The 122,136-nt window shown below is 30.3% G+C and overlaps 3 protein-coding genes and 1 long non-coding RNA gene across 5 annotated transcripts; 3 read left to right on the plus strand and 1 right to left on the minus strand.

The window, feature by feature from the left end:
* Positions 1-7,117: 7,117 nt before the first annotated feature.
* Positions 7,118-29,815, plus strand: LOC113378517 (neurogenic locus notch homolog protein 1-like). The gene is made up of 9 exons (XM_026619059.1): positions 7,118-7,258; positions 12,109-12,198; positions 13,507-13,674; positions 13,917-14,165; positions 17,231-17,431; positions 17,914-18,099; positions 20,157-20,381; positions 24,894-25,193; positions 29,012-29,815. The coding sequence occupies exons 1-9, from the start codon at positions 7,192-7,194 to the stop codon at positions 29,188-29,190; spliced, it is 1,665 nt and encodes a 554-aa protein (XP_026474844.1). The 5' UTR covers positions 7,118-7,191; the 3' UTR covers positions 29,191-29,815.
* A 9,004-nt stretch (positions 29,816-38,819) lies between these two features.
* On the plus strand, positions 38,820-64,560 carry LOC113375575 (prestalk protein-like). The gene is made up of 16 exons (XM_026615507.1): positions 38,820-38,868; positions 45,913-46,065; positions 47,951-48,196; positions 49,902-50,156; positions 52,226-52,373; positions 52,790-52,893; positions 52,994-53,125; positions 54,467-54,616; positions 56,688-56,942; positions 57,592-57,825; positions 59,007-59,157; positions 61,730-61,836; positions 62,248-62,379; positions 63,315-63,452; positions 64,009-64,254; positions 64,490-64,560. Exons 1-16 carry the CDS (start codon positions 38,820-38,822, stop codon positions 64,558-64,560), a joined length of 2,571 nt encoding a protein of 856 aa, XP_026471292.1.
* Positions 64,561-70,164: 5,604 nt separating this feature from the next.
* Positions 70,165-71,309, minus strand: LOC113377677 (phosphatidylinositol N-acetylglucosaminyltransferase subunit P-like). Of its 2 annotated transcripts, none has more exons than XM_026618070.1 (3): positions 71,169-71,222; positions 70,970-71,098; positions 70,165-70,908 (listed from the first exon to the last, which is right to left on the minus strand). In XM_026618070.1, the coding sequence occupies exon 3, from the start codon at positions 70,739-70,741 to the stop codon at positions 70,184-70,186; it is 558 nt and encodes a 185-aa protein (XP_026473855.1). In that variant the 5' UTR covers positions 70,742-70,908; positions 70,970-71,098; positions 71,169-71,222; the 3' UTR covers positions 70,165-70,183. The 2 variants fall into 2 exon arrangements, with proteins under 2 accessions (XP_026473855.1, XP_026473856.1); XM_026618071.1 differs by having other exon boundaries at positions 70,595-70,908; positions 71,169-71,309.
* Positions 71,310-74,875: 3,566 nt separating this feature from the next.
* LOC113378265 lies at positions 74,876-78,825 on the plus strand. Its single transcript, XR_003367164.1, has 2 exons — positions 74,876-75,016; positions 78,348-78,825. It is a non-coding gene; the product is annotated as an uncharacterized LOC113378265 (long non-coding RNA).
* Positions 78,826-122,136: the final 43,311 nt, after the last annotated feature.

Below are 122,136 nucleotides of genomic sequence, written 5' to 3' on the forward strand. Positions count from 1 at the left end.
GCTATGTCCTGAGAGCAAAATGATATATCAACTGCTGAAAAATTGTTTTTAGATCTCAAAGTTGGATTTCCATCATTGAGTATAAATAAGTCATTGGACTCTACGGATTCTAGTAAATTATTTCCCATTCTGCTATTCCATTTACCTCCCCATGCATAATGGTGAGCGTTAAAATCACCGCACAAAATGAATGGGTTTTGGAACTGTGACAATATATGATTCCATTGACTTACTGAGATATTGCTGGTTGGTGCAACATAAATGGATATAATGGTCAATTTGGTGTTACAGAACATAAGTGTTATTCTTTTGATTTGGCACTTGTTTACATCTATTGTGCCTATATTAATGTTCTCTGTATTGAGTACCGTGATATTATCCTTGACTATTATAGCCGTACCTCCATATCCATCATTTCTATCGTTGCGGAAGATCTTGTAACCTCTGAAAGTGCAGTTGTTACCACCTTTTAACCATGTTTCTGAGAAGGCCGCTATTTGAATCTTTTTCTCGTATAGAAAATGTTCAATGCAGCCTTTATTGGCAAACACTGATCTACAATTGTATTGCAATATTTTTAATTCCTGTGTCATTCTTGTCATTTCGGATTTGTTAGGTTTATCTGATCTCTTTCCATCCTATTAATTATAGCCATTAGCACTTGATTATTTTTTTGGTTGGTAGGGTTAAAAACATCCTTTAGTCTTTTGATTATGTGATTCAGAGATATTTGCTCTGATGTGCTTGGATTTGGTTGTATTCCTCTTTTCTGTATATTTGTCGTTCTAACATCCTTCTCTTTCGTTTTGTCTCTGTTGTCCTCTTTTGTCATTTTCGTGTTTACGTTTTCATTTTTTTTAATTGGTATTTTATTTATATTAGGTGACGCTTTTCGTGCATCGTTTTCTGTTTTATTGTTATTATTAGAGTTTTTAATGCTGTTGTCTATGGCTGGTGTCTCAACGCTAGTATTGTGTAGTCTCCGTTTCTTGGGCTGATTCACTTCCGTATTTTCTGGTTCTTTATCTCTTGTGCGTTGTTGGTGATCTTGAATATCGGGAAAAACTTTTTTGTTTTGTAAGTCTAGTCTAGTTGTAATTATATTTGCGTAGGGGCGGTTCTCTAAAATCCTTTTTGCTTCATTATAACTTGCATTATTAAATTCCATTATTTCCTTTAATTTAATTTGTTTTTTGTAGACTTCGCAATTTTTGTTAATTGCCTGATGTCCATTGCCACATAATGCACATTTGGGCTCTTCCTCCCTGTTATCGCACTCCTTGTAGTTGTGGTTACCCGAACAATGTCCGCACCTGACACTACTTCGGCACTGTGTGGTCACGTGACCATACCGTAAACAGTTATAACATTGGATTATTTTGTTGTATTGACTCACCCGACACTTCACCGCATGTATTGTTACTTTCTCAGGTAACCTTTGGCCTCTGAAAGTTAGAACGCATACGGGCGTTTTTACATAATCGTTGTTTTGTTTTTTAAGAATTCGTTTGACTTCTAATATTTCCACTTCAGATTTTATATGTTTCAAAATATGTTCTTCTGATAGCTCGGTGTCTACGTCGTATATTACTCCCTTTTTTATTACAGTAGATAGTGGTATATATGCCCTTGCGCCGATCTCTGAGAATATGTGGTCCGCTACCAACTTGTTTGTGAATTTGTAGTCATAACATTCAATTTTGATTTTGTTAATTCCGATAGCTTTAATTTCCTTTATATATTTGTCCATCTCTGGGTGCTTGTTAAATATCTTTCTTCCTAATGCCATGTGGTGTAGTTTGCCTATGTTTTTGTTCATCGATTCCACATAAATTAAAAATGGTCCTATGTCTTTTTCTGTGTATGACACTGTTTTAAATACTTTAGTATTTCTCGATTGATTATTTTTTTCATATGTATTCTCATTAATCTTATCGTTGGTTTTTAAATTTTCATTAATATTAATTACCTCATTATTATTAATAGTTTCTTGGGAAGGTTTGTCCCCTGTGAGATTTTCACTAGCACTGTTTTTCCCTCGAGTCGTTTCTAGATTTGTTATTGTTTTCATTTCGTTGTTTGATACAACGTCACTTTCTTGCACTGAATTGATTGTTCCTTTGGGTGTAACATCACTATTTAAATTATTTAAATTAGCGTTTGATTCAGTTTCCATATCTTCTCCATAACATATACGCAATGCGTTTCCTATGCACGGACCTAATTGTATTTGTTCACGGTCGTCGTCGGGACCCTCTCCGTAGGGTCCGCTATCCATGATGTCACTATTTCAACTACCTGCTACGGATTACTCACTATTCAACACTGAGGTCTTTATCGTTCGAACGCTCGTTGCTGACTGTATAATAGCATTAAAAATATGTATAATATTTAAAAACAATAATGTAATTAAAGTCATACTTTAAATATGACATGATCGGTTTGTCATTGTAATTAGCATTTAGAAATGAACATATATTAGAGAAATGAAGTAATTACTGATTAACACATTCTATAATATTCGTTCACACAGTAGATTATGTTAAACAACGCCTAAACCAATATTGTTTTTGCAACTTCACTTATCATTTAATTGTGTTTGAAGAACTACATGTAATTAAAATTAACATACATTCATTGACTGTTTGTATTTTTTTTTTTTACTTTTTCGCTGGCGATATAATCTCATTCTTAACACCTGTAATATCTGTCTTGCCTAAAAAATATTTACCATTTTAACAACTTCAAAGATTTATAGAAACTACGAATAATATAGAAATAATTTCTAATCAATAAACTTACGTTTAGTTTACGGCACACATCTTTAATTTATTTTTTTATTTTCAAGAAACAGGTTAAAATATTCTTCTCATCTAGGCATTTTTCATTAAATCAAGATTTGTACTACGATGTAACTTCAAAATGTTTATAATCTATGCCAATTTCCTTAAACGTTGATGCCGGTATGCATACAACGACAGATCTCTATTCACATACGCGACGACTAATCACAATCGACCCGTATAGAAATGGTATCATTAAGAGCGAATGACGAATCATTGGCACTCGACTCTACCGTAACGCACTTCCGTTGCGTTTGTACGGAGTTACACACAAATCGCGCCTAAAGAAGTTTTACTTCAATAAAAAATAATATGTTAAAATAGAACAATACATTTATTCTGGCTCTTAGCATATTTCACTCAAAACCTTACTTTAGATATGCAAGACCATACAATATAAATTTTATCTTTAGTATACAAATGAAAATAGAACTGGAATATAGTATCAAGTGAAAAAAGTCTTTCGGTGACATTGCTGCAATATACGATCACATCATTATTAGATACAAATGTAATATATTCACAACAGAAACATAATGGCTAACCACTTTTATTTTGTCGAAGCACTAACAAATTGTAGGTTTAGGAATAAACAACAAAAACATCTAATAGGACATGTAGTTTTGATAACTGTTGAAATGCGTGTAAAAATATTTTATAATTGTGTTTTTTGACTTCCCGTAGGGTAAGTTATTGTAATGGTTCAAAAATCGAAAGTGATTTTTTTGCATTACTTCAGTTTTCAAAGGTTTCTGAACATTTTGGCATACCTCAGAAAAAATGTGTGTGTGTTTGTGTGTGCGTATGAGTATGTATGTATGGATGTGGGTATACAATTTTTCGTCGATGAAAACAACACTTGATTTCTATTGATAGGGGGACGTGCTGAGAGTTTTTGGGAAAGGTGGGACCAGCCGTTTCCGATATACAAAGCAAAGAGTGCAGAAAATGAAAATTAAATTTTTGCGAGCAATCAGGGCATCCGATTTGAATGATTCAAGAATATTCAGTTCGTAATGATGCGGAGAAATGGTGATTAGCTTTTGGGTAAGACAGACACAGTCGTTTCAGAGATAAAGAGCTAAAAGTGCAAAAATGACGGTTTTGAGAAAAAAAGCATTTGATTTGAATGATTAAAAAAACATTTTGCTTGTGAAGAAACGATTAGTTTTTGGGGAAAGCAAAAATTTTTTTTTTTCTTGAATTTCCAAAATATATTTCTCTGAATATCGAATATGATTCTAATTTTAACTTTAATTCTAAAATTTAAAATTGTAAAACTCAATTATATACTTCAAATAAATAATTTTAATTTTGCTATTCAGTTTATATAATTCTTACAATTAGAAATATGATATAACCTTCTTTATTCTAACATCGCTTGACCAAGTTTTATTTATTTACTTTTCATGTTAAGATATATGAAAGTCATTGTCCAATTTATACGCTCTCATATTTTGTCATATGAAATACGAATAAAGAAAGCATTTAATATTTATATAATATATTTCATTTATATTATTCAGTTTTAGAAATTTGCCTTAAGGCACGATGCCACGCACAACTAGTTCAATTATTATATCCCTGTTTATAGTAATAACAATAAATCTTCACAAAAATTCGCAAAAACACATTTCTTTCTATTTTTTAACTTCCCGTAGGGTAAGTTATTGTAATGGGCCGAAAATCGAAATTGAAAATTTTCACATTTCTCGACGTTTTGAAGGTTTCTGAACAAAATGTCATACCTCAGAAAAAATGGATGTGTGTGTGTGTGTGTATGTGTGTGTGTGTGTATGTATGTATGGATACAAATTTCCAGTCACGTTTCCGGGCGCACGGATCAACCGATTTGAATGGTTCAAAAAGCATTCGATTTCTATTGATAAGGAAAAGAGCTGATTAGTTTTTGGCAAAGGCAGGTACAACCGTTTCGGAGATACGGAGCAAAGAGTGCAGAAAATAGAAATCGAACGGAGCGTCCGATTTGAATGATCTAAAAAACATTCAATTAGTAATGATTGGGAGAAGTGGTTATTAGTTTTTGGCAAAGGCAGGCCTCATCATTTCGGAGATACAGAGCTAAATGTGCAAAAAATGGCAGTTTTTGAGAGAACTAAGCGTCCGATTTGAATGATTCAAAGAACTTTCTGCTTGTTTTAACAAAATAATTGATTTTGGAAAAAAAAAATTTTTGTTTCAAATTTTTTTTTTCAATTTTTTTTCAATTTTTTTTTGTATATCGAAAATAATTCAGATTTAAATCGTAATTCTGACTAAATTTCTAATGTACTTTAAACAAATATGTTTAACTTTGCAATTCAGTTTATATAATTCTTATAAATATTCGACAATGTTACAATATTTATAATAATCTATTTGATAACATTCAATATTTCTCGAACATTTCGTTACGGTACGGGAAGTTCCAGCAATTTGCCTTAAGGCACGATGCCATACGCCCCACTAGTTATTTATTTTTTATTGAGTAGCAATCAGAACTCTTATATGTTCTATAAGCTGTTTGTTAAGGACTTGTGACTACCTATGTATTTCATGAAAGGCAATCCATCGATTTACCATTCTCTTATGTGTGGTATATATTTGATATTAGGCTCTTACGTCTAATAGTTAACATAGGATTGGATGCTGCAGCTATGTCTACGAAGGACGATTTCCACTTTGAATTATATTGTCTATTGATCTATAACCGCAAGTGGAAATTTGACATGAAAGCTGCCTGATGTAGGGCTACAGCGGTATTGGAATCGAACCAGTGAACCCGGAACTAGTTGATGCTAGCCCACGCTCTAACCGATATCGCCACCGCTGACCCATTTCTTGATTTAGTCTTATTTAAATACAATTTTATTAACTTCCCGTAGGAAAGTTATAGTAATGGTCCGAAAATCAAAAATGAAAATTTTTGCATTTCTCCACGTTTTAAAGGTTTCTGAACATTTTGGCATACCTCAAAAAATTGATGTGTGTCATTTTTTCATTCACATTTTCGGGCGCACGGAACAACCGATTTGAAGGGTTCAAAAAACATTCCATTCCTATTGATAGCGAAATGTGCTGATTAGATTTGGCAAAGGCAGGTCCAACCGTTACGGAGATAAAGAGCAAAAAGTGCAAAAAATAAAAATCGAGCTTTTGATCATCAAAAAAGCATGCAATTTATAATGATTGGGAGAAGTGATGATTAGTTTTTGGCAAAGGCAGGTCCAGGCATTCAGAAGATGCACAGCTATATATACAAAAATGGTTCAAAAATCTCTCTGCTTGTGTCGATGAAATAATTGCTTTATGAAAAAAAAAAATTTCCAATTCATTTTTTTTAATATCGAAAATAATTGAAATTTCAATTTTAATTCTGGTTAAAGTTCTAAAGCTCACTTATATACTTTAAGTGAATAATTTTTTGAACTTTCTAATTCAGTTTAAATAATTCTTTAGAAGATATTACAGAATTTACAATATTTTGTTAAAAAATATTTAATATTCCTCAAATATTTCGTTACGATAAGGAAAGTTCTAGCAATTTGCCTTAGAGCACTATTAAAGCATTAACTAGTTTCCTTATATATTATATTATGAAAATTAACAGGATTGAAAACTACCGCTTAGAATATTTTGATTGCAAACATTAAAAGTTAGATTTATTTTATATTAGCTATTAAAAATTGTACATAAAGCAATAATTATATTTCAGTTTAATCGTAATTATATATCAAATATAACAAATTTTAAGCAAAAAGCTAGTTTTAGATAATAAATATATATAATATTTCATATCAAATTTCTGTAGAATATGCCAGAATAATTCGATAATATAATTTCTCGTGATAAACAATATCTTACTGATTTAAATCAAATCTGAAATGGTCATTTGTTAAGAAATATATATATATATATATATATATATATATATATACGAGTATATATCCGTAATTACATTACTTATCGGTATTAAATGAAATTAATCAACAAACTAATTTAGTTCTTTTCATTATTGATGCGCCATTCAAACTTCAAAATGAAGTTATTTTAAAGCTAATAAGTAATTTTAATTGAATAAATACCTTATTTCAATAAAATCCACACCTGGTCGCATTTGAATTTATGGCATGTGCATATAATGAGATATCCTTTAGCAAACAAACTCAGTTGTTCATGACTAAGTCTTCAAGCACCATTTATATCGGCGTGTCATCCTCTCTTTATTTATTCAAGCGAATTTTTCCTACCTTATCTTAAGTATATATAACAGAATTCTTGACGCAATTAGAACAAAGTAGTATCATTATATCGTGATATTGTGATCTATAATATAATTGCAATAAAAATGAAAAAAACAGTTCCTTTCTGTTTAACTTTGTGCCTTTTTCTTGCAAAAGTAGTGCATGCCGAAGGTAAGATGATCAATTATTTCATGGTAATCATGATGAATTGATATTAAAAGTGTGATATTGAAAAAATCAGGATAATCTTGTTTGTAAAAAGTGATCAACTATTGTACAAAAAACGCTATGGTCGTATTGTTCTAAATTTCGATGCGCTTTAAAACTAGTGGTGAATAAGTTGTGAAAAACAGCTAATTGACAGGAATTATTTTATGACAAAAGTTTGAATAATTAATTTATAGTCAATCTTAAGTTATTAACTTTTCATATTATTAGCACAAAACCCTAAATTAGGAAGTATGCCATAATACTTTGCTCAAATCTCCAAACAAGTTCAAATGTAAAGTTAGAATGTTTAGGAACAATAGAAAAGAATTTGGAATATCCCCGAATATTAGTGCAAAACTATATAATGAGTAAATAATAACATTTTATTAAATATTTTAAAATATATAAAAACTGTAAATTTGATGTGTAGTATATGTGAGATATCAATGTGGACCATAAAATTTATATATTCTGGTCTTTTTTATTGAAAAGAAAAGAAACGCGTTTATGGTAAATCAGTGAATTTTGCTAATTGGTCAAACAAACCATGTTTAAATGATAGAGATCGTCTAAGAAAAAAAAACTAGAGAATCCAATCGAACATACATTTCCAAAATATGTTCAGATGTTCTATTTCAATAATTTATTTTACGAAATATTAATAGAAAAAATAGATGCAAGTAATTTCAAGCGAATTTCAGCTCAATCATGTGTATTTTTTTAAATTATTTATTATTATTAGATATAATTTGTACATACTGTATCTCAGTTTTACAAATATTTGGTATAAGAGATCGCAGCAATGTTAATAGAATTTTACATTTATATCATGCTATATGTAATTATTTCATGAAAGTATTTCTTTCCATACTGCATATTAAAAATGTGACAAAAAAGTTTTACCATGTGCATGGAACTAACTAGACTTGCACCATATTGAATGTTTATCTAACAAATTTCTGATATCATTGAATTGCACAAACAGATAAATCGATTTTTAAAATGCCTATCTGATAGCATAGTCACTATAATAATTTTATAGTGCAAATTAAATAATATAATGATAACACATAGAACATTTCTATGATATTACGACGCAATTAGAATAAATGAAAACTGAAGAAAATTATGGCAATTAAAATTTTCTCGGATAGATGAATATCCGATAAAATACAATAAGAAAATTGCTTGATAAATATGACTCTGAGAATTAATATTTTTTTAATTAATTTTAAAACAAAACTATTTGTGTGCGACATTCTGAATTGCTTAATCTTTCCGTATTATTTAAATAACACTGATATTTATATTTGTTTGTTAACATTGATATTTATATAGATTTTCCATAAAAAAATAAATTTTTATGTAAAATAGGATAATTTGCAGCAAACGTTAAAATCTCAAATGAGACAAATAGAAAATAAACACAAATTGAATGTTTTTAACCGCTGTAATTGGTTCAGATAATTTCAAATTAAACAATTTATCTATTGAACATAATGAAAATATTTTTGATTTTTTTTAAATTTCTATGTTTTACTAGAACTTAATTAAATATAAATTAAATAAGTTAAAAATATATTTATACGAGAAAAGTCAAATTAATTACAAACAAATTTATAATTTTAGGCGTATTTTCAATTTAACCTTCTCCCTGCGACCGTCGCCTATAAGCGATATAAACTGTCTTTTGCAAAGGATTTAATATCTGTTACTCTGAGTATAATTATTGAGATTTCTAAGTTGTCATTCTGGATTTAAGATTTTTAGAAGTGTAATTTTTATTTTTAAATAGATTTACATTGTTAATAATTCGACATGGGCGACTAGCTAACTCTTATGGCAGTGTCACTTCTGCATAAAACACTTTTGTAGCAAAAGGTTTAATTAGTATTTATTGACATATTTAAATTTTTATATTTGAATGAACTATAAAATTATTAAATAATTCGTCAATTATTTTTGAACATGGAAATAGATGTAAAACAGTGACTAAAGATTATGAACAAAAAATTCTCTATACTACAATTTGTTTAAAATTGTCTATAATGCGTCAAAATTCAATATATTTGTCACATATTTTCGATAACTGACTTTCACTTTACACTTGGTAATTAACTTCTAATAATGCCTAGTCCTACAAGTTCAAATCATGGGTATTGTGACATTTATGACGATTTTTTAAAGCTTGTACATTTTTTTCTGAGGTATGCCACGTTTTGACTTTATACGTGAGTTATCATTCACACAAATGTGAGCGTACAGGATGAATGGGGACTTGGAAAACTTATATAACTAAAGATGATTGAATACAGAAACTAGCGGGGTGCATGGCATCGTGCCTTAAGGCAAATTGCTGGAACTTCCCGTACCGTGATTAAAAATCTTGGTACGGAATCAAAAAAAAATTACGCAAAATGTGTACATATTGATAAAATCTCTATAAAATATCTGATAATTTAATGTACATATGTACAATAAACATTTTTGACCGTAATCGCTGGATATGCCTTCCCAAAAATTTAATCAGTTCTTCATCTTGTCAATACAAGTAAAATCTTTTTTGAATTATTAAAAGCGGAAGCTCCGTTCTCTTAAAAACTGAGTTACCGTTTCTGAAACTTTTTGCTCCGTATCTACAGAACGGCTAAACAGTCGCCAAAAACTAATCAGCACACGTCTCCTTATCAATACAAATCGAATGTTTTTTGAAATATTCAAATCGGATGATCGATGTTCCCTAAATCGTCGACAAAACTTTGAATCCGCACACACACACACACACGCACATACACACATACACATACACACACATACACATCCATTTTTTCTAAGGTATGCCAAAATATTTAGAAACCTTTGAAACGTAAAGATATATAAAAAAAATTATTTTGAACTTGACTGAATCACATAGTCAAAAATATTCATTTAAAGTATATATGTGAGCTTTAAAACTTTAGCCAGAATTAAAATTGAAATATGAATTATTTTCGATATACAAAAAAAATTGAATGACATTTTTTTTCAAAAGCAATTGTTTTGTCAACACTAGCTGAAAGTGTTTTGAATCATTCAAATCTGATGCTCCGATCTCTCAAAAACTCAATTTCTATTTTCTGCATACTTTGCTCCGTATCTCCGAAACCTAATCGCCTTAACTAATCAGCACATCTCCTTATCAACAGGAATCGAAATTTTTGAACTATTCAAATCGGTTGATCCGTGCGCCCGAAAACGTGACTGAAAAATTGTATCCATACATACTTACATACACACACATCATTTTTTTCTGAGGTATGCCAAAGTGTTCAGAAACCTTCAAAACGTCGAGAAATGTAAAAATTTTCAATTTCGATTTTCGGCAGATTACAATAACTTACCCTACGGGAAGTTAACTAGTGATGCATCACATTGTGCCTTGAGGAAAATTGCTGGAACTTTCCGTACCAAAAACTAAATTATTAGAAAAAACTTTGGAAAATGTCGAAATATCATAGCGCGTAAGCGCCGCATAGTCGTCTAACGTATAAATATTGGTATTGAACGTACTCAAAATTTGTACTTATTTTATAATCTTTATAAAATATTTGATAATACGATGTACATATGTCATTTTTGATGACAATGATCATTTTTGACCGCCAAATTGCATTATTTTTAGTTTTTTCACTAGATCTCCGGAGACGCTCAACTTGTCTTTACAAAATTTTTGCCACTTCTTCATTTCGTCAATACAAGTAAAATATTGTTTAAATTATTCAAATCGGATGCTTCATTCTCTCAAAAACACAATTTTTTGCATATTTAGCTCTGTATCTCTGAAACGGCTGGACTCGTCTTTGCCAAAACTAAATTTTTATTTCCTGCACTCCTTGTTCCGTATCTTCTAAAGGGATGGTTGGCTTTTGCCAAATATAATCAGCACGTCTCCTTATTAATAGAAACCGAATGACTTTTGAATTATTTTAATCGGTTGATCCATGCACTCAAAAACGTAGACAAAAAAATTTATCCACACAAAACACACACACATACATCATTTTTTTTTAAAGTAAGCCAAAATATTCAGAAAACCGTAAAACGTAAAAATATGCAAAAAAATTTCAATATCTATTTTTGGACGATTACAATAACTTGACCTACGGAAAGTTAAAAATATAAATTATTTTTATTGAATTGAGAAGTTCTTATGAAGGCTTGATAAAAAATAATAAGGGTGTGAAATAAAAATTAAGCCAAAAACTGATTTGCAAAAAAAATCAATTTCATTACTAAAACCGATGATGTACGTGAATGTACACAGCTATTATTAAATTGTATGTATATACGCACTGTAAAAGATAAATAAGAGTAGTACCGCGTTTCAGGAGGGTTGACTATATACAATCCTACTACCACTGTCGCTTATTTGGAAAAGGCTAAAAGTGCCATAGAACACAAAATTGAAAAAAAATGTGTTTAATATTTGTAGTTATCGTTCGGCTTTAATTTCCAGATGCAAAATGAATTGATAAATTATTTAATAATTATTATTAGATTCAACTATGCATATGTATATATCTGGACTTATTTACTTGTGAACAATAATATACTTTCTTCAATAATCTCATGTCTTTCCTTCAAAGCTTTAAATTGTAATATTTAAGGTAATAAAATAAATTTAATATGACAAATATTCTTATTTTGACATTTCAGATTCAATAAAGCCGAACCTATAATTATTCTATTTAAATAGTTTAAATAATTTAAACGTTCGAAATCCTTATACACATATTTATTATATTTCACAAACTTTTTATTAATGATTTTAGTATGCATGGAGTGCAATGACTGCGATACATTCGAAGGCAAGATTGTTAGCATATGTAATGGAGAATTATGCTACGCTAAACTAGAAAAAGGTAAAATGTTTCAAAAATGTTGTTTATAAATTTATTTATATTACTATGAAACTATCCAAATTATAGGTTTTACAGAAACGGGTATGGCCTTTGTAGTAACCTACCCTTCTCGCGTGAAATAAGAACCGAGTTTGAATTTTGATCTTTTTGTTTTCATTTATATATAGTTTTTTAACTTGTATACATGCAATTTACATACAATTAATATGTATATATATATATATATATATATATATATATATTAATTGTATGTATAAAAATAAAAAATCACTATATAAAGATCAATAGAATGGAATAGTAGGGTAGACTGAGTGCGGTTGTGCCCCTTTTTTGATCAGCCACAATTTTGTCAATTTATGAATTGGGAGAAAAGTAAATTACTATTTAAATTTAAACATTTGTTTACGCGTAAATACTAAACCACTGTCCTTAAATACGTTGGATTAATCATAAAATCGAATTATACAGGAAAAGGGCGAGTGTCACAACCGTCCACACCTCAAGGACGGTTGTGACTGGCATAAAAATAAGTTGAAAAACAATAGGTATAAGCACCAAAATGGTTTATAACGACGTTATTGATAGAAATATGTAACACAACACAACATAATCTTTTGAATAAAGCTTATGAATATAATATAACAATATATAATAAAACATAATGTTTTAAACAAAGTTAACAAACAATTTTAGTAAAATCTGTTTTTTCTTGTATTGAGTTTTACTTTGTCTTTGTCTTTCGCATTTTGTGTTGTTTAAGTTAAATTTCTCTTTATCTGTTTAATTTTCACCAGAAAATGTAACCATATGTAACAGCCATACCCTACGCATACTTTCTAATCATTATTATGACTGAGCTAAACTATCTACGGAAAAACTAATTGCTGGTAATTAACTATTAATGTGATACAAGAAACTATTATTATTAAAAAAAATCGTCATAGAATTTTATTTTACTCTTTAAAAACGGTCTACATATACTTGTTTGAACAAATATACTCGTATGTCACCTTTCTCGCTTTGAACCCTATCTCAAAATCAGTATAATTTAGCTTTTATGGCACAAACGTACCCAGTCCATCCTATAGTTGAATATAATCGAAATTTAATTGTGTAAAATCTATTTTACAAAGAAAGTATGTAAAAATTCGTTAATAGGATAAGAAATATATACTAACAATAATAGAAATTGAATATAAAAATATTTTATCAACTTAGCAATATTATTTATACAGCAAAGCTTCAACGTGTAAAGTGGTAATAGAGTTATTATTTGTTTCAATAATAATATGCAAAAAAAAATTTTAGGTAAAGTTAATCGAGGGTGCGCAACGAAGGATATCTGCGATGGCAATACTCTTTGCAAAACTTGTGTCGGTGCTACATGCAATAATAAGGATTTCGAGCGCCCGTCATGTGCAACGGATGACGGAGGAGAAAAAAAATGTGAAGGATTGTGTTACATCTATGTTAACGGTAATAAATATATAATTGCAATCATTCATGAAACTAGACGCTTGTGGCATTGTGTCTTTATCTATTTTATATCTACATAATCCATGTTATAATTTGAAAAAATAGATGTGTATTGTTAGGTATATCTAACAAACACATCTATTTTTTCAAATTATACCAAAAGTGTTATACATCAATGTACCCTAAAATTTTGCATAAGTAAACCATCCTAACGTTGCTAATAAATATTTGCATATTTACAGGCACTGAAACAAAAAAAGGTTGTTTGGTCGATTTACCTGAAGCTGATTCGATTAGAAAAGAATGCGAAAATGCAACATCTGGGTCTTGTCTAAAGTGCAATAGTAACCTATGTAATAAAAATGATCCCCTGAAATGTGTAAAATGCAACGAAAATGATGACACCTGCACAAGCAACACTGCTGCGGAATTGGCAGCTAAAGTGGCAGTCTGCAAGATAAACGAAGATCGATGCTACGTCAGTCACGACAGTAAGAAATATTTAATAACACAAAAAATAACAAACACACACATATATATTTATAGTGGCTGTCCTGACAAACGTTGTTTTTTTTAAGTAAGGTGTTTCTAAACCATTTCCAGAGAATCCAAAAAATATTTTATTTTAAGGGGGTTGTTCTTTTTTTATTTTTCTTTGTTTCGGTTTTGAGATTTTTTGATATTATGAAAGATAAAAACCTTAGAATCATTTCAAAAAAAAATCATCTCAATATCTATTTTTTTGACGAAGTTATAGATATATATATCTCTATATGTATGATCCTCTGAAAGCGTTTTTTATCGCTCCGCGAGCTATTGTATGCCAGATTCCTCTTTTTCATTATAATACCTCATGCACATGACCTTTTTAATGTGTCAGCATCTTTGAACACCATGGTGTATTTAGTACATTAAATTAAATGGTGTATTCAGTACATTATATTAAGAATTTTAAATACGTTTTTCTCAAATTGACTTTTTTCAATGCGGTGCCACAAATTAAACAAAAACTACAAGTTGGATCGACTTGCATTTTTTTTTAATTTGTTCACCACTGCAATACCTAGTCCCCCTACCTCAAACAACTGGATAAAATTACGCAAAAAAAATTTGCGAAGCTTCTCGCCCCAAAAAAAGGCCTTTTTTGACACTTTTTTTTTAAATAGCTGCCATTTTTTTCCTTCTTGCTTTTTTTCTTTTATTTTGGTAGGGGGACTGGAAACAAACTTCTTCTTCAACGTAATTTCTTTTTTTTTTGTTTCGGGCGATGCGCAACGGATTTATCTGTGGCACCGCAAAAGAGATCGATTTTGCAAGACCGACTTTGGCGCCCCCTGGTTAAAAAATGACGGCGCAAAAAGAAAGAAGAAAATCACGTAATATTCTATGATCTTGTAATTTTTGTTTAAAAAAAACCGCATGTCGCTATGATAAATACATTTCGAGAAAAAATAAAAACAAATACCTTGCATTTTTTGTAACGAAAAAAGAACAACCCCCTTAAGTGTGTAAGAATGTGTTGTTTCAGTGCTATAGACAATGATGTAAACATAACCTTAAAGTCTACTTGTTTAATATTATATAATTTATATCAAGAATTGTCGTTTGACCTTATTTTGTTAATACAAACAAACTGGAAGTTTTATCCACTTTCTATGGAAACCATGGTGTAATCTATAACGTTTTAAATTTTTCATATTTTTTTTGACTTCTGGATTTTGTAAATACTACTACTAAGCTTACACAAAATTATGCAAGGAGAGATATAAAATGAATTAAATATTTCTTCTTTGACCCTCTATTTAAAAAGTTTTAAGTAACATTCCATGAATTAAAGTAAATTTAATAAAAATGATATATAGGAGGCACAATTTGACCTCGACTTTAAGCAAATATGAATTATATTGTTATATAAATTATATCATAACAGAAAGCACATATCAAACAATATGACTATATTCAGTAAAACTGCCAGCTACTTCATCGTTGTAAAATGTGCTTTTTTGTGTTTTCCAAAAATTTGTTATCTGTTCCTTTTCATCCCATAGAGGGATAACTTGGAACGGCCGGGTGGCAAAACCATTTAACATTTGACGTATGAGCCTTTGTTACATTTCAAATTACGCTTCCACAAAAAAAATTAAAAATGTAAAGTTTCTACGTCATTTTGAAATAATGTTTTGGCTTTTGCAAAATTTCTTGATCAGATCAAACATTTCAAGACTAAGACTGGTCAAATCGGTTCAGTCCTTTTAGAGTTTTAACACAATTTAGAGCTCCATTTTTATATATAAGATTTATATAAGTTCCTATTTTTTTTAGTTTGTAAACTAAAATTTATAAAATGTCAGCAATTTTCTACAATCTTTGATGGCGACCTGCACGGAAGAAATTATTCACATTAGAAAATAATTAAATGTCAGTTTAAATAGATATTGATATTTTATATCATTTTTTATTTGAAGCATGTCATAGTTGTTTTTGTTTAGATATGAAGATTTTTAATATTAATGAACAAATAGTTAGACTATAATACTACTATTAATATTACTAGCTACCGGTAAATTTTGTCCAAAATTATGACATCATTTTTGCTACGTTTTTAATATTGAGATAGAAAATAAACTATAAAAAAATTTATTTACATTAGTATAAGTCTAAAATGATAGCATATCTGTGGCAACTAATAAGGTTCATCTAGGGCACTGCATTTTATAAGATTTTTAACAAGGAAGAAATGCTACACATATAAATTTATTGGAAGTTTTAAGTGAATGGACAGTTTGTGACAGGATGCAAAAGATGGTTCGAAAAATTTAAAACAGGTAATTTCGACCTTTCTGTTCCGGGCGACCATCTTATATCGATGACGACAACATCGAAGATCGTAGAAACGCTTAATCAAGCTCAACAAACCATTTCAGGCCATATTGTGGTTTTGTGCCACATGAAAAAGTCAGAAAAATTTGGATGATCGAGTTGCCATTTGCACATCTTTGCTGTGCCCTTTTTATTCTGATGATAACTGGGAATGAAAAGTGGATTACATATTAGCTTTTATTATCAAATATTTTTGACCTGAGAAACATTTTTTATGCACAGAAAATTCAAAAAGGAAAAATATGCCAAACGAGGACTGGTTAATTTTTTTGCATCTAAAGATTAAACATTCCACAAAAAATGGTATATACAAATTACCCTCACGCTAGCAAGATATTATTAATAAAAATGGCAATTATATTGTTCATTACAATTAATTTGCGAAAGAAAAAAAAGTATTTTGTTACATTCCACAAACGGACAGAACATTCTTCGGTTGAATATATACATTATCAATGAAAGTCGAAACTATGGACTGCCTCATTCTCAGTGTAAAAATATAAATTCACAGTGAAAGGGTCTAGCTCTAGAGTCAAAATTAATTAATAGCGGCATGAAAATTTGTATTAAATATATGTATATGTTACACATTTTTGTCAGTAATGATTTTCTATTTAATTTATTGGCAAATGAAAATTTTCTTGTGATATTAATTGGTATTTTTCAAAAATTTCAGTTAACAATAGGAATGCTCGTGGTTGTACGGTTAAAGAAAGTTGTGACTCGACTAACCGAGAAAAAATGTGTTGCGAGAAATCGGGTTGTAACGTTCAAAAACTTCCAGAACTAAGAAACGAATGTTTCAAAGATGCAGGAAAGACGAAGACCAAAGTTTGTATGAATCCAAAGGACGACTGCTATTCAAAAATTGAAAAAGGTATATCATACAATATTTTTACATTTTATGCTAGTTAACTAGTTAATTAATTTATTAAAAAAATTAATTGGGTAATTCCATTAATATTTTTTTGTTAATTTATTTAATTTTTGCTCTATTTATTATTTGTTCACTTAACTAAATAGATAAGTGCAAAACCACTTGTTGAAATATTTAATGCATTAATTTGTTTGATATCTTATTTTCATTTATGTTGAAGATAGTTCAGTCATGTTATTTGTAATTATTTTGCCATGCCATTTTTCCCATATTTCCTCTTTACGTTACAATGATTTTAGAGACTCTATTATGTTTCTCGAATAGAGTAATACTACAAGAATAATATAAAAAATTCAGAAAATTCTTTTGTAATATTATTACATCCACTAAATAATTAAACAAAATAAAGCAATATTTTCAATATTGGGAATTTACTATAAGGAATTATATAGTAAATCTTTTGCTCTATTTTTTATTTTCAGGTGTCATTACTCGAGGATGCAAATCAGATCAGGGTAACGATTGTAATGCAAACTCTGATTCATGTAAAATATGCCACGGGAATAAATGCAATAAACAAATCACTTGCAAAACATGCAACGAACTTATAGCCAAGAATTGTACGTCCGCAATGTGTGATAATGACAAATGCATCTCACAAATTAAAGGTAAAATTTATTGAATATTAATTTCAGTGAACTATAATATTACGAATAATAATTTAACTTTGGCACCACTTTATATATTTCACACAAAGGCCTTGCGTCACTTGAAACAATATTTTGTTTCGCAAAACTAAATAGGGAAGACTGGGTACGGTTGTGCACTTTTTTTTTGATCAGCTATATTTTTGTTAAAATACTAATTAGCTGAGAGAGAAGTAAATTAAATGGTAATTTTGACAATTGTCAACGTGAAATACTGAAATATGATCCTTAAAAACGGACATGGATTAGTCATAAAATCCGGCCACTACCCCAGGACGGTTGTGACAGGCATAATAATAGGTTGAGAAGTAATAGCTACAAACCTGAAAAAAATTTTTGATGACTTTTGTCATTATGTATTTAAAATATGTAAAACAACATAATCGTTTAGAGAAAGCTTATAAATATAATATAACAATATATAACTTTTTCCTTGTATTAAATTTTTCCTTTTCTCTCTCTTTCTTATTTTGTCTTATTGTTAGCTAAGTTAAATTTTCCTTTATTTGTTTAATCTTTAACCGAAAAGGTCAGCCATATGTCACAACCGTACCCAACGCACACTTTTGAAAACAAATCATTGTTATGACGGAGCTAAATTATCTACGCAAAAGTTAATTGCTAGTAATTAACTACTAATGTTTAACTTACAGCAAAATAACAAGCAAAATAATCTATCTGTAGCAATTATTATTAAAATAAATCGAACAATAGAACTTACTTTTGACTCTTTAAAAGCAATGCGGTGTACAGATCATGTTAATATAAGGCAGTGACTATAAACAATTATGGAAACTTGTTCGAACAATCATACTTCATCTTTCTCTCTTTGGAGCCTATCTCAAAATCAGTATAGTTTAGCTGTTATGACAACTGTCACTACCGTAACCAGGCACAACGGTACCCAGTATCTCCTACTGAATTCATTTTACATATCTTTAAAACACTTTGGGACATAATTTATGCGATTCAATCAATCACATAATGTGCAAAATTACAAACATTATAAACCAATTTAACACTCATCTACATTTTGTGTGAGTAGAAGGAATCTGAATTTTAAATAATTCCGTTTAATTTTTCGTACTTTTTTGTACTTTTTGGATGTATTCAGCATTTTTTTCTTTATTATAATTTATATCTTCAACCCTTAAAATTGAGTTTTGTTCTATAATTCTTTTTTTTCGATATTTTTTTAAATTATTGATTGCTAATACATAAACTAAATAGTAGTATAAGTAGTCCTGTACTTTATAAAATTTAATATTCAATTTTAAGTTTTATATTAAACTAGCAAACCGGGCGAACTGCGTTTCACCACCAGATGGTTTCATGTTTTGTAACATTTCGTTTGGTGATTAAAAGATGAAGAAAAAAATTGTCTGCTGTTGAAATTGAATAAAAAATTGCACAATACACGTGATTGATTTGATGGTTTTCAATTGAAATGCTAGGAAACGAATAACTTTTTTTTACTATTTTTGCACAATTTCACAGTGAACACAATGCCGGTTTGTCACATAAAATTAACTAAGCAGAGAACAATGAGTAAAATCGTCGAAATCGGTTCGTGCGTTCTGGAGTTATATCGTCAGAAAGAAAAAACCGACTTATTTTTATATAATAGATTATATCGTCAGGAAGGAAAACTCGACTTATTTTTATATAATAGATAAACGTAAGCGTTATTCAACTAATTAATTAAAATTACCTTCATCAATACTTTCCGACATTTTCAATAATAAATATTATATTAGCTAATTAGCTAATCAAAATAAGATTGTTTATATAAAAATAGAATTAGGCTACATTCAAACTACACGATTCGATTATTAAACTAACTCTGAAAACTTATGCGTCCAGAATTATCATATTTGCTCGGATTGTAAGCCACCTGAAATGCTTTAGAGATATTTAACATAAAGATGTACACATAATATTATATGTAGCTGTAATAATCCAAAAAAAATGAAAAACTGAGTTAGGCCGAATTTAAAACGGCTTATATTATCTTACAGGTGGTAAGATGGAACACCGGTGTGCCGCTAAAGAAGAAAAGTGTGCGGGCGAAGACGAATGTGCAACGTGCGACACTGCGGATTGCAATTCGAATTTTGCACCTACAACTTGGCTGAAATGTCACAAATGTGAAGGATCCCAATGTCTCAGTCAGAGAAACCCGGATCAAGCAACGTATTGTGAAAAATATACTAAAGACGATAAATGCTACACCCAAGTCAGCCGTGAGTAGGAATATTTAATTCTTTTAAGGTTGCTTCAATTATAATTTAATATTAGTGCAATATGTTTTGATTTGAACATTCTAGTCTATAAATAATTATTTTTGCGGTTTTGATAAATTTGAAATTTTTGTGAAAGTCTGATATTTTTAAAAAAAATTTTAAAAATTAAAAAAAAGAAAGATGCAACTATTAAAAAGTGATTCAAACTTATGGTGAAATTGTTTACTTATTGTCATATTTGGCCTCGAGCTTACTCATTTATATTCTACAAAACAAAGTTCAAGCCTTTTACATAATAAGCTCAAAACAACAAAAATTACACGCGAAAGCAAAAAAATGTATCAAAAAAATATTTCAAGATAAATATATATTATCTAGTATCTCTATCGCAAATATATGATATCACAATGAGAATGATATGTATTATATCAATTCTCATGTATTATATTATTCCTAATGCTTTACATTCTGAAAATATAATCTAAACGACAGTTTAAAAAATGTATGCATTCTTTTCAAATTGAGCAATAATGAAATTAAGAATATGCAAGGGCTACTGAAAAGTTCCATTCTGAATGATATGAGGAGCAACGCAAATTCATTATTCAACTATATACGTAGGGGTGAATTTTTTTTCATAATTATTTATGAGTGTTTTAGCATATAGCAAGTTATATAACCTAATTATATTCTATGAACAATAAAAACTATTTTATATCGATCGATATAATGATTCGATATAATCCTCGTGTCGTCCTAGACACAATTCACGATTGATAGAAATGTTAATGAAAACGCCCAGAATTGTAATTAAACCAGTAGTTTCTTAAGAAAAATTAATGAAGCTTCCTGTACCGTACTGATTTGTGAGAAGATCTAAATTTCTTGTATTTTTTTTAAAATTGTGAAATAATTTCAAAACTAGTTGGGCGCATGGCATCGTGACTTAAGGCAAATTGCTGGAACTTCCCGTACCAAAATTTTTTTTTTAAAAAAGATTTACATTTTTGAAAAAAAATTACTCTAAAAAATTAGATTTTTGAGAAACTATAAATATTTGACAAAAATTTACTTTTTTTTTGAAAAAAATACTTTTTGAAGAAAAGTGTATTTTGAAATATTTTGGAAAATCTGAACTTTTTTTCAAAGCAATCGTACAGCATTAACTGCATAGAGACGAAATATCGAAGCGCATAATCGCCGCGCCGCCGACTAACGGATAAGCATTGGTACGGAACCCATAGGAATCTAAACAAAATTTATACTTATTGTTAAAATGTCTATAAAATACCTGATAATTTGATGTGCATATGTCTAATGATCATTTCTGACCGCCAGATGGCATTTTTTTTACTTTTTTCACTAGATCTCCGAAACCGCTAGACCTGCCTTCATAAAAATTTGATCAGTTCTTCATCTTAATACAAGTAAAATGTTTTTTGAATTATTCAAATCGGACGCTCCGTTCTCTTAAAAACTGAGTTACCGTTTTTGGCACTTTTTGCCCCATATCTTCGAAAGGACTAGACCTGCCTTCGCCAAAAACTAATCAGCACGTCTCCTTTTCAGTACGAATCGAATGTTTTTTTAATTTTTCAAATCGCTTCATCCGTGTTCCCGAAATCGTCGACGAAAATTTGTATCCGCACACACATACATCCATTTTTTCTAAGATATGCCAAAATATTCAGAAACCTCTCAAACGTAAAGATATATAAAAAAATTTATTTTCGATTTTTTTGCGGTTACTCTAACTACCCTACGGGAAGTTAAAAATAGACTTTTTTCAAAATTTTAAAACCCATTCGGATCGAAGTCGGTTGAACCATACTATCGAAAATGTCGAGTAGGGTTTATACAAAAACCGACATTTCAGAAAACCGGTTTTCGAATTTTAATTTTACTAAAAAACCGGTCCGGTTTTCGAATTTTATATAGAAAAATTTTTGCTCAAATATTCTGTAATTTATCCGCACATTTAGAGTAATTTAGAGCAGTATTTGACTGGATTTATTTATTGTTAAATTTTACAGATAGTAAACAAAATTATTTTAATTTTAATTACTAGAACTAAAAAATAATAGTTTATCTTGACTAAATAACTTTGAAAATAATTATTCGTTATTTATGCATCATTTTTACATATAAGAATGAATATTTTTATGACAGTGAAAGGAAAGTTTTCAAATAAATATAAACAATATATTTTTAAATAAAAAAAAATATTAAGTTAAAAAAAAATAAAAAAATTAGATACATTTTGATACATACTTGTTAATATCAATTTTAATTTTAAAAGCAATTAAGCTAAACTCGGGTATCGTCTGTTCCGAGCAATTTTAATTAATTAATTTTAAACATTCTAATTGTATTTTTGTTTAATAAAATATGATTTCAAAAAACTAAGAACGTCTATCGAATTGCTACTTAGCCGTGTCCTCTGTTTACTCACAAAATTTCCTGAAATAGAAAATACTTTCATACTTGCGGCCGAATTAAACTTAATTGTTTTGAAAGCCTGATATAATAATTCTAAATTTTTTGTTCTTTAATTTGTGGCTTCTAGGGTTTAAAACTCTTTTTTTTAAGTTTGAGTAGAGGAAGTTACTTCTTTAAGAAGAAGTCACACTGATTTAAATTAATATACACTGGTATAAAAATCTAAATTAATATATATAAAACCTTTCAGACCATTGCAGACTGATAAGATATCAAATGCTATTGAACCGATATGATTTCAAGAATCAAAACGCTTTCATCTATCTTTTATATTTGGCTATATTTGTCGTTTTCCATTTATACAGTGAAAACCGACTTTTTTCACTAAAAAACCGGTTTTCGAATTCCATAATTTTTGCCAAAAAACCGGTTTTTAAAACCGGTTTTTGAAAACCGACAAACCCTAATGTCGAGGATGTTTGTTTGGACTATATAAGTGAACTTTATACATAAATCTAAAATCTAAGAAGCGAAACCAATTTTTGTGCTTATTAAAATATCTTATAATTTTTTTTACAAATGCCTAATAATCATTTTTGACCACCAAATGACATTTTTTACAACTTTTTTTTTTGCATCTTCCAAAACGCTAAACCATTTTTTTCTGAAAAAATAATTAATTCTGCAATACAAGTGAAATGTTTTTTGAATCAATCAAATCGTACGCTTCGTTTTTTCAACACCTGATTTTTTTGCACTTTCGCCTGGTATTTCTGAACGGCTGGACTTGCATTTATAAAACTAATCCGCACGTCTTCCCATCAATAGAAATCGAATGTTCTTTGAATCATTCAATTCCATTTCAAAATCGTCGACGAAATATTATATCCGCTCGTACATACATACATACATACACACACCTACATAAATACACACGTACATACATTCTAAGATATGCCAAAATGTTTAGAAATCTTTGAAACGTAAAAATATATACACATTTACGTAACTTAACCTACGTAAAGTCAATAATTTCTGATTGACTATTTGTAGAATTGCAATGAATAAAAATTAAATAAATGGTTCCCATAACATATTGATTAACTTCCCGTAGGGCAAGTTATAGTAATCGCAAAAAAATCGAAAATGAAAATTTTTGCATTTTTCGACGATTCAAAGGTTTCTGAATATTTTGGCATACCTTAGAAAAAATGGATGTGTGTGTGTGTGTGTGCGTGTGTGTATGCGTGTGTGTATGTATGTGCGGATACAAATTTTCGTCGACGATTTCGGGAACACCGATCAACCGATTTTATTAATTCAAAAAACATTCGATTTGTATTGATAGGGAGACGTGCTGATTAGTTTTTGGCGAAGTCAGGTCTAGCCGGTCCGAAGATACGGGGCAAAAAGTGCCGAAAACGGTAACTCAGTTTTTAAGAGAACGGAGCGTCCGATTTTAATAATTCAAAAAACATTTTACTTGTATTGACAAGGTGAAGAACCGATCAAATTTTCATAAAGGCAGGTCTAGCGGTTTCGGAGATCTAATGAAAAAAGTAAAGAAAAATGCCATTTGGCGGTCAAAAATGATCATTAGACATATGCACATCAATTTATCAGATATTTTATAGAGATTTTAACAATAAGTATAATTTCGGTTTACATTCCTATGGGTTCCGTACCAATGTTTACGCGTTAGACGTCGACGCGGCGCTTACGCGGTTTGATATTTCGTCTTTATGCAGTTAAAGCAGTACGATTGCTTTGAAAAAAAGTTTAGATCTTTCAAAATATGTCAAAATAAAGAAAGCATTTTTTTTTCAAAAAAAAAATAAATAAAAAAAAAATAAAAATAAAAAATTAAAAAAAATTTTTTTTCAAAAAAAAGTAATTTTTTGTCTAATTGTTTGTCAAAAATCTTATTTTTTCGAAGTAAATTTTTTTCAAAAATGTTAATCGTTTTTCAAAAAATAATAATTTTTGGTACGGGAAGTTCCAGCAATTTGCCTTAATTGCCTTAAGACAGAATTCCACTTACAGCTAGTTTTGATATCAAATCTCTATTTCCAGATAATACAGTTAGTCGCGGCTGCCTCTCGGATTTGGCAAACCCCCAACACTGCAATCTGAACCGCACTTTCAGCGATTTGCGAGAGGCGGCTTTTGCAATGGATGGCTCCGAGGTCTGCGTGACGTGCGTGGGTAATGCCTGCAACTCGGCCGCCTTGAAGCTGCAGCCGCTGCTTTGCTACCAGTGCGACGCAAAAGTGCCAGGATGCGGCCCCGAGTTGAACTCGACTTTGCAAGCGGAAAAATGCGTAAATCCAATGCCGGACGGATCCAACGACCGTTGCTACTCCCATAAAACTGGTAATGCTAATGCTATAAAATATGTTTCTATTTTATATGATAATGGTATTTTAACCCTTTCGACTAGGATGCCGCCGCTCCTGCGGCAAAATTCATATAAATCTCAGAATTCGCGAGTGGAAAGTGTTAATAGGTTTAACTATCCCAATGAGAAAATGTTTTGGCCAAAAAATCAAAATTCCTAATTCTCTGTATTTAGGTCATTTTCAATTATTTGCCAACTATTGCATGGATTCGTGCCTTAGGGCAAATTACTGTAACTTTCCGTATCAAAAATTAAAATTTTAAAAGCCTTATTTTTTTTGTTGAAAATTTCATAAAAATGAGATTTTTGAAAATTTTGAAAAAAATTACTTTTTGAAAAATTAGATTTTTTGTATCTTCTGATATTGTTTGAAAATTTGGAACATTTTTCCAAGCAATTGTACTGTGTGGCGGTTTTAGAGAAGAAATATCAAAGCGCGCAAGCGCCACGTCGCAGACTAACGGATAAACATTGATACGGAAACCATATAAATGCAAAAACAATTTATACCTATTGATACATTCTCTATAGAAATGATAATTGATGCGCATACGACTAATGAGCATTTTTTTGTCTTTTTTACTCGATCTTTAAATCCGCTATCGCTTAAAACCGATCTTTAAAGTGGGGTGTATGGCATCGTGCCTTAAGGCAAATTGCTGGAACTTCCCGTACCGTAACGAAATGTTCGAGGAATATTAAATGTTTTCAAATAGACTATTATAAATGCATGCTGTAACATTGTCTAATATTTATAAGAATTATAATATATAAACTGAGTTGCAAGGTTGAAATTATTTGTTTAAAGTATATTAGATCTATGGTCAGAATTAAAAAATAAAATCTGAATTATTTTCGATATACAAAAAATTAAAAAAAAAAGAAAAAAAAGTTGAAACATTTTTTTTCCAAAATCAATTATTTTGTTGAAACAGCAGAAAGTTCTTTGAATCATTTAAATCGAACGCTTAGTTCTCTCAAAAACTGCCATTTTTTACATATTTAGCTCCGTATCTTCGAAATGGCTGGGCCTGCCTTTGCCAGAAACTAATAAACACTTCTCCCAATCATTACTAATTGAATGTTTTTCAGATCATTCAAATCGGATACTCCGTTCTCTCAAATAGTCGATTTCTATTTTCTGCACTCTTTGCTCCGTATCTCCGAAACGGCTGGACCTGCCTTTGCCAAAAACTAATCAGCTCTTTTCCCTATCAATAGGAATCGAATGTTTTTTGAACCATTCAAATCGGTTAATCCGTGCGCCCGAAAACGTGACTGGAAATTTGTATCCATACATACATACACACACACACATACATCCATTTTTTCTGAGGTATGCCAAAATGTTCAGAAACCTTCAAAACGTCGAGAAATGTAAAAATTTTCAATTCCGATTTTCGGCCCATTACAATAACTTACCCTACGGGAAGTTAATTAATTATTGATATTTTAAGCAACTCTTAATATGATGTAATATACAACAGAATATATACTAACAGGAGATTGAAAAATATAAATAAAAAAAGTAAATAAATATAAATTGTAAATAATAAAAATATTAAACACATGTAATTTAAACCCAGGTGACAATATAAACCAAGAGCAAGCAACTTTTTTAACCGACGGGCCAATTTAAATTTTAAAATTTTATGGCGGGTCGCAGGTAATTTATATATATATATATATATATATATATATATATATATATACTAGCTGACCCGGCAAATGTTTATCCTGCATGAAATGTTTTTAGAAAATTATTAGTATAAAAAATAACTAACTAGTTTTGAATATATAAATATGTGGTATATGAATGAAAGGGGCAACTAACCACAACTAACATAAATTGCATTGATAATTATAAAATAGAAGAGTGAAGATTTGGAGTTGTATGTAGTTTTCCAGCGACTTTTCTTTTGTAGACCTGTGTAATTGTTCGTACACATACGTACTTAAGAAATGGCATAATTGTCTTTGCGTTTTTTTATAGCGGAAATTTCTTATGGCTGACATGAGATTCATAAAAATTTTGGATATTTACTGATTTTTTCAAAATCTGTATTATTCTGTATACGGATCACTTCCTGTGATGGTATTCATGAAGTGTACCTACATCGATGTTATATAGCGAAGAAAACATTTACATGAAAACAGCTACCTTCTTAGATTTGAACATATGAAAACACAATTGAAAGTTCACATTTTCTTTTTCTAAATATGGGAAGTGAAACACAAGAGTCTGTAATAGATATTTTTTCCACAATTTTAATTTGCACTCAAAGTATTTGAATTTTATCATACAAATTGCAAATAAAATGTTCTTTGCCTTGAAGTTCCACATAGAGATCCTTGAAAAGCTGTGTGATGTCGATAAGACATACAAAATGGCACGCCGATTTTTATTGCCAAAATGAGAAAAGGTTTATACCTTTATATCCAAGAAATATTGAATTTTGCAATTTGGGTCGCATACACCTCTATTGAGCTAACGTACTTTGGTATTGAAAATCACATCATATTCACGCTCTAAACTGTTCTGGAATTCTTTAAATTCATGGAGATTTAACCCTCACAACTTCATAAGATTTACTTAATTAATTATTTTAAATTAGGAAATGCGTTGTTGATATGTTTTTGGACAAGTTCTCAATTTTTCTTGCAGTATTGAAGATTGTGAAACTAATATTCAAAGTAATATTTATTTAATCGGAAAATGCTATTTTTGCCAACAATAGTTTTTACCAGTATTTGACTGAACAAAATTAACCTTCACTGCCATATTTGATAAGATATCTAGAAAAATAATCTGTTGCTGAGAAATGCTTGGCGGGCCGCAGAAAAACATCCGGCGGGCCGCGGGTTGCTTATCTTTGATATAAACCAATATAGGGTAAGAACATATTTTTTTAATGATTTGATGACGAATCTCAATTGTTTTTACTTATCTTTGGTTCATTGACTACCATAAAGATACTATCTTAATTAAGTAGGAACTATAATAACACATTTATTAAGGAAAAGTGCAACCAATTACAAAACCCATTTTGTCCATTTTGTCCATATAGTACGGGAAAAATAGGACATAGCGAGATGCTAATTTTTAAGAAAGCAGTTTGCAAATAAATCGTTTAGTCTTCTTTGGGACATTAGCACATAAAGCATAAACCCAAAGGGTACAAATCATACATCGTAACCAATCTTCAACGGACCCAGAATGGAAAAAGAGTTTTGCAATAAATGCAAGTCTCTTCTTTTTACTAGTGGATCTTTTGGTCTGTTTTTAGCATTATTTCTTGCATAGTAGAAACTTTGTTTAAATTTAATTTTTCTTCTTGCGAAATAGTACTGTGTCATTTTGTCCATTTTGTAAGTATGTCATTTAGTCCGAAATTGAATAATTAATCAAATATCCACCAAAAATCTGATTATTGATTTGATAAAATTCTGATAAAATTGATTGAAATTGTTATTACTAGCATCCGTTATTGATTTTAATTTTAAATAATTACGAATATCAACAAATAGGTTCCCCAAAAAACATGAAACTCCCTCAAAATAAACTACGGCAAGACGCTCAACATCAAACAGGTTATATTACAGGTTGTTATTATGGTTTTCTTCCTGTTAGACTGTCGCACGTGAATAAATCTAGCAAATTTTTGAATAAGGCCACTGAGTCATTTTGCCTATATATACCATTTTGTCCACATTTTCCTTAATTATTTATTAAAAAAAACATAATATCATTTAACTCAATATTCTTAAGTACTAAATTTTATTAATTTTTCAGAAATCAAACGCGGATGTCTGTCAGATGTCGCAAAAGACGAGAAATGTATGAAAGGCGACACATGTCACGTTTGCGATAAAAATGGATGCAACAATCAACGCTCGGGACAAGAAACTAGAAAACCATTTATTGCTTTATACTTAGTTCCAGTTCTAGTAACAATGTTCTTATTTAAATAGATATTTTTTTCATTTATCTTTCTAAAAATTGATAACAAACATTGCCGTGCTTTTTCTAAAATTTATTTTACGTATTACGTATCTAGCACAAATAATTATCATAATTTTTACAATTTTGATAACGATTACAGATATCTACACTTTGTCGGAAGGTTCGCATTCAATAGTTTTAAAAATTAAACGATATGCTTAATTAGTTCAGAACCTAAAAAATATCATAAACAACTTTAATATAAATTAATGTAATCACATCATTATGCTTTATAGTAAATATTTTAAATGTTATAAATTATATATTTTGAAAACATAGTTATTCTATGCAAATTACGCAAATATGAACAAATTTTTATCAACATAATATTATTTATGATATAATAGTAATGTCCGAATTTAAAATATACGTTCTCGTATGAAAATATTATACAAATCAAACAATGCCTATTCGAAGCGAAATATCTAATTAAGAAATTTATTTAAATTATAAAACTGCCAAAAATCATAACTAATACAGTAAAAATGTATGTATGCAGATATAAACCGTATATATATATATATATATATATATATATATATATATATCTTGGATTACAATATTGACATACCTAGAATTAGGAGGAGTCTCATTTTGAAGTAATTAAATTAAGACTGTAGTAGTTTGTTTGAAAATGATAAATAAAATAATTTGATGACACTGTATTTTAAATTAAAATTATTGTTATATATATATATATATATATATATATATACTTATGCATTTGCCTCGCTACAGTATTTAGCAACTTAAATTATTATTTGCATTCTATATGCTATTTTATTCAATAACAACATATTGATTTTTATATTTATTAAGAGTAATGACCGAAAGATCACTTACAATATCCATGTTTTCACAATATCTCACAACTGCATGATATCAGGTTGCCTGAGGTTGAAATATCAGACGATGAACCCCGAATTAAATATATAGAAATGATGTTTTAATAATAATATTTTTTATACCTTTCATTATATTGAATTAATGGTTCATTATTCATATTAAAAAGTCTCCGATGATTCCATCGGCATCAGCCGAACAGGTCACATCGTCTCTTGTGAGCTAAACCATTACATAATCATATATTTTCGATAGTAGTGAACATTATAATTTATATATTTTATCAGTGAAGTGAATTCATTTAGTGTTATATAGAAGTTTAATTTATTTTATATATGCTCCCTTCGCCTGAAGGGAGCAATTATTCAATACCGCCCCTTGTTCAAACGGAACAAGTATTATCTGATGATTCGCAAACAAATTCAGAATTTATTCAAAAACTTCAAAAGTTTGCAAAAACACAATTTAATATGGATACGTCAAGTTCTCAAATGACTTCACAAATGGAAGTGAGTAAACAAAGCAATGAAATAAATGAACCAAATGAATCAAATGAACCAATTAACCCAAACCCGTGGCAGCAGGTTGTCCACGGTATAAAAAGAAAACGTTTTGTAAATAACAACACTAATTCTACTCCTACGTCGAATAGATTCGACACGCTTATTAACGAAGATAACAATAATCAGGAAACAAATAGTAACATAATTAAAACAAAAGTAACTCCACCTGTATTTCTATATGGTGTTAGAGATTTTAAATTAATGATTAGTAGTTTAAACACAGTGTTTACTAGTGGTCAATATACAACGAAAATCCTGCCGGACCAAATTGTCAAGATTAAAATGGATAGTGCCGATAATTACAGAAAATTTATTCATTACTTGCAAGAACGCAACACAGTATATCACACATATCAAATAAAGTCAGAAAGATCGTATCGAGTGGTTTTAAAATACATGCATCATAGTACAGATATAAATGAAATTAAAACAGCGATTGAAAAACCAGGTATACATAAAGTGCGTAATATATTAAATGTTTTGCAACCTAAAACAAAACAACCACTTAATATGTTCTACGTGGATCTCGAACCAAACGTAAATAACGCTTCAATTTTCAAAATAAACAGGTTATTAAATCAAGTTATGCATTTTGAAGCTCCATTTAAAAATTCAAACATTATCCAATGCGCAAGATGCCAATTGCATGGTCACTCCAAACGATACTGCAAGCGGCCATTTGTATGTCTTAGATGCGGGGGCCCCCATCCAACACAATTGTGTAAAAAACCCAAAGAAGCGCCTGGTACATGTTACTTTTGTGAAGGACCGCACAACGCAAATTACCGACAATGCTCATACTATCAAGAACTTATCGACAAAAATCATAAAATGAAAACAACAGTTAATAATCGTATCAACGCAAACCCGACTAAACCTAGAAGTCAAAATCAAAACATAAACAAACCGGCATACTCATCCGACCATTTGAGCTATGCACAAGCACTACGTCAGCAAGCGTCACACGCCAATGTAAACAATCATTCCAACATGGATGGCCAACTGTCACAATTCTTATCAGAATTTAAAAAAATGTTCGATCAAGTCATGCAACAAAATGGAATGATTTTGAACATGCTTTCAGCAGTAATTAATAAAATGAAATAATGGGACAACTACTGAGAATAGCTTTATGGAATGCAAATGGTCTTCATTCTCACAAAAATGAAATCATATTATTTTTATCAATGAACAAAATTGACATACTATTAATTAGTGAAACACATTTCACTAATTATTCTCATCTCAGAATTCCATATTATAATGTATATCACACACCACATCCAGATGGTTCCGCACATGGAGGCAGCGCAATAATTATCAAAACAAGTATTTCACATTACGAATTGCAAAATTTCAACAAGGAGTATTTACAATCAACTTCAGTGAAAGTTAAACTATTACCATATGACTTAGTGATTTCGGCCGTATATTGTCCACCGAGGCATAACTTGAAAGATTTTCATTTTCAAGAATTCTTCGAAACTGTGGGAAATAGGTTTGTAGTTGGAGGAGACTTCAACAGCAAACATACAAATTGGGGATCACGATTAGTGAATCCCAAGGGAAAAGAATTAGATAAATTAATACAACGACATAAATATACAACTATTTCCACAGGAACACCAACATACTGGCCCACTGATCCAGCAAGAATACCTGACCTCTTGGATTTTTTCATAGTTTCTGGTATTAACAAATCATATATTGAAGTTCAAAATTGTTTCGATTTATCATCTGACCACTCGCCCATAATTGCATCAATCAATACGACAGTTATACCAACAAATCAAGCTCCAGCGTTGCACAACAACAATACAAACTGGGAATTTTATAGAAGCATAATTGAAGAAAAAGTTAACTTAAAGGCCAAATTACGAATTCCAAGTGATATTGACAATGAACTTGTCAATTTCAAACAAATCATGGAAAATGCGGTCAAATTTTCAACTACAAACAAAAATAGTAGTTATAATATTCCCAGTATTAGTCTCGAAATAAAAAGATTGATAGCAGCAAAGAGAAAAGCAAGAAGAATATGGCAAAATTCTCATTATCCAACTGACAAAAAAATACTTAATGAATTAAGTAATAAATTAAAAGTCAAAATTAAACAATGGAATGAGAATAGCTTCAACAATTATTTGAAAAAACTCAACAGATTTGATAACTCTGTATGGAAGCCTATTGCCAACAAGAAAAAACCTATCATGAATAAATCACCAATTCGGGAAAGCAGTTCTTCAACTTGTTGGGCGAGAAGTGACTCAGAAAAATCCATATTATTCGCAGAATACTTAAGCTCAGTTTTCACACCGAATATTTCATCTTCAAATCATAGCTCTCAGTTTTCCACAAACATCGGACAAGATTTTACAGCTAACAAAACGAAATTCTTTACAGTTAAAAGAATATTCAATGAAATTCAGAGAACAAAAATAAAGAAATCTCCAGGTCCGGATCAAATTACACCTAGAATGCTTAAAGAACTTCCAAGAAAGGGTATAATTTTTATTACATATATCTTTAATGCAATTTTAAGGATGGATTACTGGCCCTCAACCTTCAAGTTAGCGTCTATCATAATGGTTCCTAAACCAGGAAAAGATTTACATTTAGTACAATCTTATAGGCCTATTAGTCTCCTACCAATTTTGTCCAAGATTTTTGAAAAAATTATTCTGGAAGATATAAACAAAGAAGTCAGTCTGCTACCAGATCATCAGTTTGGTTTCAGAAAAGGACATTCTACTATACAACAATGTCACAGACTAGTGGATTCAATTACCAAGACTTTTGAGATGAAAAAATATTGTTCAGCCGCCTTTCTTGACATAAGTCAAGCATTTGACAAGGTATGGCATGAAGGACTTCTTCACAAAATTAAAACACTAATTCCGTTATATTATAAGTTTTTTGAATCGTACTTAAAGAATAGGGAGTTTCAAATAAAAATAGGTAGTGATTACACAGAACCAAAAATTATGAAGGCTGGGGTACCACAGGGAAGCGTGTTGGGTCCATTTCTTTATTTGCTATTCACATATGATTTTCCGACCAGGTGGCAAACAACAACTGCCACATTTGCAGATGACATTGCTGTTCTTGCAGTTGATGATAATCCAAACATTGCGTCTTTGAAGCTTCAACAGCACCTAAATCAAATTGAAGAATGGGCAAATAACTGGAAAATAAAAATAAATTCCACACAATCTCACCACATTGCTTTTACCATACGGAAAGAAACCTGCCCACCTGTATCATTGAATGGAGAGCAGCTGCCGCAAAATAACACAGTTAGATACTTAGGCATGCACTTAGATCAAAGACTGACATGGAAACATCACATAAAAACTAAAATACAACAAATTAAACTAAAAATTAAAGACTTATATTGGCTCATAGGAAGAAACTCTGTACTATCACTGGATAATAAGGTTTTAATATATAAAACCATTATTAAGCCAATTTGGACCTATGGCATTGAACTATGGGGATGTGCCAGTAAATCTAACATTGTCATGATGCAAAGAATTCAGTCCAAGACTCTTCGTGAAATATGTAATGCTCCATGGTATGTTTCGAACTATACTATTCACAACGATCTGAACATACCTTATATTAAAGATGTTATCAAGGACAAAAGCATCACTCATATCCAAAAAATTGAAAACCACCCTAACAGACTATTGCAACCGCTTCTACATGCGCCAACAAGGAGAAGACTTAAAAGAAACTGGCCCATAGATCTACTCGAGTAGATTTATTATCTTTAAGTGGTCACTCAATGGAGTGATCCTGATACTATTATTTTATTATTATTATTATTATTACTATTACTATTATTACTATTATTATTATTATTATTATTATCATTATCATTATCATTATTATTATTATTATTATTATTATTATTATTATTATTATTATTATTACTGTTATCATTATTATTATCATTATTATTTATATTATTGTTTCATTTATTATATACATCTATATATTTTTGTTGTTAAACCATAGCAGAATAGCTTATAAAATTTTATGTAATTTTGATTGCTGTTTATTAATCAATAAAAAAAAAAAAAAAAAAGTCTCCATACTTGACAGCAACTATGATTATAATAGAAAAAAAGGTATATATTATATAACTGATAAATTAGCAAAAGCGTCTAATGTTTGCGCTTTTTTCGAATGAAATTTAACCACTATGAAGTTGAACACTTCTTAGGTTTCTAAAGGAAGCAGAAACAATGATCATCTACTTCGGAATGTCTCTAAGTTTTACTTAGCCTTGTATATTTTATATAAACAAAATATACAAGGTTAAATATTTGTTGGGAATCGTGCCGATCAGTTTTTCTTTCAAATCGGTCGTTTCCCCATAATTAATTGTTAAATAAAATGTTTGTGACGATTTTATTAAAACTTTTCACAGTGATACAGTTTCTGGTCTAAACAAACATCATGAATATCAAGACCTATGAAAGGTAAATCAATTTTAAACATCCATTGATACACTCTCTATATTCCGTTCTGTATTTTGCTCTGATGATCGTTCACGTCGTTTTTAAAGAAAATACATTTTTAGAACACAAATAGTATGAAATATGTTAAATAAATTAATTAAAATCAATACAATTACAGATATTATGGATTGAAAGATATCAATTCGAACTTGAATTATGAAAGAAATCTCAAAAGTCCTCATTGTTCCGGTGCGAGCTAAAAAACTGGCACAAGATGAAAGGCCAAAAAAATAACTTTTGCGCAATTTTCATTCTCATTTTTAAATGGTCAGTTCTATCGCAAAATTGTCTAAGACAAAAATGTAGAACACAAAATTATCTACAAAAATTGCATCAATACTTATTTTTCTCAAAACCTCAGAACTTATGAATCCGACGAATAAATTTAGATACTTTTTTATAATTACCGCCTTTATTTTTACCAACTCAAAATTTTGTAATAGTTCCTAAACCAACAAAATCACAACACATCCGTGAAATAGGCCTACTGGGAAAACCACGTAAAAACGAGATAAGCAAACTATCTTTTAGGTGGCGTTTAAACGTACTTTTCAAAGGAAAGTCACTTCGTGTTTTTACCACCAGTAATTAACTATATTGTTTTGAACCTAACATGATTCGAAAACTTATATTTTAAGGCTTGTGTGTGAAAAATCCTAATCAATTACATGCGGTAGTTTTTGAATGGTGCCACTTTGAATAGAAACAGAAGTAAGCAGCATTTTTGACAAATTTTACTCTTTTATACGCTATAAAAAGGTAAAAGAACCGTTTAAGTCAAAATGAAATTGATCGATGTGTACTGCAATGACGTGTTGATAGTACGACAGTGCCAAAATTGGTTTGCTAAATTTCATTCCTGGTATTTTGATGTCCGAGATGCACCAAGTCCAAAAAGTACTGTTGAAGCTGATAAAGAGGCGAGAAAGACATTAGTGGATGCAAACCGGCGAATAACAATACATGAGATCCTATTGAGTATAAATTTATCAAATTTAACAGTTCATGACCATTCAAAAGGTCTGGGATTTTCCTCGAAGCTCAATGCATGGTTCTCATAAAAAAATGTGTGTCGTCGCACTGGCGTCCGCGATTCGCCTCTGAAAAGTCTTGAAAATTATTAGTCTTGAACAAACTGTTAAATTGAAGCGAATTGTCACTAGGAATATCAAATGGGATTTGATAGGGTAGAGCGGGGATAGTTGAGCATAGGGGCATCAAAATATCTCGAAAACTATTCACCGTCCGTTTAGGCATTACATAGAGAAAAGATAGAGGTTTGGGAGAAATAAACATCCCGCGATCGCTATTGGCCGCTGGACAAATGAGTGAGGCTCACGGCCGTTTTGTTTATTTTGAGACCAAAAAGTAAAAAAGTAATTCATCGCGAGTTTTCGTCTGGTTTAGTCAAATGTTATTTATTTTTAATCAGGTAAATGTTATTCTTCCATATAATTATAGTACTTTTAATATGCACAGAGATTCTGGGTATAATTCTCACGGTTTTTTTATAAACTCACTTTTATTTTGAAATTCCGAGTTGGGGTTAGTTGAGCATTGTTGCTAAACTTGTTCTGTCACTAAGACAATTACCATTAACTTCCAGAAATTAATTATTATTTTTAATATTTAATCTAAGTTTATGAGTAATAATAAAAGAAATAATGATTTTAAACAAAAATACTGAATATAATGGTAAAATAATTCCAAAGATACGATATTGTTTTGTTGATTCTACTTTGCGTTAATTATTCAAAGCAAATTACTATAAGTGTCAATAAAGACTATGAATATAGAACTGGTTATTAAAAACTCATTTTATTTCATCACTAATCGACATTGAACCTATTATTTCATTATACTTTCTTAGTGCTCAACTTGCCCCACCTATGGGGTACATTGAGCATACTTTACTTTTTGCATTTAAACAGCTGTAGCTTTTAAATTTTACTTATTACCAAAAATAGTATTAACACTTTTGTTAAGCGATAAACAGCAAATCCATTAAGCCGTATAGCAATTTATTTAGACTTTTCATTGATGAGCTACATCCGTTTAAGGAAAAAAATTGCTCAACTAGCCCCGCCCTACCCTACACGCAATTTTCCATGAAACAAAAAAGAAAAACCTGCTTCAAACAGAAGCAAAGCTGAAATTTGCCAGAAAAAGGTGATGCAGTATGTTTGGTAAGATTATAAAGGAGTTGTTAATTTTTCAGCTTTTCCAGGATAACATAACGGTTAATTTGGACGCCATATGTTATCAGCTGAATAAACTAAATGATATACTTCATTAAAAAAGACCAGAATTAACCCACAACAAGGTATAGTCCTGCATCAAGACGACACTAGACATCACATGAGTTTGGTCAATCGCCAAAAGCTTTTGTAGCTTGAATGAGACCCCATGACACCCTTATCATATTCTCCAGACCTACCACCATCGGACTATTATTTGTTCCGGCCACTAAAAAAAATTTTTAGGCGGTAAAACCTTTACCTCAAATCAGCCTGTCAAAAAGCACTTTGATCAGTTTTTTGCCAATAACGACCAAAACATTGATGATTTCGTAATTATTCTAATACCAGAAGTATGGCAAAAGATGTTCGATCAAAACTGCCAATACATAATTTATTAAAGTAATTGTTTATTGTACGAAAATTACGTGCCAAAATGTCTATAAAAAACGAAGTTACTTTCCGAACAACCCAATGATATCTTAGGTATTAAACGGTGGGCAAAAAAAATATTGATGCATTTTTGTCGATAATTTTATGCTTCACAATTTTGCCTCAGGTAATTTTTCAACAAAACCGACCATTTAGCTAAAAATCGCAAAAAGGTCATTTTTTGACCATTGACCTTGTGCCAATTTTTTAGCTCGCACCGGAACGATGAGGACTTTTGATATTTCTTTTACAATTATATATTAAGTAATTTTACCAAGTTACAGTGCATTATGAATTATTGTAACCTTGAATGCGTAAATTGACCGGACTATATTTTTTACAAATTTAGAAAAAAATCAACCAAAATCTAGAACGCAGACTAATTTAGACTTTTTCCGCCCAAAAGTTGAGAGATTGTGTGGTGTGAGTATGAACAGTTAAATTAAACACACTATGAAAAAAAACTTTTAAATAAACCAGTACTATACGGAAATACAGTTAAAATTGTAATTTTAAATCAATTAACGATTAAAATCTTCAAATATATTAGTCGTTTGTTATAATCTATTTGTCTCAAATTATTCGATAATATTTCGGGCTGTAGATAAGATTATTATCGAAACATTTTGCACTAATTTATAATTATTTTGGAGTAATAATGTATATATATATATATATATATATATATATATATATATATATATATATGTATATATATATATGTAAATGCATGTGTAATATTTCGTGCATCTTTGTATTTTACAAAATAAAGTGTACACGATGTATGGCATAACAGATTTTTGGATATTGTTTATCATTTATAAAAATTGCTGATGATAATTGAAAAGTTAATCATTAAACAATTTTATCAAATTTCTACATAAACTTCAGGTGATATGTATATACGTTGTTTTTTGATAAATATGATTATCGCCGAATATAAACGAGGGCGGACCAACGCAGGAGCTCATTCTTTCAAAAACTAAGTGCCGGTAAAATGGAGTATTTAGGAATAGTTTTAGTTTTAGCTGCAATTTCATTTCAAGGTGAGTAAATAATATTATAATAATCATAATTAAACAATAATAATAATAATAATATTTTAATACTGCAATCAATAGTAATAATATCAGTGATAATTAATGTATTGATATATTTAAATTTATAGTGCTTGTTTATACATACGTGTTGCATTTAAATAATTAATTAAATAAAATAAAATATTTTTAAACAAAATTGCAGTGTATACGCTACGACCAATCTTCACAAAAAATTGTGTTGAATTCGTGTATATAGTTCTGAATACACAAAATTCAAATTAATTAACTAACTGAAATCACAATTAATGTGAAGTGCTTATGATTTTTTAATAATAATATTACAGAAAAATATGATTTCGTTCTGTTTGTATACTAACTTTATTGCGAATTTTTTTAGTGATACTTTGAGTAGTGTATTTATTAGCAAGTTAGATGATTATCACAATAAGGTTTGATTTATTTTAATTACTATGTCCTTGAAAATTATAATATCAAATATTACTTATTTTGATTACTGATTTGCACCTTGTGTCCCGAGTTTTGCTAAAAGCAATATTTGTTCCAAATCTAAATATTTAATTCCTGGTTTTCAAAAAGTAGAAGAGACTGGATACGGTTGTGCCACTTTTTTATCAGCAATAATTTTGAAAATTTACGCGTTAGCTGAGAGAAAAGTAAATTAAATGGTAATTTGGACATTTTTCTACAGGTAAATTCTAACACACTGTCCTTAAGTAAGATGGATTAGTCATGAAATTAAATCATACAAGAAAATGGCAAGTGTCAAAACCTTCCACACCCGAGGACGGTTGTGACAGGCATAAACATAGGTTAAAAGCTATAGCTATGAATACCAAAATGATTTATAACTACTTTTATTGTCGTTAATAAGAATAATGTTTAATGCAACACTGCATAATCATTGAAACAAAGCTTATGAATATAATATAGCAATATATACCAAAACATAATTTTTTGAACAAAGTTAGCAAAATTTTGGTGAATTTTACTTTCCCTTTCTCTTTCGTATTTTGTCTTAGTTAGGTTAGTTTTTTTTATCTTTTACCCTTCACCCGAAAAAGACAAAAAATATATGTCACAACTGTACCCCAAAATTTGTCACAACCATACTCAACGCGCACTTTTGAAAATAAATCATCATTATGACTGTGAGCTAAATTATCTGAGCAAAAACTGATTCGACTAGATAGACTAATTTGCTGGTAAATAACTACTAATGTTTAACTAGCAGTAAAATGAAAAAAATATAAGAATTCGTACATGAAAACTTACTTTTAATTCCTTAAAAGCAATGCCATCTACAGATCATGTTAATGTATGGCACTAACTGAAAGTTATAATGTAAACTTGTTCAAACAATCATACTTCATCTTCTTCCTTTGGATTCTATCTCAAAATCAGTATAGTTTATCTGTTATGACAACTGTCACAACCGTAACTAGTCACTTCTATTGTTTGTATCATGTTTAAAAAGAAGCTGGTACTAAACGCCAGTAAAAACTTTCAAAATGTTCATAATAATCAATACCATTCAACTTTTCTAAATATTCAAATAAAATTGCAGAAAAATAAACGTGTCTCAAAATATGTGGTCATATACATGGTTGCACAATCCTAACCAGGATAGTGTTGGATATTCTTGATAATTTTATAAAGACGATGAATGATAAATAATTATTTATTTTAACTCTATGACTGGAAAAAAAATTACTCTTTCCAGGGGCTGTCAAATAAATGTTTATATGGAGCCCTGCTTAGACACAACAATTAGATAAAGCGCACAATAATTAAAAGTTTTATATAATAACTTGAGTTTCAACATCACCAATTAAATAAATATTTTGCTGCAAAATTAATCTTGATGCTATGATGAATGGTTAAGCGGTTTATAAATATCCTTATGTATCATAATATTTGAGTGGCGCACAGATGGCGCACAAATTTATTTAATGACACATATTAGTAACTAATACATAAAACTTTTAATTATTGTGCGCTCTATGTATATGTTTATATAAAGATCTAATACTATTAGAGAATCATTTTTTATTGATTTGGAAGCAATTGCGCCCTTGGGAGCAAAAAAATTCGAAAATGTCCTTGTTAGGGACCACCCTAATATATATTTTATATTTCACTTAAAGAAAATAATGGTGGCTTCACAAAATTTGCTGAATCTCTATTTATCTTTTTAAAAACCCATTGCGTTAATAAACGAATTTTCTGCTCTTTTAGTACATGACTATTATCATAATACAATCAATTTTTTTTAAAAAATAATGTATCAAATCTTTGACTCTTGTTCTTTCTCAACTTTAGTTTTTTAATTCCTTTTAACTCATATCTTTTGATATTTTATTTTTTCTAGTTGTTCTCATTGTTTAACTATTTTTGAAACCTACTCCTGCATCAACTTTTCGTGAACCCTCGGCTTCTAATGGGAGCACTCGGTTCTTGTCATACGTGTAATTAGCTACACTACATAACTTTTTGGCTTAACTTAAAAAAATTACTTCATTAATAGGTTTTTTTTCTATTATTGTTAGTTTAATTTTCTGTGAGTATTTTTCCTGGCGTGGTATGTATCCACTTTTTACTTCTTAAATTTATTTTAATTATAATATAATTTAAAATTAACCTGTTTAAACTTTGTAAAAAAAAATTTAAATACCGTATAAGTATTAAAATAAATTAGTATTAAATAGTTTACTATTTATTGTTCTTTTATTTCGACGATTGGCTGCAAATTTACATTCAAGAATATGACTCAAAGTCGAACAAAAAAATCTAAATCTCGGTTTTATATTAAAGGAAATATTATAAAACCGGAAATATTTTATAAATAATTTAAAAATTTTGCGAAATTTTATTTAGCAAAGTTGTAATTGTAAATAATCATTCAAGATGAAAAGATGCTAATATTAATTACACTACTCACAAATTAATTTATCAAATCATGAAATTTCGGCATAACTCATGAACAACGAAATTCAAGGCCCAGAAGATAGCCAAAAAAGATAATATGATATCATATCATCTGACATAATTGAACGCGCAAACTGGTCGATAAATATCAATATCGAAAGCATTAAATTAGATTCTTGCTGATTCATGTACAATCTTTAAAAATAAAATTAGAACGTGAAGTAATTATTAATTTTATCTACGAATGTGTGGCAAAATCACCGATTATAATGCTAAAATTAAAAAAACATCTTTGTCAACTTTAGAATATCAAGTCTACTATTTTCCTTACTATACTATTTGACTTATAGTAGGAGAACTGCACTTCTTTCAATCATTGTAATTGCTATTTAACCAGCATATAACTTTAGATTTATTGGTTGGACATTAAAATATATTCTTGAAATGTTTATTTGCATCCAAATAAACGATAGAATAATTTAGCTATTTATTATGTTTCGACACTGTATGTATGTTATCATTCAGCAAGTTAACAATTTCAAACAAGAAACTAGAGAACCGTAATTAAAAATCTTGGTACGGAATCGAAAAAAAATTACTTAAAATGCGTACACATTATGAAAATCTCTATAAAATATCAGAAAATTTGATGTGCATAAGTCCAATAAACATTTTCGACCGCCATTTTTTTGACATATTTTTATTGAGAGTCCATAACCGCTGGACCTGCCTTACCAAAAATTTTACCAGTTTTTTTATATTGTCAATACAAGTAAAATGCTTTTCGAATTATTAAAATCGGACGCTCCGTTCTCTTAAAATCTGAGTTACCATTTTTGGCACTTTTTGCCCCGTATCTTTGGAACGGCTAGACCTGCTTTCGCCAAAAACAAATCAGCACGTCTCCTTATCGAATCGAATGCTTATTGAATTATTCAAATCGGTTGACCCGTGTTCCTGGGGTTATACCATGGCATAAATATTTCCCTATATGCACACACAGTACACATAGATCATATTCAAATATGAAAATACAACAGTTTTTGAGAGAGTATTAGAAACAATACAAATCTTTGACAAAGCTATAAATTTTTCGACGGAGTTTTTGAAGTTTCACTCGATTCTCTCGATGCACAACGTAAATCCAAAATAAACCAGTGGTGTATGGCATGGTGCCTTAAGGCAAATTGCTGATGTTTTTTACTTTTTTTATTAAATCTTGGAAACCACTAGACCTGTCTACCCAAAGATTTAATCAGTTGTTCATTTTGTCAATACAACTAAAATGTTGTTTGAATTATTCAAATCGGACAGAGTTCTTTCAAAAACTGAATTACTATTTTTAGTAAATATGAGTATACATATGTTAGATTTGGTATGTGTATTTGAGCCAAAAATTGATCTTTCGTTGACGTTTTCTCAAAAACTATTGCCAATTAGTGAAATTCGATAAGAACTCGCCAAAGAGTTTTTTTGCACGACAATCGTCCTAACCGTTTCTTTACCATTAGCGGGTTAGTGCAATATTTTTTGTCCGGAAAGTCTAAACTAAGCTTTAAAATCCTTTTGAAATGTATCAGATGGAAATCGTGCTGACTATTAGTTCCTGGTGCCGTGAATAATTCTTAAACAATTTAGACAATTTCTATTAATCTTTGCATAATACTAATGTTCATAGTCTTCACGAACATCTTAAAAAAATGTTTAATTATAAAAATTCATTCAAATTTGGAATATTGCACCACGCTAAAAATTCATAGACTCAACAATCGTCAAAATTTTAATAGTTACTAATTGTAAGTCTTATTAACCACTTGATTATTTACACATGTCAGCAAGTTCATGCAACCTCAAAGCAAAATGCCACTTACATCTAGTTTATAAATTATTATAATTAAAATAGAAACAAACCAAACAATTCGTAAAATTTTTATTTGATTGTGCTTTAAGAAATTTGCAACATATCAACATAATAAAACTATATAAATATGTTACAGTGAAGTTATTGAACTATATATTGTGCTTGGAATCAAATATTTAAAATTAAAAACATTGAAAAAAATTTTACGTTTTGTAAGAACAAAATCCAATTACTAAATGTATCATAATCATTTGAATGGCACATATAAAACTAATCGAAAGATTTTCAACAATTATTTTGTTTCACTACTTTTTTAATTATGGGATCCATTATTTTGCATCTATTTTTGCCGACATATCATATACAATTCTGGCTTTTATTATATCTACTGATACGTAATAATAAGATAATGTTTTATTTTCGTGTAGATATGTAAAACATTACAAAATACCACATATTTTCATTTTGAAGTTCTCTTCATGGACTTTTTTTTGAAAAGTTAGTTATTTTGCTTACTTTTCCTTAACTTTTATTACTTCTTAACCATATTTTGTGAATAAAATAAGTGATTCTTTTTCTGTTGTCAGGTATTAATTTGTTTGACATACCAGTTTTACTAATTTTTGTATAATTCATCATTCGAAATCAAACAACGCGCAGTCCAAAATGGTTACGCATCCAATAATCAACAAAAAAAATTAATATTAATCCATTCGAGACGGCGATTTTTTTCGAACGCGATCCGCAGTAGCGATTATTTTTCTGTTTATATTATTCATATTTAATGAAAATCCTATTCACTACGGAAATCACCCAATTCATAAGCATAAAAAATAAGATGATTGCACACGGTGAATAAGATGATTGCACAAATCGGGTCATAAAAAAAATTTTATTGCGAGGAGCGGATTGAATACCACGTGTGCAATGTAAGATAAAATAACTAGCTGTAAGTGGAATTCTGTCTTAAGGCAATTAAGGCATCGTGCCTTAAGGCAAATTGCTGGAACTTCACGTACCAAAAATTATTATTTTTTTAAAAACGATTGACATTTTACTTCGAAAAAATAAGATTTTTGAGAAACTATAAATTAAACAAAAAATTACTTTTTTTTGAAAAAAAATTTTTTTCAAAAAAAAATCTATTTTTTTTTTTTTTAAATTTTTTTTGGAAAAAATAATGTTTTCTTCTTTATTTTGGCATATTTTGGAAGATCTTTTTTCAAAGCAATCGTACTGCTTTAACTGCATAGAGACAAAATGTCAAAGCGCGTAAGCGGCGCGTCGCCGTCTAACGTATAAATATTGGTACGGAACCCATAGGAATGCAAACAAAATTTATACTTATTGTTAAAATCTCTATAAAATATCTGATGATTTGATGTGCATATGTCTAATGATCATTTTTGACCGCCAAATGGCATTTTTTTTACTTTTTTCGTTAGATCTCCGAAACCGCTAGACCTGCCCTCATGAAAATTTGATCCATTCTTTATCTTGTCAATACAAGTCAAATGTTTTTTGAATTATTAAAATCGGACGCTCCGTTCTCTTAAAAACTGAGTTACCGTTTTCGGCACTTTTTGCCCCGTATCTTTGGAACGGCTGGACCTGCCTTCGCCAAAAACTAATCAGCACGTCTCCTTATCAATACGAATCGAATGTTTTTTGAATTATTCAAATCGGTTGATCCGTGTTCCCGAAATCGTCGACGAAAATTTGTATCCGCACATACATACACACACATACATACATACATACACACACACACACACACATACACACACACACACACTCACACACACATACATCCATTTTTTCTAAGGTATGCCAAAATGTTAAGAAACCTATGAAACGTAAAGATATATAAAAATTTTCATTTTCGATTTTTTTGCGATTACTATAACTTACCCTACGGGAAGTTAAAAATACATAATTAGAACTGATAAGCATTCATTTTCAAAATAATTAGATAAAATAAAATCGTTATATTACTTTCAATAATGAGGAACAGAATATAATGCAAAGAAAACTTTTAAGAAATAGTAAAAATTCAAAAAAATAAGTTGAATAATGAAGAAAAAAATATAAACAAGAAATAAATTTTTAGAAAAATGTACACACGGTGTGCAACCGGTCTTATAGCCTCGGAAAGCAATTGCACATACAATCTCAAATGAGTTAATCTTCAAAAAAAAATTAGAGAATAAAAGTATTTTTTGATATTGTTTTGATCTTTGCAGGTGAGGCATTGAAGTGTTATCAGTGCAACTCGAACAACTCGAACAACTCGGTATCTGCACAATGTTTAGAATTTGAGAGTTCTTCATGGACATCTTTATCAAAACCGTGCTTATCAACAGAAAGTTCATGTGTTTCATTAGTTAATGTTAATGGTAAGTTCAATCCTAAATTAAATTCTCATATGATTTAATTTTTTTAATTATTACTTGATTATTAACAAAAAAATGCTTCTTTTATAGTCTAAGTTTATTATATTTGAAATATTTATAAAGATTGGTAATATATGGTATATCAAATATAGATTATATTATATTGGATTTAATAATGGTAATGATAATATAAATTCATATTCTTCTAGCAAAGCTTTTAAAAGAGTTAAATTTATTTAGAACAAGAGCGATTTACAGCCACTTTATAAAAACCGTTTCATTATTCAGAATTGAAACTTTGGCAGCAGTTAAAGATTATATCGTACCTTAGTTATATAAATTTACTTTATTGAAGTTTTTTGGTAATTTATGATGACAAGGCCTTCAACCGAAACATACGAGTTAATAATCTAGCGTTCTAGGGTTTCTATATTTATAGTTCCTATTAAAACAGTGTCAATTATTAAGTGAACAATGTGGGTCTTTGTATCTAAATCGGAGTTGGGCTATTTTTAAAATTAACAACTAGATGCAATATAAAATATGAAAGTACCAAGTACCAATTTAAAATGCCACAAATTGAAAAAAAATAAATTTATTCCACATACATTTAAAATACTTGAACATAATTTATGCAATTTAAATAATTAAATAACTTGCAAAACTACAAAACATACTACTCATTTACATTTTGTGCGTGTAAAAGAGATTTGTAGTAATCATGATACTCGGTGTTCTGGAGGTATATATAGGTACGAGTATATATATATATATATATATATATATATATATATATATATATATATACAGATTTTTTTTCATTTATAGAAAGCAACAAATATTCAAAACTACAATTTCTTGGCGAACCTTTTCTGTATAAAACAATATATTTTGTTTGTTAAAATTTCTCAAATCACAAAACTTCTCAAAAATATCTTTACTTTATTTTTTATTACAATTTTTTGTGCATGCATTCCGACAACGGTAACGTTTGTTATCAAAACAAAATTCCGGTACTATTATATAATAGAAACGTGACATTTAATTTAAAAAATCTTATTATGAGTAAAGAATTGAAACTGTGCGATTTCTATATGGGCAATGATCCGTATATGGAAAGTCTTATTTTTAAGAGAAAAATTGCAGATGCAACTGTTGAGTATGTGTTTGAATTGAGGAAGCAAAACAATATTACAAAGTTCTTCAATTAATGCCTTAGCTTCAACAAAATTAATCAAAATAAGCAATGATATTTGTTTTATATATTGCTGAGAACTATTATGTGATATGCAATATCTTAAATATAACAGATCTCATATTAAAATTAGTTAGTAATAAGTTTAGTACTACATCTAACATTAATATAAAACTTTTATAAATTGACTTATTTTAATATATTGTAATTAATATAAAGTTTTATATTAATGTTAGATTTGATACTAAAGTTATTACTAACTAATTTTAATATGGGATCTATTATATTTAAAATATTGCATATTAAATAATAGTTCTCAACAATATTTATTTTTCTTTATTGTGTCACCTTGGAACGTATCCTCTACAATTCCATATAAAATGCCTTCCTGTATTTGTCGATTGTTTCATTATTTGCGGATTATTTAGTCACCTTAGAACATATCCCTATGATTCCATATAAAATGCCATCCTGTATTTGAGGATTCTTTATTTACGGAATTTTTATGAAACGTGTCTCCCGCGAATAACGAACTTTTACTGTAGTAAATATTATTGAATGCTTAGGCATAAATGGAGAAAAGCCACACGCCACACACACACACACAGACACACACACACACACACACACATATATATATATATATATATATATATATATACAATAATAATAATAATAATAATCTGATTCAAGGAACAACTGTTCGTGGCTGCCTTGATACAGTTTTGAAGGAGCATAAACTAGATAAATGCGAAGGAGCAAATTGTTTGAAGTGCCAAGGTGATAATTGCAATACGGACAATGTTCCAGAAAATAGACCAAAATGTTATCAATGTGATGAAGAAACTCCAAATTGTAAAGCAAAAGTTGTTTTTTTGCTGTCTAAACCATGCTTAATTTACGACAAGGATCAATCGTGCTACACAAGTGTTTCAAAAGGTAATTATTTTATAACCAAATAAAAAATTGAATTCAAATAAAAAAAATGATGCAGAATAATTTATCCCATTTTGCATTTGGTAACATATAATATGATCTTCTGAATCAATAAAAAAAGTTGAAGAAATTTGTTACTTGCGAAAAAAAGTTTCGCAACTTTAAAAAAATATATATAAACCATAATTACCGCAATAATATGCTGTTGATGATGTCAACAGTAGAAAAATAGTAGATCAGACTCAATAATCTATTTCAGATATATTCATATCAACGTGTAATAAAATTTGAGAATGTAAGAGCAATTGCAAAAGTAGTGTAAGATTGTTTAAGTCGTACAATCATATAAATCGTACTCCAGATATATTTTGGTCATATTTTGATCGAAATATAGAAATTACATTATGTGGTACAGTTGAATAGATCTATTTAGTTGGGTAATCTAACGTTCACAATTGAAAAATTTGCCGACTTTCTGAAACAGAAATAATTCAAAAGTAAGCTTTTTTTGAAGTTCATATTTTTTGACTCAGTTGTAAGGTTTTAACGCAATAATGTCATTCTGATTAATGTTTATTCACATTAATCATATGACAATAGTACAAGCATAATAATGAGATAATTTGTTTAGGTTATGGTTATGACACTAGTATAAGTTTCAAACTTATTTACTAATTCCTAACGATTTAATAATGAGATTTTATGGCTTCTTTCATAAATGTAAAGAAATAAACTAGTGGTGCATAACATCAGACCTTAAAATTTTTAAAATTGATTTGAACTTTTTTGAAATCGTTGAAAAAATTAGACTATCAGATATCAGATTATATCAGAGCGCGTAAGCGCTGCGTCGCAGTCTAATGGATAAACAAAAACAAAGAAATGTAATCAAAATTTGTACTTATTGTTAATAAAATCCCTATAAAATATTAGAATTTGATGTGCATATGTCTAATGATCATTTGATCGCCAAATGGCGTTTTTTACTTTTTTTTATTGGATTTCCGAAACCTTCCGTTCTCTCAAAAACTGAATTACCATTTTTGGCGCCTTTTGCCCCGTATCTTCGAAACTGCTGGACCTGCATTTGGCAAAAACTAATCAGCACGTTTCCTTATCAAGAGAAATTGAAAGTTTTTCGAATTATACAAATCGGTTGATCCGTGTTCTTGAAATAGGCGCCGAAAAATTGTATGCGCACATACTTACACACACATACATACATTTTTTCTTACACACACATACATCTATTTTTTTGTAAGGTATGCTAAATGTTCAGAAACCTTTAAAACGTAAAGATATATAAAAATTTTCATTTCCATTTTTTGGGAATACTATAACTTACCCTAATGATCATTGGACATATGCACATCAAATTATCAGATATTTTATAGATGTTTTTATAATAAGAACAAATTTGATTGTCATCTCTATGGATTCCGTACCAATGTTTATCTAAGAAGTTCAAAATTTCCAAAATATTTCGAAATATAAAAAAATTAAATCTTCCTAAAAGGTATTTTTTTTTCAAAAATTTTAAAATTCTCTTTAAATTTTAAATATTGTTAAATTCTAGGTTATTTCACAAGTTAATAGTATTAATATGTTTTTAACAACGCATGTGTAAAATACAATTATTTGCAACTTCATCATCTCAAGACAATATATAAAAGATATATTTATGTGATTTAATGTGAATCTCTTCCAGATGGTTTGAAAGTAAAACGGGGTTGCACAAACGACAAAGATAGTGTACACCAAAATAAAGAGTATTTAACGAAAGTATGTAAAACTTCAGCAGATGGAACAGGTTGTAATACAATAAACGCCGTAAAATCGATCACATGCCATAAATGCACAGAAAAGAATGAAGTTTGCAAATGGACTATGAGAAACAGTATATTACATCAATGTAAGACTAATTCATTGTTGGAAACTCCCTCATGTTACACGTTTGTTAATGGTAAGTTATATAATGTATTTGACTTTGATATTTTATTTAAATTTTTAAAATTTTAAAACATCAAAAATCATAAAATTAAGAAGTCCAAAAGGTTAATAAATCTAAAATAAATCTATTATTTACTATTATTGATCACCAAATGAGCGAGTCTTACATAAAGGTGAAGTGTGCTTTGAACAACACTGAATCTTCAACTATTTAATACATTTAAATATACTTTTATATTATATCGTATTGGCGGGAAACTATATTAGGGGTGTGCAGTAGGGGCGCTAAGGGCTGTGTGTAACGAGGATATCTAGTAACAGACGTTTCTCAATGGGATCTTAAAAAATATTAAAATATTTTTTGTCTCGATTGGGCAAATAAAAAGTCTTGCAAACCCCTCAAAAATAAAAATATTGTCATATCTGTCCCAACGCAGTAAACAGAATTGTGCAGGCCATTTTTGACAAGTGAAATAAAATTGATCTATCATAAAATTTCGATTTGATTTATTATTATCGACTAATTTTAAATTTTATATATCTTATTTCGTTCAAAATGTATTAATCTTTGTGATTGTTAATTATTTAAAAGTTAAACCACACCTGGGATTTGTTGAAACAAAACCGTGGACCCAGTTGTAACATACAAGAATTATATACATCTTAAACAAGTCAATTTTCTTAAGAATAATTAAAGAATATATTATCAGATGCATCATTGTCCTTTTCTTGTCGTTACTACTTCTCGGTAAGCGTTACAACTAGCCTTAAACACGGGGTAAGTTGTAACAACGCACTTTTTCTAGAAAATGATTAATTGTGAAATAATGAACAACAGTTTAGAATTATTATTACTTGATTTGGTAGAGAAATAGTTATAGCAGCAATCCATCTTTATTTTGTAGAAATATAATCCGTAAATCTCAAGATAATTAATTTAAAACAAACTGTTACAAACAGCCCCTAGCTTGAAGGCAATGAAATTTCATAAAGCTAATTATTAACAAATAATAAGAAACTATTAATCCGTGCTCAAAGAATAAATTTTGCTACATGATATAGTGTTCAATTATAATCGTAATAGTTTTTCATAATTTACTTTTTATTATATTTTAACTCATTATATTTTTTAGACTTTGTTTTCACATAGTTTTGCATGTATTTCTTATAACTATACATCATTTGTATTAGATTTTTACAAATAGTAATATAAGTTCGAAATTTCAAATCTAAGTTGAAAAAAAATCGTATTATTGAATATCTTATAGCTCCTTTCTCAATAAATGATGTTTTTTATATCTGGTTATATTTTTTAACCAGAAAAGTTTATATCTTCGCCAGAAAATTCGACTAATTTTGTTTTTTCGACGTTTCAAATAATTCTGAGCGACGATCATGCGAGCCGTTTTTTTAGAAATAGCAGAAAAGACATTTTTTTTTGTTCACAGTTTCACCAATCTTTTTGCACCTTTTTAAGTGTATTTGCATTTTTGAATAAAACTTTAGATGGCGATAGAGTTCATAGCCTTAAACATAAAAATATAATACGACAGGCAGTTTTAGTATAAAAATTTATTTGAGTTTAGAATCAAAAGTTGTGCTTTTAGGGCATACACAGTACTTGTTCTAAGCGCGTATTTGTGAAATATAATTAATGCAAATACACTTATTAATAGAAGTCTCTTTGAAAAATATCAATTGAAAATCGCATTAATTTTTCATGAAAAACTATTTTTAAAATAAAGTTCCAATTCTAATTGATTAAGTCGATTGTTTACCTTAAAGTAAAATACTGCGTGCAAATAGATTAATTACAAAATAATACATCATTCTACAAGACAACTAATAATATTAACAACCAGTAGCGCATGGTATCGTGCTTTAAAGCAAATTGCTGAAACTTCCCTGCGAGATGTTAATAAACGTCATTATGAAGTAAATTTTGTTATGTGCATACATTATGTTTATCGAATAGCGTATAATAAATAATATTATTACACGAATGCAACATTGTAATTTGGTAAAGCCAATTCGAAAATAAAAATAAATTCGATTACTTTATTCCTAAATATTATCATGCAGGTACAAGTATTTCCAGAGGTTGTTTAAAAGATTTGGACTCAGGCAATCCTGTACTAAAGGCTTGTGAAGATTCTAATAGCAAACTATGCAAAACATGTGCTGGAGAAAACTGCAATAAGGACAAAACCACGTCTCATGAATGCTTCAAGTAATTAGACATTGAATTTCTAAAAGCTACTGTATTTGATTCTTTTGTTTGATGCACTATTTCTAACTTTTTATTATTTTATTTCTTATATTTCTCTTCATAATTTCTCGTATCTGATATACTCTTCAATATTATCAGACAGAAAACTCAATATTGCGGTATATATTTAATGCAGGTTTTCTGCGACTCAATATATTTATTCATTTGAAAGTTTGTTTAAATTCATTTCATTTTTTAAAATCTATGAAGCGCTATGTCCCATACATGTCATATAATAAATTCTTCCTTAATGCTTTTTTTCATAATGTGTGCAGTTCAGTTTGTTTATCTACGTAAACCTTCACAAACTGAGATTAATCAGTATTTTAAAATCAATGATTTTTTGTCAAATATAAAAAATAACATTACTTTTATAGGTGTGAGTCTGCAACTTGCCATGATATTTCAAAATTGACAGCAGCAAAATGTGTTAAACCTGAACAATATAAAGAAGATGCCGGCTGCTACACTTTACAACAATGTAAATAATTTTATTTATTATGATTTTATATATTTATGATTTTTCATTTCAGTACAATTTAAAATAAATGCAATTTTTTAAAAGATTATTTGTATTCCAGCCGATAAAGTATTAAGAGGATGCTCTATGGACATGACGGATAGTTTGAAAACAAAATGTGACAAATACGGTGGTTTCTGTAAGAAATGCGATACAGACCAATGTAACAAAGAAAAAATTGTCCCAAACAAAGGTACGTGTGTTTATAAATTTTAACTAATTGTAACATATAGTACAAGAATTCATGAATAAAAAACAAGAGGGAATAAAAGATAGTAGAGAATGCTGGGTAAAACAGACTATCTATAATTCTATACTGAGTATGATTGTTCAAACAAGTTCCTATTATTGATATCAGTCATTTTGCAAGATATTAGATATCTTAGTCGGCAACATCTCTCACCAAGCTATTTTTTTTTGTTTTTATTTCTTTATTACATTTTATTATTTTCCTTCAGTTTCTTAATTTTTGTTATTTCTTATGAATATTGTATATGTACTTTATTTGATTGTTCTTTTTATTACCTATGTTAACAATTTTGTATTATAAGACTCTGAGTCTTATAATACAAAATAATAAATAAAGATATAAAAAATATTAGGTATTATTAAGTAATGTTTTTTTCTTGTGGCAGAGCTTCGACAACTAGATATCCAAATAGAATGCTTGTATAACACTGGCATACTATTATCAACAATACTAATAAATTAATTTCTGTCTGGCATGGATAGCATTACTTTCCGAATAACCTGGCAGTCATATAATTTTACAAATTAATTATAATATAGCCGTTTTTTATTATTTAACTCATATATTGTTAAATATATACTATTTTACTATACATAACTAACTGCGATTTGCTAATTTTATGTTTGTTCGAGTTAACTACGGTTCAAATCATTCGGAATCTTTTGGCACCAAAATTGGAGAAAATATTGTCGCGTGTATGTGAGGCAGAATTTGACTTTTCATCGGCGTTTTCTCAAAAACAACTGCGTCGAATTAAAAATATCAAAAGCCATTTGGCAAAGTTTGATGTGGATTCGCGATGATTAGTCTTACCAAATGATCAGCGAGTGTTTTTGCAAAAAATCTTAAACGGATTTTGAAAATTTAAGCACCGATTTTGGTCAAGATCTACCTTTGTTTTATCATTTATGGTCTTAAAGAACATCCTAAAATATTATAGGCTTACCAAAAGTGGTTTTACTACAATAATTTTTCACATAAGTTACTTATTATTTGGGTCTATACTTTCAAATGAAAATGGATATCAGGTTGTACGTAGCGTGGGATTTGAGCAAAGCTCAACAGTTTGAGAAGCTTTTAACCAATTGCCATTACGTACTTTCCTCTAGAAAAAGATTTAGCCCACTCACTAACTTTACACATTTTACCCAAAGCCTAACAATTTCTATAACATAATCTGAATCAAGCACATCAAATCACCAACACAAATCAAACATATTTTGATGCAACACTTTGAAATGAAAAATTATCTGTTTAATTATCTTTTTTATCAATCTTTTTCAGAACCAGTAAAACAATGCTACACTTGCGATTCCTCAAAGGATGGAATTAAATGTGTGGATTCGGATCTATCAGTTGATGCCACGTGGTGGAAGGGAGTTTTGAAAACATGTTCTTTCATAAACGAAACGACATGCGTTTCATTGATGAATGGTAATAAATACAGAAAATTTATGAAATTATGAAACACATAATTAAGTTATGTGTATATTTTTTATATGTTATTAATTTACCGATCAACATATTTTTATATATTTCATAATTATCTATTTTTCCCTCGCTAATAGCATCAATAATTAATTAACTTCCCGTAGGGTAAGTTATTGTAATGGGCCGAAAATCGAAATTGAAAATTTTTACATTTCTCGACGTTTTGAAGGTTTCTGAACAATTTGGCATACCTCAAAAAAAATCGATGTGTGTGTGTGTGTGTGTATGTATGGATACAAATTTCCAGTCACGTTTTCGGGCGCACGGATCAACCGATTCAAATGGTTTAAAAAACATTCGATTCCTATTGATAGGGAGGTGAGCTGATTAGTTTTTGGCAAAGGCAGGTCCAGCAGTTACGGAGATAAAGAGCAAAGAGTGCAGAAAATAGAAATCGAGTTTTTGAGAGAACGGAGAATCCGATTTGAACGATTTAAAAAACATTCAATTAGTAATGATTAGGAGAAGTGTTTATTAGTTTTTGGCAAAGGCAGGCCTAGCCATTTCGAAGATGCGGAGCTAAATGCGTAAAAAATGGCAGTTTTTGAGAGAACTGAGCGTCCGATGATTCAAGATTCAAAGAACTTTCTGCTTGTAAAGAATTCATGAACTAATATACCTATCATAAATATCTATAATAACCCATTTATTAATAAATTATTGATTTGTGTTAGTATACTAGAATATTGTAAGGAGAATTGTGACACGTATGGCTTACAGTATCTTAGGGCCATTATCTAAATTTTAACAAATGTCTATCTCTATTTCATATTTTTTATTATTACAATTTCTGTTCTAATACTGTTATTTTTGAAAGATTATTTGCACTACTACATGACATCAGGCTGTCTAAGACAGGTATTGAACTTAAAAACTCTGAAAGCCAATAACCCTAACTAATCCGCGAAAAAGAACTACATTTTTTAAACTACAACTCAAATTTTTAATAATTAACAAAAATGATTACAAAAATAACCACCAATAGTGAAAATATCATATCTTTTATACTCGTCTTTAGCGAAAGCTTGCAATAAAAATACAAAAAAATTTAACTTCCCGAAGAAAAAGTTTATGTTTTCATCAGACAATTCGATTCGCTAATTTTATGTTTTCTGGGCGTTTCAATTCTGATCAAATTCGACCATTCTGATTCAAATGACACCAAATTTGGAAAAAATATGTGTGTGCCTGTGTGTGTGTGCGTGCATGTGAACAGATTTATTGCCTTAATTCGACCTTTTTTCAAAAACGGCTGAACCCATTTCAAAAATTTTAAATCCATTCGATGTATCTCGATGAAGACTAATCAATTTTGTGCAACGATCGGCCAAACCGTTTCCTTGTAAATCGCAGAAAAGTGAAAAATTTTTCGTCCACGTTTAAGTCCACAATTCTAAATCGATTTTGAAAATTTAGAAACCGTTCGAAAGATATTAGTTGGAAATGATACTGATTAGTTTTACTAACAAAATCTACCGAGCCGTTTACTTGTAATTAACAGTTGAAAAAAAAAATTAAGTCGATTTTCATGGAACTTTTTTCGGCGGTATATATCATGGCCTTATAGACCTACTTAAATATTACGGCCTTACGACAAGTAGTTTAATTTTTAAAATTCATTAGAGTTTGAGAAAATGAGTAGTTTTTCTGGCGTTTGTTAAAATTAAAATTAGACGATTTACTTGGTATAACGATAGAGTACTTGGTCTTAATGAACATACTAAACCAAAGACCTACGAAAACTGGTTCAATTATAAAAATTATTGATTTTTAAAAATTTGCTTTAAGAAAATACTCCGACCGGGTTAACGTGTCCGATTTTCAATAATGTGTAATAAATCCTTTCAACCACTAATAAATTAATTTATTCATCATGGATCAAGGCGTTTATTTGCACATATCGGGAAGTTCGTGTAACTTGCCTTAAGGCAAAATTCCAATACCAACTAGTTATGAATTGTATTCACATTATGCAAAAATTTTGATTCATTTTCTGTCGGATCACATTTTCCAGGTGGAAAGACTATTCGTGGATGTCTATCTGATGTTCTGGAGAATAACGGCTTAAAAGAATGCAAAGGCGAAAATTGCATATCTTGTACATGTTCAGCATGCAATAATGTGGTTGTTCCTGAAAATCGACCTGAATGTCATCAATGCGACAGCCTGAAGGATCCTAGTTGCGGCAACGATATAACCGGTGTACAACCAAAGTCTTGCTTGGTGTACGAGAAACAACCATCATGTTATACCAGCGTAGCCAAAGAAGGTATCAGATTAGATAGCATAAAATAAGATAACTAGTATTGTAACCACATAAAAACTAATTTCTCATGCTAAACAATATTGTTATTTCGAACTACTTATATTGAAAGATGATTTTTTTGAGCATTTATCATTATTTGAGTAATTATCATTTGATTATTTTGTCATTTCTCAAAGAAATTATTTTTTAATATAAATCAAGATGCTCAAGATTATTTTTAAATTTACAAAATATTCGAATAAAGCTTTAAAATTTTGTCTAGAAAGGTAAATGATTTTATACCAGAAATAAAAATTAACATTAAAAATCGTTATAAGTACAGATTAAGTTAAAATGTTCAGTACTATATATGTAATATACTTTATATTTAACGTTATTGACAAATTTACTCACTAAAAGTTTGAAATATTAAGACAGTTTATAATTTTTCCAATTAATCAAAAATTGCAACAATTTCAGAAAGACATTAATTTTCGTTATTTGTCTGCATGGATGATAAAATTCATGGTACAATATAAAAATTACCTACATAAAAGTGTTCTGTTCATATTTAAAATATTATTAAATTAGTAATAATATTTGATTTGAAATCAGATTAAAAATTGTAAGAATAGTCAACCAATTTATATATTATTTGAAACATGTCTTTAAGGTTCTCAAGTTAGACGTGGTTGCACAAATGATCCGGACAGTGTGCACCAAAACACAACCTTTGTATCCTTGGAATGCAAAGAATCTAGTTGCAATGGTAAGGTACCTGTGACATGTAATGTCTGCACTGAGGGCGATGAATTGTGCCAGTGGTCAATGAAAGAAAAGTATCCTAATTTAGCATTATGTAAAGATACAACAGAATTCGATGAAGTTTGCTACTCTTACACTAAAGGTAATAAATAATTATTATATTCTATAAATTGTCATAAAAATTATTTAAATTTTTATGAAACAATTTAGGACACTCACACTATATCAAATAGTTAATTTATTGGGCTATTATTTTTAGTTATTTGATTTTATGCGCCAGTGGATGTTAAAAACATGGTTAATCAACAAAGAAAAAATATTTATAGTAAACATACCTTTTAATCTTCTGGGTTGCATTATCATAATTCCTTTGAACTTCGACTACTCTTCCACAACGTGGTGCAGTTAAGGCTACATACTGCCAGAAATAATATTACAAACAATAATTTGTTTCTGAATAGCATTGTTACTTCGTAAAACCACATAATGAAATTTTTTGTATACAATCCTTCCTGAAAATAAAAAATACCCAATTAGCAATACCATAACCACAAAAGTTATAATGATCATAATTTTATGTTCTGTACATATTTGTAGCTTAAAGATAAAATTATTTATGAATCTCAGTTTTATACCATTAAATAAAATGAAGTATAAATGAAAAAATAGGTCTTTTATATGACATTTGTATTTCCTGGTGCTTTTAGTACATCGACACACAGAAGTTAAGTTCAAGAAGTGATAGTTCCTAATAATTAAATATTTATATTGAAAAAACACTTTTTGTGTGATAAATTTATTAAAAGTCTTTAAAAGATTGTTCAATAGAACTTTAAATTTGCTTTCATCAACTCTCGCAATTTAAGGAAATTTTACTCTAATGTCTAACAGCAAACACAAAATAGGTAAACTCTAGAATTGATTGGCCAAAGTATATAAAAGCACGCGAATCCAGCAGATAAATCAAATAATTTGAAAAATTTAATTATACATTATAAAATACCGAAAGCGATGCGTAAAAGCTCAAATTCTTTGTGGAATTATTCCATTACTCAATAAGTACGGTTTTTTATATCTGAATTATATCTTAATTCAGAAGAATCTATAACTAAAAATTTGATCATGTTGATTATACGTAAAAAAATCGTCTATTACAAGTGTAATCAACCCCTCTTACTTACATCAAACAAATACTTTTTCTAACAATAAGTTTATTTTTGATTCAGGTTTACTAAAAAAAATGAAGTAAGCTAAATAAAATTTTAACCATTATCGCCAATTTATTGAAACTTTTAACATTTATTTTATTTATATGCCGATCAGGAACCAAAGTCGCAAGAGGATGTTTAGCAGATTTATCCGTATCCAAGGCCAACGAAGTATATGATGCTTGCAAGTCGGACAGTAAAGCCTGCAAAAAATGTACCGGCGATAGATGTAATAAGGAAAAACTCACAGCTCATGAGTGCTATGTGTAAGTTTTTTTATACAATTGACGATTACATTGCATAGGGCGGGGTACAAAGAACCATTTATCCGCAACTATCTAAATATGTTCAGTAATATTCCTAGATAACTCATCATTGTGAAAATATGTTTTTTCTGCAGTTTTTCCAAAATTTGTTATCTAGTCTTTTTACCCTATAGGCGGTATCAAAAGGGGAAGCAAGGAGCAAACAGGTCCACTATTTTATTGTTAATTCAAAATTTTTACGGAATGATCGCTACATTATATTAAGATCAATCTGATGTACTTTATTGGGTAGAAAGAAAATAAAAATTATAATGTAATATAAATTATTAGGCAGAACAAACATAAATGTATACGATTTATGCTACTATCATAAATCTTGCTTTTGTAGGTATTTCTGTTTTTTTTTATCATAATCAGACTTATTGCTTCTTGAAAAGCAATTATTAAAAACAAGGTGAATACACGCGTACAGTGGCAAATATTTACTTAAATATTATAAAAAAATGCTTTTTACTTGGACTATTTGGGTGCATATAAATATTGCAAAAACATGTTTTAACGCCAAACAAAACTAGTTGGTTTGGTATTTTGCCTTGAGGCAAGTTACATGAACTTCCCGATATGTGTAAATAATCGACTTAATAAAAAAAATGTGTAAATAATATACTTCATCAATCCTACTTTTAAAAAAACGATAATAATTTTAGCAAACTTTGACGAATTTTTAAAATTAAACTACTTGTAGTAAGGCCGTAATATTACAGTAAGTTCATAAGACCATGATGTATATCGCCAAAAAAAGTTCCATGAAAATCGGCTTAAATTTTTTTTTCAACAGTTAATTACAAGAAAACGGCTCGGTAGATTTTCACCTAAAATTAATCAGTACCATTCCCAATTAATATCTTTCGAACAGTTTTTGATTTTTTAAAATCGGTTCGGTAGGATGAGCTTAAATGTGGACGAAAAGTTTAACACTTTTTTCAACAGTTAATTACAAGAAAACGGCTCGGTAGATTTTCACCTAAAATTAATCAGTATCATTTCCAACTAATATCTTTCGAATAGTTTTAAATTTTTTAAAATCGGTTCGGTAGGATGAGCTTAAATGTCGACGAAAATTTAACACTTTTTTCAACAGTTAATTACAAGAAAACGGCTCGGTAGATTTTCACCTAAAATTAATCAGTATCATTCCCAACTAATAACTTTCGAACAGTTTTTGATTTTTTAAAATCGGTTCGGTAAGATGAGCTTAAATGTCGACGAAAATTTAACACTTTTTTTCAACAGTTAATTACAAGAAAACGGCTCGGTAGATTTTCACCTAAAATTAATCAGTATCATTCCCAACTAATATCTTTCGAACAGTTTTTGATTTTTTAAAATCGGTTCGGTAGGATGAGCTTAAATGTCGACGAAAATTTAACACTTTTTTTCAACAGTTAATTACAAGAAAACGGCTCGGTAGATTTTCACCTAAAATTAATAAGTACCATTCCCAACTAATATCTTTCGAACAGTTTTTGATTTTTTAAAATCGGTTCGGTAGGATGAGCTTAAATGTGGACGAAAAGTTTAACACTTTTTTTTCAAATTACAAAGAAACGGCTTGGCAGATCGTTGCACAAAACTGACAAACGATATTCCTTACCGAAATACATCAAATGGCTTTTAAATTTCTAAAATCGGTTCAGGCCTTTTGAGAAAACGTCGATCAAAAGTCTAATTTTGACAAATGCCAAAAAGACCATACTGATTTTTGCAAACTTTGACGAATTTTTAAAGCTGAACCAGTTGTCGTAGGGCCGTAATATTTTAGTATGATCTAGAAGACTATGGTATCTATCGTCAAAAACATAATCATAAAAATCGTCGAAATTTTTTTTTTAAAAACTTTATTACAAGAAAACGGCCCGGCCGATCTCTACCAAAAATTAATCAGCACGATTCCCAACCAATATCTTTCGAACGGTTTTTGAATTTTCAAAATCGATTAAGAATTGCGGGCTAAAACGTAGACGAAAATTTTTTCACTTTTCTGCGATTTATAAATAAACGGCTTGGCCGATCGTCGCACAAAACTGACAAACAATAGTTCTCGTAGAATGGCTTTTAAATTTTTGAAATCGGTCCAGCCGTTTTCGAGAAAACGTCGATTTACGGCAAAAAATCTGTTCACATACACGCACACACACATACACACACACACACATACTTTTTCCAAATTTGGTCTCATTCGATTCAGAATGGCTTGAAACGTCGAGAAAACATAAAATTAGCAATTCGGATTTTTTGATCAAAACATAAACTTCTCCTTCGGGAAGTTAAAAAATCTAAAGAATATATATATCCATATGTAAGAAGGACCACCACTATTATCTCAAAAACACGAAAGGCATTTTTTAATATTAGTTTAAAGTAAAGGGGAAAACATATCTAACTTGCCAAACCCTTAAATCGGTCTACATCGCTGTCACGAGATTATCTAAATGAAAGCAAAATAATCATTAAATATTAATGGAACAGCCTTCACAATTAATAATATTTTTTATTTTCATTTTTGTTTCAGATGCGACGATTTAGAAACTTGCCATGACGTATCAAAATTGCAAACAAGCAAATGTGTTAAAGAAGTTCAATACAAGGAAGATGCAGGATGCTTTTCTTTACAACAAGGTAGGTATCATTTCATTCCGTACCTAAAATTATTCCAATTTTATTCGATAATAAACAATGCAGTACACTTGTTATAGCACTTTAAAATTAATTAAATTATTTAAAAAAAATAACAGAATAAACTGATGATTCACTTAAACTAAAAAATTGTTTAGCAAAACAACATATTCATTGAACAGTCAAAATTTGCAAAAACTAACATCTGTCATCTAACATCGTAAATTATGAAGCTAATCATCACAGGGAAATAGAAAATTTGGTTAATATGATGCACAAAAAAATCATCAAATGTTGTGAACAGAAATATTGTTGTCAAGCTTCAACCAAAATAATTTTGCATACTTTTTTATTACTTATTGGAAAATTATATTTCAATTATCACCTTTTACTATAGTTTTCTCCTCATTTCAGTAAATAAAACCACACGAGGCTGCACGATGGATATGAGCAAGAACATTGTAGACAAATGCACAAATTTTGGTAAATATTGCAGTAAGTGCACCTCAGATAAATGTAACAAAGATGCACTTAAACCTAATACCGGTAAGTTTTTTTTTCTTATATATATATATATATATATATATATATATAGATTAGAGTGGTCCTTAATTTTCGACATTTTCGAATTTACTTAACCATTTGAGCCTATTCCAAATTGATAAAAACAAGAATAACAAGTATAAAGTAGAAACATATATATATGACCCTTAGATGTCTGTTTAAAAATAAAAGCAAATCAAATTCTTTTGAAGAAACTTTTTTGCTCGCGTTTTAAGTTTAAATTCAGTCCTCCTTTTATGCAAAAATATACAATTTTCAACAAAGCCGATATAAGAAAAATATGAGCTATTATGTTGAAGTAAAATTATATAATTATAATTAAATCAAGATTATAGCTAATCAGAACCAATAATGACAAAAATTCAAAATATATTTCATGCTAAAAGTAGTAGGTACTAGCAAGATATTTGAATTTGAAGTACATATTTGAAAATTAAAACGCAAAAAATTAAAATATAGAACGCAAAAAGCATTTCATACAGAATATCATATAATGAATCTGAAAGTTGTATATATATTTAAAATAAAGTGTCGAATATTAAATGTCGGGCCAAATTAAAATTTTCAGAATTATTAAACATCTCTTTAAAATCATTTTATTATTTCAAGCATAGATATGCTTGAATTTTATATTACATTAAATATTACAATTTATTTTGAAATCGAACGATGAGTTGTTATCAGGTTATTTCTATTATTTTTAACTCAGAATTTTAACTAGAATAGAATAGAATAGATGGAATCAGCTATAACAAATAATAGAAATAACCTTAATTTCTAGTCAGCCATTATGTATAGCCTAAAATAGTGTACATTATTGAGAGAAATTGCTCAATTAGTGAAACATTCACTTAACTTACTAAAATAAGGAAGTATATAGTAAATTAAATAATAAATTATTACTACGTCCAATTTAGGTAATGGATTCAAATGCAATACATGCGATTCTGATAAAGATGGAATTGAGTGTGTACAGGGCGATGAGAAATACCTAAACTCAAAATCGAGTGGATGTGAATATATTGATGAAGATTCATGTATTTCCAAAGTGGATGGTAAATATACATCAATCAGTTCTTAATAAAAAGAAACAATAACTTTTGTTAACAATCGTTCTTTTGAAACAAATTCTTCACCTACCGGATAAAAACGTTTTTTATAACAGCTGCGTGTAAATGATAATTTATTCTATAAATGTTCATTACTATCATAAAATAAAATAAAAATTGATCTATTGAAATATGAATTGAATATATTTAATATTATACGCCAAATTATATATGTAATTTTCTGTTGTACGTTCGTTGTGTTCGTCACGCAAAATAAAAAAAATTGACTGTTTATAAAAACCAAAAGAAACGATAAAAAATTACAAAGTGCATAAAATTGAATCTCATCTGTACTCTCCTATATTGATTATGTTTTAATGATTTTTAAATAATCCCCATTTATTGTAAAATTTTGTAATAAAATTAAATATTTATCCTGACTTTTGACGTGTAATTATTTTATTTTCACCCAACATATTGTAAATACTTTATAAAACTAAATTGTTAAAAATATGTTCATAATTTGTCAAAACATTGTCACTAAAAGAGTTTGATGTTTTAGGAGCAAAGACAATTCGCGGTTGTGCCTCCAGTTTGAATTTGAAAGGTTGTACAGAACCAAATTGTTTGAAGTGCAAAGGAAAAGATTGCAACAAAGGATTAGTGCCTGCGAAGAGGCCCCTGTGCCATCATTGCGACTCCGACACCAACGACGAATGCGGAAAAGAAATTGCTGAAAATGGAGCAAAACCGACTGTTTGTCTGAATTTCAATTTCCGTGAATTATGCTACACAAGTGTATCCATAAGTAAGAAAATACAATTTGACTATACCCAAGATTTCAGAACAGATTAATAATGTATTACTTTGTTTTACCTTCCGGAAGAAAGAAATTGTTTTCTCAAGAAACCGGATTTGTCAATATTATGTTTTCTCGACGTTCCCAAAAAAAAGTATGTATTTGCGTGTGTATATATGAGCTATTTGATCGTGTTCAGAATTTCGCAAAAACGTCTGCACCAATTTCAATTTGTATTATTTAGGCAGCGATCAGAACTTGCTGAACGGCGCTGCTACAAGCTGTGTTGATCATTTGACTTATTTAGCTTCGTGAGTATTTATAGATGGCAACCCAAACAGTTGTCCTATCTTTGTGTTATAAATTTTATTGGTACATTTTTTTTAAAGTGGAAGCCTGCTATATAGGCTTCAAAAAATCGCTTTTTTGAGGAATTTTTAGGAAAAAAAAATATTTAAAATAAAACTTTCAGGTTTTATTATTATATATTTCAACATTCTTCTCAATTTTTTTCATTAAAATATATATCATAATATGCCGAGTACAAGCATTTTGCCGATGCGCCACGAGCGTGCAGGTGTCATTTAGCGGGAAAATCGCGCCTCGAAGTTTTCGTTCCGCTAGCATACACGCTTGACGCTTGCTCACTATTTCTTCTGTGATTTCGAGCATAATTTGAAGTTGTTTCTGAAATTTTAGGGATATATTCTTGGCTAGTTTTGGAAGTCATTTTTGTAAAAAAAAAAAACGATTTTTTCAAGCCTCTAAAGCAGACTTTCCCCTTAACTCTAAAACTTACAACGCCGGTCAAATTAACCGTTTCAAACTTTGGGTGTAACTTAGGCATTTTTAAACGTTAAAATACCATTATCAAACTATATGACAAATTCTTAGAACATACTTATAATATTTTCTTCACTATTTGATTTTAATTATTTTTTTCTATTTTCCAAAAAAAATGCTATGTGGCATACCGCGGTCCGTCAATTTGAGCGGTGGAAAATAATGTTATTTGGGAAGATGTTTCCGTCGAAATATAGGTGCAGATTTATACCAAATATATCAAATTAATCAGACAAATTTAGAATAAAATTCTGAATGATTGGGTTGGGTGATGAATTGGGTCGTTGTTTTAAAACTGATAAATTCATTCATAAATTTTGAAGAAGTTTGTATAAATCAAATATTACTCTCACAGTGTATAAAAGTAAACCGCAAAAATATTTGTTCCAACTTTCAAACTTATCCAATATAAGCAGCAAATATAAGCAGCAAAAATGTACCGAAAACTATTAGATTTTGTATTAGTACATTGTTTGATAAAAATGTGGCAGACCAGATTGTTAAGAAATGTAACATGAAGTCGAAAATTTGTAGGTGGAAACTTTATAGTTATATTTCAACATATTGAACTTAGGTGCATAAATGCGTCAATTGTGTATAGAAAGACCAGTATAAGCATATTTAGGCTCGAATTTTTATTTTGGTTAATATGTTAACTGCAGTGCATATTCAAAAGCTGAATAAAATGAAGATTTAGGCTTCTCAAATTAGGCTTTGTGTGGATTTATGATTTATGAATTTAGTGCAAGTTACAAAACAACAAATATATTTACGTCAAATGTACATCTTCTTATATATAAAAATGGATCGCAAAATGTGTTGGTAAGCGCATAATTCAACAACGCCTGGACGAATTTGGCCAATTCTTTTTTTTAAAATGTTCGTTTCAATCCAAGGATGGTTCTTACGGCGAGAAAAAATCGAATAATTGCCGGGAAAACCCTAAGAAAAGCCCTTTTCTTTTTTAATCGAGTAGGCAACGAAATTTGTAGAACAAACAATGATCTATGTCATGGCATTTTGTGTAGTTTTTGATAATCTAATTTTTGATATATTTATATAAACATATAAATATCTTTCTATTAATTAACGAGCTACATTGGCAGGCAAAAACATTAATGTAAATGAATAAAATTTCAAAATTCAAGAACAAATTATAGGCGAATCAGTTGATTAGGCAACTAACCAAGACGATCCACCGGAGTTTTTAAACTCGCTGGATTTGCTAGGATTGTCACCTCACAATCTTCAATTAAAGGTTGGATCGGCAATTATAATATTGCGAAATATCGACCAACCGCGCCTTTAACTAAAAACTTTAAAAAACTACCAAACAACGTGATGGAAGCAACTATATTGAAAGGATATAGTATAAAGCAGAAGATGTTCTCGCACCGTGCATCCCAATGATTCCGGCTGATGTGCCATTTGAGATTAAACGACTACAGTTTCCAGTGCGTTTATGGTATCATTAAGTGTTTGTGGTATTAATTTGGACAACCCATGTTTTTCACATGGAAAATTGTATGTTGTCTGTTCCCGTATTGGAAAACAATCAGATTTGTTTGTCTATGCGCCAGGTAATCAAACAAAAAACATCGTTTATCACAAAGCACTACAATAAAATTTGAACTGATTTTTGAATTATGATTTACATGATTAAAATTACTCACTTTTAAATGCGTATAGTATTTTATTTAATTATTTTTAATTCACACCGAATTATTACCAGGGTGACGGTTCTGTCCAGGATAATTTTTTGCAAAGAATAGAAAAAAGGTAGGAACAAAACATCGCCACATTACAAATTTTTTTGACAGGACGAAGTCTGTCGGGTCGGCTAGTTTCAGAATAAAATAATTGGTATATAATGTGGGAAAGACGAATAAAGTATAATAATGTAATATATGGCATTCTGTATAAATATTTAATTTTGTTTTTTTCCCTATAATTTCTTTTAAAAAAAATATTTTATATTCTTTAAACAATAAATCAATTATTATATGAACTAAATAATAAAATCGACAACTTTTTAATTGTAGGTCAATTTGACCGCGCGCGGTTTTAAAAGAGATAATTTTTCTATTTATGCAGCAATGCCGTGCAAGGTGCAAGGGCTATTTTCACTTGGAAACATATTGCTATCTATATTTCCAAGTGAAAACCGACGTCACTACTACTCGACGTCAATTGAAATCCCATACGTTTTAACTAACCATATATTTTTGTCCAAGTTTTCGCCAAAAATCCTGAACCGATTTGAAAATTTTAAGACTGTTCGAAAGATATCAGTTGGGACAATTAGTTTGTAATAGAGATTGGTGAATATGTTTCTTCGTAATTGTTGAAAAATTATTTTCGCCGATTTTGATGGAACTTTTTATGATAATAGCGTTCATTGCCTTTCTAAAATATGAAAAGTTGTTTTATTACAAAAATTCATAGAAGAAAGGAATAGTTGAAAACGTTTATCACATTTCATTTCATGTGTTTATAAATCTTTCTTTTCTTAATATTAATTCTCCTTAAAGCAATATATCATTTATCATTTTTTTACATTTAATAGATGGTACAAAAGTGAAACGTGGCTGCACCAGCGATCCCGACAGTTTGCACAACAAACCCGAATATGAATCTTTGACATGCAAGACGGCTGATGGAAACGGCTGCAACAATGTAACAGCTTTCGCAAAACTCACTTGTAACAAATGCGACAGTTCTAATGAACTTTGCCAGTGGACAATTGCCAAAAACACCACAATCAAAATATGCGAAACCAACATTTATGTTGGAAAAGCAGAAAGCTGCTATACATACTTCAAAGGTGAGTTAAAATAATTAATATAAATAATAATCTTATAAAGAGCTAGAAATTATTTTCCATCATACGAACGCAAAATAGTCCCATTAAGTATGCTATAATTTACAGTTTTTTAAATCGTGTTCGTTATGAAACTTCAAATATTTGTTGAAAATATAGTTTATTTTTATTTTACAGATGGAAAAACTGAAAGAGGCTGTCTAAAAGACTTAACAGTAGATAATCCAGAATTATACAAATTGTGCAATGGTGAGAAGGACGAAACTTGTAAAATCTGCCAGGCAGACAAATGCAATGAAGAGAAGAAAGCGTACCACGAGTGTTACAAGTAAAGTCTTGTTTAATTATGTGCTATTTATTATATTTCAAAATATCATGAATTCATACTATTGCTTACAATAGTAACTGATCTTTTGTAACTAGTCACGTGGAATTTCTAACTTTCAGTACCACTTTACATCCAAATTCATATATGATCCTACATTTTTATCAATGATCTGATTAGGTAACTACTTAGTTGTTAATGTTATATATATATAATTGTCTCTTACAGATGCCGGTCTACAAAGAAAGGAGAAGAAACATGTGATGAGAGCGTAGAAAAATTCGAACCTAAAAAATGTGAGGCTCCTACTCAATTCAAAGACGACGTGGGTTGTTATACTCTTCAACTTGGTAAACAATTCATTTCTATTCTACTCACTATTTCTTTATATATGTTTAGAATCAATTTAGTAACTTATTTTTTGCATTGCAGTCAAAGATACCATTCGAGGTTGTACTGTGGATATGACTAAAGAATTGCAAGATAAGTGCAAAGAGGAGGGAAATGAATATTGCAAATTCTGCAAAGATGAAAAATGCAATGGGGAGAAAATCACACCCAGAAATGGAGCTTCAGCTAATGCAGCATTGAGTTATGTTTTACTTGCCATTGCAGCTATTCAAGCTTATATGTTCTTGTAAAATGATAATTATATATATACATTCCTACATTACTGCATATCTGATATATCAACTGTTCTAATCATATGCAACATTAAAAAATTCATTTTGTTGGCTAACAATTATATAATTACATCAAAATTTAAGTAATATAAATTACCAATTGAATTATATTTGTTTATATTTTTATATGAGCATATGTTGAAATTTACTTAAATATAAATTTATTAATTATTGTAAATGTAAATGACGCTGAAATAATTCAATAAACTATTTAATAATATATTTTGTATATGCATTGGTATTTAATTAACTTGAAACATGCCCCTCTAGTATACAATGTCCCTTTACTGCCGACTATTGTAAATTCCACAAATTTATTAAAAATCCTTAACTGGACAGTTGTAAATAAAAGAGATAATGAAAAAAGGTGATAATTTAAAAAAAAATATCAAAAAATATTGTAAGATTGTTCCGAAACAAAAATAGCCTTATTTTAACTAGTACTAAGGTAATATATTCATCTTGGTTCCAGTTATTTTTTCTTCTATTTCAAAACCCGGATGATAACTTATAGTTATGGTAAATCGGCGACGGAGAGAGAGTATTTATGTTAAAAAACTTGAATGATTTAAAATAAATATTCTTTGAAGTTACAATAACTATCAGAATTACTGGAACTATGTTCAAAACTTTTTATATTATTTTGATGCATGTTTTTTCCAATTTCAGTCTGATATATAATTCTAAACAATTTTCTCCTTAATTAAGTTATCACTTTTAGTGTGTCTATTTCAAGTCAAATCTTATTACATGTATAGACCACTTGTGCCAGGCAGTGCCAAGTTTATTTTCATAGTTTTTTTGCATTTTCAAAAATTTGAAAAAGAAAATTCGATATTGAGAATATTTTAACCCATCTTCAGACTTTTGCATCCAGCGATTCTCTATATCCTAATGTATAGTTTCATATGAGCATCTATGGAATACTATATAAGCAAGTTGTTAACAAGTAGTAGCGCTAATTCAATTTCAACCCATACTTATCTAAAACTCGAAACAATCCAGGTCAAACATTGGTTCTAGAAAAAAGCAAAATGCAAGGTGAAACTCCACATGTATGGTCATCTTACTAGTATACTATCAAATCCTTATCTTTTGTATTATAAAGTGGACAAAGTAATAAAAAAATCAAAATGTTATCATTATTTGTGTAAAGATTTATGTTTGTATTTTCATAATAACAATACTAATATTTTATTATAAAAGAAAAGTTTATTAAAATATTTATTATATTCATTATTGCTGAATTTACTACTTCTATAACAATTATAAATAAAGAATTTTGTTTACTTCCGACAATGGTATCTCAGTCACTGGTTCAACAGGTTTTTTAAAACTAGGTTCATTCAAAGCCATACACTTGGATTTATTAATACAATCACAATATCTTTTTGTTTTTTTATTAGTGACGACTTTTGTACTTTCTTTGGGTTTTTCTAACATATGTTTAGAGCAAAGATTTTCAGTGATCCACTTATCATCTTTAATGATTTCGTGACATTTATAACCATCTTCTTGATAGCAACAACGAAATATGGCAGCTTTATCCGTCACAGTTGAATTATCATCAAAGTTTGGTGACAAACATAAATTCATACCGGGATATATAAAAAATGCAAAAACAAATATTACAACAAGTACTTGAACAGGAACAGCAATAGCCCAATATTTTTGTGGGAGATAATATAAATTCAGCAATAAGAGAATATCATCAGGTACAATAGACCATACAACATAAGCAAAAAAACAAGATTTCATTGTTAAATATAATGCAAATCCATACACCGCTCTGCTCGGTGTAGGGGCAGGTGTGTGTTCTGGCATTTTGAATTGCTAAGAATCACTTGGAAGCAATTAAATCAGCAAAATAGTAATCATAGGTGGGGTTTGCGGGCCCAAAAGTATCAATCGTTTGCAGAACCAAATAAAAATTGTCAAACAAACCATTCACGGCGACACGTAAATTTTTCACATTTGGACTTGAACAACGCCTGCAATAAATTTATCAGAATTCAAAACTGAATTTTTGGCGTTATTTGAGTAAATACGTACACTTTTATAACGTTGTTTTCTAATGTAAACTTCTTTTTCACGGTACTCCGGGAAGGTTCCGCGTCGATCATCAACACTTCGTATAATATTTCTGCAATTCTTTTATCTGGACATGGCAATTCTAACAGCCTGCTATCGTTAAGTATATATAAGCAATAATGGTAAGACATGATTATTTCGTAATTGTTTAAAAGGATACAAATTGAAATCATCCATAACTTCTCGAGTAAACTGTGATGGTACAGATTAGAAAATAACGTAACGAGGAACGCAACAACATAACCTAAAAACTGCAACAAACGTCAATTTTCAGCGCGCATAAATGTGACACTCTTATATCACATAGGGTGCATTCGACTTGGACGCTTACGCGCTGTGAGCGCGCCGTGAGCGCGCTTTCATCGTTCGACTTGGCGCTGTGAGTGTGGCATAAGTACGCTCGTAGCACCATCGTAGGATGCTCGTAGCACATATTTTGCGCTCACATACGCTCACGCCACAGAGGTAGGGCAGCGTGAGCGTGAGCGTCAGTTGTTTTTACTATCTGTCATTTCATTTGTTTATTATTGGCAAATTCATTATAATTCCGCAAAAATGGCAAGCTGTAGATCACAATTATTTCTTAATATTAATATTGATATTAATTAATTTTCAATTTAATTAATTTTAAATTTCAATTTTAATATTACTATTAATTAAGCATAAGCTAACCAAATTTCATTTATTTATTAATTGTTAAATTCTTTATAATCCCGCAAAAATACCAAGTTGTATATCACATTTATTTTTTATTCATATTATTTATTTTATTTTATTCATATTATTTATTTATTTTAAATTCAATTAATTTTAAATAATTTTAAATTTTAGTTTTAATATTACTATTAATTAAGCATAAGCTATCCAAATTTCATTTATTTATTAATTGTTAAATTTTTTATAATCCCGCAAAAATGCCAAGTTGTATATCACAATTATTTTTTAATATTAATATTAATATTAATTAATTTTAAATTTAATTAATTTTAAATAATTTTAAATTTTAATTTTAATATTAATATTAATTAAGCATAAGCAAACCAAATTTCATTTATTTATTAATTGTTAAATTGTTTATAATCCCGCTGAATGATCCAGAAAGTAATAAAATTTACCCAATTACCGTTACCGCCAGTTGCCGCCATTTTGATGCTTATTGACGCTCACAGTATCCAAAACGAACGGAATTTAGTTATCGATTCTGAGCGCTTATCGGCCAAGTCGAACGCTAAAAATTCGTGCTTACAAGCGTGAGCGCTCACAGCGCGTAAGCGTCCAAGTCGAATGCACCCATAGCTAGCACCAGTAGTACAAACAAAGGACATGTCAAAGCTTATTTATCCTAGACAATATACTAATTTATGCTTATTTATCTATGTGTCAAAGGTACTCGATTTGTTAAGCCGGCCACAGACGTAACTGTATGCATGTGCAACTGAATGAATGCGCAACCAGGCGTATTTTCACAGCGCCCACAGACGGTTCAAGTTTATGTTCAAGTACTTGCGCAAGCATATCACAAATGTCAAATAATAAATGTCAAAACATAACCTAAAAATATATCTTTTTTATTAATTTATATATTTACAGCATCAGAAGAGAATTCAAAGTGTTCATAGGGCTAATTTCATAACTTTTAATTGTCGATAACTTCATAAACTTGTATTATAAATTCGCTACAATGTAAAATAAAAATATGGACATGTGCTGCCACACGCGGCCAACGAATGAACTTGCCGACTTGAACGATTGCGCAATTAAAATAATCAAAAAGTGCTCATGCCAACTCGCTTGCACCAGTCTGTCAAGTTGCGCAAAAAACACCCCACAGACGCTACAGAATACATGTTCAAGTCGCAGGTTGCGCAGTTATACAGTTACGTCTGTGGCCGGCTTTAGACAATAGGGAACGGGCAAGCTCATAAAAATGTCAGTGAAAACGCCATGACTTCTCTGGGTGGCGAAAAAGTGCAAACAAGGATTCCAAACAAGATGGCGTTTGACAGGTTTTATTTCGTATTTTGACAGGTTTTATTCAAACTTATGTGCTTGTTAAAGATGGTTATTGCTTCTTATAATCGCAATTTTTATTTATTTCTAATAATAATGCGGTATATCTGAGTCACCAATCATGTGCGTATATTAAGTGAAGAAAGCGCATGAATAAGAAAGTGAATTTTGTTATAATTAACGTTAGAAGAAATAAATTGCTTCGTTGGATAGATTCATTGAGGTATGTACTCATAATTAAAATGTATTTGCTATTGACCACCATATTAAAACAAACATGTGTTGCTTAAAGGTATGATAAAATTTTCAGACAAGGCCATAAGATATTTTATGATTTGCATGTTGTGTTATCAGCTGAACAAAGTTTAGATCTTTCTATTAGTACTTTGTTGCAGAATGAATCTCATATTTGATAGGATGTCAGGACTTACAGGATTTCTACACTGCAATTTGATTTGATTTAATTGTTTTGTATTATTGCATTACTGCAGGTATGTTTTGTTTTATTGCATAAAAAGATATTACTTTTAAAAGTTTTAGGAAGCTATTGTATCAGTATATGCACGGTTGAAGAATTTCTCCAAAATTTTATACCGATGAGCAGTATTTGCTAATATTGATAGAAGAGGGTCTCCTCCATAGATTGGTAATTATTTGTGTGAATTTAATATTACATACCTGTTAAAATTTTATACTTTAAATTATATGCTCTCAATGTTTTTTCTTTCAGATTAATTTAGGTACATATACGAAGTATTCATCTTTGATTTCCAAAAGCTTTCAATTTATGTATTACATATAACATTTATGTACAGTTAATATTATTATACAAGCTAACAGTCATGATACATATATATTTAATCTAATATAAATTAACATTTCTTTCATTTACCATCCCCATCTTATCCAATAATGAAAGTTTGAAGATTCACCAAAATAGGACATAAAAAAACGACAAGACATAGAAGTTTTAAAATTTTCATTCTGTGTATGACTCATTCTACATGTATACGCACACTAGCTTCAAAGTGAGTTTAATTAATATCTCCTGGTGAAAATAATCCGTTTTAAATTTAATTTTAAACAAATAGCATATGCACAAGTACTGCTATATTTATTAATTTGTCTAACTCAGTCCATATTGATGAAAATCCTGACTATAAAGTACAATTAAAAACTTTGTCTTTTTTACTCATGAATTTACCTTTGTCAGTTAATACAGCACATCCAGATTTTACTTTTTTTTTATTACGCCCGAGAGTACATTAATTTGGGTTGGAGTGATTCTGCCTAAGCCCACATTATTAACAAATGAAATAAAGCCATCTGGAGTGCAAATAAATAAGAACCTACTTTCAAATACCCTGGAAACTACCAACGAATGAATCTGAAAAGTAAAACCTAAAGCAATATAACTAATTTCTAACTTTCATAATTAGTGTTTTCTAAGAATCAAACTCACAAATGGATTTTTAATAATGTTTTTATGCATGTATATATGATCATTTAAGCAAATATTGATTTAATTTACTAAAGCCTCTTCAAACTTTGAACTTTCAATATTTTTCTGATTGAATATCCTTCCTGAATGTAAATAGTATGCATATTGCAAACAAAATTTATATTTTGAATTTCATTATTCTTACCTCTGTTATTGTAAAATCATAAAAAATAAATGATGAAAATATGTAAGAAATATGAATTATTAAATGTTTAACCTAAAAATGCACGTTTTACGTCAAAACAAATATTAGTTGACAGCAAATTCAACTCATAAATGTGTCATCCGCCATATTTGTTGGAATCCAAGTTGCACTTAAAATCCGCTAGAGGAGAGCTTGCCCGTTCCCTATTTAATTAAAATAAGTAAATTTTATGCTTAAGACAATATGTTTATTTATGCTTATTTATCTATGTGTCAAAGGTTCTCGATTCGTTAGAAAATTTGATTAAAATGGGTAAATCCTAGGCAATATTAGAATATGATGTACTCATGAGGTAAATATAATTTTAGGAACACATGTCACATAATATTGTTATCGTATTTCATCTAGAATTAACTTGATTCAAAAGATTCCAAAATATCACGCAAATTGGAGCAGTAAAAAAGTTCACAGATTACACCATTTTTTCTCTCTATTTACTGCACTAATTTCTGATTTCTGAAATTAATTTGCTTAAAATATGAACTTAAGTAATAATTTACATCAAATTATTATTAAAAAGGTAATTAGATATTATTATTACTGAACACAATTAATATATTAAGACGAGATTATAAAAATTATGGGCAACATTGTTGAAGCAATTATTTTGAGTGAAAAAATCCAAGGTGATATTGTACCTATGCCGCAGAGACTATATATTAATTCTTTCTGAATTCATTATATTATTTAAAATACTGCAATTTCCAACACATATCTTATGCTATAAATTACAAAGGCAGACAATAAATTATTGTCATAAATTTGGAAAATCGATGTTTTAGTCGTGAATAAACAAAAATCATTTGTTTATACATCTAGAGGTATGACTCAAAATACTGGACAACCCTTGGCATTAAAATAAATTGAGCTATTGGAAATAAATTTGTTCAATCAATTGTGATATATATATTTCTAATATACTATTTCATTATACATATTTCAATACTTGTTTGTTTGATGATCTTATGTGGCTGATTTGAACTTGACTTATATTTAACAAATTGTGTTGTACTTTTGTCATAAAGTGTCGAAGCTTGTATAGAACAAGTTGATAAATTTTGAAAATATATTAGACGAAGTAAAAAGAAATCCATCATTTTTGCATGAAATTGAGGCTTTAATTACTGTAGTTAGGATGGTCCGATTTAAGTCAAATATGCTTCGTAATTTTCAATAACTTATTGCCATTTTAAATGTAATATTACTGAAACGTTTGTCCCTATTGGCAAAAAATTGATACACTTGATTTTTACAAGTTTTTTCAAAGTGCATTTTTTATCAGCTAAACTGTTTGCCATGGACTAGAACAAAGGGTAATCACTTGGTGCCAAGCCCATACCAGAAGATAGATGGAAAAAAACATACCAATCAAGCAAGTTGCAAGACAGTTGTCCTGATGGAACACAATTCCTTGAAATTGGTCTAAGCTGGGTGCTTCTTGGGCATTGCTTCCTTCAGACGGTTTAATTATTGACTGTATAGTATAGTTTCAAGTTGAGCGCTTTACCATGGAAGATCAACTCACAGTATATAATCCCACCAAATTCTAATCTTGGCCTGGCCACCATCTCTGCCTACTCACCGAGATTCGATTACGACAGTTTTTGCTTTAAGTTATTGTAAGAGATCCACTTTCAACATCTGACAGGATTGTTATTATGACTTTTTTCATCTTATACAGTCACGAAAATTTTAATAAAACCTTCCGATTTTTAAGATAAGGCCACTGTGTCATTTTGTCATTGCGTATCACTTTGTCGGTAATTTTCCTACATATGATATAACTATCACAATGTATGTTAATGCTCACTGCTAGAATTGTAAGAATGATTAGTACAAATATAAAATAATTTTAATAATGGTGTGGTATATCAAGCTTTTGTGTATCTAGCCTCATTCAATTGGTGGCAGGACCATAAACACTACTCACATTTTTATCCTCCTCACTTATGTTTTCGCCTTTGTCGAACCAAAAAAGTAAAGTATAGTGTATTTTCTTTTTGGTAGTGTTCACTTTTGACGCGCGCTCGAACAAAACTGAGTCAATCAATTGTTAAAATAGTTTTTTCTGTACTAAATCTCATCTTTCTAATACTGCCTAGTAGAACCAAATCGAACTTGTACAACGTGCAATACAGAAAATTAAAGCCAACTATTGCAAAAATAAAGGATTTCTTTTTACTTCACCTAATATTTGTAGCATCTACTTATTCTTATGTATACCAGCAACTTTCCTTCACTACCAAATACTTCAATTGCTACATTTGCTACATTGCAGTACTTTCCTCATATACCAATTTGGTCATTGCATCAAATAAACTTCAGACACATCTGAATACTATTAAAATACGGAACAAAATACTTGTGCATTGTCATCAACGAGAATAAATCTTGCCACATAACATTTTCCTTAAATAAACCGAGATCGAAAAGTCTACTTTAACGGTCAGAAAATTCTACCAGCAGAATATGTGAAGTATTTCAGATCCACTTGGACCAAAAATAACCACCACCTAATAACTAAAATAAAACAGATTAAACAAAAGGTTAAGGACTTAAATTGGATAATCAGACACAAATCAATCATTTCACTTGACAATAAAGTATTGATATATAAATCTGAACAATATAATTGATGAGTTGGAGTTACTTTAAATTGTATATTTGGAAATTATAAAAAAGACATGAAAAACTAATTATTTATTACAACAACCTATATAATTCGTATTTATTTGAAGCAATCGTTATATTGAAAATTTCATAAAATGTACTAAGTAATAACAGTCGGAAATAGAACTTAAATGATTCAGTACAATTTTTTTGAAACTATAAAGGAAGTTTTTCACTGGTAATATTTTTTATGATATGTTATATTTATTTGTAATTTATGGAATTATGCCATCGAGACAAAAACTGGTACTAAATTTTAATTATACGAGGTCTGTTCAAAAAGTACCCGGAATTTTCGTTTTTTCAAAAAAATATTTATTTATTCGTCTACATTAATGTGGTCCCCTTCAAAGTAGTCCCCCCCAGATATAATACACTTATGCCAGCGTTTTTTCCAATTTTCGAAGCACCCTTGATATTCACTTTTTGATATGTCCTTGAGCACTCTCAGCGATTTTCTTCAATCGAGGAAAACCGCCGTCCTTTCATGGGTCTCTTCAACTTTGGGAATAGGAAAAAGTCACACGGAGCCATATCTGGTGAATTTTTGCACTTTGCAACACTTTATTTCATTTTTTACGCAAAATTTAATACAAATTCTTTGACTTTTCAATTCTTCCATTGTAAAAATCGCCGAGCTCAGAAAAACACGTCGAACCTTAGCGACTACCACAGACAAAGTAAACAGTGAATATAGCTGAAAATTTCATCATACTTTAGGGGCATGTATACCAACACAATAAAAAAAAAAATTTGACAATCAGACACTCCAGACCCGCGAAATTTAATTATTAGTAATTCCGGGTACTTTTTGAACACACCTCGTATATTGCCTTAGAGCCGCAAAATATTTATATACTTTAGTTTTAAAATGTTATACAAACGAAATATTTATTTATCTGTCTAATATATTTTACAGTACCAAAAATTTAATTTGTGATTTTTTTTTATAGATGGCAAATCAAAATTTTACAAGTTCAGATGCAAATGAAGAAAATACAAATGAACCTCTACCAGAATTTATTTGCTCGTGTTGTTCACTTAAACAACCTTATGACTATAAAGGATGTAATCCTCCATTTGCAAAAAATATAGCTACAATTGATGAATCCTATATAATGAAAGATCCTTTTAGTCCTGAGAACAAAAATGAAATTCTTATATTGGGAGCCGATTGTAGTATTTGTCAAGAATCTGTATGCGTATCAACCACTTGCAGTATATTTTTCATGAAAACTCTATGCAAGAAATGTGCATTGAAACAGAAAAACATGTACCCTGAACGATTTAAACAAATTATTGAACATGTTTTTAAATAAATGCTTAGGTAGTTGAATAAATGTTTGTATTTAAATTTATATTTAAAATTAACTGTTTAAATATTGTGAAAAAGAAAATATAGAAAATAATTGAATAAAATGTGGGTTGATAATGATTGTTGCAGTTTCAGTTTATGAATTTTATTTTAATACATATACATATCATTTTATATTTCATTCATTATAGACTTTTAACCTTAGGAATTTTGTCACATGTGCATGATATATAGAAAAAGTATAATATAAATAACAAAAATATTCAATGTTGTAATGATAAAAACTGGAAACAAGTTAATCGTTTCCAAGAAATTTAAAAAAAAACAAAATACAACAGCAGTTCCATTAGCTGTAATGGATGGACCAGGTTATAGTTTGGCATGTTCTCCATACCAAACTATCTTGCGAGTATGATAATGATTGAACTTTTCATTCATTTTACAATACATTATTTTAAAAGGTTTACAAAAGTTTTGTAAGCAATCTGCTAAACCTCTGTAATAAAACATTGATTCTGAAGTTAGATGGAGCCTTTGATTCGGAAAACATTTTTTATTATTAACTCACCCTTAAGGTGAGTTATAGTAAACGCAAAAAGATTGAAAATGTTTCTGAACAATTTGGCATACCTTAGAAAAAATGGTGTGTGTATACGTATGTGCGGATACAATTTTTCGTCGACAATTTCGAGAGCACGGATCAATCGATTTGAATGGTTCGAAGTACATATCTATTTCTATCGGTAAGGAAATGTGCTGACTAGTTTTCAGTACAGGCAGGTCCAGCCGTTTCGAATATACGGGATAAAAAGTGCCACAAATGGCAATTCAGTTTTTAAAAGAACGGAGCGTTCGATTTAAATGATTCTAAAAGTATTGTACTTGTACTGACGAAATGGCAGCAGGTTAGCAGTTTTGGAGATACAAAACAGTTTTAAAAAATGCCATTTGGTAATCAATATGATCATTGGACATATGCACATCAAATTGTAAGATATTATATAGAGATTTTAATATCCGAGTATAAAATTTCTTTTTATTTTTTAACTTCCCGTAGGTTATTGTAATCGTCCAAAAATCGAAATTGTAAATTTTTACATTTCTCCACGTTTTGGCATATCTCAGGAAAAATGGATGTGTGTGTATGTATGGATATAATTTTTCGTCTAAGTTTTTGGCACGGATCAACCTATTTGAATGGTTCAAAAAACATTCGATTCATAGGGAGATGTGCTGATTAGTTTTTGGCAAAGCCAGGTCCAGCCGTTTCAGAGATACGGAGCAAAGAGCGCAGAAAATAAAAATCAAGTTTTTGAGAGATCGGAGCATCCAATTTGAATGATCCAAAAAACATTCAATTCGTAATGCCGGGGAGAAGTGGTGATTAGTTTTTGGTAGAGGCAGGCCCAGCGGTTTCGGAGATACAAAGCTAAATGTGCAAAAAATTGCAGTTTTTGAGAGAACTAAGCGTCCGATTTGAATGATTCAAAGAACTTTCTGCATGTTTTAACAAAAAATAATTGCTTTTGGAACAAAAATCTTTTTTTTTTTTTTAAATATATTTTTTTTTATATCGAAAAAAAAATTAGATTTTAATTGTAATTCTGACATAAGATCTAATATACTTTAAACAAATATTTTTAACTTTGCAATTCAGTTTATATAATTCTTATAAATATTAGACAATGTTACAATATTTATAATAATCTATCTGAAAACATTCAATATTTTTCGAACATTTCGTTACGGTACTGAAAGTTCCAGCAATTTGCCTTAATATTGCAGTAAACGGAGCGTTTTGGGTCTGATTGTTTTTACTGTGCTTCGAATTGCATGAAATTTTGGAATTACGTTCATTTTACTCTCAAGTTCAAACGCGAAAACAATTTGCGTTCCGCCACCACCCTTCGGGGGGATGACACCCCTTCTTAATTGTGTAATTACATTGTTTTAAAATAACGTCAAAAATCGACAGAAAAATTGATATGAGAATTTTTTTTTAGTTTTTCAAAAAAACTAATACTTATAGTTACTGGTCTCTAAAGATTCATATATTTCAAGTGTTTTTCTTCGTTTTTTTGCAAATATCTCCTAAAATATACATTTTAACGAAAATCATGTTATGAACAAAATAATGTCAATAAAAATCTGAATAAATCGGCGTTTTATAAAGTGTTCTAAGAATAATATTAAGCAAGATTTGAAAGAGCAAAACCGTTTTTTATTTTGTTCAAGATTTAATTGTTGTATTTAAAGCCATCTAGTGGCGAGGTTTTACATTTTATGCATTTCGGTGAAATTGAGTTTTATAGTGCTCAACATAAGCTTTAAAATGCGTGCTGCTACAAGTTTTTTGCGAGTAAAATGAGTGAGCTTTTCTTTTAAATCATGGTTTAATGAGTGCCATTTCCACCAGAATTAAAGTAATTCACATTCCATCTAGAATTCACTTCATTATAGATATTTTGATGGATTCTAGCAGATTCACTACCTTAGTACAAACTATTTTCGAAAAACTCACGATTTTATAAAAACTTTTTTTCCGATTTTTTTGCTACAAAACAACGCAACTTTTTACTACAAAACAAGCAACTACAAAATTTTGTATTATTATATTGATCATGAAATGTATATATCGTAAATATAGCAGGCGATTTATCCTTATAGTAAAGTATCTTATGTTAAATTAGCTTCTTTGGTTCTAACCGTTGGTGCCATAAATGAGCATAGTAGAAGAGTTTACCACCAAACGCAGATATGACTTGGCAGCAAAAACATTCACCCATAATCCATCTGATTGGGAGTGGGTAATGAATGAAGGATTATTAAATCCAATCAAATCTGTAGATCCACCAGCACTAAAATTTACTAACAATGATTTTTTGTAACTGCAAAAACAGCCACATGCGGATGCCGAAAAGTTGGTCTGTTCTGCAATACAGCTTGTGGAACATGTAGCGGTGATAACTGCCAGAACAGCCCTCCAATACAGCCAGAAGAAGATAGTGATGATAACAGCAACTCCGACATTGAGTAGTAAATGTTGTTTCAGTTTGAAATGAATTATGATTACTTATGGTTTCATTAAATAATTTTTCAATTTGTAATGTATTAACTGTTTTTATTCAAGGGTAGTTTTAAGAGTTGAACAAATTATGGATATGGTAATTATTTTCGAGAAATTGAAATAACATAATATATCATTTTGAATTTCTTAATTTTCTTTCAATTTCAAAATGATTTTTGCAAACAATTTTTCATCAAGGGGTCGTTTTTAAGGGTCTAAAAAGGATTAAAAATTTGATAATCAAGATAGAAAACATAAAATATTATTTACTTTACACGTAATTCTAATTATATCATACCGAAATTTATTTTTAAGTGTTTTTTTTTATTTAGAGGTTGTTTAAAGGGTTTTTACGGGGTTGAAAATGATTTTAAATTTTCACAAGGATATTTTTTTTATATGATTTATTGGCTTTATAAGCTAGTACATTAGCCATATACTAAATTACATAATATCTACACTATCCCTGAAAGTCTAGTCTTACGTATATGTATATCATTGTTCACAAGGATATTATAGGATATAATTAAGAAATATTTTTAATACATTTATATTAAAAATATTTCTTAATTATATCCTATAATATTAAAAACGTTTACTAGCGATAAAACGACTCAATGTCATTTTATTTATTACTAGCTGACCCGACAGACTTCGTCCTGTCAAAAAAATCTACCAAATCGGTTCTGAATGCTCTGTTGATCTTTAAAGGTTCTGTCTAAAGCTTCAAAAGATTTTGTATGTGCCATCATGCATTCATCCCAAACAATCAATTCATATTGCTGCAAAACCTAGCCATTGCAGAGTTATTCTAAATGTTGCAAGTTGGAGTTTCATTGCTTTGCATATTTAATGGCAATTTTAGTGCTGAATGGGCTGTTCGACCACCTTCGAGTAAAGTTGCTGCGATTCCCGATGAAGCGAGTGCATGCAATTTTGTTTTGTGAGCGAATTGTGGAAAGAAGTAAATCCCCCCAGTTCCATCATTTGTTACTTTCATAAGAATATCATATACATACCTCTGTTGTTCAATCAACAGTGGAAGATTTGTTTCGATTAATTCTTTCAAATTGTTGAGATCATACAGTTTTTCTCGATGCAACTCTTGGTTAAAAGCATCATGCATTGGACGATTGGGCGCGGCCAGGCCTAAGTGAATTAACACTTTGTTTAACATCATCAAGCACATATCTTCAATTGAAATCAATGCTTTGTTGTAAATTTCTTTACTGAATTGCATATTCGGATTTCCCATTCTATTCCGCATTTGACACAAAATATCATCACACATATAATCTTTGTACTTGATCCACAAATCAATTGGGTTTGATGTAAAGCCTGTGGATATGATTATAGAAAACAATGTTTGTATTTGATGAGCGTGTGAAGATATTATAGCATCACTGAGAGTTTGATCACAATGAGCGTCATTTTATAGCAATTGTAAACGTTGACGGGCTTCTCTGTAGGATCTACATAATTCACCATCAACTGTTCGTAAATGTTGGAATGATTTTTGGCCACGTACATTGGCTAATAGCAGTCGTAAATAAAAACATTTACCATGGCTTGGATGTACTGAATAAATTCGACCAATCGCATCGGTGGAATATACATCTGTGTATCCTGGTACTGGTTTTTCTTGTTTCCGTCGTATAAATCTTCCAGATTCCAAATATAATGTTTTGGCATTTCAGAATATAGCAGTGTTTGTGCAAAATTATCGTTTTGACATGCCCCAAAAAAACTTGTTAACGTAGTAGATGGTGGCTGAGCAGCTTTTTGACCTGCGTTCACTGCTGTGAAGTACACCCTTTGCCCATTTTTTATATGCTCAGCTAAGTGAATAACAGATGGGTGTCTCTTATGAATTGGAAAAGAAAATTTGCTTCATTACTACTAACATAGCGGCCTATTTGGTATTGAGTAACTTCATCATTAGAATTCTCTGCACCAATTCCAATTGACACATCGTAACTGAAAGCAGCTCGATTCAAACTTGCGCGATTAATCCTAATTCTTTCATGTTTATTTTCGGTTGTCATGTTCTTGTGCAGTACAATTAGATCGGTAATTAGCTTGGTTTGTAGCATTTCGTGTTCTTCTACTTAAATTGCCTCGTCTCATAGAAGGCATTATTAAAATATTGTGTCACATGCAATAACTTTTTATTCATAGATAGATAACAAAACACTACAAACAAAACAAAAGTACACTCAGTAGAGTAGAGTATAACAGAAAACGCAAGGAAAACACCACCGGCAAGGACGACAAATGGACATTGACATTGATTTTTTTAATCTTATATGACTTGAAGTGAAATTCTTTAACGCCATACCAATTTTATCGCCTAAAAGTAAAACAAAAGAAATAATATCGAGAAGCCGACTACGATTATTTGTATTAGTTAGAAAAAGGCTGTTTTTAGGGGTTTCCCGACGGTTATTCGAATTTTTCTCGTCGTAAGAACCATCCTTGGACATTAACAAACATTTTAAAAAAATAATTGACCTAATTGGTTTAGGCGTTGTTGAGTTATGCGCTTATCAACACATTTTGCGATCCATTTTTATATATAAGAAGAGGTCGCCACCCTCGAAAGGGGGTGGTGGCGGAACCCGAATTGTTTTTACTTTTGAACTTGAGGTTAAGATTAACCTAATTCCAAAATTTCATGCAAATTGGAGCACAGTAAAAAAATTCAATTCAATTCAATTCAAAGACTATATATTTCAGTATATAAAAGTATGTACATTGCACTTTATAACATGGGTTTTTTACCCGAAGGTATTGTATCCTTCATTGGATTTGATTTTACAAACAATAATTAATTCAAAATATATAAATAAATTAATATTTGTGTGACAAAAAAGAGGAATGAAAATTTATCCCCCAAAAAAAATCACATAGCACTATTTATAATAACACATAATAACACAAAAAGAAGAAAAACATAATAAAAATTTATTCATTCTAAGGGAGAAAATTTGTATCGAGCCAATTTACGTTTACTGCTATGGGTCAATCAGTATATATTTTGGCATGGCGTGATTGCCATACCAAATATCGTCTCTTGTGTATTGGCCGAGGCCCGCGATGTTAATATTAGGATGATCCCCACATTTTAGGTAAAAATTTTTAGTAAGCTTTTTCATGTAGTCAAGTATTGTCGGTACGTCAGTCTGTTTGTGTATGTATTTTGAAGAGTAGTAATGTCTAGTCAGTGGGTCCCTTATTTTGTTAAGTACTATTCGTAGTGTCTTATTTTGTAATGTCTGTAGTTTCTGTAAGTTAGTCTTAGTCGTCGCGTTCCATGCAGGAGCGGCGTATGTCAGTAGTGGTCTTATTAGTGTCAAGTAAAGTGTCCGCTTGTTTTGCACGCTTAGCGGGCTGTTCTGGTTCAAGAGAGGTCTCAGTAGATTCAACATCCCGTAAGCCTGTCCAATTTTTGTATTAATATGTTTTGTGAAGCTGAGTCTATGGTCCAGGGTCACACCAAGATATTTGACATCCTTCGACCACTCAACTTCACAGTCCAATACTTTAATTTTGTCCAAGTCAGTCAGTCTAGTCATGGCATTTCGGCTTTTTGTAAATAAAATTGCCTCCGTCTTTTGCGGATTGATTTTGATCTGCCATTTGTCAGTATATTCGATCAGCTTGTCTATGTGTGTCTGTATCTTTGTAGTCAGTAGCGTCGGTGATCGTGATGATTTGTATATGGCAGTGTCGTCAGCAAACGTCAGTAACGTTGTGTCGGCGTCAGTGGGTATGTCGTGAATGTAGACGCTAAACAAGGACGGTCCCAGGATCGAGCCCTGCGGTACTCCCGCCGTCACTTGTTTAACCGTCGAAAGTCCGTTGTCTACTTGTACAGTGAAGTTACGGTCTGAGAGGTATGAGTGTAAAGTTCTCGTTATGTACGGTGGAAAGTTGAGTTGGATAAGTTTATGTACAAGTCCGTCCATCCAAATGGTGTCAAACGCCTTCTCAAAGTCGAGTAACACCAATCCGGTATGGTTTCGTCTGTTGAAGTTGAGTACTGTATTTTCTATGAGTTTTGTCAGTGGGTGTAGTGTAGAGTGTCGTTCTTTGAATCCGTATTGTGTGTCAGGTATAATTTTGTTGTGTCTTATGTGTTTGTTAAGTCTTTTGAGTAGTACCTTTTCGGCTACCTTACTCATTGTGTTGAGGAGGCTGATCGGTCTGTAGTTCTGTGGCATGTCTGGCTGTTTCCTTGGCTTCACTATTGGAAATATGATGGAGGTTTTCCAAGAAGCGGGGAAGCAGCCTTTTGTCATTAGTCTATTTATTATGCGCGTAAGTAAAATGTAGGCGTTCGTCGGCAGTTGTTTAAGTATTATGTTTTGTAGTCCGTCCGGTCCTGGTGCTTTCCTGTTCGGTAATTTTTTAACTATGGTCTTTATTTCGGAAACTGTGGCAGGGTCTATTCGTAAGTCTTTGTCCCTGTGGAGGTCAGTGAAGTTTTGAATTGTCTCGTGTACGTCTTGTTTCAGGTCTGCGTTTGACATATTGGCATTTTGTTTATGGATGTTCTCAAAGTTTTTTGCCAATATTTCCGCCTTGTCTGCTGGTGTTGTTGCGTAATTGTTGTCTGTTAATTTGAGTGGAGGTATGGATGTTGGTTTCTGCGTCAGTCTTTTTGCTGTCTGCCAGATTTTGTGTGGGTCAGTATTTAAGTTCTCGAGTCTTTTGGTCCAAGTGTTGTTTCGGTGGTCACGTATATCATTGGAAATAATTTTGGTCAGTCTGTTCACATGTTCCTTGAGTAGTCTGTCACCGGTACGCTGCCACAGTTTCTTTGTGTGATTTTTAAGTTGTATTTTCAATAAAATGTGTTCTGGCAAGTCGTTGTCTGGTGTTGTTCTTGAGTCTAATGTCGGTATAGTCTGTTGTACGGCGTCTGTGATTGTCAGTGTAAGGTGTGTTACAGCCTCCTCAATGTCTGCGTTGGTATCGATTGGCATTGTGTGTCGTGTGTTGTCTGTGATGATGTCTCTGAAAATTGGCCAGTTGGCTCTGGTGTAATCTAAAAATTTGCGTTTGGGAGTCTGGTCGACGTCTAGTCTGTCTGAAATGGTCATGAAAACTGGATTATGGTCGGAGTTAAAAAGTGTTCTTGTTATGGGTTCGGATGTAACGTGTAGATTTTTTGTCAATGCCAAATCGATCGTGCTGTGATGGTGTGTCTGTACGGTGGCGTATCTGGTCGGCGTGTCAGGATAGTGTAGTTGTGCGTCTGTGGTGTTGTGTTCAGTCAGGTATTCGTAAAGTCTGTTTCCGTTCGCGTTGTTAAAGTTACAGTTCCAAGATGTATGTTGTGCGTTAAAGTCTCCTGCCATAAGTACAAATCTGTTCGAGTCCAGTAGTCTTTGTAAGTCCGCATGTTCTAGTCCGCTTGCCGGGATGTAAATCGATATTATGGTTACTTTTTGACCTCTCTTGTATACATTAATAGCTGTTATTTCAGAACCGCCCGCTGTCAGGTTTGGCACTTGCTCGTGTCTGATGTTAGACTTGATCAAGATCGCAGTGCCTCCCCATCCGCGTGCTACCGTCTGTCTGTCGTTCCTGTAAACTTTGTAATTGATGATATAGAGTCTGTCCGTAGGTTTTAAGTGTGTCTCGTTGATCAGTACTATGTCCAAATCGTGTTTTGTTATCGTCTGTCTCAGTTCGTCCACGTTGTTTTTAAGTCCGTTAGAGTTAAAGTGCATTATGTGTAAGTCGCGCGTTTGGTTTATGGAGATGCTGTTAAAAAGTTAAGTATTGTTGTGTATTTTTCGTTATATGTCATGTTGGTGTTTAGTGATTTTGTCAGTTTGTAAAGCTCACTAAAAATTTGTTTTACCTGGGGATCTGCAAACAGCATCCTGATCTCGCCCATAGCAGCAAAAAGTCCCTCTGGTGTATTGAAATCTGGATCGGACTGGCTGCAGGCAGGCCGGGCTGGTGATTGTGATAGTTCATGCCGGATCTGTGATGATGATGATGCAGGCCGGATCGGTGATGTTGATGGTGTAGGCTCAGCCGGTAAAGGTGAGGATTGGATCATGTTTCGAAATGATGACCTTGGAACAGGGAGTTGAGGAAACGCTGATTTTGCATTTGGGCCAACATTGGTGTTATTTAATGCTGAAGAAAAACTCCTCGTCAGCGGCACTGGTGTTGGTGCTGGTCTGTATATTTGTCTTCTCCTGAGAGCATCACTTTCCTTTTTCTCCTTGTAGTTGAGAAGCGCACTGCACTTTGAGTAGTTTGCCGGGTGTTCGTTGCCACAGTTCACACACATCGGTGCCTCAGTTGGCAGTTTCTGGCACGCACCTGGTGCGTGCACATTAAGGCACTTTATACACCTGTACTTTAGGTCGCAGGTGTACGATGTATGGCCGAAGTTCAAGCATTTGTGGCACTGCAACGCTCTGTTCTGTGGTCTGTAGGTCTCCCAGGAGAAGATGTGTCCACCAATATTGGTTATCCGCTTCAGCTCCGCCATATCCTGGTCTTTGTCGACTAAAATTATGTATATTGGTAGTTTATGTTGACTACCGTCCGACTGTTTTCGTATTACTTGCACCACTTGTTTTATTTTAGCTCCTTTCTGTTGCAGTTCTTCGCGAACTTCTGCCTCAGTTATAGATGGATGGAGTCCCGTAATTGTTATTTTTTTTCCCAGATTTTGTTTCAAGGAGTAGGTGTAGAAGGGGTAATTGCATTCTCGCAATATGCTTTTTAATTGCTCGTGGTCAGTAATTGAATCGGTATAAAATTTGTGTAAATTATTTTTTAGGAACTGGTACCTGAAATTGATCTTCGTTGTATCCCGGATATAGCGGATGGTTTTCAACTCTATTTCAGCTTTTACAATGATAGGCGGAATTTTCTCTTGCTTCATGTCTATTTTCTTCGATGGTGCTGCCTGTACGCCTGAAGTGGATGGCTGTGACCCGACATCAATTTTCTCGACCTCCTTGTTTTTGGCTTTCTTCCGCCGTTTGACCTTCTTATATTCCTCAAGCTCCCTGTCCGTGTCCATGTCAGTCCGATCAGATAGTGCATTGTATTTGTTTTTCAGGGTCTCGCTCGTTAATACTTCCATTTTCAATATTTTTAATTTCTTCCCAGGCGCCTGCCTGGGAATATTCTTGTATTCTTCAATATGCACAGCACTGATTTTAATAAAGTTAATCTAAAGACTTAGAAAAATTTAAATTTAGAAAAATTCACTTGCTAATGTGGCTTATCCTCTAACCATTAGCAACACCAATCCGGTGTTTGGAAAGAGGAGTCAGCAGAAGGCACGTTCACCTTATAATTTTGACAAGATATTAAATATCTTGGGAGAATTACACCCGATTGCTTTTAGAAAAGCACGATTTTAAATCGATATCGGGTGAATTCCAGACTTTATACTTTACACAAAAATCTAATGACATTCACTGAAAAAACAAATGACTATCTCTACCATCCAGATCAGTAAAAAAATTCAGAAGTTATACCCTTTTTTCCTCTCCGTTTATTACTGCACTATAAGGCACGAACCATGCACACCACTAGTTGGGTTTTGTATCAAGATTTTTAATTTTTAAAGTTTACTTATATATTATAACAAATGTCCCCTGCATGGATCAATCGACTTGAGTGATTAAAAAAAAACTTTCGGTTCGTACTGACCGCGAAACATTTTGCGAAAATAAGATCAAACAAAATTTTGCTGGTGTTGACGATGTGAAGAGATGATTAGTTTTTGATAATGAGGGGTCCAAACATTTTCAAAAATTTGAGAGATATCAAAATTGTAATCAAATGTTTTCTCTTAAAAATTTTCGAAATTTTCAAAAAAAATGTTTTTTTCAATATTTTTTTTTTAAAAAAAGGATTTTTTTTAAATCATTCCAATTTTTTTATAAATTCAATATTTGATTACTACAGATACTTCTCGACCTACACTAGTTACTACTTGCTACTTGCCTACAGATACCTCTCGAAGAGACTTTGCATATTCAGAATCGGTTCCAGAGATTTGACGAATACGTCAAATATTTGGCAATTATTTGCTAATTATAAAGAAACGACTTAGTCGATGGTTGCTTTTAAATTTTTCGGAATCGGTGCAGCCGTTTTAGAGAAAACGCCGACGAAAGGTTAAATTTCACACACACATACTTTTTCGAGTTTGATTCCATAAAATTAGCAAATCGCACTTTCAGTGAAAACATATACTCCTTCTGAAACTCACAGGTTTATTTTAAATCTTTTGCAGGACTGGGCAACATTTTGTTTGTTATATTTGTATGAGCATGCAATATGTTCATGTTTTCCTTGAGTGGATGAAGTTATTTACAGCAGGGAGTTTTAAATGTTTATGTAAGCAAAAATCAATATTCGTAAGATTTTATTTTAAAATATTAATAATATATTAATATTTTAATTAAGTCTTTTAAATTTTATAATTGTAAAAGTTGCGTTGGTTTTATGAAACTTTGAACTCGTTTAGCATTTTGTGATTAACGAGGCCAGGTGATGACTTGGGTTTTAGCTTCTTTTTATTTAATTTGCAACTCTATACGGTTAGAGGGGTGCAGGGCATCGTGCCTTGAACGAAATTGCTGGAACTTTCCGTACCGTAATTAAAAATCTTTACACAAAATGTGTACACATATCTGATAATTTGATGTACATATGTCCAATAATAATTTTTGACCGCCAAATGACATTTTTTTTAACTTATTTTTATTGAGAGTCTATAACAACTGGACCTGCTTTTGCAAAAATTTAATCAGATTTTTATCTCGTAAATACAAGTAAAAAATGTTTTCTGAATTTTTTAAATCGGACGCTCCTTTTAAAATCTTTTTTTTTTTATTTATTCAAATCGGTTGATCGGTGTTCTCGAAATCGTCGACAAAAACTTGTATCTACCATCCAAACACTCTAATAAAAGAGCTGCTAAAACAATTACCTATGAAAAGATTAAAAAGAAAGTGGCCGCAAGATTTAATAAATTGGCAATCAATATATTTATGTAAAGAAATTTCCCACTGGGGGAATTTCTAAAAATCCTGTACCCGTCAGCAAATAACCTCATTGAATCCAAGGTTCAGATTGGTTATAAGAAATAAATAAAAAAAATTGTATCCGCACGCACACACACACATACATCCATTTTTATAAGGTATGCCAAAATGTTCAGAAACCTTTAAAACAGTAAAGATATATAAAAAAATTCATTTTCGATTATTTTTTTGCGATTACTATAACTTACCCTACGGAAACTTAATAAAACGTATCAATATATTTTTGAAAATAGAGTAGCTGATTTTAAGTTATTCAAACAAAAAGATTTGACCTGATCATGTAGTCGCGCCCGTTGTTACGCCAGAGGGGCGCACGCGTGTCGCAACAAATCTTTCCCTTAAATTCGCGACTCCCAAGCATCTCAATTCAGTAAGTAATGTGATGTAGGCAAACGCGAGATAAAAAACGCACTCATATGACTTGCCAAATCACATCGAGTTATTGTAATTAAATAACTCTAACATTAAAAAAAAATTACAAAATTAAAATAAAATTAATAAAGAAAAATCATAGATAAATGCATCATCCGTTTAAAGATTTTGCAATCTTGTTGCTAATTTGATTGTTAAACTGTTGATTGTTGATCGTGTAAACGTCACATTTGGAAGTTTACTTGATTGTGTTGAGAACAACATATCATCGAAGCACTAAAAATGGTAAGAGATAATAATATGCCATACATGTGACTGAATTTATTGAATTGTGCATGTAATAGCTCATGGGAGTTGTACGAGGCAAATGTTTTTTTGATAAATGTTACTCATCACGTGTATCAGTGTTATGGACATTTTCTTAATTATCAAAGAAGGTTGACACGCTTTAGTGTTTATATAGAATTAAGTATAATGCTTCTTATAATGAAAACAAGAACGATTAAATAACTTCGTTTATAATATAATTTAAATTTCTTTTTTTCATTCACCTAACATATCATATTATGAGTTATAATGATAGTATCTATTTCATCGCACTTATTTCTAAGTTACAGTGTTAATTTATACACATTTACAATGCAATAGTTGACTAACTGAACTGAATTTTCCATATTTACAGTTTTTGTCTGAAATAGTTACTGGATTAGTTTTTCATATTTAAAGCTTTTGTCTCAAATAATTACTGGATTAGTTTTCAATTTGTTTTCAGTATTTAATGTGCGCAATTACTATATGTATAATATTAGATCAACTTATGAATTTAAAATTATAATTTTAAGCGGGTTTCATTAAGTAAAGAAGCAGTAATTTATCAAATTATATTTTTGATGTGATATGAAATAGGGGCGCTAGGGGCTATCAGTACTAGGGATTTCTAGCAATAGGCGTTTTTCAATGGAATCCTGAACATTTTTTTTCCTGTATTTTACATTACTGTGGATCTTTCGATCCTTACGTCAGTTATATAATTACATCTTTGTGTTTACCAAACGATATTAAAATATTTTTACATGTGTGGCGAGCATAGCTCTTTGGTAGCGTGTTCGATTCACACGACAGGGATCTTCGGATCAAATCTTGTCAACGACTTAGAATTTATGAAAAAAAATATGTGTAGAAATCAAATAAAAATAGTACTTGTTAAATATAATTTGAATAAAAATTAAAAAAGTTAGGTTTAACAGAATTCGAATAGTTGAATTGAATTAGGAGTAAGAAGAAGAATGACGAAAAAAAATGGAATAAAGTTGAAAGTTAAATAGAATTGGAAATTTGAAAAAAGAGCAAAAATTGAAGAAAATAAGAAGAAGAAAAATTAAGAAGAATATAGAATAGGATACATAAATAGATTGAAAATGATATAAATTAGAATGTAAATAAATAAAAATGTTGTAGGTGGCTAAATGCTCAGAGTAAGCGAGGCCAAACAAAATTATATAAAAAAAAAAAAAATATTTTTACATGTAAACCGTCCTGCATAATATTGTCATAGCTACTGTCCCGTAGGTCGATATAATATACAGAACTGTGCAGGCCCGTCATATTTGATAGGTGATAAAAATTGCTCTATCATAATTTCGGTTTGCATTATTATTATCGACTAACTTTAAATTTTCTAAATTTTATTTTAATTCAAGTTTATCAATTTTTGATAATGTGACAATTTTTGTGATTGCTAAGTTGTATAGTTAGTTATATTTATTAATGTAGATTACCTGGCGTTAGTTGGAACATAATCTGAGGGCTAGTTGTATCAAAAGAATTATATACAGATTCAAGTGAAAATGATTGGATAGAATGGAAAGTTTGTAAGATGTGAGCACATGTAAATTATGTTATATAAGACATATAATTTTTTTAAAAATTATAAACAAAAATATATTATAAAAGACATTATATATTTTATTTGTTTGATTAGTTTTGATTAGTTTGCGTTGATGTATGAAAAGAATTACTTAAAAACAAGTCAATTTTTTAAAAAATAAGAACGAATTTGCCGTTTTTTGCCGTTACTACCTAACGTGGTAGATGTTACAATTAACCCCAAACACGGGTATGTCGAAACACCGCCCTTCTTCTAGAAAATGATTGTAAATTATTTTTACTTGATTTGGTAAAGGATAAGTTACAGTATAGCTAGTATCCATCGTTAATTCGTTGATATATATAACAAGTAGATCTCAAGATCTATTAGTTTATGAAAAAACCCTTACAACCAGCCTATAGCTTCCCTACTTTAAAAAATAATTATCAATATATTATGACATCAATTTTGATCAACTGAAGTTATTATAATAAACTTCTAAAGATTTTGCTGAATATAAAAATGCAAATAAATATGATCAGTTTTCATTAATCGAATTTTATGCTAATATACTAAGTTTATTAATTTTTCCCGATGGAAGTATCAATAGGTTAGATAACATTTAACTCAATTTACAAGAATTTTCATTAATAAGTTAAAACTATACAACACATTTTTGAAACGTAAAATACTGACCTGCCTTCCCAAAAATTTAATCAGTTCTTCATCATGTCAATACAAGTAAAATGTTTTTTGAATTATTAAAATCTCTTAAAAACTCAGTTACCGTTTTTGGCCCGTATCTTCGGAACGGCTAGACTTGCCTTCGCCAAAAACTAATTAGCACGTCTCCTTATCAATGCAAATCGAATGTTTTTTGAATTATTCAAATCGATTGATCCGTGTTCCCGAAATCGTCGACAAAAATTTGTATCCACACACACACACATACATCCATTATTTCTAATGGTATGCCAAAATGTTCAGAAACTTTTGAAACGTGAAGATATATAAAAATTTTCATTTTCGATTTTTTTGCGATTACTGCAGCTTGTCCTTCGTGATGTTGAAAATCTGGAAGAGCATTCGTATACGTCTATAAACAGTTATAAATTTCTCATCTATGAGTAGTCACAAGCACAACGCGTATCAATGTATTGCCGCTTATGATTTATTAGTGTTGTCAGTGTCGCTCTAAATTAATTTAATTTAAATATTGCCTCTCTAAAAGCCATTACCATCTTTGCCGTATCTATATGACATCAGATATAGAATAGAATGGATGCTTTCGCTTGTATCCTTTTAATACCGCAGGTGGAGTCATGCACCTAATAAGCTGTTCAGTCACCGCTCAGCAGCCTTTCCTAATTGAATTACGGTCGAGCTGTGCAAGCATGATACTATGTTATTTTTAACTATTTCGAACCTTCTTAACATCAATTCTCATACACTGATGGTTAATTATTGCAATATGATGAAAATGTCTGTACCAGATGAGTCTGTACCAGGACCCATTTAAGGGAAAGATGTAAGATTTTGATTAAAAATGTATTGTATATATTTGTAGCTGGAGCAACAATTTGTATAGTTAAAATATCAGTATATGTTCAAATTTTAACTAACAATTAATTGTAAGTACTAGAAATTTTCATACATTGAGCTGAATGATATCTGAGCTACTGATGCGTCCACCTAAAAAAAATGATAAACTTATTACATATATCAACATGAAATTCAATACTCATATAAAACACTAGCTGCACTCGATAACGCGTTGCTAATATTTAAACAAGTTTATATCAGGTTGAAAATGATCAAGGAAATTGGTAAGTGCGGTAGAAAGCATGTAATTTTCATACTTTATTTATAGCAGGTATGTCGGTATTTGCATTAATTTGTTATTTACATTGTAATTAAAAACTGGTGATATGATGAAAAAGAAAAATGTTCGAGGACTTTGTATAAACTAAATACCTTTGGTAATTAATATTAGAAAAAGAACGCAGTAATTTAACTTTCTAATTAATATTTAAAAGAATGCTATTTTGAATATTTTTATTGGCTTTGTCATTTCTAGTGGATTTCTTCCACTAGCATTTTTTTATTTTACACTTTTTCAATTCAAGGTTCTACATTTTATTTTTACATACTTTTATTTTATTTTACATATTTTTATATACTCTATATTCAAAGATCTACTTCAAATTGGTTTTTACATGCATCTATATTGTAACATATTTTGATTTCCTTTTTTATTCATTGTTCTACTTTATATTAATTTTGCATGCGTTCTTTTTATTTTACATATTTTCTATGTCATAATAGATTCAATTTTCTTATATAATATTGGTTTTTAAATATTTCTTCATTTTTACATACCTACACTTTATTTTGTTATTTAGAATAGAACAACGTGGGAATTGAAAGTCCGCGAATGAAATACCACCAATATCTCAAAATAAAGTGAAGTTAGAATTTCTTACAACAATATTTAAAAGTAGAAGTAAAAAGATGTGTAATCATTCATTGTCTTAAATCAAGTAATCAGGATACAAATGGCCATATTTAAAAACTTATAACAAAAGAATTGTCTTTCGTTGTTAGTTTTTTGGGATGTGAGCACTGTTATTTACCTTACAAGACTTTAATTTTTAAGCATACGCTATTTAATTGTTTTGTAAGACGTATTGTTAATTGTAAGTTAGATTGAACAGATGTTTTTATGTAACCTTACATGCAAATGGGGCCAAAAAGAACTAAACCTTTACACCGACAAAGATGTGAACAATAAAAAACAGTAAATAAAAATTTAATTTCAGCTCAAAAAATCAATTTTACAAGAAATAAATATTTATTTCCAAGGGATTATTCCAACTTTGCTAATGAATATTTTTGGCGAAATACCAGATCAAGGTTATATACAGTGTGATCTTTGCAAAAAAAAAATCTGCACATGAAATTTATATTTTGCATTGTGTAAATATTGTAGCTTTAATTTGTAACAACCTTTTAAAATCAAGAGTAAGTCATTGGATCTGTTTGCCCTGTGGCTGTCCCATTTTTGCCCGCTTATGGGTAAAAAGACACAGTTGACAAATTTTAGAAAAATAGTAATATATAGTTAGCAATTATCTGGGAATTTTACTGAACATAGTACGATAGTTGTTTGTCTGATACGAGTTATGTGTTGTTGTGCTGTAGTTCATTTGGTTTAGACAGTATAATTACTTAAAGTTAAATTGGACCTATGTATTCTACCCTATATATAAGTACATATATATTAATTTACGTTCAAATTCAAGAATTCTTCTCTGTTTATAAACTAAGAAATTCCGTTTATAAACACCGCATTTTAAATATTAGGAATAATAATGAACAATATTTCAGTCATATTTTGCAACAGTTAATTGTTCAATATAGAATAAAACTAGTTATGTATGTCATCGTGCCCTAAGGCAAATTGCTGGAACATTCTGTACCGTAACGAAATATTCGATGAATATTAAATATTTTTAAATAGATTATTATAAATATTATAACATTGTTTGATATTTATAAGAATTGTATAAACTGAATTACAAAGTTAAAATTATTTATTTAAAGTATATAAGTGAGCTTTAGAACTTTAGCCGGAATTAAAATCAAAATCTGAATTATTTTCGATATACAAAAAATGACAAAAAAATGAAAAAAAAAAATAAAAGCAATATTTTATCCAAAGGCAATTATTTTGTCAAAACAAGCAGAAAGTTTTTTGAATCATTCAAATCGAAGGCTTAGTTCTCTCACAAACTGCCATTTTTTGCACAATTAGCTCGGTATCTCCAAAACGGCTAGACATACCTTTGCCAAAAACTAAACACAACTTCTCCCACTCATTAAAAATTGAATGTTTTTTTAATCATTCAAATCGGATACTCTGTTCTCTCAAAACCTCGATTTATATTTTCTGCACTCTTTGCTCCGTATCTCCGTAACGGCTGGACCTGCCTTTGTCAAAAACTAATTCAGCACATTTCCCTATTAATAGGAATCGAATGTTTTTTGAACCATGCAAATCGGTTGATCCGTGCGCCCGAAAACGTGAATGGAAAAATGCGGACGCACAAAACACACGCACAACCATTTTTTTGAGGTATGCCAAAATACTCCGACACTTTCAAAACGTGAAGATATGTAAAAAAATTTATTTTCAATTTTCGACCAATTACTAATCCTACTCTACGGGAAGTTAACTAGTCTATGTATTTGTATATAGAGAAGAAGTTATAGAACTGGTTGGCAAAATTTCGACATTTGCCAACCAAAAACAGGTGAATAACAACAAATGTGAGCTGTGCGAGAGATTGTATTCATTAAAATCAGTCATTTGCGTCCACCACTTGAATCATCTGTTCGTTTTTATTTAACGAAATTATTATCCGAACAAGCTCATATCATGGTGACACATGTGAGAGCATCGCTATCAAACCAGAAGCAACGAACTCTCGCCGGTCGCATCCCATCTCCTGGGACTTTTCTGGTGCGACGCGTTTGGACATAGAACGCCGGGGGCGACCTTGGCGGACGATATTGTGAAATCGATCGCGCGGCCCACGCCGATACACGCAAACAAAGACGGCGGCGGCTACCCCGTCGACAGTGATAATCGCAAGCCCTTACAGAGATCGTAACCGCTTAAAAGGTCTTCATAAAGGAGCGGTAAACACTTTAAAATGCAAATACGGGTATACCGTTGAAAGAAGAGGGGATATGAAACTCGATCATTTTATAGTTTTGGAAGTACTAATTATTAGATATATATATATATATATATATATATATATATATATATATATATATATATATATATATATATATATATAATATATATATATATATATATATATATATATATATATATATATATATATATTAATTTGGAAATATGAACAAACAACACGCTTTTTGCACTAATTTATTAAATAATAATTTTCACAAACGTTTCGAGACTAGGTTTGTCTCATCATCAGTGTGTTATAATTAAAAAATTTTTAAAATATGGAAATCTAAATTAGCATGTTGTGTTTTTCATTACAAGTCGTTCACTGCACGCTGCTCTTTTAATACCACTGTCTTCGGTATTCGTATTCTCTCCTACTTGAAAACCACTTGAAATTGTAAAGGCACTCAATCAGATAGGAAAAAAAAGGATTAGGGTCCAGTTGAAAAATAGATGTCATTAGGAGAAAAAATATTCTATGATGAGATGGTTTGTTTATAAGATTTGTTATACATACAATGTGCGGATTATTGAAATCGAAACTATGGCTGTTCAATAATCCGCACATTTTATATTATGAACAAGATTTATTTAAAAGAAGTATTGCAGAATCGATGTTAATAGCCCATACAAGTAACACAGTAAATTTACGGACAGATACCAATATATTACATGATACATACCTGAATCTCATTCATACTTTGTAGCTTATATATAGATGTACATACACTTTTAATTATAACAATGTATAACAAATCTTATAAACAAACCATCTCATCATAGAATATTTTTTCTCCTAACGACATCTATTTTTCAACTGGACCCTAATCCTTTTTTTTTCCTATCTGATTGAGTGACTTTACAATTTCAAGTGGTTTTCAAGTGGGAGAGAATACGAATACCGAAGACAGTGGTATTAAAAGAGCAGCGTGCAGTGAACGACTTGTAATGAAAAACACAACATGCTAATTTAGATTTCCATATTTTAAAAATTTTTTAATTATAACACACTGATGATGAGACAAACCTAGTCTCGAAACGTTTGTGAAAATTATTATTTAATAAATTAGTGCAAAAAGAGTGTTGTTTGTTCATATTTCCAAATTAATATCTATTATCCACTCAGAATACATTTGTATATATATATATATATATATATATATATATATATATACAGTACAGGCCAAAAGTTTCCGGACACATGAAAAATCTCATTTTCTGAGTTTTTAGCTATATTTTTCATATAAAAATAATTTTATTCAAGTTAGTTTTGTACATTCTACGTAGTATTAATATTTAGTGACTGATTTGTAACCAATTTGTGAGAAATGACGGACTAATTAGTAATGAAAATGTTAAAATGTCACAGTCGATTTTCCTGAATATGACCACCCTTTGCTTTGATCGCTGCAGCGCATATTTTTGGTAATCTTTTGACAAGTTTTTGCAATGTTTGCGCAGGTATGTTTTTCCAGGACTCGTTAAGGCAATTCCACAGGGCAGCAAGGCTGGTTGGATGCAAATCCTTCACGCGGCATTTAAGCTCGTCTCACAACAGCTCTATTGGATTAAGATCCGGCGATTGTGCAGGCCACTCAAAAAACCACTTCTGCGAGCAGTAAATAAACAAAAGAGATTGCAATTTGCCAAAACCCACTTAAATTGGACCATCAATCAATGGAAATCAGTTTTATGGACGGATGAGTCAAAATTCGAACTTTTCGGAAGTCATCGACGTAGGAAGGGAAATGAAAGACTCAATTCTAAGTGTATTTCGACAAAGGTGCAGCACGGTGGTGGTTCAGTGATGACTTGGGGTTGTTTTGGATTCAATGGAGTTGGATCGCTTGTCAAAATACATGGAACTTTAAAGAAAGAACAGTATCATAGCATACTTGAGCGCCACGCCATTCCATCTGGTTTCAATTTAGTTGGTCCAAAATTTATTTTTCAACAAGATAATGACCCTAAACACACTTCCCGACTCTGTGCCAATTATTTGAAGCGAAAACAAGATAAAAAAATACTTCAAATAATGGATCTTAATCCAATAGAACTGTAGTGCATTTGTCTGACTGATTTGCTTCCAAGCAGCCTCCCTGCCCTGTGGAATTGCCTTAACGAGTCCTGGAAGAACATACCTGCGCAAACATTGCAAAAACTCGTCGAAAGATTACCAAAAATATGCGCTGCAGTGATCAAAGCAAAGGGTGGTCATATTCAGGAAAATCGACTGCAGTGACATTTTAACATTTTCATTACTAATTAGTCCGTCATTTCTCACAAATTGGTTACAAATCAGTCACTAAATATTAATACTACGTAGAATGTACAAAACCAACTTGAATAAAATTATTTTTATATGAAAAATATAGCTAAAAACTCAGAAAATGAGATTTTTTTCAAGTGTCCGGAAACTTTTGGCCTGTACTGTATATATATATATATATATATATATATATATATATATATATATATATATATATTATATTGTAGAGCTTTGAACAAAGAATCCAGAAAGTAATTAAACTAGTGGAGCGCTTGGCATCGTGCCTTAATGCAAATTGCTGGAACTTCCCGTAACATTTTTTTTTTTATAAAGATTAACATTTTTGAAAAAAAATTAGTCTGAAAAAATTAGATTAACTAACAAACTATAAATTATTGACAAAAATTTACTTTTTTGTGAAAAAAAAGAATTTTCGAAGAAAAATTTATTTTGAAATATTTTGGAAATTCAGAACATTTTTTCAAAGCAATCTTTAAGCAATTTAGCATTTCATTTTGAATCATCTGTCAAGATACATGAACTTGATAAGATTTAATTTAGCAAAGCAATTTTTAACTGCATAGAGACGAAAAATCAAAGCGGGTGAGCGCCGCGTCGCCGTTTAGCGGATAAACATTGGTACAGAACCTATAGGAATGTAAACAAAATTTATACTTATTGTTAAAATCTCTATAAAATATAATAATTTGATGTGCATATGTCTAATGACCAATTTTGACCGCCAGATGGCATTTTTATACTAGATCTCCGAACCCGCTAGACCAGCGTTTCTCAAACTTATTTCTTCTATCGCCCCCTTTGAAGATCAAAATTTTTGTATCGCCCCCCTACCAAATTTTTTGCACAATCTCTGAAAACTGTGTTTTTAACTTCCCGTAGGGTAAGTTATAGTAATCGCAAAAAAATCGAAAATGAAAATTTTTATATATCTTTACGTTTCAAAGGTTTCTGAACATTTTGGCATACCTTAGAAAAAATGGATGTATGTGTGGGTGTGTGTGTGTGTGTGTGTATGTGTGTGTATGTGTGTGTGTATGTGTGTGTGTATGTATGTACGTGTGTGTATGTATGTGCGGATACAAATTTTCGTCGACGATTTCGGGAACACGGATCAACCGATTTGAATAATTCAAAGAACATTCGATTCGTATTGATAAGGAGACGTGCTGATTAGTTTTTGGCGAAGGCAGGTCTAGCCGTTCCGAAGATACGGGGCAAAAAGTGCCGAAAACGGTAACTCAGTTTTTAAGAGAACGGAGCGTCCGATTTAAATAATTCAAAAAACATTTCACTTGTATTGACAAGATGAAGAATCGATCAAATTTTCATAAAGGTAGGTCTAGCGGTTTCGGAGATATGGAGGAAAAAGTAAAAAAATGAGCCATTTGGCGGTCAAAAATGAACATTAGACATATGCACATCAAATTATCAGATATTTTATAGAGATTTTAACAATAAGTATAATTTTCATTTACATTCCTATGGGTTCCGTACCAATGCTTATGCGTTAGACAGCGACGCGGCGCTTACGCGCTTTATATTTTGTCCCTATGCAGTTAAATCAGTACGATTGCTTTGAAAAAAAGTTCAGATCTTCCACAATATGTCAAAATAAAAAAAAAAAAAATTTTTTTCAAAAAAAAAAAAATTTTAAAAAAATTATTTTTTTTAAAAAAATTTTTTTTTTTTTAAAAAAATAATTTTTGGTCCATATATATAGTTTCTCAAAAATATTATTTTTTCAAAGTACATTTTTTTCAAAAACGTTAATCGTTTTTAAAAAATTAATAATATTTGGTACGGGAAGTTCCAGCAATTTGCCTTAAGGCACGATGCCTTAATTGCCTTAAGACAGAATTCCACTTACAGCTAGTTTTACTTTTATTAATATAGTTATAGTGTGATATATTAGGTGATGCAACCTTAAATTCTAAATTAGACATTTTTACCAATGAGAGAAAATGCAACTTTATGATATTAATCATATATTTTATATATTATAATCAAGTGATTAGTATATCAAATTTTATTTTCAAACTCTAATGAAAAGGATGAATTTGATGGCTTTTACAAGTTTGTCAATATTAGGTTCCATTGACTCAAAAACAGTCGTAAGTTACCTCGTTTGGTAATTTGCAACGAATTTCTGTTTTTAGTAAGTAGCATTGTCACAGCGCTAAATCACACAAATATGACGATGGAAATGCTAGTAAAAATTTTTGAACAACCTATAAGCTCTTCTTCTAGCTGGGCTGATGTTTCTACATTTGCATTCAAATATCTTGAAAAATCTTTCAAAAAATTGCCATCCAAATGTTGGCAGTGTTGGCAGTTCGTTGCAAGTACCGATGTTTGATACCGATATTTGGAAAATTATGAAACTCCCGTCTTCCAATATTTTTCTTATGTAATAACAGTTTGGCTACAAAAGCAGCGATTTTTTGATATTAAATTTAAGCCATAGCCTTGAAATTGTAGATTCATATTGTTGAGCAAGGCATAAAGTCTGTGAGATATGCTTGATGATATCAGGTTTTTACACAACTGTGTGTCCTTATTTTCTAAAAACTCTACAACAGAGTCGAACAGATTGTAAAAACGGGTCAGACAATTTCTTTGTCATGGCCAATTTTTTGGTAAAAAGCTATAAAATGGCATCAAAATCATTTGAACACCATGGAAACACGATCGAACTTATAAAGTACCAATTAATCGTTGGGATACAAATTCTGGTGAACTTTAAAATGTAAAGTAAATAAAATTACAAATGCCCTTAGCCCAACGTCAACAACCAACATTTTTCGCGAGGTCTTTCATCGCCCCCCTGAAGATCAATATCGCCCACCAGGGGGCGATATCGCCCACTTTGAGAAAGACTGCGCTAGACCAATGAAAATTTGATCAGTTCCTCATCTTGTTAATATAAGTAAAATGTTTTTTGAATTATTAAAATCAGACGCTTCATTCTCTTAAAAACTGAGTTACCGTTTTTGGCACTTTTTGCCCCGTATCTTCGGAACGGCTAGACGTGCCTCCACCAAAAACTAATCAGCACGTCTCCTTATCAATACGTATCGAATATTTTTTGAATTATTCAAATTGCTTCATTCGTGTTCCCGAAATCGTCGACGAAAATTTGTATCCGCACACACATACATACACGACGCACACACACACATACATCAATTTTTTCTAAGGTATGCCAAAATGTTCAGAAGGTTTTGAAACGTGAAGATATATAAAAAAAATTATTTTCGATTTTTTTGCGATTACTATAACTTGCCCTACGGGAAGTTAACAAAAAAAAGTTTTTTTTTAAAACTATTTCTTTATTTATTTACCGTCCACGTTTCGGAACTAGGTACGTTCCATCTTCAAGACATCTGTCAAGAAACATGATCTTGATAAGATTTAAGCAAACAATATGTCGAAGAAAAAGCAGAAGATGATGGATTCTTCAATTAATAAAATTGTTGAAAAAATAATGTACAAAAATATGACAATATAATCAAAATGAAAATGATGAAAATAAATGAGTGAATTATATAACAATATATTAGAAATGTTAAACATTGGGAAGTTTTAGGCAGTTTTAAGAAAAGGTTACGATTAACATTTTTGAAAAAAATTTACTTCGATAAAAATTAGATTTTTGAGAAACTAGGAATTTGACAAAAAATTACTTTTTTGAAAAAAAAAATTTTTTTTGAAAAAAAAATTTTTTCTTTATTTTGACATATTTTCGAAATTTTTAACTTTTTTCAGTGCAATCGTACTGCTTTAACTGCATAGAGACAAAATGTCAAAGCGCGTAAGCGCCGCGTGGCCGTCTAACGAATATCATTGATACGGAACTCAAGAATGCAAACAAAATTTATACTTATTGTTAAAATTTCTATAAAATATCTGATAATTTGATGTGCATATGTCTAATGATCATTTTTGACCGCCAAATGGCATTTTTTTTTACTTTTTTCATTAGATCTCCGAAACCGCTAGACCTGCCTTTATGAAAATTTGATCAGTTCTTCACCTTGTCAATACAAGTAAAATGTTTTTTGAATTATTAAAATCGGAGCAGCATACCTTGCGCTGATTACCTTACTTATGTTCCCGCTGTTTGATTCCCATTGCATTTACTACACCTTAAAAACACTTATGTGATCTGTAAATAATGGTTGAATTCTAAACACCGATCAATATGTATTAACTAAATATATTTATTAAAAAGCCGAAGTTACTTAATGTGACTATCTTTAATTAAAATATATGAGAATTTTTTACGCGCTAGAATTGACGTGCCTAGTATCGCGACTAACTAAATACTAAATTTATAAACTTAAAAAAATAATACAAAAATCATTATAACTGCCTGGAAGAAGAAGTTCGCAACTATACACTAATCCAACTATAAAATTAGAAAAAGTTCTATAATCCGTTTAATACGGATAGTAACAATAAACCTGGTCCATTTCTTTGGAAAGGTAAATGGATTTATATCCAAGATGACAGATGCAATAATCAGTATCCTTTTATATTGAAAGGAATTTATAATAATAATAAAATTGAAAGATACAAATTTACTTAGGCTATTTTCAAAAGAATCTTTAACACCTTAGAAAAAATAATGTGTGTATGTATGGGCCGACACAATTTTTTGTGGACGAAATTTGAGAACACAGATCAACCGATTTGAATATTTCAAAACACGCGCTATTTGATTTCTATTGATAAGGAGACGTGCTGATTAGTTTTTGGCTAAGGCAGGTCTAGCCGTTTCGAAGATACAGGGCAAAAGTGTTAAAAATGGTATATCTGTTTTTGAAAGAACAGAGCGTCCGATTTGAATAATTCAAAAAAAAAAACATTTCACTTGTATTGATGAAATTTATGAGATGACAGGTTCAGCGTTTCCGGAGATCTAATAAAAAAGTAAACTGGTGGTTAGATCATGAAGAATATAAAATTGGGCAACCAATAGGTTTCTTCTAGCAAACTAAGTGCTGATAGAAAATTATTGGCAATTTTTGGTTCTTTTAGATACCATTTCTTTTAGTACCTCCTTGAAGGAAGGAATTTTACAATCAACATAAAAATAAGCCCGTTATTCATGCTTTCAAACAAACATTTGAAAGTGCTTTTGATAGTAATAATTTTTGACACACATCCAATACATTAAGGGAGAGAACAACGTTGCTGCAGACATCTAGAATCAGCACAATTGAAATGCTTACAGCAATGTCACCAGAAGAAAAGCAAGAAAAGAAGAAATTTAATAAAAGACAACACAGCGTTGAAATTACAAAAATTGACTATTCGGACATATCCTATTTATTGTACCATTTAAACAAATATAATAAAATAATATATTTTTCAGACCCTACGCAAAACTGCATTCAAAATTATACATACAATCCCAGCATTATTATTACTTTAGAAATGCGCAAAAAATACGTATGATCTTCTTGAAGATTTCTTGTCAAGGATTCAAAATCAACAAAAACAATCACATTGCCCCAATCCATTTCCTAGTACCAAATTCATATATATTAAAAGTTTTCACAAATTCATATAAATTATTACACTTTCTAATATAAGTGACTATTCTTACTGTTTAGCCGTCATAGATAGATTTAAGACTATTTCCTCTCAAATGTAACAACTTACATTACGCCATAGCTAAAGCTTCTTCTAGCCACTAGATTTGGAAATTCGGAACACCAAAGGTAATTACTAGACTACTGACGAAGGTGCCCGATTTCAATAATTTAAAAAACATTCGATTCGTATTGATGGGAAAACGTGCTGATTAGTTTTGGCAAAGGCAGACACAGTCAAAGTCGAATGATTATGTGTACTATCGAAATAAATAACTAAACTAAATTTTTGGGAAGGCAGGTCCAGCGGTTTTGGAGATCCAATCAAAACAGTTTTTTTTTTATTCAACAATATATTTACAACTGTCCTACATAGACATTTTTTGTAAATTATAAAGTAAATTTTTTGGCAATTATATGTATCAATGACATCGATATATAAATAGTAAAAATACACAGTTGTATTTTTCCTTCATAAGAAGTAATATAATGTGACACGAGTAATTACAAGCTAATTAAATCACTAACTATTTTTCTTTTGAGTCTTCGTCTTTTGTGGCCATGCGTTGGCCAACTCATTTGGGTGTTCTTCCAGTCTGTCTTTGTGGTTAACAGCGAATCTTTTAACTTCCTCGGCTACAGTGCGCATATGTGTGTCATCATGGATCAGCCAGGTGGGAGTATATTTTGGGGCGCCTAAAGCGATCCTAAGAACTTTGTTCTGAAACCTCTGAATGATGTTAGCATTACTTTTAGATGTGGTACCCCAAAGATCTATGCCATATATCCAAATCGGCTTAAGTACAACTTTGTATACCAGTAGTTTGTTGTGTACAGAAAGATGGGATCTCCTACCCATTAACCAATATAGTTCACGTAACTTTTCCTCAAGATGTTGCCTTTTCTTTTTCATGTGAATTTTCCAATTCAGTTTGCGGTCCAGATGCATGCCCAGATACTTTACGTGTTCGACCTGAGGGACTTCTATTTCATTCACAGTTACAGGTGGACATGTCTCGTGTTTGAGTGTAAAAGTGATGTGGAATGATTTCTGGCCATTGATTTCTAGCCTCCATAGTTTTTATCATTTTTCTAATGATGTTAAGTGACGTTGAAGTTGCTCAGAAGCAGTTGTGGGATTTTCATGTTTTGAAAGAATGCAAATATGGGTCAGCAAATGAGGCTATGTCTGTATCAAGTGAGGTGGGAATGTCAGCTGTAAAAATTAAAAACAGAATTGGGCCGAGAACACTGCCTTGAGGAACGCCTGATTTTATTATTTTAATAGGGGAGTTCATGTTGAGAATGTTTATGCATTTCGGTTTGATAAGTATGATTTTATTAATAGAAATATGTCATTGGGTAAAGTATTTTTTATCTTATAAAGAAGTTCTGTATGCCAAACCTTGTCAAATGCTTGTGTGGTGTCTAAGAACAGAGCTGAGCAATATTTCTTCTCTTGTAGAGTTTTGTTAATCTTATGCACCAATCTATGAGTTTGTTCAATCGTTGAATGCATCTTTCTAAAACCGAACTGATGACAATGAATTGTATTATTATAGTTCAATGTGACAAGAATTCTTTTAAGCAGCAATCTTTCGAGTATTTTGGAAAGGAGGGGTAAAAGACTTATTGGTCTGTATGATGTTGCATAGGATGGATCTTTGCCAAGTTTTGGAATCAAGATAATCCTAGCTCTTTTCCAAGCTTGAGGAAAAATTTGAAGTCTACATATCGAATTGTATAGAATTGTCAAACCCCTTATAGACTTTGGTGAAAGGTGTTTCAGCATTTGCATCGAGATCTTGTCGTATCCTGGTGATTTACCTGATTTGGATTTTGTTATCTCTTTTTTGACTTCTGATAGGGAGAAGCGAATTGTCGGAACTTGTGGTCCTGAAACATGTTACGAAGCCCATGGTAAATAAATTCTTCTTCTTGAAAACTGCATTTTTGGGGCGGACATTGAAAAACTTCTTCAAAATAGTCGGCAAAGTAATTGACCTTATCCTCATGGCTTATAGCCCAGGAGTTGTTGGCTTTTTTAATTGGTACCGTTTGAGCGACTGGTTCTTTAAATTTCTTTGCGGCTTTCCAAAGTGAGTAGTTAGTTTCTTTGGTAAAAGTTAAGTGTTTTAATTTCTCTTCAAAAACTTGGTTGTTAAAGTTCCGGAGCATGAGTTTCAACCCTTTGCAGGCTCTGTTAAAATTGGATTTATCTACCGGTGATCGTGTGGTTTGCCAGATTTTCCTTAGTCTTCTTTTCATTGCGATTTGCCGTTTGATTGAAGTTGGACAATTAAAAGAAAAGTTGTTTTCGATTAATGGAGTGGAGTTTTGTGCGGCAATATAAAGTGAGTCATTAAAAAAGTTCACTGCAAAATCAATATCTCTTTCAGATTTCAGTGGTAAGTTGCATTCCAAATTATTGTCCAGCATATCTCCAAATTTGCTCCAATTGGTATACTTATTTGTAAGGTGAAGGTTGAGGTTACAGATTGGTTCAGTATTGCTAAAAGATACAATTACCGGAGAGTGATCTGAGGACACCAGTTGTGTATACTTCGAAGTCCAAGCTTGAGTAGGCTTCAAGTTTCTTTCTTGAATACCTTTGCAAATGAAGAAATCTAGTAAATCTGGTTTTTTATGCATGTCGCTTGGCCAGTAGGTAGGTTCTCCTGTCGATATTGGTATTGAATTGTTGGAGTTAATTAAGTTGTGGAGTTCTCGTCCTCTGGGATTGTCTTGAACCCCAGTGAGTATGCTTGGCATTATAGTCCCCTGCTACTATGTATTTATTTCCAAGACCGTTGAAAAACGTTTCAAAGTCTCGTTTTAGTATCTTGCGTTTAGGCGGGCAGTAGACTGATGCAATTGTAATATTACTTTGAGGAAATTCTACAGAAATGATGGCTGCTTTTAGATAATGTTTGATTTTTGATTTTATTGAAATGACTGATCCTCCGTGCGCTCTATCGTCATGATGCCTGGTGCTGTAAGTGGTATAAGATGGAATATTAAAATAACTTCTGCCCGTAAAATGAGTTTCTGAAATTAGCATTATATCAATGTCATTGCTTAGAAGAAATTGTTTGAGCTCTTGGTGATGTTGAGCTAGACCGTTGGCGTTCCATGTGCACAATTTATAATCAAAAGCCATTATTTTTTATTCACTAAAAGACTTGTGATTATATTGAGCACAGTGCCCATTTGGTTCATTAACGTTTTCATCATATTTTTTAATTCATGTATGTCACTTTGTTGATTAGCTTGTTGATGATTTGTAGGTTGTTCTGAATAGTCTTGTTGGTATGTCACATTATTATCTATTTTTTGTGAGTTTTTTGTTATTTCTGAGAAGGAGACGTTTGCACGTACTAAGGAGTGGCTCGTATTAACGGGATTTTTGAGAGAAGTTCTTAATGGTGGAAATTTACAAAGTTTTTCTTGTTGATAAATAGCACATCCTTTATAGCTTGCGGGATGGTTTCCTCCACAAAGTGCGCATTTTACGTTTTGGTTGACAGGATCTCTCCACGAACAGTCTTTAGTAAAGTGTTTTCCTGCGCATTTTACACAACGCGCTGTGCGTGTACAGTAATTTTTTGTGTGCCCTAAACTTTGACATCTTGTACATTGTGGCACTCGAGAAGGTCTGTTTGCTTCTATAGAAACCTTGGTTCTGTAAAGAAAGTCAATGGAGTAAATATCTTTGTTATTTTTCTGTTGTTCCAATTCCACCACGTAGATATTTATTGGGTATCCTGTGTATCTATGTTTTAAGTTGTAAATTCTTAAAACATTGTGACCCTTTTCACTTATTTCTTGTTTTAGCATGTGTTTTGTAAGAATATTTGTCCTTGGCGTGTAATTCTAATAATTCGATGAGAGGCTTGATGTCGTCAACACCGTAGACAAAGATTGGTGGTAGATTAATTATCTTTTCTACTGGTTCAACACTAGAAGGCGCGTATAGCAGAGTGTCATAATAATTCTTTGTGGGCACTGAGTTTAACCAGTAGTTTTTCAAGGTAACCTTTTTCGTTGTTGCTTCGTTGCAGTAATTTTCCTGTCTTCTTTTATTTGTAACGGTTGTCCATCCCTGGCTTTAATCAACAACATTCATATTTCTATTGATTTATTTAAATTTATGTTATTATTTATCACTATTACTTGATGTTAATAATTTACCAGTTGTAATACTTATTGAAATTAAAAAAAAAATCTATTGATTGGTTCAGAAGTTGTGTATACTTCGGTGTTCTAATTGACGTTATTGTTAATGTGTTAATACGCCGTGCAATCCTTACCGGCGGTATTTATATGCACTGTGTCACTGACATTAATTGTTTTTATGTTCATACTGTCACTTGAGTAGTCACTTAGGTCCATTTCACTATCAATATTGTCATATTCCTTGCGATTCACAGTGTTCATTGCTTGCGCAATTGATTCGCCAACAGTTGAACAGCTAACCAAACTTACGTCTGGTGGTCGGCCGTTGGGTTGAGCAAACTCTCTTGATTGCATGACTCACTTTAACATATTTGACAACCTTATATAACGCACTTATTTTAACACGACTGCTATCACCAATACTTTTAAAATAAAATTATGTAATGAATAAATAAAAATGTATATGGATCACTACACATGTATAACCGTGGACTATGGATGACTTCCCAATAAATTATTTGCTCGAGAGCTCGCGTGACACGTCCGTTCGGGTCGAGGGTTCGACGAGAACTGACAATCAAAAAAGTAATAAACTAGTGGGGCGCATGGCATCGTGCCTTAAGGCAAATTGCTGGAACTTCCCGTACCAAAAATTATTTTTTTTTTGAAAAGATTAACATTTTTTAAAAAAATTTACTCTAAAAAAATAGATTTTTGAGGAACTATATAAATTTTTGACAAAAGTTTTTGTTGAAAAATTTATTTTGAAATATTTTGGAAATTTTGAACTTTTTTCAAAGCAATCGTACTGCTTTAATGCATAGAGACTAAATATCGAAGCGCGTAAGCGCCGCGTCGCTGTCTAACGCATAAGCATTGGTACGGAACCCATAGGAATGTTAACAAAATGTATACTCATTGTTAAAATCTCTATAAAATATCTGATAATTTGATGTGCATATGTCTAATGTCTAATGATTATTGTTGACCGCCAAATGTTATTTTTTTTTACTTTTTTTACTAGATCTCCGAAACCGCTAGACCTAATTTCATAAAAATTTCATCAAATCTTCATCTTGATAATGCAAGTAAAATGTTTTTGAATTATTCAAATTGCTTCATCCCGATTCCCGAAATCGTCGACGAAAATTTGTATCTGAACACACACAAATGCACGCACACACACACATACACACACATACATCAATTTTCTCTAAGGTATGCCAATATATTCAGAAACCTTTGAAACGTAAAGATATATAAAAATTTTCATTTTCGATTTTTGTGCGATTACTATAACTTACCCTACGGAAAGTTAATTATAAATAAATCAATTTATCACCTCCAGAACATTAACAATCGTCATTTCATTTCGAATCAAATTTCAAAAAAAAAAAATAGTTGCCAAATTTCCACAAAATTGAAAAAGTGCTCCCGCATAGTCACAGTCTAAACGCATTTGCAAATAATTCTGTGCGATATTTTCACTTATACTGTGCTCAGCTTGGCGGCATTTTCACATTTTTCAATAATTTTCACAAAATTGGAAAAGTGCTCCAGTACACAAACAGTCTAAACGCACTTGGGTAAACATTTGTACCAGAGTGGCGCTTAGACTGTGCTTAGCTTGGGTGATTTTTTGAATTTTTAGTCCAAAATTACAAAAAAATTTTTTTGAAAAAAAATTAGAAACAAAAATTTTTTTTTTCCAAAATCAATTGTTTTGTTGAAAAAAGCAGAAAGTTCTTTGAATCATTTAAATCGGACGCTTAGTTCTCTCAAAAACAGCCATTTTTTTTAAATTTAGCTCTGTAACTCCGAAACCTCTGGGCCTACCTTTGCCAAAAACTAATCAGCACATCTCCCTATCAATAGGAATCGAGTGTTTTTTAAACCATTCAAATCGGTTGATCCGTTCTCTCAAAAATTCGCTTTCTATTTTTTGCACTCTTTGCTCCATATCTCCGTAACGGCTGGACCTGCCTTTGCCAAAAACTAATCAGCACATCTCCCTATCAATAGGAATCGAATGTTTTTTAAACCATTCAAATCGGTTGATCCGTGCGCCCGAAAACGTGGACGAAAAAAAGCGGACATACAAAACACACACACACACACACACACACACACACACATCCATTTTTTCTGAAGTATGCCAAAATGTTCAGAAACCTTCAAAACGTCGAGAAATGTAAAAATTTTTGATTTCGATTTTTGGACGATTACTATAACTTACCCTACGGGAAGTTAAAAAAAATGCCATTTTGCGGACAAAAATTATCATTAGACAGATGCAAATCAAAGTATTAAATATTTTATAGAAATTTTAATAATGGGTATAAATGTTTACATTTCCATTTTCCATTACGCGCTTCGATATTTTATGTCCAGCCAGCTAACGCGATTCCTTTAAAAAAGTTCACAATTAAAACAAAAACCAAAATAAAAAAATATTTTATATTTTTTAAATGTCTATTTTTTTAAAATTTCAAAATTCTCAAAAAAATTTTTTTTAAGTTTTCAAAAAATTATAAAGCATTTTTGAAAATTCTAATTTTCGGTACGGGCAGTTTCAGCAATTTTCCTTGGTTGGTTTTTTATTACCATACATCTGTATGTGTATGCATGAAGGATAGAAATTTATTATTTAATTAATTGATATCTTGAATGATTTTTATTAAATATAAATATGTAGCATAAAGCTCATTAAAATTTAATTTAATGTGAATGTCATTACTTTACATAATCATACTAAAGTTATGAAATTAGGAATAACGGACCCGACAGTACGTAAATGTAATTAGTTTTATATTATATTCCATTGTCAAGCTCGTAAATTAGATATCAAATTGTGTTATAAATTCCATAGAGTTTATTTAATAATAATCGATTCCACTCTTTCTTGAAAAAATGCGCTTTGTCTTTTAAATAAACATAAACATCTAGTATGCTTTGCTTATTATTAGCATTTGTGTGTTCGTATAAAATTTGGATAAATAGAATTATTCGAAACACAATTCTCCATCTCGGCTGCTTTATTGAAGAAAGTGATTCAGATTGTAAGGTTAGTATGATTTTAGCCTTTAATTTGGGCTAATTGAAAGTAAAATTATAACAACGAATTAATAATCGCTTGTTTAATGTGACAGTTGTAGCAAAGATACCAATTTGACAGAACGAAATAAATTACTTCACACTGTTATAAAACAAAAGAGCATCGAATAATTTATACTCTGCTTTGTAAACTTACGTCAAAAGTTCAAATAACGCTAATTATATCAGGATAATCATCAAAATGAGTAACAATTTGAATGTGAGTGAAGCTAATTGCGGAGCTGAAAAAAATGAGACTGAAACCATAACCGTGGCCTATAGAAAGGATTACATAGACTTTATAAATTTCATCGAAAGCAAGCAGGCTAAGGGCGAGTACCCATTTAGATGTCACAAATGCAATTTCGAGTCAGGGCTCGTCAGCCGAATGAACTGGCACGAATGGAACGAATGCGTTTCGAAAGTAATTGCATGTATCTATTGTCGTAAGACTTTTGAAAATTCGGGAGCTAAACAAGAACATATTAGGACTGATCACCCAGAGATGGCTAAAACTTATTTCCCTTTTGATGAAGTAATTATTATTGACGATAGCAGCGAGGACTCGGAAGGACCCGAAATCGAAGATTGCCAGAACAAACGAATGAAAGTCAGGAGTTGCCACAGAAAAGTTTAGTATCATGCTTCAAGATTTATACTGGAATATGCAAAGATATTAGTCAATGAATTTTCAATGATTTGTATATTTATATGAATTTTAATAAATATAACCAAATGGTTCATTTTAATGTTTTTTTTTTTGAAATACGTCTTTTTATTTCTTTTTTAAATTTGTAATTTTCAGCCAAATTGACAGCCAGGAACAAAAAGGTCTATTTTATTTTGTTTTTAATTTTATTAAAATTTGATGGAATTGCTACATTATTTGATCAAAGCAATGCAGATTAATTATGAGGATGATCAAGTAAATTAAAAATTATAATCTAAATATTTATTTTTGAAAATAATGAACAAACTCTTTACCAACACAGTACCATCAGTACAGATCAGTACAAAAAGATGTATTTCAATATATAAAATGGTGGATTGGTACATAAGTCTACCCTTGGGTATTATACTTTTTCATAAGATATCTTACATCATTACATTTATATGTAATATAAAAATTAGAAAACAGTGTATTAAATTCATGCGACAAAAAGAGAATAGTTTTGACCAATTCTAAAAATTTTTAGTACTATCATATATTTTGCCTAGGTAGGTATTTCCGTTCATTTTTTTTGACTGGATTTTGATTTATTACAAATTAAAAATTAAGGTGAATACAACCTCAATTTGAAATATGTATTTCATGTGAACATTTTTTTAAAAAGATCATACTGCATACAACATTCATAAGAGAATTCATCATCAGAGTTGGAATAACTAATGCACTAGCATACAGTACACACACACACACAATACAGACAGACGCATATATAAAGCGAGAGGTTTTTTCAGATAGTGAAATGTTCCAATGCAATAATTAAAACGATTTTATTGTAGTGCTACATTAGAAAATTTCAGGGTTAGAATTTGAAAGAGATTGAAAAAAAAATACAAAAATATATAAATAAACGTAAAAGGCATAAATCTAAACCAAATTTATTATATAACAAAAATATACTGTTAACGTATATAAAGGCAGACAACAAAACTAAAAATGAAACAATGCAAAAAACTCACAATACAAATAAATTAAAGAAAAAACACAACAAAAAACACACAACTAGTTGAAATTGCATTTAGCCTTAAGGCAAGTTGCATGACATTCACAATGTAAATAATAAAATTAATCAATCCGACTGTAGAATAAGCAATTAGATGTGTCTTTCACAATAATTTTTTATTCTATAAATTATTAAGAAATCAATATTAAATTAAAATAAAATAAATAAGTTTTCAAATAAATACTCTTCTCATCGAGACATGTTATATGCTTGAAAAAAATTTAACGAGTGATTGTTTTTGTATGTAGAGATAAGGAAACTCGAACATCTGTTTCGTCATTGGTTGAAAGACTGAGATAGAGATATGTTAGTGGCGCTATGGCGGGCGGAAAAATTACGAAGTAGGGACATGGAAAATATATGGCTGGTGGATGTAAACTGTAATCAAAAAGCAAAATATTTTTGATGAGAATAATGTAATAGAGGATTTAACATAGAAGACTTTATAAAATATGAAAAAATATATGGAAAAAATATATTAAGAAAGAGAATAAAATAACATATATGTATACATGCACAAAAAAGTATACATATATACAAATATGTACAAAAAATTGAAAGTATTAAAATGTACTACGCATACTGTAAAACTTATTTGAAGCATCCCCGTAAATACATATATGTACATATAAATATTTTTCACACTTTGAAGAATTGTTGAAATTAAACTACTTGTCGTAAGGCCGTAATATTTCAATAAGTTTTATAAGATCATAATATATATCATCAAAAAAAGTTCTATAAAAATCGGCTCCATTTTTTTTTCAACAGTTAATTAGAAGAAAACGGCTCGGTAGATTTTCACCTAAAACTAATTAGTATCATTCCAAATAATATCTTCTGAACAGTTTTTGATTTTTTAAAATCGATTCGGTAGTATGAGCTTAAATGTGGTCGAAAAGTTCAATACTTTTTACCAAATTACAAAGAAACGGCTCAGCCGATCGTCGCATAAAACTGACAAACGATAATCCTCATCGAGATACATCAAATCGCTTTTAAATTTCCAATCTAATTTTGACAAATGCGGAAAAAACGACACTATTTTTTGCAAACTTTGAAGAATTTTTAAAATTAAACGACTTGTAGGGCCTTAATATTTTAGTATGATCTATAAGACTATGGTACCTACCGTCAATTTTTTTTTTTAATTTTATTGTAAATCTTATTGCAAGAAAAAGGCCCGGCCGATTTGTACCAAAAACTAGTCAGCACAATTCCCAACCAATATCTTTGAATTTTCAAAATCGATTCCGAATTGCGGGCTAAAACGTGGACGAAAATTTTTTCACTTTTCTGTTTTTCACAAAGAAACGGCTAGGCCGATCGCTGCACAAAACTAACAAACTCTAGTAATTTATATTTATATTATTCAATTAAGTAATATATTTATATATAAAATTTAATTATTCCGTAAAATAATCTTTTTAATTATATATTAATATATTATATATATATATATATATACGAGGTCTGTTCAAAAAGTACCCGGAATTTTCGTTTTTTCAAAAAAATATTTATTTATTCGTCTACATTAATGTGGTCCCCTTCAAAGTAGTCCCCCCCAGATATAATACACTTATGCCAGCGTTTTTTCCAATTTTCGAAGCACCCTTGATATTCACTTTTTGATATGTCCTTGAGCACTCTCAGCGATTTTCTTCAATCGAGGAAAACCGCCGTCCTTTCATGGGTCTCTTCAACTTTGGGAATAGGAAAAAGTCACACGGAGCCATATCTGGTGAATTTTTGCACTTTGCAACACTTTATTTCATTTTTTACGCAAAATTTAATACAAATTCTTTGACTTTTCAATTCTTCCATTGTAAAAATCGCCGAGCTCAGAAAAACACGTCGAACCTTAGCGACTACCACAGACAAAGTAAACAGTGAATATAGCTGAAAATTTCATCATACTTTAGGGGCATGTATACCAACACAATAAAAAAAAATTTTGACAATCAGACACTCCAGACCCGCGAAATTTAATTATTAGTAATTCCGGGTACTTTTTGAACACACCTCGTATATATATATATATTATATATAATAAAATATTTATATTATTATTAATTATTCGATTATCGAATAGTTTTAAAATTTTTGAAATCGGTCCAGCCGTTATTGAGAAAAGGTTGATTTACGACAAAAGATCTGTTTACACACGCACACACACATACTTTTTCCAAACTTGGTCTTATTCGATACGGAATACAGATCAACCGGTTTAAATAATTCGATTCGAATTGATAAGGGGACGGCCTGATTAGTTTTTAGGCATAGGCAGGTCTAGCCGCCTCGAAAATATGGGGCAACAAAAACAAAAATGATAATTTAGTTTTTGAGACGACGAAGCGTCCGATTTGAATAATTCAAAAAATGAATAGTAAAGACACGAAATATAGTGCATGGACAATCTATAGCGAAGACAAGATAAAAGAGAAAATGAAGATAGCAAAAAACTTAAATAAGACTTCAATGCAAGAATTGGAGTAACATGGAAGGGTATAAAATGGTAAATCAATTTATCTATATTTTAAGCATCGGTCAGCCAGTAATATGTTATATTATAGTAAACGTAGGAGGCATAAATGAAATTGAGACAATCGAAGTGATATAGTGAAGTTAGATCATATTTGTTAGTTGTAAGTCTATACACAACTTAACAGAACAAGGCCTTCTGCAGAAGATATTTTCAGCAGCAGGAGTGAAGAAAACATTTTTAACTGGTTGAAAATGATTGACAGAATGAAAAGAGCAAAGAAGGAGTAGTAAACCGCAAAAATAGCCAAAGAACGCCAAGTGCTCTTTTACTGTTGAGTATTATTGTTTTATTTTATCTATTTATTAACTTCCTGTACGGTAAGTTATAAAATCGATTTTTCTTTATATTTTCACTTTTCACACGTTTCTGAGCATTCTGGCATACCTTAGAAAAAAATTATGTGTGCGTGGGTATATGTATGTATGTATGGATACACTTTTTCATCGACGTTTTTGGGAGCACCGGTCAACCGATTTAAATCATTCAAGAACAATTCGAATTCTATTGATAAGGAGACGTGTTTAGTTTTTGGGAAAAAGTTCAACCCTTTCGGAGATACGAAGCAAAAAGTGCAGATAATAGAAAAAGAGTTTTTGAAAGTACGGAGCATCCGATTCCCATGATTTAAAAAACATTATATTTATAATGATGGGGAAAAGTGGTTATTAGTTTTATATTACGGATTTTAATTTTACTTACTCAGTTACTTACGGTAACTTAATACAAACTTACTAATTCCTAAGCTCACTCATATACTTTAAATAAAAAATTTAGACTTTGCAACTCAGTTTATATAATTGTTAGAAATATAAAATAAAGCTTATCATTCTAACTCCGTTTGAATAAGATTAGTTTATTCACTTTTCATGTAAACTTATATAAACGTCATCGTCCAATTCATAAGCTCTTCTATTTCGTCTATAAAATACGAATGATGAAAGTTACAGTATTTATAATAATATTATATATTTGAAAACATTTAATGTTTTTCGAATATTTCATTACGAAACGAAAAGTTTCAGCAATTTTCCTTAAGCCACGATACCATACACCACTAGTTTAAGTGTGTTGTTTATCGTTGGTATTAGTTAGGTTAGGGAAAGTAGGTAATCTAGAAATAAGTATAAAGCTTATATGTCTAAATATCTATATTTGTAGGCCGTTAAGCTGAAATAAATATTGTAAAAAAATAAATATATGTGAATATAATTAAACTAGTGATGCATGGCATTGTGCCTTTAGGCAAATTGCTGGAACTCTCCGTATCGAGAGCTAAATTTAAAAAAAACTTTAAATTATTTTCAAAACTGAAAATAGTTCTTTTGAAATTTTTGAAGAAAATTGACTTAGAAGTTCTCAATGCAATATTCATATTCTAAAAACTATGTTGTTTTTATTTATTGAATAAGTAATTTGTACAGAATATTTCCATATTCAAATGCTCTTTAGTGCTTTCTGAAATAGAATTCAAAGAAGCACCGCGATTTGTTACATCATTGCATTATGAGAATACAATAAACAGAGTTGCTAAGTAATTCATATATTCCAAAACATTATGAATACAAGAGAGGGCTCAGAAGCAATAAATTTGTACCAACATTTTTTCTTAAGTCGTTAAGTTAAGCATGTCATTATGTTGGAGTTATATAATATATATATATATATATATATATACACATAAAGGAAAACAAATTTTTCACAATCTTTTCTTTCTCTATTATATTGCTTTCGTAAGTCTTAATAAACGTGATAATAGATGGAGAGTAAAGACACTCTTGTCAAATTAATAGACATTTTTTTATATATTTTGTTACGACAATTTACACTACATGATTTGATTTTTTGTATGGTGACACAAAGATATAATATTTATAAAATCCTACGTACTTTCACAATTTGAACGCTGTTTGATATTTTCATCTTTGATCAAAAAAATCATACGTATGTTTGAAAAAATCATACATAAGTTTACGCCGATTATTATGGTATAAGTGTAATGGTAATAAATTTTATAATAATTTTTCCAAAATTTGTTGCTTAAGAGAATAAAGTTCAAATGAAAAAAATGTACTTTTAAATGTAGATATATCTTCAATTTATACTATTTTCATGTATCTCATTTTAAAGTCAATAATATAGGTGAATTGATGTTTTTCCTTATAACGAAACTTTAGTGCCTGCACATTTTTTTATGAAATTCATATTCTGATATATTCTCGGTATAAAAAATATTATTTGTTAAAAAAAGAGATCAGAAAGTACTGCACGACAATGGTCACTGCGAATCTTCTGTTAATATCTTTTATTCCAAGAAATTGTGTATTTTCTACTGTGGTATTTTTCGAAAAGTACACTTTTCGAAAGTTCTATATTATGAATCAAGTGTACATGAGTAATGTTTACACAAAAAGTAAATTTATTGAATACGTTAAATTTAGTAAAAATGAATTTCTTTTCTTTTTTTTCAGAGTCGCTGATTCATCGAAATGCTAACGCTGTTTGTAAGCCTTATATTTCTGCGTTGTGTTCACCCACATGATGGCGAATTTGAAAAGGTAATTAAAGAAAATAAAGAATAAAGAATAATATCTTGTATGGTGTACATCATAATATATATATATATATATATATATATATATATTAGGGTTTGTCGGTTTTCAAAAACCGGTTTTGACAACCGGTTTTTGACGAAAATTATGAAATTCGAAAACCGGTGTTTTAGCGGATAAAACCGGTTTTTATTATGTAAATAGGAAATGACAAATATACTAGATGGAAGCAAGCGTTTTGATACTTGGAATCATATCGGTTCGAAAAAATTTGGAATCATATCAGTCTGTTCTATCCCATAAAGATTCTGTGTTATCTTTTGTTTAATGTATATATTAATATATATATATATATATATATATATATATATATATATATATTAATATAGTATATATTAATTTAGATTATTATATCAATGGATATATTAATTTAGATCAATGCGACTTCTTGTTGAAAGAGTGAATTGCTCTACTCAAATTTAAAAAAAAGAGTTTTTAGCCCTAGAAGCCACAAATAAAAGAACAAAATTTCCAGAATTATTATATCACACTTTAGTTTGGTTGCAAGTGAGAGAGTATTACTATTTCGGAAATTTTTCCGAAATTTTGTGAGTAAACAAAGAACACTTCTAAATAACAAATCGATAGGCGTGCTCAGCTTTTAGCAATCATATTTCATTTAACTAAAACATAAGTAAATATTTGAAATTAATTAATTAAAATTGTTCGGAATAAAACAAACTCGGGGTTTTGTTTAATTATTTCTAGAATTAAAATTTACATTAACAATTATGTATCAATATGTATCTATTTTTTTATTTAATTAGAAGTTAAAAGTTTTTTTATTTAAAAATGTATTATTTTTATTTATTCAAACTCTTATTTCACTATCATAAAAATATTTATAATCTATATGTAAAAATGATGCATAAATAACAAATAATCATTTTCAAAGTCATTTAATCCACATCAACTATTATTTCTTTGTTCTACTAATTAAAATTAAATATTTTAGGATATTCGAGCAAAAATTGATTTTTTATATAAAATTCGAAAACCGGTTAAAACCGGTTTTCTGGGAAATTTAAAATTCAAAAACGGGTTTTCTAAAATGTCGGTTTTTGTAAAAACCCTAATATATATATATATATATATATATATATATATATATATATATATATATATATATATAGGGTATCCCAGACCTTGGCGCCAAGCCGTACCAAAAATTATTTAAAAAACGAAAATGCTTTTTTTACTAAAAAAAATGATTCAGCTGCGTTGAGATAAAATATATATTATATAAGCGCGTAACCACACACACACATCATTTTTTTCTAAGGTATGCCCAAATGTTCAGAAACCTCTGAAACTCGATGATATAAGCATTTTCATTTTCGATTATTTTGCGATTATTATAACTTACCCTACGGGAAGTTAAGAAAATATTATGTTTGAAAATTATGAGCTTTCAAGTGCAACCTGGAGCTTTGGTAAAATTATGACCATTCTGTTATTATTGTTAATTTTCACTATTTTGTTCATTTAAACTTTGGAACCATGATCGTGAATAACATTTCGAGACCACAATCAAAAACAATAACACAATTTCTCAAGTTTTCAAGAATGAAGACTTTTTGTTGAACTATACAAAACTTCTGAAACGGTCGATTTTAAGAGGCCCTCGTGTAAAAATAATTTACTTAGCACGTATTGGTGCATTTAATCGTAATTGCAAAATGGTAAAGTACTTGATAAATTTAGTATTAAAAATTTTGAGTAAAAAAACCTAAAAATGGCATGATTTTTGCTAGTACATACGTATTACTCAGAATTAGAACAAATCGTACGCGCAATCTTCATCGTGTGAGATAAAAACAGTTGAATTGATTGTGAGTTTTACAGGAGAGCATTTTAAAAATTATAAATTCATACAATCAACAAAATGTCTAAATTTTTGAAAACTTAGGGCAATTGCGTTATCGTGGAAGTTTAAATGAACAAAATTAGTAAAAATTGACCACAATAACCCATAATTTCACCAAAGTTTTAGATAATAAATATACATGAGATAATAAATATACATTATATAGTATCATAATCAAAGGTAGTTATATTTGTAGAACATTAGATAGTTTTATTATAATCTCGAAATACTTTCTCATAGTTATTTTGCTTGTAGACTACTTTTACTAAATTTCTTATTTAATAATAAAACATTTTATTATATTTCAAACGAAAATTTATTATCTATTCGAGAGTACCTCTTAAAATTAATATA

Source organism: Ctenocephalides felis, unplaced genomic scaffold, assembly GCF_003426905.1.
Source record: "Ctenocephalides felis isolate EL2017-DRISC unplaced genomic scaffold, ASM342690v1 CF-g0.4_SCAFFOLD_01886, whole genome shotgun sequence".
NCBI classification, from domain to species: Eukaryota; Metazoa; Arthropoda; class Insecta; order Siphonaptera; family Pulicidae; genus Ctenocephalides; species Ctenocephalides felis.

Bases quoted from the DNA above. Each gene is read 5' to 3' on its own strand.
- LOC113375575 (XM_026615507.1), top strand. From the start codon at position 38,820: ATGGAGTATTTAGGAATAGTTTTAGTTTTAGCTGCAATTTCATTTCAA. The intron at 48,197-49,901 runs GTAATTATTTTA...AATCTCTTCCAG, and splicing joins CTACACAAGTGTTTCAAAAG to ATGGTTTGAAAGTAAAACGG. The intron at 64,255-64,489 runs GTAAGAAAATAC...TGTATTATTTAG, and splicing joins CTACACAAGTGTATCCATAA to GCAGCGATCAGAACTTGCTG.
- LOC113378517 (XM_026619059.1), top strand. From the start codon at position 7,192: ATGAAAAAAACAGTTCCTTTCTGTTTAACTTTGTGCCTTTTTCTTGCA. The intron at 12,199-13,506 runs GTAAAATGTTTC...AAAAAATTTTAG, and splicing joins CTACGCTAAACTAGAAAAAG to GTAAAGTTAATCGAGGGTGC. The intron at 20,382-24,893 runs GTGAGTAGGAAT...CTCTATTTCCAG, and splicing joins ATGCTACACCCAAGTCAGCC to ATAATACAGTTAGTCGCGGC.
- LOC113377677 (XM_026618070.1), bottom strand. From the start codon at position 70,741: ATGCCAGAACACACACCTGCCCCTACACCGAGCAGAGCGGTGTATGGA.